Here is a 137,403-nt window from a genome sequence, read left to right as displayed (position 1 = left end):
TGCTAATAGACGTGCAGCAAATCCAGATGGCGGCTGACGTTCGCAGGTGGCGGCTCACTTGACCGCGGTGAATAAAGCGTGGAGTAAATTAGTGTAAATTACCTGCACCGCCACATTCAAGGGCGTTTCATCCTTTCACTCAGTGATGTCGGTCTGTCTTCGTGTCCGTCTATAAAATTATTGTCGTTTATAATGTGAAGGTACTGGCACATTTGTTATCCTTCCACTAAGAAAAACATCTTACCGCCGATGACTGCCGTCGCGGGCGTGTTTGAATTTTGGCGCATGCGCAAAAGCGCTATTGTGACGTTTACACACAATCGTTCATGTATTTTAATGAAATACGTTTTAGTTCATTGATGAAGAGAGCACATATGGACAAACAGTTAGATGAAGTGTTTAATCTGACCCCCCCAAACCACTCTATACTACATTCCTACAAGTAACTTTTAGTACATTGGCATTTTTTGAACAGGTTATATATTCATCTCTACTTTTTCCCCCAGAAAACTAAATTTAAACAATTAATAAAGTTAAGCAATAAATGTTATATGATTTACAATAAGCAGTATCTTTTAGGCATATATGGTTAATAAACTTGCATAAATTCAATATATACATTGGTAACAAATGGTCAAAACATAGAGTACCATATATAATTTTGATATATATTGTTAGCATATATGTTCATATCATATAATACAATATACCATTTTAATATATATTGTAAACATATATGGTCATAACATACAATACCATATAAAAGGTAAACATATATATATTTTCAATATATGTATATATACAAATTGTACTATGGGAAATTCATATATGTTATAAACATATATCTACATATATCCAGAAGATGGATATATGTGATAATAATATATTGCCCTATATTTAACATATATGAGAGTAGCACCTCTGATATAGGTATATATATGTCATATATTACATTTCCGTATGGGGTTTCAGTGCAACCTGCCAACATACATTATAGTGCAGACACACATAGTTCATCCTTTAACAGGACAATGACCCTAAACCACAGTCAAGATAACAAAGGAGTGTCTATTGAAAACTCTGGGAATGTGCTTGAGTGGCCCAGACTGAGCCCAGACTTGAACCTGATTGAACATCTTTGGAGACATCTGAAAATCCATCCAACCTGATGGAGCTTGAGTGGTCCTGCAAAGAAGAATGAGAGAAACTGACCAACAATAGGTGTGACAAGCTTGTAGCGTCAAGCTCAAAAAGACTTGAGGTTTTAATTGGTGCCAAAGGTGCTTCAGTAAAGTATATGAGCAAAATCTGTGAATATTTTTGTATGTGTGATTTTTTTCTTCTGTTTTTATTTTTAATAAATTTGCAAAAATTTCAAACAAACTTCTTTCACACTGTAATGGGGTATTGCTTGTAGAATTTTGAGGAAAATAATGAATTTAATCCATTTTGGAATAAGGCTCTAACATAAAATGTGGCTCTAATGCTAAAATGATTTGAACTCCCCATTACTACTACAAATTACGTTTTCGAATCATCGCCTATGTACTCCGGCTCAAAAAGGTAGAGTATGTCGAAAAACTCCATGTTATTTTCTCCATGATTGACTTACTTGCACTTTCTTAGTTTTTGTGCATTCACTTTGTAAACACTGGGTCTGTGGTTCCACCTACGTTCGGCATGATCTTTCGATGTTATTCAATAGTGCGTGAACGTGCATCACAGAGCCTGTACTACACAAGCTTTTGTGCTCAAAAAGTATTTAAATTTTTATTTTCTGAAAAAAGATTGAAGTTGGAGTGAATAACCCCCCAACTGCTCCCTGGGCGCCGCAGCCATAGCAATATGGCTGCCTACTGCTCTGGGTGTTTGTTCACCGGGTGAGTAGTTTGTTCACTACTCACTACTGTGTGTGTGCATTTGGATGGGTTAAATGCAGAGCACAAATTCTGAGTATGGGTCACCATGTCACTTTCTTTCTTTCCTTTAAAAGCGATATTCACAATATAGTGTTTTTTATTTTGTTTTGTTTTGTTTTGTTTTTTTGTGCATCCTAAGATTCCAGATTTTCAAATAATTGGAGCTCAGCCAAATATTGTCCTATCCTAACACACCAGGGTCCAAAGGTGATCAGAAACTCCTCCCTCTTAAAACACTCACCAGGAAGAGACTCATTATTTCTCCTTTCTGTCATTCTCTCTTCTGTCTTTACTAAAGAAAACAAAGAATCAGTGAAGAACAAAGAGAAACACTTTAAGGATTTTTGGGATGTTTGTTTATGAACAGACAGCAGATCTTTGTGATTCATTTTTGAAACCGTCGTTCAGAAAGTGAAAAAGTTTGGACTGCTGGAGCTCAAACTGTGAAAATGGATTCACTATCTGTAGAAGAGCTTTCTTGTCCCGTGTGCTGTGAAATCTTCAAGAATCCTGTTGTTTAATCATGTAGTCACAGTGTCTGTAAAGAGTGTCTTCAACAGTTCTGGAGAACCAAGAAAACTCAGGAGTGTCCTGTCTGCAGGAGAAGATCCTCAAAAACTGATCCTCCTCCAAATCTCACGTTAAAAAACTTGTGTGAGTTGTTCCTGAAGAGAAATGAGAGTTGTTCATCAGGATCTGAGGAGATCTGCAGTTTACACAGTGAGAAACTCAAACTCTTCTGTCTGGAGCACAAACAGCCGCTTTGTGTAGTGTGCAGAGATTCACAGACGTGTCAGTCACACATTCAGACCAATCAATGAAATGGCTTCATCACATAAAGTAAGACATGAGTTTTTCAACTTCATGCTGTTGAAAAGTCCTATTTAAGTGTTGATTTGATTGAACAGGACTGCAGTGATCTGAACCCCATTATCAATGCAGTTTCACAGATTTGGTGAATCAGTAACTATGGGGGCAAATACTTTTCCACACAGGCTCAGTTGGTACTGGATAAACATTTTGCTTCAGTAAATAACTTTTCCTTTTACAAATTGTAATTACTTCTGAATTAATTTAGCATGAGATGTTCACAAAAATAGAAGATATCAGGATTACTGCATTATATGATCATATCACTGTATCGTCTTCTCTTCTTTTTCACTCTAATCTGGTGTTTTATGTATTTTTATTCTGTTTAATTTTAGGAGGAGCTCAATACAGCACTGAAATCATTACAGGAGAAACTAAAACACAATGAAAAAATAAAAGGAGAGTTTGCGAAAATAGTTCAACACATCAAGGTGAGGAAACAGAATCAGAGTCATTTTCATTACAGCTGTAGGATCACTATATACAGTTATGATCTGATCTATTTAATATAATGGACTCCAGCTGATTATTTTTGTAAATGACAATCATCAGTCTGCTTCTGGATCCGTTATATGTCTGTATCTGAGTTTATCTCAGATCTGAATGATGTGATTGTGTTGATGTGTGTTGATGGAGATGATTGAAGTGAATGTGGTTTGATTTCAGTCTCAAGCTGAGCACACAGAGCAGCAGATTAAACAGCAGTTTGAGAAGCTTCATCAGTTTCTCAGAGATGAAGAAGAAGCTACAATCACTGCACTGAGGGAGGAAGAGGAGCAGAAGAAGCAAATGATGAAGGAGAAGCTGGAGGAGATCAACAGACACATCTCAGCTCTTTCACACACAATCAAAGACACGGAGGAGATGATGAAAGCCAGTGATGTCTGCTTTCTAAAGGTCTGATTTCAGATCATTGATTGATTGATTGGTTGATGATTGATTGAGTTGTTGATGATCAATGGTGTGTTTGTTCTGCAGGAGTTTCCAGTCTCAATGGAAAGGTGAGTGATCTGCTGGTGTCTCTGGTCTCTTTGTTTCTGATCCAAATCCACTGCAGTTCTGACTCCTGAATGTTCTTCCAGAGTCCAGATCTCACAGCCGGATCCACAGACGCCTTCTGGAGCTTTGATTCATGTGCCACGTTACTTGGGCAACCTGCCGTTCAGAGTCTGGAAGAAGATGCAGGACATCGTCCAGAACAGTGAGTCTGACTGCAGAACATCTGAGCTCACACACACACTGGAAATGATGCATGATGGGGAATATTGACAGATTTCTTTTATATAAACTTTATCTCTTCTGTATTATAGTAGTTTATCTCATCTGAATATGACAGCACTATGTAAAGTTCTGTACAAATGCAACATTTTGTATTAAAATCAGCTTCTCACTATAATTTTATATAAATGACATCATAAATCAAATGAATATCTCTTCAGTATGTGATCATTCACCGTTTCTGATTTAACTTTCAGTATTGATAAATCACACAGAGAATGACTGACAGTGATCAGAAAAATCTTCCCAAGATGGCGGCGCGGTCAGACGCAGTGGTCCCAAAAACGGTGCTTTTGTGTTTTTTAATGTCATCTGTTCGTCTCAAAATAGTGTCAGTTTACTGTTCAATACAATATAATTGCAATACAATAATCCCACAACAGCTCATCAACAAACTAAACCTTCTGGGCCTTAACACCTCCCTTTGCAATTGGATCTTGGACTTTTTAACTGGAAGACCTCAGTCAGTCCGTGTCGGCCACAACACCTCCACCACTACCACACTGAGCACAGGTGCCCCACAGGGCTGTGTGCTCAGCCTGCTGCTCTTCACGCTGCTGACCCACGACTGCACTGCCAAGTTCAGCTCCAACCACATCATCAAGTTTGCTGAGGACACAACGGTGGTAGGTCTCATCAGCAACAACGATGAAACACCCTACAGAGAGGAAGTGGCACAGCTGGCTAAATGGTGTGGTGCAAACAACCTGTCCCTCAATGTGAGTAAGACAAAGGAGGTTGTGATGGACTTCAGGAGGAACTCTGTTGACCACCCTCCACTGACCATCGACAGCTCGACTGTGGAGAGAGTCAGCAGCACCAAATTCCTGGGGGTGCACATCACAGAGGATCTCACCTGGACCACCAACACTATGTCTCTCTCCAAGAAGGCACAACAGCGCCTACACTTTCTCCGCCGGCTGAAAAGGGCAAGTCTCCCTCCACCCATCCTCACCACATTCTACAGGGGAACCACTGAGAGTGTGCTGACCAGCTGCATCACTGTCTGGTACGGGAACTGCAGTGCTGCTGACCACAAGACTACAACGGACAGTGAACACAGCCGCAAAGATCATCGGTACCCCTCTCCCCTCCCTTCGGGACATTTTCCTTGCACGATGCTCAGGTAAAGCCACCAGTATCGTGAAGGACCCCACCCATCCCTCCCATCATCTCTTCCAGCTCCTGCCATCAGGAAGACGCTACAGGAGCATCAGAGCCCGCTCTGCAAGACTGCTCAACAGCTTTTTCCCCCAGGCTGTGAGACCCCTTAATTCCAACCACCTCACCCCCCACTGAAACCTTATCCACAGTGTAAACTGTTGAAAAACACTCTGCAATTCTGAGTGCGCTACACACAATTGAGTGGGCTGGACAAACCACCTGTAGTAACGCATACTTTCATCTCTATGTGCACCAGACACTTTCCTATAAACACTACATATTACACAGAAAACATTGTGCACCTCTGAGTGTGCTACACACAGGTGAGTGGGCTAGACAAACCACCTGTAGAAACACTCTTTTCTCTCTATGCACCAGACACTTTCTTATTAACACTTATTAACGTTACAAGGACCTAATAAGGACTTCTCAATGCACCACAAATCATAATGCACTATTTGCTTCTTATCCTTTAAATACCTCTTCTGCACATTATCATGCACAGTTATTATGTAAACTACTTGTAGTCTGTCTTAGGTTATATGTGTATATAGTCAATTATTTATAGTATATGTATAGTTACATGTATAGGTTTAAAAAAATGTTTCTACGTCTAGTGTACGTATGTTCATATTTATATTTATTTATGTAGAACTGTGGTCCTGTGAGACACGACATTTCGTTCCACTGTATGTCCACACATGCAGTGGAATGAAAGCTTGACTTGTCTTGACTTGTGATGAGAGGAAAATGTCTGATGTGTTCGATCAACAGGACGAGTGTCATAATTCATAATCATCTGTGTTGGTTCACTCTTGATCATTAATTGAACATCAGAATAACAGCATCTGTTGATTGTGTCTCATCAGCTCCTGTGATTCTGGATCCAAACACTGCGAATCAATGGGTCGTCGTGTCTGATGATCTGACCAGTGTGACAAACAGCGGATTTCAACCTGTTCCTGATAATCCAGAGAGATTTAACTATTATCGCTGTGTTCTGGGATCAGAGGGTTTTAACTCAGGAACACACTGCTGGGATGTGGAGGTTAAACAGAGTTTATACTGGAGTGTTGGAGTAACTACAGCATCAAACCAGAGGAAGGGACGTGATTTCTTTAAGACTGATGTCTGGTGTGTGTCGTATGGATGGTGTCCAGATTCTGGTTTTTATGTTAAACAGGATCTTGATCGTGTGAGAGTGAATCTGGACTATGACAGAGGAACGGTGTCATTCTCTGATCCTGTAACTAACACACATCTACACACATTCACAACCACCTTCACTCACACACTCACACCATTCTTTGTAATTATCATTCTTATCCTCTGAGGATCTTAGCGATCAATAGTCAGTAATCATTACTCCTGTAGGTCTGGATCTTCCTGCTTTCATCTTTTATCATGATTTAGTATTTAATCACATGAGTAAGAGACTGTTGATCTGAATATCACATCAGAAAAACTAAATATATTCATCTACAAAAAAAAAAAAAAAAAAAAAATGTCAAAACACATGAAGGGTTCAAATAAATCATGTGAATCATATCTGACCAATGAGAAACAATGATGTGTCATGAATCCCTGCCCATAGCACCCTAGCAACTACACAGCAAGTGCCTAGCAACCACTCAAAACACCCTAGCAACAATCCAGAGTACTCTAGTAACTGCATAGTAACCATGAAGAATACCCTGATAACTTTCTAGCAACCATTCAGGAAACTCCAGCAGCCATGTATCAGTGCTCTCACTGGTGATCGGTCTGTTTGTGTGCCTGAGAGAGAAACAGCATGAACTCAAAATTTTAAAATCACTTCAAACTTCTTTCAGAGCGTCAGACTAGACTTTCTCAAGACAACATCAAAAATTGTCTACAAACTTCATCTAGTTACAAAATAATATCATATTTTGTCTAGTGTTTCAGCACTGAAAGGGTTGATTCAACACATGTTCAGTGTTTGTTGTAAATGAGTAATTGTTTATTTCAGTGAGTTTCAGTTAAATGATCATTTGTTCATTGAAGTAGATGAATGTAGAAGGTTCTGATCCACAACAAAACTCTTGCAAATCATGATTTTACTACAAATACAACCCAAACAACAGCAAATTTAGATATTTAGGTCAGTAAACATTTGATGAATTCATTCAGATGAATTCAGATATTGAAGGTGCAGTGTGTACAGTTTAATCATTAATGTTTCTAATTTAATGTAACAACATAATTTGAAAATCTATATATAAAGATGTCTTTTTCCTTGGTCTACAATTCCTCTCCAGAGAGGCAGAGGGCACTCTCTATGGGATCACTGACCCAGTAGTCTCCTGGCCACTGGATGGCACCTTCCCCCCAAAAATACTGTTATCATTCCCCAATTAGAGCTTATTTCCTTCACCTGTGTATTGCCCTATATTAGAGTGCTTGATCCATGTCTTTGTGTTCGGTCTTGAGCATTTGTTCTGCAGTCATTTTCTCCAGCGTTAAGGTTTTTTGATCCTTGAGTCTATGTTTTCTTTTGTTTTGTGGAAGCTCAGCTTGCCCAGTTCTTTTGTCAAGTTTGCATTCAGTTTTAGTTTTGTTTTTGACCCTCGTGTCGATTTTATTTTCCCTGTTCTGTGAAAGCTCTGCTTTCTCTGTTGTTTTTGTAAAGACTGCATCAAGTAAAGATTTTTACTTTTGAAACAACTCCTGTTTTCTGGTTCTTCTGTCATTAGGTTCCATTGCTGGAGAGTTAGCTCACGGAGTAACACTCCTCATATCAACACCAGAGACTTGGGTTTGAGTCCCACCTAAGCGGACCCGTTACAATATATGAGTCTGGTTCATAGAGTATTAGGCCACGTCCTGACTGGACGAGAGGTGGAGCTGGGGATGGAGAAGGGTAATTAGTAGGGATAATAGATAGACATATGAATCACACTTCAGTCTTCTAGCAATTCACATCGATTCACAATTTTCAAAATTCTATTTTCTAGTTAATAATAATAATCATAAAAGTTGTCAGAAAAAAAAAACAGCAAGAGAGAAGGAAACATGAACTGTCCTTTTTTCAAACGAGTGTTTGGAAAAATATAATACTGATGGGTCATTAGTTATTATGTGAAGTAGGGATGTGTTTGGACAGTGAATCCATATTAAGAAAGACATAAACAGAGTAAGGTGAGGTGACTGACAGGATGATGGTGAATGATCTGCAGATCCTGAGCACCACTGACAAACATCTGATCTTGTAAAATGTGTGGTATAAGTACTGCCATTGAAATATACTGTTGTCCTCCCATCTTGTATTTATTCCCTCTCGGGTTTCTGTAGTACATGTTATTTCCTTTTGGATTTAGGCACATTGCTAATAGGAAGTGTAAAATTGGAGGTAAACTCATTTAAAGCAGCATAATCATCTGGTTTTAGGCAGGCTTCTGTCAAACAGAGTAGTGATCTTGTGATCATATCATTTACAAAAAGCGCTTTTGTAGAAAGGGATGTAATATTTGGAATGTAATAAAGCCAAGCTTGTTTAATTTGTTTATCTGTATTATATCTGTTTTTTATTTGTTAAATTGTTACCATGAAATTGGTCTGGTTGTTTTCTGTATTTGCTAGTATGGCTGCACAAATGGGTAAAATGTGAATCACTATTTTTCTTAATGAGAACAGAGATCACAATTCTCTTACATGGTTCTCATTTTATTTTATTTTATTTTTTTTTAAACCAAAACATTTCTTGCACTCAAAAAACAAAACAAAAAAAAAGTGCTTTCTACACATGACCTTCAGTTATAATAAAGTTGACTTAAAAGTAACTTTTCCTTGCTTTAGACCCCTTACAGCGAATAACTTAAAAGCTGTTGAACATAAATAATAGAGTGTTAACAATAATAAATAAAAAACCTTTAAAGCACCTGTGCTTTGTGTAGTCTGGATGTTGGTCTTTGTACGTGTGGCTCCCTGTTTTTCATGGCTAACTCTTACTTGAAAGGAAAAGAAAGGACATGACGTGGCCAAGTACAGTGACCCATACTTGGAATTTGTGCTCTGCATTTAACCCGTCCAAGTGCACACACACACACAGTAGTGAGTAGTGAACAAACACGCACACACCCCTGGAGCAGTGGGCAGCCATATTGCTATCGCTGCGGGGCCCAGGGAGCAGTTGGGGGATCGGAGTGCACTGGTTATTCACTCCCCCCACCTTCAATCCCTGCTGGACCTGGGACTAAATCCCACAACCTTTCGATTACAAGCCCGACTCCCTAACCATTAGGCCACGGCTAAGCTTTTAAGCTTTCAGCTGTCATGTAAGCTTTATAGACCAATTTGTAGACGTCACAGTTACGTTACTTGCAGCTGCGCGCGCATAGTGGTTGCAGAAACACCGGTAACAATTGGAGGTAATTGGAAAAAAATAAATGGAATAAGAGGGAAAAATATTTTTTGTGCCTTTTGATGTCAAAATCCGAATGCAAATAATTTTTATAGAATAATGTCGTCAAAGATGCCATTTGAAGCTAAAGTAGATGTTTAAATGGACATACAAAACTGCTATGATTACTCTACTTTTAAAGCAGAAATTGAACTTAAACAATAGGTCTACGTAATGTTCACATATGCTGTTCATAGGGGATGTATTGTATTAACCCTACAGTTACAGCATGAAATATTATTTAAACCTATTACTATTAACATTTTACATAACATTTATTTATCTCACAATTCTGACTTTTTGTGTCTAGCAAATTCAGGTTAATATCTCCTAATTCGGACTTTATAACTACTAAAAAATAGTGAGTTTTCTGCCACCATACAGGCTCTGCCCACAAAAAACGTCATCACTGTTTCAGATCTGTAAGTCTATCCCACTATCTAACGTCAATTTCGTTGAATAACAGTGTTTATTGCTCGGTGACAAGCTCTTGTGATATGCGGAGAACATTTTTAAAATGGCATCTAATCAATATAATAGATACACTTTTTAAATCTAACTGTTTTGTACCGTATCCGTGTAATTTTCTAGCCGTAAAGGCCATTTCACCCAGGTTTTCTGCAACCATGATGCACGCACATCCCGAATGTTTATAAACAAATAATTGATCTATACAGATGACATCAAGTCAAGTGGAGCTTTATTGTCATTGTGCTACATGTGTGGACATACAGTGGATCGAAATGATGCATCTCGCAGGACCACGGTGCTACATAAATAAACAGAAATATAAACATACATACACTAAACGTAAGAGCAAAAAACCTATACATACCTAACTTACTGAAGCAGTAATCTTATACACATACTATAATAGTTGGCTATACACATAACCCAAGATAAACTGCACTGTTAAAAATAAACGTAATTTTACATGTAAATTTCTGTATTTTTTTTACAGTATTTTACCCTTTTTCCATTATACGGTGAAATACCTGTTGTTTTACAGATATTTTCTGTATTTTAAATTTCCACCATTAAATTTACAGATAATTGTTTGTATTTTGATATTACATACATTTTCTGTTTTTTAAAAGGAAATTTTCTGTATTTTTACAGAGTAATGTGTAATTTAACATAAAATGTCATGTAATAATTACAGATTATTTCCGTAAAAATTAGAAAAAAATGAACCACATATCATTTAGTCAAAGTGTTTTTATTACCATTGAAGGTCGTTAATTATGTTAAGGTTAATGTGAGGTTTTAAGGTCAAACAATAGTATTTGTACATACAATACATGTACTGTTAGTAAACAGTAGGTTTAAAGAGTGTGTGTTCGCGCGCGCGCCCGCGCACAATCCGCTCATGAACGCAGATTCAAATTTGCCGCTAGTTTCGCTCCGCCCACGACGGTTGGCTGAGTTGTTTCTGTATTGGACAACAAGGATGGAACTGCGCGCGGGAATGATTTGAATTTATTTCAGCTCATCCATTCGGAAATGTGTGAGAAAATAACGCGCTCTTTCTTCAGTGAATCTGTTTCACCAACTGCAACAAATTCGGACAATACTACAGCAGACATCATCACAACCACTGAGGTGAGTCTTTCATACATGTAAACGATATTTTTATAGTGTAGCTGCGCATTTGTGTTATTTAGTTTTAAAGGTAACATTAGCATTTATAAACACTTTTTTCGTAGTTATTCGTATCAAAATCCATATATGTGTATATAACCTTAAAGTCTTTGCTTATCCGGAAGTACCCGACAGTTTTTCAAACTCTTAAAACGCGGGACATTTTGAAACGCTGAAAGTGACTAAGTGATATCAGAAACTGTTTTTATTGTGAATTCAGTAGCTGTTCACTTTATTGATTATGAATATGAACGCAGCATGATAACGTTAAATCGCAAGGTAGGCGCTTTCACCCTTTTATATTCTCCTGTACATATATTTTTTAAAAGTTCTCAGAATTTGGTCCTCCATTGTCACTAATGTGTTGAATGTTTTGTAATGGTTTTCTATGGGAAATCGCTCAATCTGACTTGCAATTAAAAAGCGCTGCATTCACATTCTGGACGCATTTGCTCGCGTACATCTATATTATGCACGTGTAAGTGCATATTTTTGTCTTATAAGTAATAATACTAACTAAACTGTCATTACATATGGGATCGTTGATGAAAACTGCATCCATCCTGGACAGTTACACTGCTACTGTAATATGATGCAGCTAAGACAAAGTAAGTAATATAAATTTACTTTCTATAAATTGAGCTAAAGTCACTGTTAACCTCTCCTGCTCAGCTTCCAGATCATTGTCTCAATGGAGTATAGGCTGTAAAGTCTGAATGAAATACAAAGTATTAAATTATTATTATTATTTTTTGTTTCAGGTCGTGTGGAAAGACTGGAGATCTACAGCATATAAACATGACAATTCAGGTGTGGAACTTTTTTTCAGTTTAAATGGTTCTTTGTGTATATTTTTCAGTTTCTATGTGGTAAGGGGTGAATAAATTAACCATCAGTGTAATTAAAATCAGTGTAAATGGCTGCATGAAAAGATGTCTGTAAATTTTATTGTTTGACAATCATTGTCATTTTATGCAGAAGCAAAAGTTTATAGTTAAACCGTAGTGCTTCCCACTGAGCAAACGTACGTCCAAATGACGTCATTTCAACGTCTTTGTCGGAATATAGACATGATCTGCACGTCGGGTGGACGTCTCATGTTTGTTGGGTTTGTTTCATTATCTGGATCCATATGGGTTACCTTTATGCTTTCTACAATACATTTGTGAATAATCAGAATGTTGGTATACCCACTTAGATGCATTTTATGCCTCAACAGATCTTGGACTCCAAAAGTGATTTGCAGAAGACATCTTGGAATGCATGGAGGTGAGTAAAACAAGATAATTTTCAACTTTGGGTAGGGCTGGCTATTGTTTTTTGATACTTTTTAGGCACTCACCAAATTGCCTCAAAACTACTGAGTATCAAAAAATGTCATGTTTGAAGTATTAAATGTCTTAAATTTAATACTTCAACATCAGTGAAACAGTAAACATGCAGAATGCTTTATGTGCCTAAATCAAGTGCTGGTCACTGGCTGTGGCAAGGCATCAAGGGCTTTAAAATTCAGGAACCAGTATTGAAATCAAAGTATCGTTATTGATATTGAACATTTTTGCACATCATGTTTACATTAATTTTTGGATTAACTAGGACCATTAAAACATGTCATTTGGGCCTAGAGTTTAAAATAATTGGGTCTGTCATTCAGAAACATGGCTTTTAATATTACTACTATTGTAGTGACACACATCTCTCCCTTTCATTTCAGCTGGATTTTCTGATGCTTGCTGCTCGCAGCAAACAGAAATGCCTTGCTGGATGTTGAATGACCATCAACTCAACCTTGCCAAGACAAAACTGCTCATGTTTTCAGCCAGACCAACCTTGGTGTTAAAATGGACACATATGAACTTCACTGACCACATCACAGTGGCCCGATCCTGCAGATTTGCCCTTATGGGGCATGCAACAGAACTCCTGGTCCAAGCTCTTATTTTCTCTCCATTCACATCACAAAGAGGTACAAATTCACTTTCACAGACCTTTACTTTGACTGTTTGATGCTGTCGTTATAAACTGCCTAACTCTGCCCATTTTCAAGAAATGGCTAAAAAATTATTTTTTTTTGTTTTCATGAACGCTTGACCAATTAAACAGGTAGTTCACCCAAAAATTGAAACGAGCCTATGATTTACTCACCCTCAATCCATTGTATGTGTACATGACTTTCTTCTTTCAGACAAACACAATCGGAGTTATATCAATAAACATCCTGGCTCTTTTAGGCTTTAAATTGGCAGTGAATGTCTGCTATGAGTTTGAAGCTCAAAGTGCATCTATCCATCATAAACAAACTCAACATGGCTCCGGTGGATTAATAAAAGCCCTCAAAGCAAAGCGTATTTTACACCTTATAAAATAAAATAACTAATGTTCAGGTCAAACAGCCATACAGAGTCAACTTAAGCATAACTTGCATTTTGCTGGAAGCAAGTTTTTTTTTTTTTTTTACTTTAAAAAGTGTAAAATATGGTTTGCTTCAGAAGGGATTTATTAACCCCCTGGAACTATGTAGAGTACGTTTATGAAGGATGGATGCACTTTTGAGCTTCAAACTCATGGCAGCCATTTACTGCCATTATAAAGCCTGGAAGAGCCAGGGTGTTTATTGATATAACTCTGATTGTGTTTGTCTGAAAGAAGAAAGTCATATACACAGAAACTATCCCTTTAATACTAACACTTTCTGTTTATTAAACTGCTATGTCTTCTGTGTTAGACTAACTGGGATATTGTATGTTGCTTTGGATAAAATGTAATTGTAAATGTATACAGGTATACTGCAGTTATCTCTTGTATGTAGATATTTTTGCATGTTCTAAATTATGTACTAAACATGTTTCCTATAATTTTATTATTCATTTAACTTGACATACAATGCTTTTGTACAATGACTAATACTGTGACTGTAGAATATGTTGTTAATTTTACAGAAGTTGGCTGAAAATGTTGCTGTTGTTTTTATGTATTTCTGAGTACTGTGCTGTATTCTCTACTGTCCAAACATTTTAAACTGTAATATTTCTGGAAAATGAATGATTAAAATGTATATCTACAGACATTGTCTTTGTATTACGAATTTACAACATTTTTATGCAACATTCTGCAACGTAATTTTTGTTAAACTTTAAATATAAATTGCTATTTTAATAAATTCTGCAGCTTTCATGATTTCAATTAATTAGACATGCTTTTTGATTTTTTATTGTTTTTTTTTTTTTTGTTTTTTGTAGTGTAACCATTAAAATAGGGTTTAGAAAAATTAGAATGGAATGTAGGAAAAAATAAAACTGATTTAACAGGGCCCTTTTTACTTATTTTTTGTCTTTGTTTTTTTATTGTAGTTGTCTTTTAGTTTGTTACTTGCATCTAGGTTCTTATTATTAATAACAAAGATAAAATAACAAGAAATGACTATGTCAAGATATAATTTTTTTTTTTTTAAGGGGGAATGAAATGCTTTGTTTTAGATAAATTAAAATGTTCTCCATTTGGATCATCTATTATTCAATTAATTTTTCTGTTCTATGTTTTTTCATAGTATCGGTTCAGTAGTAGTATCGTGATATTTTAGTCAGGTATCATATCGAAGTCTTTTGGTATCGTGACAATGCTAATATAATGTTTAATGCACTTCATGGTGTTAATAACAACAAATGGAATATATTTTCTTAGTCATTTGTATTTTCATATCAATATGGTAAAACATCATCCCATTTAAATCAATGTGATGAACAATATTTTAAAAAGTAATCTAAAAGTAATCCAAATGTACCCTAATTATATGACCTAAAATATGTAATGCAATGGATTACATTATTAACTAATGTAAGTTTTGTCATGTAATTTGGAATCAGTAATGGATTACAATTTGTAGGTAATCTAAGCAGTTCCCCAACTGTGCTACTTAAGTACACTTAATATGAGAGTCTCTTCATGAGCACTTTACCAGTTTATTTGAGAAAAACTATCATCATATATTCACAACAACCCATCAAAGTTAAAATTTGGCTTAAGTTGAAGAAATTGCAACAGAAATATATTACTACTGTATATTAGAGAGTACATCTTCATGTACTACTACTAATATCATTTATTAGAACTTTCATTTTAAGGAATAACTAAAATTTTTCGTTCATGTTTAAATTTTAACTGTAAACCTGTCTCACTTAATCTGATGTGAAATTACAATAGCACTATGAAAATGAAAAGCTTGTTTTCAGTTCAAGGAAACCAACCTAGCAAACACAGGACATTCCACTAATGCTAGTATTTGGTTCCCATTTGGTTATTTTTTAGAACCAAACAATAATGTTGTGACCACCCCACACAAATTTAATTATTTGTATATATTCCATTTTTTTCCTGTTTATTTCTATTTATGTGTGTATATAAGGTTTATTTAAATTACTTAAATGTATTGTAATGAGCTTACACTAAAGAGTTTAGCTGCATTTTCTGAATTTGGAATGGCAGTTGAGAGACAGTTGAGTTACCGTGACGATTGCAGCGCATCCTCAGACAACAAAGAGGACCGTGAAAGCAACAACTAACTCTTGTCTCTCTCATTTACTACTAAGGTTAGTTAAACTAATTAAATGTCATATCAAACTGTAATTTACACATTTTAATGAACAAATAATTTGTTTGAACTGATTATTTATTAATTTTAAGATGCTTGTCATCTAAAAGATTATTCATGTATCCACCTGAGTATTTGATTGAGTATTATTTGCTTGAACTACTTACCTGAGTTGTTTAACTTATCTGAGACACTAGCTCAGTCAGTTTTGTATAAGCATTTCTATACATTGTTGTGGTTACGGTTTCATATCGTTATTTCTTTGACTTGATGTGATTTGATTTAAGTCTCTATACAGTGTGTATTATTTGTTTTCCAACATGTTTATGAACCATTTTGTGATTCAAAGTGTTTTACTGACTCTGAAGTACAGATGTATATGTGTAATAAAAGACAACAAAGAGGACCGTGAAAGCAACAACTAACTCTTGTCTCTCTCATTTACTACTAAGTTGATTACTGCTTACAGTCTTCCCAACTGCCTGGGACCTGTAACAATGTTCTAGGAACACTCTTTTTAGGTTTACCATTTTACAACCATAAAATAATGTTCCCAGAATGCTGCAGGGAAGCTATTTTTAAATAACCTAAAAATAACTAACTTACACAGAACATTGCTTAATGGTCATTTTGTGCTTTGGGTAAAAGGAGGATTTTCCACCTGGCCAAATATATTTCAGACCTGTGGGAAGCACTGGAAGACAACTGAATATTAACCGAATATTAAAAAAATTAAGTAATCTGATATGATTAAAAACTTTGACCATATTTAACTAAAATGTCTAAAATAAAGACAAAATATGTAATCACTTACATTAAAGACATTTACACAGCACTAGCTTTTGATAGTTTAAAAATACTTCGACTTTTTTTTAATTTACTACGATTATAGGTCATATAGGAAAGATTTCATGTGGCATTGTAGTGTTGAGGATCATATTTCTGCCAGTCAAAGCAGTTCTAGTCATGGTAACAACAGCAGCTTCAAAAACAGCAGCAGTTGAGTCTGTGGTTGCAGCAGCTGCATTAATGGCAACCTCTCCAACGGCAGTAGCAGCAACAACAGTGATCTCTCTGGTGGTATAAGCCGCTACAATGGCGGCCTCTCCAACGGTAGCAGCTGCAACGACGGCGACCTCTCCAGAAGCAGCAGTCAAAGCAACCACGGCCTCTCCTGCAGCTGTAGCTGCTGTTCATACAATGTCTAGAGCTGCTTTACCATCCACAACACTACAATTAAAAAATTTGTAAAAGAGACAATTAAGATGGTTAATGCAATACTCTCCCAGCATATCTTACATAGAAATGGATCAGAAGACTTTTTTTTTTTTTTTAATTGAGTAAACTAGTGAAATTAGACAGTCTTAAAGGTTGAAAACTGCTCTATAACTCTTAAAAATGTACAGAAGACGGTGCTTCCCAGACATAGCTCGCCCAAGTATATTAATGGTCGCCCAATTATATTTGGTGCAATTTTAGCTTTTATTATTTGTTATTTTGTTCTACTTTTTTAACTGCCCGAGACAATGAAACCATCTGCTCCTTCCCCAGGTAAAAACAAAGCATACTTGAATGCACTAAAAAAAGATGCTTAAATACAAGTACATTTGTAGTACATTCTTATTTTTTGCGCTAAATAAAGTTGTAAACTTCTACACTATAAATACACTAATTAAAACTATATTTCTGCTTCACTACTTCAGGGCAATTTCAGTTGTATTACTGATGATTTTTAGTACATTGAAAGTATACTACTGCAAAAATAGAGAGAACTTTTATTGGTTTATTTCTTTGTGTGCTTTGATTTAAAAATTAGTTTTTTTTGTTGTTTTTTTTTTTATATAGTTTTATATATAGTTTATATATATACAGTAGTCAACATTTGAAGTGGATCAAAACCAGTTCTTGTCTTAGGACAACTTTGATTAACTTTTTTGGATCCACTGCAAATGTTGACTACTGTAGTTCATATAGAGCTAGATAGTAACTAATTACATGTAATCTACATTATGTAATCAGATTCCAGTCTTCTCTAGAGAAAAAAATAAGTTATTTTCAAAAACAATGACAAAAATATACACTTTTTAACTACAAACGCTCACCTTGGACTAGCTCTGCCTAGCGTGTCCATGAGGCTGCTGCGCAAATGCTCTTATATAATGTGGGTTTCATTCATACTGGACGCTAGAGAGCGCGCTCTCCCAGGACTCATAGAAGTTAAGCGTATGATGTTCAGGAAACCCCTTATATGGACAAAGGCATCCTGCTATTGCTGTAGCCTGTAGCGCAGGGCCAAGGCCACTAGAAGGCAAGCCTGCTACATCTTTTGAGCTAGTTTGTAGGAAGTAGACTTTTAACTCAATTTTTATCTTTTAAAAATAATGCAGTGTCATTAGCCAATTGAGAATTTAATTTTTACTTCTCCTTCAAATATATATATCAAATCAAATCAAAGAATTTTAGAACTTATTAAATTCCAGAATGCTTTGATTGTTTCAAATTTGATCAAAGAAAGAAGTTCAGCAACTAATAAAATAATAAAAACAGGGGGAAATCAGGCAACCTTAGAACTATTAATATTGTTATAAAACATTTCTGTAATATCAAATGAAATTATTCCTAAACCCATATCAGTTTCCAAAGGAACTTTGTCTGGCTTAGAGATTAGGGACATTAAACCTCGTCTCACAGTTGTGGCCAAGTCCTTTTTTTTTAATACATTCACTGAACATTAAGACAAGAGGTCCTTCTAATATATACCATATACATACCATAGAATTAAAGTCAGATTGCTATCATTTTTCATAAAAGGTGCTAACAAATTCTGAAAATTAACATAGGGTCTTCACATAAGGTGTTATTAATACATAATGCAGACAATGATTTTCTCTTAAAATTCCTTCTTTCTTCTTCTTCTTCTTTTTTTTCTAGGGCAAAAAAAAATAAGATGTGTTTCTCTCACACTTTTCAATCCACTTGGCTCTTGAGCGCACAAAAGCTCCATTAGCCTTAGCATGATTGTAAACAATGCAGCTCACTTTCTTATATTTGGGTCTATATGGTCTCTATCCTTTTTAACTTCCTTTGTTTAATGGCCAAGTGTCTGGATTTAAATTTTAAAGGGGTCATCGAATGCCCATTTTCCACAAGTTGATATAATTCTTTAGGGTCTTAATGAAAAGTCTCTAATATACTTTGATTAAAAATTCTCAATGGTTTTGTAAAACAACACCCTTTTTACCTTGCCAAAATCAGCTCTGCAAAAATCTTCTCATTCTAAGGGGTTGTTCCTTTAAATGCAAATGAGCTCTGCTCGCCCCGCCCCTCTCTTCTCTCTGTGGAATGGCGATCTTGTTTACTTTAGCTGCATTTAGCCCAAGTGGCAACCCCCAGGTCTCCCCCTTGAAGCCAACAGGGAAGTAACTAAAACTGCAATTCATCGACCGGCCGCTAGAGGTTGGCTGCAAAAGGGAGTCAATCCCATAGACCTTCTATGTTAAAATATCCAACTTTACAGCGGAAAAAAATATGTGATTTTGGTTTATATAGGTAATTTTGCCCTTCATGAAAACTGTGAGGGGGATGATTTTTTTTATATCTCATCCGTTTAATTTATATTAAGCCTTTTAATTTATATTAAGTTATATTAAGCCTTAAAGTTTTTTTGCCCTGCAAGGCAAAAGACTCGTTGGAGTGTGAAACTGAGAAAAATGGATTTAAAGATTTTTATTTTGGTGATTTTTGCTGCTATTTTTAAGTTATTGTACTCCACACCAAGATAAAAGGCAGTAACTACCACATTATATATATTATTATAGTAACATCTGTATAAAATCTAGTGAGCATTTGTTACCTCATAGGATAGAATGTGTTTACTTTTTTTCTGACTGTAACAACCAGACTAAAAGTTAATACCGTTTTGCAGCCAATTTATTTGCAATATTCTCTAACATTAAAGGATGCAAGACATACTTAGCATATTGTTTTGCTCTGAATTAAATGAAAATAGCCTAATCTATAAGAATGATAGTGGATTGATAAACGCCAGCAAGTAGGAATAATGCTCAGAATGATGATGGTGAATTAAACATCTCCGATGATGTTCATTGCCAAGAATTTTACCGAGTTACAAGAAAAGGTAGAAAAGGGATTTAATTGCGAACTGTTACTGATTTTATGTGTAATACATGCTACGCTGACACAGCAGTCCTCACATGTGTAGAAGTGATCAGCCCCAGACTGACAGCTGGCACTGAGTGAATAATCTGCATTATAAAAAGAAAAAAAAAAACCTTAAGATTGTTTATGATTAATTATTGCTGCCAAGTTATCTAATTGTTGCTTGCTTACAGTGCTTTATGGAGCAGTTTGTTAGATCGCGATCTATCTAATTTGTTTGTCTGATGAAGTGCAGCACTGCTGTCACTACTGTCCAGTTAGGCGGGCGTGGTTTTAGCAACTAGGCACATCAGCTTCACCCACGTCCTGCCTTTTTGTCCATTTTTGATTATCCGGGAGTGACGTGCGGTGACATGCTGCCAAGATGGCGGCGGTTGGCCCCACCCACTTTAGGCTTCAAAAATGCTCTTCAGAAACCTATGAGTGACGTCACGGACACTACGTCCATGTTTTTTACTTCCTAACTACCACGTTATAAGGAAAGGTGATTGCAAAGATTCATCAAAAAACCCTTATACTCACTTCTGCTGTAAGTGAAGCTGGATCATGAATGATTTGCACGAACATAGACGGATATATGTAGATCGGGAGGCGCATTCCCTTCACAAACAAATGTAATCTACTGCATCTTCAGCAGCTCAGATGTCGGGAGTAAATGACGACCACTATGTTCATTAATACATCCAGCAACACAACACCTCAATCGCTCAACCGTTCTTGTCTAACTTACATCCCAGCTCCCGCCTTGAAACAGGACAGTTACTGGACTGTGACAGCTGATCTGAGGTAAGACGCTCATGTCAATCAACTATCGTGGGTGCGGCCTCTGTGGGTGTGGCGCCACAACGACAGGTATCTGAGAACGGCTCGATTTGAAAAAGAGGATATTATTTTTACAGATTAATTAAAAACCACTGCATGGATTTTTATCACTATAGGGTAGATTTGTACATACACTGCCAACACACATTAATGTTCAAACAACATGTAAAAGTGAAGTTTGAATCCGATGACCCCTTTAAATATCACCCATTTAAAAACAAAGTCTGACATCTCTGAATTAAATATATTGGTGGCTAAAGTTTCAGTACTTTTTATGAAAATTTCCAGTAGCCACGAAGACTGTTAGAATGACAAACAGTCTGTAAAGGGCATATCAATTAACAGATGATTTGTAAATGGAGCATAATGATGGGGATGTTTTGAACATAGAAATATAATATAGTAAAATAGATTTTGTGACATGAGGAAAAAGTCAATTCTTGATACTCCATGTATATCTGTACGCATTGCTAGTAATGCAATGCCATGAATCAACTAAAGATAAGTATTTCCATAAGAAATTAACGACATTACAGCTTTGAGAGTAGGGGGCGCACTTTCCATTATAGTCTATCCATAAAAAATTAGGAACTTTGTTGAAGTCACCAGAAATTATTAACTTGGCATTTGGGCTTGTTTTCAAGTTTTTAGCATGTATGAAAGAAATATTAGCAAATAAATAAATAAATACATACATATTCGTAGCATGGGAGTTAAATTGCAATTGATAAAAACGTTATTTTTCTTATTTAACAGTTAGCAAACCCATCTATCATCAGGGGAAAACACTGAATTAACGATATCACCATTAAACGTGTGAATCAGAACAAAAACATCAGCTGAATTATCAGTCATATCACCCCACTGAGCTTTCCAGAATTTAGTGTAAACATCAGGATGATGCATCTCACACCAGCTTCTCTGCTGAGTATTGCTTCATTTCCTCCCAGGTAACGAGCACAGGGGCGGATTGGCCATCTGGCAATTCTGGCAAATGCCAGAAGGACCGGACCATTTTTTTAAATGTGGGCCGGTCAGTTTTTTTTTTTTTTTAATATGTATTGTTTTTACATGCAGGCAGCTTTTATCTCTTGCAAGATGTGAATATTATGATGATGATGATGATGATAATAGTAATAATAATAATAAATGTTAAGCATTTGGCCCAATCGGCGACGGCCGGCTGGTTTCGAGATGGGCCGACCCAATCCGATCCAATCAGAGGTTACGCGGACGTAATCAAAATCTGGCAAGAATGTCAAACAGTAAGTGCAACACAAGCTAATTGTCAGACACTTGGTCAGAGTCAGAGATGGACCGTAAAAAAGGAAAGGCGGTGCCGAAAAGCTCCGAGAAAGCAAAAAAAAAAAAAAAGGCTCTAAAATCAGATGCTGCCAAATGCAGAAAATTAACTGAAATGTTCTCGAAAGGTTTAAATTCGGCTGCTGCATCGGAGGACAGTAGCGCGGTAGAGGTAAGAAGAAAACAGAAAAACTATATATCATGAAGGATTTAAAAATGTACAAATCTGCTGGTACACACACACAAATATTGCTGCTTTTTTTTTTTTTTTTGCTATATATTCTATTCCTTTTTGTGCTACTGTTATTACTTAATTGTATTAATGTGTGTTATAGAAGAGTGAATTGCTGCGACGCCTGCTGACAATACAATAAAGCACAGTGACCGCAGAGACCAGCAAGAAGCATGGACACAATGACAGTCAGGCAAGAGTGAGGAACAAGTATAATCACAGACAGCCATACAAACATATTAAAATTGCAGAGTTACAGAGTTAAAATGGATGAGAAGATGTAGAATCAGACAGACAGCGTGTACAATGTCAACATAGAAACAAGGAGAAGCCAACATATAGACAGTGGCAATAAAGAACAACACTGCAGAGAATGACATATATAGTTATTTGTGAATAAAAGTATGCTGAAGTGTTGCTAGTGCTGCATGTCCATTTGTGTGTAAAGGTGTGTGTGTGTGTGTGATACACATTCACAGGTTACTCCTATCATAAGTAATAGCAGACAAACGGTATAAACAGACAGCACACGGACTCTACAAGATTCACACAGATTATTTTTTATTTAGTTTTTACTGTATGTATAAATTTGTTATAAACGGGTTGTTTTTGTTCCAGTCACATACATTAAATGTTTAAATATCTATTACATATGGTACTACTTATATTATTTCACCATCTGTACACCAATATAAGTAGTGAATGTGCGTGTCCGTGGGTGGGGCTGTGTCGGTGTGGTATGGTGGGCTGGTGTGGCTACAGTGCCAGGGCTGAATTTTTGTCCCAGTCCGCCCCTGAACGAGGATGTCATCGTTATTTATTTATTTTTCTGTAACGGCTATTTCCTGTAACAAGTTTTCTGCTGTTGTTGGCAGTTCTTGCATTCAACGATATAAGATAATAAACGTGTCTCACAGACACTTAAAACACTTCAAACATGGTCACAAGTGCCGTGACGAAGATTTCTCCTATGCTTTGTGTTTTTCTTCTTTATTGGACCGTGCCTTCACTTAGAGCAGGTAAATTATGAACTTTTTCGGACTTTATTAGAGTATCTAAGTGGAAGTAAATTTACGCTTTGTATAATTCGGCTTTGTGACAACAGATTAGCTTTGATAACAACTCTATGGTAACTCTAAGTATATTGATATAACAATCCACTAACGCATATTTTATTTCTATTGCAGAGAAACACTCGTTGTATTACATTTATACGGTTTTGTCCAAACCTGTCGATCTGCCAGGCATCTATCAGTTCACTGCTATGGGTCTGCTAGACGACATACAGATTGACTATTACAATAGTGTGGAACAGAGGAAGATTCCCAAACAGACCTGGATGAAAGAGAAAATGCAGGAGGATTACTGGGAAAAAGGCACCCAGTCCAGAAAGAGCAAAGAACAGTGGTTTAATGTGAATGTCGACATTCTGATAAGCCGTATGAATCAAAGTGAATCGGGTAAGAGAAGATGCATCATCATATTATCATATTATTGTCAGTGGCGTAGTTATGGTTTGAACCCGGGTCATACTCCCTCACAAGTTTGTTTGTTTGTTTTGTAAAATGGTCTTTTGTGCTATCATCCATACATGCAAAGTTGGTTAAACATAACTGCAATAAAGTAATAGCCTAGTTAACAATTAGCCTACATGTTAGGATATATGTCATGTATTATATATTATTTAGGCACTTATAGTCTATAGTTTGACAGAATATTCTAATTCAACATTCAGACTTAACTTTTCTGTTATTTCTGTTATTTTAATGTGAAGTATTAATATTGTTGATACTCCAGTTCATCAGGCTCTGAAAGAGCTTTTGTCGCTTAACGCTTAGGTGGCATGGACACTATCGAACTATAAAATGATGTGTGCTAGCTTTTTTCAAAACATCTTAATTCATCTCTATTTCAGATGTTCATGTTCTTCAGTGGAGACACGGCTGTGAAATTGAGCGGCAGGGAGATGAAGTGAAGTTTTCCAAAGGCATTGATGAGTACGCCTATGATGGAGCTGACTTTCTGTCTTTTGATGATAAAGAGTCTCAGTGGGTCGCTCCAGTTGCTGAAGCTCTACCAACTAAGAGAAAATGGGACAGTGTGCCAATCCTAAACCAGTACACCAAAGGATACCTGGAGAAAGAGTGTGTGGACTGGCTCAACAAATTCAGAGAATATGCAAATGAGGAGCTCAGAAATGCCTGTGAGTAAATGAGTTTGTGTTTGTTGATAATCTACAGCTGTTATGGACAGATAACTCACTGGTAAACTGACTCCTGTGTTTTCAGCTCCTCCAGAGGTTCATATGCTTCCAAAGAAGGGGATCACTCGTAGGGGGAAAAGTGGGACTGTGGTACAGCGATCCCCTGCCAGTTCTACTGAGGAGAGTCTGTACATATTTTGTACAGGCGTCCCAGAAAACGTAGTGAAGCCAGTGTTTGTGAGAGGGACTATCAGAGACAGATCCAAGCTGAAACTCACCTGTATGGCCACTGGTTTCTACCCCAAAGACATAACACTGAATATTAGGAAATATCGCACATCTCTGCCTGAAGATGATGTTGAATCTACAGGAATCAGACCAAACCATGATGGAACCTTCCAGCTGAGGAAGAGTGTGAAGATCAACGAGCATGAAGAAGCTTATGATTGTATTGTGCTCCACAGAACCTTAAAAGAACCAATTATCATCACATGGGGTAATTAAAGCAGATACACATACAGACAGAAAGATCACTTAATACTGGAATAAAAAGGAATTTTACTTAGTAAACTTTTGCCACTTTTGTTTTTTTGCTTGGAATATCCTTAATTACTCAAAACTTTTTATTTTTTTATTTTCTGTCTTTTTGAATTTGTACAGTATGATTGGAGTTAGGCCCGTTTTACACTGGAAGCATATGTGGGTAAAAGCATTGGATATTTAGCATGCTTTTTAAGCTGTACTTTAAATCATTTTAACATGCTCTGTTTTTGTTTTACACAATGTATGTTTGCTTGCACCCAAATAATCCATTAGAAAATTATGGTTTAAGAGGACTGAAATTTTTTTAATGTGAACAACTTAATTAATCCTACGATGGTGTTTTAGTGCCACATAAAAAAAAAAAAAAAAAATTATGAGATTAAAGTTAAAATGAGATAAAGTAGAAATTTCAAGAATAAAGTCGAAATGTTTCCAGAATAGTCGAAATTACAAGAATAAAGCAGAAATTACGAGAATAAAGTTTAAATGTTTTGAGAATAAAGTCGAAATTATGAGAGTAAAGTTGAAATTATGAGAATAAAGTCAAAATTACAAGAATAAAGTAGAAATGTTTCCAGAATAAAGTCGAAATGTTTCCAGAATAAAGTTGAAATTATGAGAATAAAGTTTAAATGTTTTGAGAATAAAGTTGAAAATTATGAGAATAAAGTCAAAATTACAAGAATAAAGTAGAAATTATGAGAATAAAGTTGAAATGTTTTGAGAATAAAGTAGAAATTTTGAGAATAAAGTCGAAATGTTTCCAGAATAAAGTTAAAATTATAAGAATAAAGTCGAAATTACGAGAATAAAGTCGAAATGTTTTGAGAATTAAGTGAAAATTTTGAGAATGAAGTTGAAATGTTTTGAGAATTAAATAATAGCAGTTAAAGTTATAATATTTTGAGTGTAGCCTGCACATGCAAATGGCCCGGATTGGGAGCACTGGGAGAAGCTGCCAGGCAACCAGAATTGATTAAGTGGGATTATTAACAGAAATCTTACCACATGTCATACTCGCAGGGGACAGTATGCTTGGAAATAATATTTCACATCTTCGATTGCATTCATTAGGCCTATTTAGTGCACCAGCCATCCAATAACAGCAATAAGCTTTGTGGCTTTGGTATTTTTAATATAAAACAAAGTCTCAGCTTTCAAATTCTGTCAGTTTTATAGCGAAATACAAACAATGCAATAATGTGTTTTTATACTCTCTTTAATGAGGTGGGACAGATCGCTCTATTCATGTGAATCAGTCGGCTTTTTGATTACAATGAGACATTAGTTTAATTAAATTATACTGTTTTCTTTGTGAAAATTCCACCACCTACTCCGCAAAAAAATGTCCAATCTTTCATTCCTCACATGTATTTAATTAAAAACAACAATAAAATGGTTAACTGGTATCTAACTCATTAACATTATTTATATTGTTGTCTTTTCTGAGGTATATAAGTGACTATTCACAAGCGGGATTTTTTTTACGATATTATACAGTAAATGTTTGGGAATAAAATTATACATTGCAATATAATCTAACCAATAATCAATACAATCACAATAATTTTGTGCTTTGTTGCTTTTAATATAACACAACTCAGCTTTCAAATTCTGTCTGTTTTATTATGAAATACAAATTATAAATGTATATTTCATCTTTATTTTACGTTTATAGCACAATATAAACATGAAGGAACATCTGAAGGAATGAAAAAAAAAAAACATTACAGACTAATTTAATAAAACAAATGTCTCACTGTAATCGGAAAGACGACTGGATCACATGCTGCTTAAACTGAGGTGAATACAGCGATCTATCATGCTACATTATTGTAATAGATATATTGTTTGACTATTGATTGTTTCACTATAAGCTGACAGATTTTGTAAGCTGAGACTTTGGAAAATCTCCCGGTGCTCCCAGTCCGGGTTATCTGCATGCACAAAAGGCTAGAATATGCTCTCAAAATGTTATAACTTTAATCGCATAATTGCTACAAATTTATTCTCATAATTTTTACTTTATTCTCAAAACATTTTGATTTTATTCTCAAAACATTTTGACTTTATTGTCAAAATATTTTGTGTTTTTCTTGTTATTTCAACTTTATTCTTAAAATGTTTTAACTTTATTCTTGTAATCTTAGATTAATCTTCTTGTAATTTTTTTTTTTTTTTAATGTGGCACTAAAACATCATCATACAATCCAAGTCCAGTCTAAAGAAAATGTCCATGGAATTGGAAGAAGTGGTGCACAACAGAAAACAAACAAACAAACAAAACAAAAAAAAAAATTTAAATGCTTGAATCCAACTATTTTCTCAACTGGATTCAAAAATCAGAAGTGACTTACAGCTCATATGATTGTTTTCTGTACACTGTACAATTTATTCAATTTGAATAAAAGTTTTAGCATCATTTTCATTTTTATATTTATTTGTTCACAGGGTTTTTGTTGACAGGGGTTTTCTAAGTTTCAGCCAGATAGTTTAGTGTGGTTTAGCAGCGGCGATCACTGTTTTATCTCTATAGCAACTGTAGCTTAAATGCGTGTGGCCGCTAACTCTGTTCAGCAGTAAAACCACTTCCTGTTCGTGTTTAAACGAGCCATTTCTCATCATGAGCGCTGTATGTGGCTTCATATATAGATGTGTCCGGTCTATGGTACTGTTGTTCCATTCCTGTTCAAATCGCAGGTCAAAGGTCATTCAATCAATTATTGACAAAGCTTCATTCAGCTCCTGTCAGAAGAAATGAAAAATAAAGTTTCAGCAGAGACAACGCAGTTCGAGAAATGTGTGGGCACCAAAATCTCTGTGGGTTTGAGTGCATGTGTGAAAGACAAAGTTTATTGTCATTTTTAGCCTGTGTGGTGGGAGATGAAATGAGCAGAAGTGTCTGCAGAAACCACAGCGAACGTTTAACACAGTCATGATGACAAACACTGGAGACAAAAGAGACAAAACACTTCCCAGATGACAATAGCACACTTACATTTATACTTTAAGGCTAACCTAATCTAGTCTCAACCCTTCTCTCACTAGTCTAGAACTTCAACCAGTAAAAGATTCAGGTTGAGTGGCTGCGAGATCCCACGCCACCTTAACGGAAATGACAATGAATGCACAAAAACATGTGACGTCTGAGGAGATTGTGACAGAGCATTGTAGTTCTCTTTTATGTTTAATCAACTTAAACCTAACTATGAATTAAAGTCTTTTAGTAGCGACAACTGCATGACTAGGCTTCGTTTATACAGTGCGCGTGCTAGACAAAGTAAACACATCCGTTGAGTGTGCGCGTGCGCGCGCGCTGGGACGCTGAGGGAGTTCGCGGGCTCGTGCACACCCTCTCCATCCGTGTTATTAATAGAGTTGGTCTTAATGACGGGAATAGATGCGTTTCGGTAGAATTAAACTGCGGTTTATAACGCAAAGTTTAACTTTATGATATAATCTGCGCGACTTGAGGGAACATCGGAGGAGATTGACGGAGAATCATCTGCGCGTTTCTAACGGTAAAACTCTTCATTCCTGTCATTCCTTCATGGTTTTTTATTTGTAACTTTAACAGATAAAAGCATCTGCTAAATAAATAAACAAACGTACAGTTGTGTTTCCTACTATGTGATTAGTTATATTTTCGTTGTTTATATGAATAACCGCTGGCTGTCGCATAAATAACCATATAAAACTACAATCGACGTTCAAATAAACTTTTATTATGTCGATAAAGCCACAAATAAGCCTAATTTTAATGTACAATATTTAGACTAATATTTTCCTTATGTAAACAACATAACGGAACTTTCAACGGAACGTTTGGCTTTATACTATTATTCATATTTAACATGAGAAAATGAAAATAAACAGTTAACTAACTTAAAGTCTCATTAAAAACTCATAGTAATGATGGTGTGTGTATTCTTTAGTTTCAGTCAGTAGTTTGGTGTGTTTGTGAAATGTGATGAGGAACAACAGTATTTAAAGCAGGAAGAGTGTGAATGCAAGAGGAAGATGAGAATCATCGTGATGTTTGCAGAAATGATCAGATTTAATCAGAGATAGTGCGGCAGCTCCTCTGTGAAAAACAGACTGACATAGACTGTGAGTGTGTTTTAATCATATCCCGAGCTCGTGAATCAGTAGGTCGTGTAACGGTAATCGAATTGGGTCACTGGTAAGTTCCCTGCTAAGTGCACGTCGGGGCAGTGATCACTAGAATTCCAGTGACATCACTACGTACAGCGTCAACGGACAACATTATAGAACGTCATCTCTGGAACTAATAATATATAATATATATATATATATATAGACCATTTCGCTAGATGTAAACAACACTGGTCCAAACTTCCTGTTTTTTTTTTTTTTTTTTTTTTTCTTTTTCTTTTCACATATAAAAATACATCTTAAAGGTGCTAATGTAACATTTTCATCCAGTCAAATGTTATGTTGGTTGTATTTTTTGTGATGTTTGTGTAAAGTAAAAAAAAAAAAAAAAAGAAATAAGAAAGAATAAGAATATATAAAAAAAGAATATATATATATATATATATATATATATATATATATACACTGTGTGCATAATTACTGCCAGATTTTGGAAGATAAATTCTTGAATCAGAGGTACAAGAGGATGTGATGCTTGTCCTTCAAGAGTCACTCTCAACTTATCTGTCTATAAAGCCTATATATATATATATATATAAAATGTCTTCATGTATTTCACAACACGTCAGCTTGTTATTCTTATTAAGTGAGGGGGATTTTTTAGGATTTTTTACCAAGCAAAGTCTCTGAGAACCTGACACATTGTACTTCTGAAGGTTGCAGTTCTGGAAAATGGTGGCGCTGGAGACTAAACGGTTCCTGATGGTGTCACACCTAATTCTTCACCTTAATTCCTAATTCTTTTGCAGTTAACATGCATCTTTTCTTCTCCACCTGTTTTTTCTGACCATGCAGACTCAACAAGCATTTCTCTGTCCAATGGTCAAGCCTTAACAAATTCTTGTAATGCATTAGTATTGCATTCTTCTCATGGGCATTTAATAATTTGAACTTTTCAGTCTGAGTTAAATCTCTTCTTTGGCTCATTTTATCTGTAAAAGAAAACATGCCTAATAATTCTGCACACCTGAATATAAGGAGTTTTTCACTTCCAGCCTTCATGGACGATTATATATCACATATAAATGATTAAATACAAAATTAACAGTAGTTATTAAGACTGATGTGGTTTCAGAAATGTGAAGTTATTTTCAGTAAGGGAGCATAGTGAGCACCGGGTGCTCCCTAGAATTTGCGATGCATTGTGGGATTTTACAGGGAGCAAATGTTCCAGTAGATGGCGTAACCATAGCAAAAGTTCTGCATTTTAAAACGAATGCACTAGTGTAAACGCAGCCTGAGACACTCTCTATGTGTAAGTGTGTGATTGCCTGACGATGATGGAGAATCCTGTCGTTCTGTCAGTAGTGATGTCGTGATGGCTCCGCCCCAAAGGAGGCGTTCCCTCGGCCCCGTCTCACCCAAACGCATCTACAGGAGCCTGTCACTCAAACTGAGGGGTGGAGCTTCCCATAGTGAGGCGGAGCCTTCTGATTGGAAGAGGCGGCTGAGCAGAGGACCAGCTGAGGTAAAAAAAAAAAAAAAAAAAAAACACACGCACACTCAGAAAGAATGAATTTGAATGTCCTGCTGTCTACATGAGTGTGTTTGTGTTTAGTACTTGTGTCTGTGGGACGCACTGGAGAATGAAGACACGCTCGCTGTCCAGCATCTGTTATCCAAAGAAAGAGCAACAGATGGAAGGGTGAACAGCGTCAGTGAGTTCGGGCTGGTGCCGCTGGATGTGGCCGCTCTTACCCATAATGCACCACTGCTGCAGGTGCTGGTAAAGGCTGGAGCCAAACATAACCCCACCTGTGAGTGGCATGCACGCACACATGATTACCAGAGGATTTAAAACATAAACTGAAATACTGTATAATAATAATATATAAAATTTAGTAAAAACTTTCAAAATTCATAGGACCCTCTTTTTGTAAAAATAAATAAAATAAATATATACATAAAATAAAAATGATTAATAATGATAATTGTAATACAATTTACAACATTTTATGAATTAAATAAATTAGACTTGCTTTTTGATTGAAATCTAATTTTCATTTACTTTAACTTAATGTTCTAAAATAACTGAAACTGAAACTAAAACTAAATTTAAAACAACTATTTTATGAATTAAATAAAATATAAAAATGACAAAAACACATTGAAATCAAATTTTTAAATTTAAAATAAAAAAGGAAAATGTGAAATAAAACTTTATAAATATTAATACTATAAATTTAAAATGTGAATACAACTTCAATGGTATCCTAATGGTAGTAAAATAATATTGACCACTATAATTTACTGAATTCTGTAAGAAGTTTATTTTTAAAAATAAATAAATAAATGCTTAAATTTTATGTAAAAAATTGATTAGATGTGCCTTTTGATTATAAAAAATATATATATATTAAACCATTCAAATGGAGATACAGAATTTGAAAGGAAAAAAAATTTAATTGATAAAAAAAAACATAGGATTTTAACATGACTTCAACTGATTTGACATTTGTAATTATTATAAATACACCTTTTTTAATATAAATCAGCACAGATGATCACTTTATGAATTAATTAGACATGCTTTTTGATTTGTAAAAAAAAAAAAAAAGATTTCATTGGACCCTCATTTAATAAATTATTTAATAAACTGTGAATGTAATAAAACATGTAATGTATTTTTTATATTCTTTATTTTTAATAGTATTTATTTGTTATTAACTATAATTAAATACACTTGTTTATCCAACTGATTAAACACCTTTTAATTTGCGGGGGAAAAAACAGTTTTCAAATCACTGTATTGTTGTTAACATTTTAATGTAATATATTTTAATTAATAATGTCATAAATCATAATTAATAATACATAATTACATTTAAAGTTTTATGAATTTAATTGATTAGTCATGCCTTTTAAAAAACAGATTTGTTAAAAACAGATAAGACCCAATTATTTCTAAATTGTAATAAATTATTTAAAAAATTGTACATTTAATAAACTGTAGTGAAATTATTTTATACATTATAAATGTCAAACTTTCTGAATCAAATTAGACATGTTTTCTGATAATTAAAATGTAATTTAACAATTAAAATTCTTAAATAATAATAATAATAAAAAAAAAAAATCATTACATAACATAAAAAACATCATTTTGATTATTAAAATTAAACCATTAAAACAGAATCCACAAAATGGTAAATGAAAACATGGAATTTGTAAAAAAATATCTAAATCAATAAGTAAATAAATAAACAGTCATAATTAATAATTTAGGAAAAAAAACTACAGCAGATTTCATACTTCAGTGGCTTCATTGGCTTGATGTATAAATGTCTCTCGCCATCCTGCCGCAGTGAGCTCGGCCTCTGATTGGTTGCTGAAGCTGGATGAGCTGGTGTCATTGGCCGAGCAGAAGCTGGAGGAATGGAGGGCGGAGCTTCTGCAGAGAGCGAAGGCGGAGCTTCAGGCACAGACAGACGTGCAGAAGAACGTGGATCTGTGGACGCAGCGATGGGAACTTTATCGTCGCATGAGGGATAGATTTAACACAACTGGTACGAACACACACACACAGACACTCTTCAGCAAGAAGTCATGTGATTCATTACACCTGTCTGTCTCTTTCTCTCTCAGCTCCGCCCGGGCCGCCCGCCGGCGCCGTCCTGCTGGTGACGGGCGACAACTGTCTCTGTGTGCACGTCACTGAACCCGCCGGTCAGACGCATGGCCTCATCACCCGATACAGAGGTGAGATGACATCACATGACCGCAGTGATGTGGCTGATGATGTCATCACTCACCTGTGTGTCTGTCTGTGTGTCTGTGTGTAGTTGAGTGGAGCTCTTCATCGAGTTTTCATCCTCTGTGTGGCACGGCATTCATCACTGACACCAGAAACCCAGAGTTCAGCATCACGGGACTCCAGACTGTAAGATGCACACAGACACATTCATCAATATATAACATATGCAGATATGATATTGACTTGTGTGTGTGTGTGTGTAGGGTGTGCAGTATTACGTGCGGGTCAGTGCATATAACGTCAAAGGTTGGGGTTCGTTTGTGAGCAGCAGCCCGCCGTGTGCCGCCCCATCCAGTGAGTAATGAGAACTGCAGTAATATCACTCATTAAAGAAATATTTAGGGTTATTTTCAATTTGTTAAAGAAATATTACTACAGGGTTTTCAAGTTAGGAATTATTATAATTAACTAAACTGAAACTGAAAGTTGATAAATGTTAACTGAAAGAAAATAAAATCCTTCAAATCTAAAACTTGTTTTTTTCCTAAATAGTTGCCAAGGAAATGTTTCTAATTTTTCATTTAGTTTAACTTAACGTTCTAAAAATAACTAAAACTGAAATGAATAAAATAATAAAAATAGACCTATTAAAAATAAAAATAATAAAAATGACAAAAACACACAATAAAGTTACACAAATTGTAACTAAATTTAAAATGAAAACTAAAAATGTAAAATAAAACACTAATATGAAATATAAAAATAATAAAACTAGTGCTGCTCAAACAATTATTTGAGATTAATCACATCCAAAATAAAGGTTTTTGTTTTTTTATATGTGTGTGTGTACTGTGTATATTTATGTATATATATAAAGACACACACATACATTATATATTTTGAAAATATTTACATGTATATATTTATATTCATATAATTTATTTCATATTCATATAATATTATTTTTCTTAAATATATACATGCATGTGTGTGCATTTATACATACATATAATAAATATATACAGTACACACACATATATTATGTACACAAAAAAACTTACATTTTAAATGTGATTAATTGCTGCCCAGCAATAAATAAAACCTATTCAAAATATAAATAAAAACTGCAATGGTATCCTAATGGTACTAAAATAATATTAACCACTATTATTTATTAAATATTGGAATAAATTCTAATTAAAAAAAAAAAAAAAAAGTTCAAATTTTATGAAATCAATTGATTAGACATGCTTTTTGATGATTACAATTTTTTAAGCTGTCGAGATGGAAACACAGAATGCAACTGGTGAAAAAATAAAACTTTGTCAAATAGGATGTTAACATTTTAATGAAGTACTGAATTGTTAAGCTTCTATGAATTCAACTTTTTTCCCATAAATAAGCACAGATGATCATTTTACGTGGTTTCCACAAAATCAACAAATCGGCATATTAGAATGATTTCTGAAAGATCATGTGACACTAAAGACTGTAGTAATGATGCTGAAAATTCAGCTGTACATTTACATTTTAACAGATATTCACATGGAAAACAGTTTGAATTGTAATAATATTTCAAAGTTTAGGGTCTGTATGGTTTTATTTTGAAAGAAATTAATTCTCCCATCAAAAAGAACATGTTAAATTTGTGTGTGACATTTATAAAGTTCAGGCTAAAGCTGTTCTTTTGTTGTGGTGTGACGGTGAGACGCAGGAATCCAGCCGCAGCCGTCAGGAAAATCTCACAGACAGATCAGAGAGCCGATGTTCAACGGTACACAAACACACACATAAAACACTGAAACAAAGTCGACAGACAAGTGTAATGATGGATAAACATATGTGTTTCACGAGCTCTGTGAAGAGAGTGTCTATGTCTCGTGGGCTAAAGCAGCTCTTTCACTCCAGCAGGTTCGTTCGTCTCTTACAGAGGTGAGAAACATCAGACCGTCAAACTTCACTTCTACACAAATCACAAATTAAATATTACTTTACTGTCTCAGCTCAAAAATTTCAAATCAGACCAGAGGCGGACACTAGTGAAGTGTTTTTCTGTACTCCAAAACATTTCAAAGCATAATATTGTACTTTTTACTGCACTACGTTTCATATTAAATATAATTTAATACTTAAATATATTATAAATCTAGTACTTTCTTACTTTTAGTCAAGAAAAAGTAATTCAAAGGTTTACTTGAGTACAAGAAAGTGCTAAATTTTTAATGCTCTTAAATATTAAAGGTAAAAACAAACAAACAAACAAACAAAAAAACCAATAACTTTTACTTATTATAAATTATTATATACAATTAAATTTATTAACTTTTTTAATGTAGTGAAGTAAAGTTTTCTAAAGAAAAACACTTGGATAAAGTACAGATACTTTTTTTGTAAATGTACTAAAAATAAAAATACTTCACTACTGTCCACCTCTAAATCAGACAAAACATGCTTTGAAATCAGCTAAAAATCAGGATATTAATTCTTAAAATATTGCAAAATAGAAAATATATGAGAGAAAGTCTTGTTTCTGTGATTTCTAGACCTGGTAAAGACATGGAAATGAATTGAATCTTAATGCTATGCATATTTATAAAAATATAAATATTTATATATATGTCTGTAGAGTTTATATTAAATTTTGAATTCATTTTTAATTTTAGTTAATATTTTAGTAATTTTTTAGTAAGTTTTTTTCTTTGTCATTTTTATTAGGTTTTCTTGATGGCCATATAGTTTTTGTTTAATTATTCTTATTAGTTTTATTTTAGTTATTTTAGAATATCTTAATTTTCATTTACTTTGAAATACTAATTTGAGTACTTAATTGAAAATTATTAATGTTTTCTTGGCAGCTAACAGAATTATGTTTAGATTTTATGAAATATTTGATTTATTTCAATTAACATTAATTTTAGATTTCATATAATTATTATTTTTTTTATTTATTAGTTAAAATAATATTTTATATTTTGTTCTATTTATTATTTTATATTTTTCATATCACAGTTGTCCTTAATTGATAAAAAGAGCAGAAACCCTGAAGAACATTCAGTTATTAAGTGTTTAAATTTAAATATAAATATAAAAATGTTTTTTTTTTTTTTTTAAAGTGTGATTTCACACATTTACACACATTTTTTTTTTTTTATCACTGCTGCAGATGTGTAATGTATGTGGTGTTTGTTATCTGTGTTGTAGAGGTGTGTACCTGGCGTGTGTCTTCTATCAGAAGGACTGTGTTCTGGTGACGCCTGATGATCAGCTCCCTCTGGTGGAGATCCAGAGCTGCTCCACGTCCGTCACACAGGACTTCCTGTGGTTCTGTAAGGTCAGGGCGATCAAAGGCATAGTTTCTCCTGTCTTTCATCTCTATGCCTGCATCCCAATGTGTATACTATCCACCCTAAATTCTATGTGATACTAGTACATTTCAGTACTATTTAGGGCAGATGGGGTGGATAGTATGCACACTGGGACGCAGGGTGTGTCTCCTCACTTATCTCTCTCTCTGTGTGTCTCAGCTGTCCTGTGCGTGGACACAGGTGCCGCGGCTGCTGCAGGTCCTGTCATCTTCATCACTTTCCTCGTCTTCATCATTGCTGCAGAACAGACTCTGTTTCCTGCGGGCCGTCGCACAGCTGCAGGTACCAGAGAATCCAGTGATGCTCACCCTAAAATGGCCTGATTAATATACTTTTATTGGGTTTATTAGTATTTTCAATTTTGGCTTATTTCCTTATTTTCCATTTTTATTTTAGTTTTACTATTTTTTAAATATATTTATATTTCATATTTTTTTATATTTATAAAATATATATATATATATATATATATATTTTTTTATTTAATTTCAGTTAAACTGATAATGTTTGTGCTGTTTTCATTTTTTTATTATTTAAGATTACATTTTAGTAGTTGTTTATTTTATTTTATTTATTTATTTTTTTTTTTTTTAGTTTTTATTTTTGTTAGTTTCTTTTTTTAATCTATACAGTTGTCATTAATATTTTTTAAGTTTTTTTTCAATAAATAGTTTAGTGTTTTTATTTTAATATTTTAAATTATTTTAATTTTAGTTAAACTTTTAATAATTTTGTTTTTATTAGTTTTGTCTATATAGTTTTTTTCATATTTTGAATTAATTTATTAAATTTATTAAATTTTAATTATGTAGAACATTTCAGTTTTTTATTAGTTTTTTTTGTCTATATACTTTAAGGTAGAATATTTTGAACTATTTTTTTTATTTTTTTTTTTACTTTTATTTGAAAGTTTTATACTTTTATTTTTATTATTTTTGTATTAGTTTCATTTTTTAAAAAAATCTATATAGTTTCCATTAATTGTATTTTTACAATTTAATTTTCATTTAATTTAATGTGTAATACTTTTATAGTGTTCATATTTTATTTGTTTTATTTTTAATGTCTATTTTTGTTGTTTTTTTTAATTATTAATTTATTTTTTAATTTTGATTAGTTTTTAATATCTATAAAGTTTTTAGTAATATTTTGAATACACTTTAATTTATACATTTTCTGTTCTCATTTTATTTTTTATTTGTATTTTTTATGTCTATAAAGTTTTTATGAATAGCTTTTAATTTTACATTTTTATTTTAGCTAGTTTTAGCAGTTTAGCAGTTTTTATTAGTTTTATTTTTTTACTTTTTCTATATAGTATTTAATAATATTTTGAATTAGTTTTTATTTTTACATTTTTCAATTTTATTTTAGTTAGTTTTAGTTTAGTTTTATTTTTTAAATGTCTATATAGTATTTATTATTCATATATATATATATATATATATATATAATATTTATATAATATTGATTATATTTTAAATGGGTTTTATTGCATTTTTCCTTGTTTGCATGACATTATTATAGATTTATTAAGAGATTTAGCTCATTTTATTTAAGCTAATAAATATTTATAATATATACATTTTTGTATATTTTATTTAAGTGTGGGTTTTATTTATTGTTTTAGTTAATGATAATAACCCAGTAGTTGTGTCTGTCTGTAGGCATCGGTGGGATGTGTGGATCTGGGTCAGGTGTATTTCAAGCCGCTGAAGGACCAGCAGGGGAACTTGCTGCTGGTGACCCTGAGAGAGGTCACAACCCCACTGACCCCATCTGACCCCCCGCTGCACTGGCTTCCTGTCAGCAGCCTGGAGAAAAACCAGAGCGAGACGCCACTGCTGCCCGAGCCCTCGGCCGTAGAGCTGCTCACACACAGACTCAAGGTGATCAACACAACACACACATTAAACAAATCAAACATTAACACTAATGATAATAAACAGACAGTGAGATGTTCTGGTGAAATGTCGCCCTCTGCTGTCAGATCTCATCTGTCACTGATCAAGAGAGAAAGAGTAAAGTTAAAGAAACTGATCATTGTGCATCTCTCACATGTGTCTCCAGGAGATGCTGTCGTATCACAGGAGGAGTCAGCAGAGAGCTCAGCCTGGTCTGTATGTGGGCATCCTGAAGCTCTGCAGCTCCGTGGATCAGCTCCGCATCCTGGTCCCGCAGCGATTACCCAACATGCTGTGCCACTGCCGGGTCCGGAACCGGCCACACGTCTCACGGTCAGACTGGAGAACATCACATCTGATTCATTCACACTGACTAACAGAGATTAACAGCGATCATGTTTGTGCAGGGATGAGTGGGCGTGGCTACAGAAGCATGCGGTGGGTGGAGCCTGTGGCGGTCAGGAGGGCGGGGATGACACTGTGATTGACAGCTCAGGTGTTGAGGAGTTTGTGAAGGCACTGAGATCTGCAGTGACTCAACTGCTGACCAAACTCAACGTCCCACTGGAACGGGTAACAACACGACCCATCGAAACTTGATTCCAGCAGCTTTGAATCACATATAGTGATACAGTCATGTGTGTGTGTGCGCAGGCGTGCGAGTACCGCATCTACACGCAGGAGCTGCTGCAGGTCGGCGATCAGGTGTCTGTGATTCTCCTGCTCCCGTCCTGTGAGGAGTTCAGATCCTGTCAGAGTCCAGCAGAGGGAACTCAGAACACCTTCAGCGTCCCACTGCACATCTTTGAGCTCGGTCAGTCACTGCCAACAGAGATCACTGTCAGACAACACCTCTACTGTACACATATCCTGATGAGCTACAGTAAACACTGTGAATGCCAGAAATTCAGTGGAAAAATACTGTGGCTGTGTTTCAGAGATTACAGGACGGCATACTGCTGTCTGTATATTTTACAACTAATTACACTATAAGTTTATTTTGTATAGTGGTTTAAATGTAGCTTCTTAAAGGAGAAGTTCACTTCCAAAACAAAGATTCACATATAATGTACTCACCCCCTTGTCATTCAAGATGTTCATGTCTTTCTTTCTTCAGCCGTAAAAAAATATGTTTCTTGAGGGAAACATTTCAGCATTTTTCTCCATATAATGACCTGATATGGTGCCCCTGATTTTGAACTTCCAAAATGCAGTTTAAATGCGGCTTCAAACGATCACAAATGCGGTTGTAAACAATCCCAGCCGAGGATATAATTAAATTATTTAATTATAATTAAAATTATTATTTTATTTCTGTTTCTTGCCAAGGCAGCATTTCTCATTTACTTTAACAGAGCTTCATTAAAGCAACTTTATAACATTATAGATATATTTAAAATAATAATAACACACAGTAAAATGACTAAAATTAAAATATGAAAATAAAAAGTTCAATATTGCATTCATTATAATAAAATAATAATTTATATATTACCTACAAATGACACACACTAAATTACAAATTACAACTATAAAAAATGTTATAAATAAAAACCAATTCAAAGTGTTACTATGAACAATAACATTATATATTATATATTATACACATTATATAAATGTTTAAAACTAAAATATTTAAAAAATATTTTTTATTATAATAAAATAATAATTTTTATTATATTCAATTTACTGTAAATTAAATGAGAAAAATTGAAAATATTAAAAATATAAACTATAATGCACTATGAACAAGTCAAAAGTTTTTGAACATATAATGTTTTAATGTTTTTTTTTAATAAGTCTCTTCTTACTACCAAGCCTGCATTTATTTGACCTAAAGTACAGCAAAAACAGTACAATTGTGAAATATTTTTACTATTTAAAATAACTGTTTTCCATTTGAATATGTTTTAAAATGTAATTTAATCCTGTGATTTTAAAGCTGAATTTTTAGCATCATTACTCCAGTCACATGATCCTTCAGAAAATTATGATATTCTGATTTGCTGCTCAAAAAACATAATATAATATAATATAATATAATATAATATAATATAATATAATATAATATAATATAATATAATATAATAATAACATTAATAATAATAATAATAATAATAATAATAACAATTATTATTATTATTATTATGGTGAAAACAGTTGAGTAGGATTTTTTCAGGTTTCTTTGATGAATAGAAATTTTATAAGCACAGCATTTATTTGAAATAGAAATCTTTTGTAACATTATAACTGTTTTATCATCAATTTTGATCAATTTAAAGTATCTTTGCTAAATAAAAGTATTCATTTCCATAATTTCTTTCCTAAAAAAAAACAAAAAAATTATACAGACTCCAAGTTTTTAAATAGTATAATGTTACAAACGCTTCTTATTTCAGATAAATGCTTGATCTTCATCAAAGAAAAAAAATGTACTATTCTTATTTAAATATTATTATTATTTTGAGTAGCAAATCAGCATATTAGAATGATTTCTGAAGGATCATGTGACACTGAAGACTGAAGTAATGATGATGAAAATTCAGCTTTGATCACATGAATAAATTATATTTTAAAATATATTCAAATAGAAAATAGTATTTAAATAGTGATAATATTTCACAATATTACTGCTTTTGCTGTATTTTGGATCAAATACATGCAGGCTAGGTAAGCAGAAGAGACTTCTTTAAAAATCTTACTGTCCAAAAACTTTTGAGTGGTAGTGCAGCTTACACTAAACTAATTCACAGGATTTTACAGTGTTCTTCTCTACAGATGATGTGTCATGTTTGTGTGTGATGTCTGATGTGTTTGTGTTGCAGTGCACCTGTGGGCGTACGAGCGTGATCTGCTGTCTCAGTACTGTCAGCTGTGGCTCAGACTGGAGCTGGACGTCCGTCTTTCCCAGCAGGCTTTGAGAGAAGCGCTGGACACTGAAGAGCTGAAGGAGGCCACGGAGAGAGACACACACGTCACACAGCTGGCACAGGTGAGTGTTTACCTGCTCTCACTCACTCACTCACACATATATACATACAGAGCTTTCATGTGCTGTGTGTTTTCTAGAGTCTGTCTGCGCTGTGGCACGAGAGCCGATGGCTGATGGACGTCATTCACACACTGCGCTCCAAACAGTCGGAGGGGGCGGTGCCTCTGGGGCGGGTCATGACCTCACAACCACCAATCAGATCAGCCACTGATGAGGACACGCCTCCTGCTTTACAGACAGCAGCACAGACACACACAGGTGAGAGGAGAGACACAGCTGAAGATCAGTCATTCTGCTCTATTAATCAATTGTTTTAATTTTAAAATATTTTATTTTTATATTTTTAGGATTGACTTTATTATGTGTTAGTGTGTTTTTATCTTTTGATTCATTTTTAACAAGTTCTATTTTTATTTTTAATTACTTATTTTTAATTTAACAATTTCTTGATTAAGTTACTTTTTAGTGAGTGTTTTTTATTATAAAACTATTAATTTAAATGTAGTTTTATGACTTAATTTTTAGTGTTTTATTTTGTTTTTTTATTTTTAATTAATTAGTAAAATTTATTTTTTTTTTTTTTTGTTTCTTACAATTGTATTCATTTTTAGTGTTTTATTTTGTTTTCATTTTATACAAATTACTAAAATTAATTTATGTTTTTGTTTTTTTATGATTTTATTTATTTTTAGTGCTTTATTTTATTTTTATTCCATTTTTACTTAAATTAAATTGTACTATTTTATGATTTTAATAATTTTTAGCGTTTTATTTTGTTTTTATTGTATATTTTTTATTTGAATTATTTTTTTCTTTTCATTTTTAATAAATGCTTTTTTATTGTATTTTTTTTTTTAATTTACAGTCATTTATTTACTTAATTTTACAGCTTTATAATTTCATTTTATTTTTAATTCTTTTTGTTTTTATTTCTAAATATGTTATTTTAATTTGACATTTTTATGAATTTGATTGCATTTTACTAAGTGTTTTATTTGATTTTAATTTTAAATGTGTCTTATATGTCACATTTATTGCATCTCACAGCATCACTGTCTTTATTATCTGCAAATAAAATCCAAAAGCTTCTTTCTACAGCAAACAAGACACAAAAATGATTTAATGATCCGTTTACATGTGCTTTCAATAGCAGGAAACAATGACCCAAATTTAATCATCATTATGAAGGTTAATGGTTAAAAATAAATGTTTCATGTACAAACAATCAGCACCATTAACAGAAACCAGATGTGATTTTATTAAATAACAAAAAATCCCCTTTACCTTTTCTTTTTGCATCAGAGGTCACAGGGTCAGAGGTCACCGCACCTGTGGAGGTCACAGAGGTCACAGATGATGTCACGTGTCCAGAGACGCCCGCCTCACAACCCCGTTCTCATGGAAACAGCATCCGTCGTCATGGAAACAGCCTCCGGCAGATGTATTCGTGTCCTGAACTCAGTGATGTGGCTGCTTCACATCCCATAATGCCTGTGGATGAAGGTCAGGACCTGGTGACGGAGATGATGGACCTGTTCCAGAGCCTGGATCTACTGGGAGGGAGTCTGACAGACCTGCAGGAGCTGGACTGGAGCGATCCAGAACCGGATCTGCAGAACCAGGACCAAGATGACAGGACGGAAGCGGCGGATGGTGCCGCAACCCGCAAAGGACATCCAGTCAGGAGTCTGGTGGAGTGGGTCAAATCAACCATTTAATTAAACCCAGTCTGGGCCAAGGCTCACCATGGCATTTCAAAAATAATAGAAAATAATAATAAAATATTATAAAATGTATTTTAAAAAATAACATTATAAATAAAATATAAATAGTATGTTTTAAATAGATTTATAATATATTTTATGTTTTGTTTATGAAATATTTTATTTTGATTATTTTATTTTAGAATTATTTATTTTAGTTTTTATTCATTTTTAGTGCTTTGTTTTTATGATTTTATTCATTTTTAGTAACTGTTCTATTTTATTTGTTTTATTTTTATATTTTAAAATCTTTTTTTAGTTTTAATTTTTGATTTTAAAATACATGTATAAATATATAAATATTATAAATATACTATAAACTCTGCAGCGTCATTTGACTGTATTTACTGTACGATTCAATTGTAAAGATAAAGATGCAAGTCTGTTTGCACCTTAGGTTTTGTTAAATAAATAAATATACATGTTTAAAGTGTTACCTGTGTGATTATTACTTTATGTTTTCCAGAAAATAAGTTTTATTTAATAATTACCAGAACACATTAGAAACCAAATACACTTGAAAGATTACTGTACAAACTTTATAAACTGCATATCATTTACATTAAACTACATATATACCTATTCACATACTAGCGTAATATTCACATACTGAAATATAAGCGTTTTAAGGTGTTTTTGTGACGTTTTTGTTTTTTTCTGGATGTTTGAGGTGATCCGTGTGTTTGTCTCTTTAAATCTCAGTCGTGTGTGTGTGTGAACATGGCGGAGGAAACCGAGTCTCCAGCTGCTGGTGAGTGAAAAATAAAAGCGGAATAAATTGAGAGTCGCGGTCAAATGATCCGGATTGATTGGAGTTTAACGCGCAGGAATCACGTGATCCCGAGTCCTGCTGGAATAGAAACTCTGTCATGATATTTAACTCATGTTAGAATCATGATTGCAGGACTGTTAAAGGGACATTGGCTTATTTTAAAGTAATACATTTTCATTTACACACAGTATTGTTTTATTCCACAAATAATGACCTTTGTCTTATGAGAAACATGCTCTGAAAGATCCTGCTTGTGTACTATATGTGAACATTTTTATTTCGATTCATATAATGAAAAAATGTCTAGAAATTGATCCATTGTAAACATTTCTTATTGCTTCCCTGTTTATTAATTAACTTTATTTTATATCATTCCACTACATTTTGTGATGTTTTTGTCTTTTTGTCTATTTTGACTTTATTATTTTTCCTATGAATTTTTTTTTTTTAATGAATATGCTGCAGGTCTCCAGATAAAAACTAAAGCTGATTTATATGTATAAACAATAGATTGATAATACATGTCCTATCTTATGTTTATATAAAATATAATAATAATAATAATAATAATAATAATAATAATAATAATAATATCTTAAATATAATGAATTTTGGATTATGAATTCTAATAGAAATGTAATTAGAAGTGTCTTAAAAAATATACAGCTGTTGTTTTAGAAGGTTCGGCTGAGGTCCGGATGGTTCTGTTGGGACTGACGGGTTCAGGCCGGAGTTCATGTGGAAACACGATCCTGGGTCGATCCGAGTTCTGGACAGATGTGTCGCCAGTGTCCGTTACCAGCCGCTGTCAGCGTTCAGGGGGCGTGGTGGATGGGCGGAGCTTACGGGTGATTGACACCCCGGGGTTCTTCCATACCTGTCTGAGCCCGGATGACGTCCGCGCCGAGCTGAACCGGTGCGTGGAGCTGAGCGCGCCCGGACCGCAAGTGTTTCTGCTGGTGCTGCGCGCCGGGCGCGTGACGCGCGAAAGCCTCGCCGCTCTGGACTGGATCAGCGCCGCGTTCGGCCCGCAGGCGCTCAGCTACACCGTTGTCCTGATCACGTGCGGCGACGCGCTTGGCGCGAAACCCGCGGCCGACTTCCTGAAGGAGAGCGAGGAATTATGGGAGTTTGTGTGCAGCTGCGCGGGCGGTTATCACGTGTTTGACAACACGAAAGGTACCATCACATTTTGGATTAATTATAAGAATTTGTTTCTGCCGTGGGATATACATTTAAAATTGTGAGATATTAACACAGGATATTATCTCAGTATTGCGAGATATTAACACAAGATATTAATGCAGAATTGTAAGATATAAATTCAGAATTGCAAAATATAACCTTAAAATTGTGAGATATAAACTCAGAATAACGAGATATTAATGCAAGATATTAAATCAGAATTGTGAGATATAAACTAAGAATTGCAAGATAATAAGCAAGATATAACCTCAGATTCATGAGATATTAACACAAGATATTAATGCAGAATTGTGAGATATAAACTCAAAATTACAAGATATTAACAGAATTGTGAGCTATATCCTCAAAATTGTGATATAAAATCAGAATTGCAGGATATTAACATAAAATTGCAAGATAATAATTTAGAATAGCGAGATATAAACTCAGAATTATGAGATATTAGCACAAGATATTAACGCAGGATATTAATGTAGAATTGAGAGATATTATCTGAATTGTAACAATTAAACAGAATTGTGAGATATAAACTCAGAATTAGGAGATATTAACAAGATATTGCAGAATTTTAAGATATTAACAAAATTTTGAGATATTACCTCAAAATTGTGAGATATAAATTTAGAGTTGCTAGATATAAACTCAGATTTATAAGATATTAACACAGAACTCTGAGCCACAGAGTTGAACGATATAAAGTCAGAATTGCTAAAAATAAACAGAACTGTGACACTAACAGAATTGAGAGATATAAACTAAGAATTACGAGATAACGCAAGATATTAACTCAGAATTGTGAGATAGTAACACAGAATTGTAAGATATAAAGTCAGAACTGTGAGACAAACAGATTTGCAAGATATAAATTCAGAATTGCAAGTTATGAACATCTGTCGTTTACTTTGAATGGAGTGACGTCAAGAGTTGCTGAGCTCCATTGCACCGCGTCATTGGCGTTATTTTTCAACTTTTCAAGCAGCAATGTAGGTGTCAGCCGATCAGTTCATGTTATGCAAATATACTAGTGCAGACGCTAGCTTATCACGTTCATGCAACACCAGAAAAGTAATGTGAATGGCTGCTGTCACCAGTGTTGGGGAAAGTTACTTTTAAAAGTAATGCATTACAATTTTGCGTTACTCCCTGAAAAAGTAACAAATTACATTACTTAGTTACTTTTTATGGAAAGTAATGCATTAGGTTACTTTTGCGTTACTTTTTTAATCTGGGCAGGGCTTGCTTCTTTGTGTTTAATACAAAACAATTCTAATGTAAAAGCCCTTTTACACCAAAAGTGAAATTAATTCACCTCAGGCTAAAAGAAAAGTACATTTATGCAGAAGATCATTCTTCAGCTATTAAAAAAAAAGTAAAAATGTTTGTTTATCTAAAGTAATTTTTGCTTATTAGTATGAAAAAAGTTAAAGTAATATATTTACGTAACGCGCATTACTTGTAATGTGTTACCCCCAACACTGGCTGTCACCATGACGGTCAGCACCAAACTTCAGCCACACCCATGGAGGTGGAAGTGTTGACACAGACGCCCCGTGTGAATGTATTTGTGACATATAAACTAAGAATTACAAGATATTAACACAGAATTGTGAGATATTGACAGAATTGTGAAATACAAGCAAATCTCAACTGTTTGATGGCTTGTATTGCCATAAAATGTAACTATTTTATTGCACAGCTGATATATGCAACTATAAAGCATGAAAAATTAAGATATTAATTAAAAAGAAGCTGCTTTAAAACAGTATTGTGAAACGCACCACAAAAATAAATGTGCCTTGACTAAAGGTTTCGAGGAGAGGTCACAGGTCACTGAGCTGCTGAAGAAGATCGATCTGCTGATGGAGCGTAACGCAGGAGCACATTACACAGCTGACATGCTGCTGCAGGCCGACACCGCCGTATGCCACATGCAGCAGAGGATTCTGGGAGACGATCATGAGGAGGATGAGGAAGCAAAAAAGGGGGCAGAGCGTCTGTTTTGGTAAGAGCTGCTGACGTCCATGGGCCGTGGCGCAGTGGATGCATCCGGCGTGATGGAGAAGGGGAAGGGCAAAGGGAAGAAGGTCAAAGCTGTGCAGAGGGTAGCGGCCATCGCCTCCACACCGCTGTCAATCACAACCGCCGCTAAAGTGATGGGCGGAGCTGTGAGAGAGGGAACTAAAGTGCTGTACAAACACAAGAAGACGCTCCTGCGCTAACAGACACAAACTTCAGAGACCTTTAGCAATACAGTATGAATAAGCAGAGAAAAATGCACATCACTTCCACTTCCTTTTGCACAATGTCCAGGACAATTGCACTGAATTTTTTTCATAAAGAAAATGCCACCATTTTAAGACCATTAACATTTTTTTGTGACATTAGTTTTTACTTTATTTAAGCATTAAGCATATTTTATTAATTTAAAGTCACACACACATAGTGACATTATTTTTGTACTTTTTTATTTAAATTAAGACTATTTAATTGTCAGTAGCCACATGTATATCAAATATATATTTAAATGTAAATCTTTAATTGTACTGAATTAAATGCTGCTTTATGTTCAGATAGGATTAGAATGTATACTATTTTAATTGTGCTTAAAAAATTATTTTGCATATCCTCACATAAAAATCTATTTTTGTCTTTTGATTTTGGGATGAGATGAAAGCTTCATAATTACATTAATATCACTCTAACTTTCCGCTGTTTAAATGATATGCCTGTTCAGTCATCACGACTGTCTGATTCACTTCATAAACTGAAATAAAGAACCGTGACCCACAGACGGACCAAAGTGTGTGTTTCTGTGCTCATTCTTCCTCAAGAATACAAGCCTTTGCTCCACAGAGATGAAAACTCTTTATTGACATGCCTTATAAAAACCAGGGCAGATAAAACTGTCCATCTTCATATAAGCTCATTAAAAATCATTATGCTATTGCCAGACATCTGCTAATGTCTTTCTCAGACTGAAATGTGGTTCATACAATCATTCATGATCTTCACGGGTATATTGGCACAAAAACACTCAAAGATCCCAAAACAAACGTCCCTTTACAGAATAAAAAACAATTTGTAGTTGGTCATAAACAACAAAATTGTGTACTACAGGGAAAAAAAAAAGACTATGAGAATAAACAAGAAAAGCAAACTATGAACTACAGAATGTGGAGTGTTTCTCACATACACACAGACACACACACACACATATATATAAAACACACACACACACACACACACCCTCGGCACATTGTCTTTATGAAGAGAAACACATTAAGGCATCAAAGACGAAACACGTCCAGCAGATCTGATCACTGTAAGGCACGATTACACCAGCCACACATGCAGCTCAACCACAAGAGCTACAGTGGTGGCCGGTGATGATGTCATGACTGGATGTGGCCTAATGGGGGGCGGGGCCTGATCCAACAACTCACACCGGCATTGGCAAAGACATCTTTCCACTTCCTCTCAGCACTGCAAAAACAGACAGAGAGATAGAAGATAGACATATAGACAGATAGATAGAGAGACAGAGAGAGACAAACGGATGGATGGCCAGGTAGACAGAAGGAAAGACAGACGGATGGACAGACAAACATATGAATGGACAGATAGACAGATGGACAGATTGACAAACAGAAAAAAGGGATGGATAGACAGATATACAGATGGGAACAACAGAAGGATGGACAGATTAATGAACAGATAAAGGGACAGATAGATGGACAGAGAAAAACAGATAGATGGATAGACAGACAAACATATGGATGGACAAAGATGGATTGATGGATGGAAGGATGGATGGACGGATAGACAGGCAGACAAACAGACAAATGGATGGACAAATGGATGGACAGACAGACAGACAGAAAGATAGATGGATAGATGGACAGACAGGCAGACAGATAGACAGATTGACGGATGGACAAATTGACAGATGGACATAAAAGGATGGAGAGATAGATGGACAAACAGACAGACAAACAGGCAGATGGACAGATAGAGAGATGGACAGACAGGCAGACAGATGGATACAGACGGACAAACGGATGGATGGATAGAACAATGAACATACAGATGGAGGGATGGATAGATGGTTAGATGGATAGACAGACAGATAGATAGATAGATAGATAGATAACATTGGTCAATAACTTATCTTTTAATCATAAAAAACTATAAGATCAAAGTTGTGAGATGTCTGCTGACCTCTGGTGAAGTACAAATAGAAGAAATCACAATAGAAGATGGTTTGGACGACGCCTGACACCACGGCAATCTGGTCGAAGAATCCCTCTACATGATAGCGCCACACCCAGTTACCGAGGTATAGCATGCGATACAGGCCCAGGAAGAACAGGTAGTGTGTGGTGATGGATTCGGCCTCGCCCGTCTTAGTGATCATGAAGAGCTGCGGCAAGATGGCCACCGACTCCAGATAGATGGAAAACGTCCACAGAATCTACACAAACACAGAGATCTGTCATGACAATGTTTCATCTTAACATCTAAAATGCTCGGCATCGAGCTCTGACCTCCAGCGGCGTGAAGGCGTAGTTCTCCAGGAACGACAGACCAGCCACCGGCACCAGCAAGAACTCCACACGGAACGAGTCGCTCTCAGAGTCATACGTTTTCCTGAAGCGGAGGTAGATGAGACTGACGGTGGCATACGCCAGGACCAGATAAACCACCTGAAAGACAGATCACAATCACAAATCTGTCAGGTGCAGTGACTTTCCCTGGGATTCAAACCCATGACCTGCTGTTGCAAGCACCCTGTTTTACTAGTTGAGCTGCAGGAACATTATTTTAGTGTTTGTGGTTTGTCAGCTTCAGGAAACTAGTTGTGGGTTCATCATGCACATTTGTCCTACAGCTTTGCCGTAAGTTTTGCATGAGTTTAAACATACAATAATAAATGCTTTCAGTGGATGTGCTATAATAGCAAATCAGTCTTCAATCTGCAGAACTATAACAACAGTTTCAAGATCAGATGTGTGTTTTTGTCTTTCATGGAAGCTGTGGCAAATCATAAGTCATAAAAAATAGACATTAAGATACTAAAATTATGATGCACAAAGTTGAAATTGGCAAAAGATATTTTTATGAGACAAAACATTGGAATTAAAATACCAATAAAAATGTTACAATTATGATGTCATCATTTTTAAAACTTTTTTTTTTGTCTTGATTATGGCTTTTTATTTTTTTTTTTTGCCATTGTTTGGACATTGTTATTAAGTAATTAAAAGTCATAATTATTATCTCAGGTTTCAGCTTTCATAAACTCATCATTATAATGTAATAATAATTATATCTTAATTTTGATTTATCTCATAATTATGACTTTCTTATCTCATAGTTTTTGCTATAGTGACTTAGTGAAATGACTTTCACAATGATGCATTTGTATGTCATAATTTAGAATTTTTTCATAATTATGACTGTAGTTATGATTTTATCTAAATTTCACATTTTTAGTCTCATAATAAGTACTTAGGACTCCATAATTTTGATTTTTTATCTCATAATTATAATTGGTATCTTATAATTTTGACTTTAAATAAAATATGAATTTTATTTCATAGTTTTGAATGTCAGTGTTTTTATTATAATTATGACTCAATTTAGATTTTTTTATATCATAATTATGACACAGTATGTCATCATTTTGACTTTGTATCTCATCATTTTAACTTTTTAATCTCATAATGACAATGTCATAATTGTCTTTTTATCTCATAGTTTTGTCTGTTATTGTTTTTGTCATAATTTTGACTTTTTATTTTATAATTATGATTTAGTTGTAATTTAAACTTGTAATTTAAGTCTTAACATAAGTAAGACTTACTACTCAATAATTTTGAGCTTTTATCTCATAATTATACATGGCATCTTATAATTTTTACTTTATATAAATTCTGAATTTGTATTTTTTTCTGAATTTCCTGAAATTGAATCTAAAAGTTTTGAATGTCATTGTTTTTTTGTTTTCATAATAATGATTCAGTATGTCATAATTTTGACTTTTATCTCAAAAGTAAAATTTTTGGAATGTAATAATTTTGACTTAGTATCTATAATTTCGACTTTCTATTATGTCTAATTATAGCTTTTATTTCAGAATTATAGTTTACCAAATAATTTTATTGTTTCTTATGTCGCATAAAATTGGCTTTCATGAACTTTACCTTCATGACAGTGTTGTAGATGGAGATGAAGGATGTGAACAGGTCCAGATATCTGGTGGTGAAGACCAGTGCAAACAGCACCTGAGACTTCCCAGAAATACCTGAAACACACACACACACACAACTTAAGAACAGAACTGAACAGCCCTCAACAGACTCAGATGCCAAAAGAGAATCTTGAGTTCCTCAAGGAACCTGAAGAACACCTGAAGAACCTTAAAGGAATGCCATGTGGGTCACACAACCAGCTGCCACGTAAACAATAAAAACTCGTGAGCAAACGCATAGCATTAATTACATCCCGACAGTCATGAGTGTAAAGTGTTTAAAGCGTTTTCATGTGTGAATAAATTCTAAAGAAGATCCACTCCGGTTCTGCTCCTCATTCACGTTCTGAAATCACCAGTGCGCACATTAACGCTTTATAGGCTCAACTAGATGAAAATAACATGAAATCAGTAGTTTTAATCACTCTGGTATGCATATATGAGTTTCTGCATGTACCTGCGCATGATTTTGATCTCCAGATCTTCAGGAACAGAATAATGATGGCGACCAGATGACAAATATCTCCAGACAGTCGGAAAATATTCATGTTATCGATCAGTAATCAGCGCTGGATTTAAAGAGTTTTGCAGCTGTTCTCAGATCAGATGCTCGTCCTGCAGAAATAAAAGACTCTTTCTTTCTGCTGCTTAGCGCGTGCCCGTCGCCCAGTTTTTAGCGTAAACCTCTTATGAATTTTAGTAGATATCCCTAATAGTATCCTTGATAATTTACTGCAACCCTCTGATGGTCTACGCTGGACTGTGCGCTCGCGCCGCTTGTCGGTGACGTGGCTGACGGTCCGCGCGACCAGGAAATGCGTCAGCCAAAAAAACCCAAGTACTGCTCACTCGCCGCGCCTCCAGCTGCTCGAGGCCAGCTCCACCTCTGTGTGAACTAATGGGTGGAGTTAGGGTTAGGATAGGGCGGGTAGGGTTAGGGTGTGGAAACGTCTATCTCACCCATTACCTCCAAAACCGACGAACACCAAACTGACTATGCACTCAGATATTAAAATGCAGAAATGTTACATGTCTGATAGTGAATTATAAAAGCAATTATATCTACAGCGCTGCTGAAATGACTATAAAGACAGCACTGCAAATTCATGTGAAAAATTGTATGTTGTTGCATTGTAGTAGTAGCCTATATGATTTACTCACCGGTTCAGTACTGAGATGATTTATTTAGATTTTTTAAAGTAAATAAACTTTTGTACTTTTAATAACATTTTGGCTCATCAAACTTCTATTTCTACCATAACAGATGCAAAATTATTTGTTTGTACAGATCATGTAATTTGTAGATGAAGGCCTATTTTAGCTTGCTGTTTTATGACTTTAGATGGAAAACTGCTGTAAAACAGACCACATCCACTGCTTTGGCTACATTCAAATCACAGCTTATAAATCTATCTCTCCCTCACTGAGGTTGTAGATTTACACTGTCAAGCAATTGCAGTTTAATGTGAATAATGCAAAATATGGCATTTAAAGTAAAATCAAGATGGATAGGCAAAATAGCAATACTGAAGAGTTAGTACAATTAAATAAAAGTGCAGCAGTCAATCATATAGCAATCAGCAAGTTTAATTTCCTATAATTATTTTATGTTAATTTTATGTTCCTATTTGTTCTCTGTTTCTGCCTAGGAATTCACAAGCTCCAGTCTGGATCCAGAACACTTAAGAAGAGATGATGCCAACCCTAAAAACATACAGCACTACAGCATTCTGTTACTAATTTATAGTGTTCTTTGTCTGTATGATTATGTTGTTAATTGATCTTTACCACACATCTCTGCCATATGCACATCAACTTGACATAGTCATCACAAGTAAGCTACTACTACATGTATTGTAAAAACTTTAATTTGGTGTAAAGTTGCTTTGCAACGATATGTATCGTGAAAGCGTTATACAAATAAATTCGAATTGATTTGAATTAATTTTTTTAAAAAAAATAGTAATACTAGACAAGCAAAAAATAAAAAGTGAGACAGTGGTATAAAGTTAACTCGTTGAGTGACTCTACAAGTGTTTTCCTCTAGAGGGCAGTACTCTCACAAATACTGATGACAGATGAAAAACACACAATGCACTCACTAAACATCCTTTATATGACATAACACAGGACACACTACACCAGGGGTGCTCAACCCTGTTCCTGGAGATCTAGCTTCAGCTCCAAACTTCATCAAAGACACCTGAACCAACTAATCAGGATCTGGAGCGCTTGATAATTACAGACAAGTGTGTTTGATCAGGCCTGGAGCTAAACTCTCCAGGAAGGTTGAAGTCCAGGAACAGGGTTGGGCACCTGCACTACACAAACAGAAGATAATCACATATACATTCCAGATCCTGACATTTGAAATTATTTATTCATTTACAGTTCATACAGGAACTAAAACACTGTAAAAACTTTAAAGTAGGCTATTTGGTAACGTTAAATGGTCAATAGTATTATTTATTTTATTAATGACGTGTGCTCAAGAGGTGATAACTAGCCTGATAGCTAGTTTGTTTGAGATAAAAGTGGTTTAACTGGCCATTATTTCACATTAAGCGACAATGTGTTGCTCATCTGTGATCTCCCAGCAAAGTGGGTTCATTTTCAGCGATTCAGGTCTGTTTAAACGCATCGAATGGGTTGAGTGTTGCATGTAAAGTCAGTGTGACAGAGCAGTCAACCATTCGCGATCAAATTAGGAAGTTAGCAAAGATTTTTTTCCTTACATAACCGCGAAACACAGCAGTATAGTGTGCAAAACAGCAGAAAACGAGAGTTTCCACACGACTGAACGAATGGCCACAACGCGCCCGACAAGCTACTGAACCAGTGGAAAGAGAGAAAGTTCACTGGTCGAGAGAGAGAAAGAGAGAACAGCGGCGTGTTCGTGATTCAGGCAGGCTGATAGTTGATAATGGGAGAGAAAAACCTGGAAAACTGAGAGATGGAGGGAGACAATGGTGTCCATCAGAGGTCGTGGGAATTTATCAGGCCGCCCAGAGGCGATTACAGGCTATTAATACACACACACACAAGTCTGGCCTCTAACAATCACTCTCTTCTCTTGTGCTTGTCACCGTCTTTCTCACAGTAATTTAAGACATGTTTGAGGAGCAGATGTGATCTGAAGGTTGCCTTCATGTTTATAGAAACAAAAGGAACTTATGATGGAATGACTGACGATGCGAAAATGATTAAAGATGGAATAAAATGATCGCGTATTTCCTGTCACGTTCAGTTTTCTCTCTCATATGAAAGTGGAAATGCTTTAAGTTTATTTCTGAACACTGTGTCCTTCACCCTCTGACCTCATGCTGCCACCATCGACCCTGTGTGTTTGTCTGTGTGTGTGTTTGTGTGTGGTATTGAGGTTTTGGGTCGCGTCCCGTTTGAGTCAGAGAGGATCACCTGTCTCTCTGTTTGAGTCTCTTCTGCATGGGCGGGATGTTATATAGCCTATCAAAAAATGAACTAGGAATGTAACTATATTATTAATATTGTGACAGCAAAACTGTCTGAAATATCATGGTAACATGACGATGTGAAACGATAAGCATTCCTGGCAAAAAGTGTACTTTTTAAAATATATTTAAACTTCTTATTCTAGTGTTGTAATGCATTACAGGTAATCAGTTACAAGTTATGTAATCAGATTACTTTTTCAGGTAACTAGTAAAGTAATGCATTACTTTTAAAATTACAAGAAAATATATTTACTTTTTCAAATAAGTAATGCAACCTTATTTTAAGTTTTTTAAGTTTATTTTTCCCATTTATTGACTCTGTCCCCATCTTGAGAGAAATCAAGAGCAAATGTGTGCATTGTGTGCATGGTGTAAACATGATGTTTACTTTAGTTTTAGACTAAATGTGACTAGGTTTGCACCATCTTCTTGTACAAAAACAGATTATTTATTTAAAGAATAACTGTAAACTGTGAAATGCAAACTCAGAATATGGAGCAAACCTGCAACAATTAAATATTAACACAAATATCCTTGTATTTTATCCCATTTTATTAACCAGTGTCTTTTCTGCTGTACTTTGATTATCCAGTTCAACCAATAAGCAAAAATGACTTTAGATAAACATAACATTTGTTGTGTTCTTTTTTTTTTTTTTTACACTGAAAATGAGTGCTGACCTTTCTTCTCCCGCATTCTACTACACAGATGTGAATTTACATTTCCTTCAGCCTGAAGCATGTTCATTTTACTTTTGGTGTGTCAAAAAGTAATTCAAAAGTAACACACAAGTAATGTAATGCATTAGTTAAGTAATGTAATTAGTTACTTATTTAGGGAGTAACGCAATAATGTAATGCATTACTTTTAAAAGTAACTTGTAAAAGTAACACTGCTTATTCTAACATAAAAGTCTTTATTTTTTTTTTTCCAATTCTTCATTTGTCTTTTTTTAAATAGTACAATAAAAATATTGTGAGATTTTGATATAGTTACATCCTTAATATGAACAATTTATTCAACTTATTAAAGTTTATGATGTACAACTGTCTGTTATATTTTAATTCATTATTATGCTATTCCTAATCACTTGGTTTCCTAATGACAACAAATATTCACTGAACATATATTTCTGCATATTTGCCTACACCAGGAGTGTCCAAACTTGTCCCTGGAGGGCCAGTGTCCTGCAGAGTTTAGCTCCAACCCCAACTAAACACACCTAAATCAAGTTCTTACTAGGCATACTAGAAACTTCCCGGCATGTGTGTTAAAGCAAGTTGGAGCTAAACTCTGCAGGACACCACCCTTCCAGGACTGAGTTTGGACAGCCCTGGCCTACACTGTTCTGTTACGGAAATGAGTGGGTTTCACTTGTGAAATTTTGCAGAGCAATGGTTATGATAAAATCATTATGATAAAATGATAAAATCATTTAATATAAATAATTTTTTAAGAGTTATATATATCATCTATCTATCTATCTATCTATATATATATCTATCTATCTATCTATCTATCTATCTATCTATCTATTTATATAGGATCCATAAAGATTAGAGTTGTTTTGGGTATTTCAGTATTGTGCAATGATAAAACAATAGCATTATTTGTTTGTCTTCCAGTACGGCCTCTTTCCATCATAATGTCCTAACAGAATCCTGCCTCACTCCTCCTCTCATTTCAGCTTGTATCTCTCTCTCTGTGTTTTCTCCCACACACACTCCTACTGTCACTCCACGGCTGTCATATGCTCAGATTTCCCCACCTCCTCATCCAGGCCTCCACCACCGAAAATAAGAGCTTGCACAACAACCGCACGTCTCCATAGAAACCATGCAGTGGCCGCTCTCAAATCTCTAAAATGAAATAATCAGGACAGAAATACAGATCAGAGGTCATGAAACCAGCCTTCACAGACATTCACAGTTGGAAGTTGTGGTGAACCTGTGCAGTTTTGTGCTTGTAAATGATCTGATCGATTGGAATTTCTCATTTCTGTAGGATGTTAAAAATAGGTTCTTTATTGGCATTGATGGTTCCATATAAGAACCTTCAACATCCTTGGAATCTTTAAGGTTTTACAGTGAATAAAGGTTCTTAAAATAATGAAAATGCTCTAAAATGTTATTTTAAGAACGGTTCACTGAATGGGCTAGTTCTCGCTTGCATCACTCTTATTTCACTATTGAAACTCTTATTTTTAAAAGTGTGTTGGTGGTTGTGGTCATATTCTTTTTGAATTTGAATCAGGTTTGAGAGAGTTACGAACACCCAGAGGATGAACATGCTACCCAGAGGAGACAGAAAGAGATGCGGGAGAACATTTGGGTTTGGACGCTAAAATATTTTGACAAGAGGAGGAAGAGGGAATCGTTTCTTCTAAGAATAGCAGAAAATCTGTGACGCTGAAGAAAATGAAAACGATGAAAAGTCTGTTATCCCACAGATAGAAGCAAAAACAAAGATAATTCATTCAGGACAACTCATCAATGTCGATCACTGGCCGTGAACACAAGAGCGCGTTCTTATATCCATCATGTCTGGACTAATTTGGACGGAATTTCACTTGACATCAATCTGAAGTGAATATAATCGCAGTGACAGGCTCACATCTTTCTCCTCCTCCTCCTCCGTTATCCGCCGGTCACCCACATGAGCGCGAGACCGCGAGGATGAGGAGGAGAGCGCGCGCGCGCTCGGAGATTACCGCGTGAGTGAAGTCAAAGCGGAGAGACCGGAGGGATTAACCTGCGAAAACTACAAGAAAACATGAATTAGAAAGACACGCCGATGGTAATGTCGTGTTAAAGATGGGTGTGTTCGGAGAATAGACAAAAAGAAAGTGCGCGCTTAACGCCAAAACACCAATTTGTCTTCTGACCGCGAGCAGAAGACAAATTACAGGAAAACGTTTACAGATTAGATATTTGCTTTACAAAGGTAAGTAATTCTTTTTATATTCTTGTGTGTAATACAATATAAATGTCTTAATCGCTAGCAAAGTTTTTTCCCCCTAGTTTATTTCCATACAACATTCATGAGAAATTATTATACCGGCTATGTCGCTGTATATATATGGTCAAACAATCTGCGTAATTTACGACAATATGATGATACGCTAATTCTTCTTCTTTCTAAATGGGAGTCATGTTGAAACACAAATCAATGTTATAAATTATAGTTTACCTGATGTACGTTTTAAATTTCTTAAAATAACTAGGCTATAATTTATAACTTTTATTTGTAATACAATGTGACAATATACAGATTTAAAGAACTGAAGCAAAGATCAAATCGATGGCGGATGGGCAGATGAGGGGAGGACAAATGCGGCTGAAACAGAGAAAAGAAACTTGATGTTGTAATGAAAAGAGATTATTCTCTGTTTGAGATCACGCACTGATCGCGCGCCGCATCTGGAGCTTTACCGGATTTACCGCGCGCGCGGAAACGTACCTGCGCGTCATATTTTATGTCACAGTCTCAATCCCGCAGATTTGAGACGAACATCTGCTGCATGATGAAACCTCTGCGGTCAGTTCGAAATAATTAAAAGTTTTCTAATGAATTTTACACTGTTTTCTTCAGAACACTCTAGTAATAACCGACAAAGCCGTTTAAACTACAAGCGCGCGAAACTGGAGTTCTGTGGCGCAGCTCGTTTGCAGCGCTGGAGCGTGTCTCGGCCAGTTTCCAGTGGAAAGCGCTAAATGTGCTGGAGAATCTGCCGCGTGACTTCATTTGATTCCCCTGATCAATAAGAGCTTAATGCACTTAATGCACTGACAAAGACAAAATGTTTCCACACTTACAGAAATGTACCACGGTTTTGCTGTAGTTATAGTTTGGATACCAGCTAAAGCCATTATATTTACACACAGGAAATACTGCGGCATATGAATATGTTAATCATTCAGTACCACTGTATATGTGACCCTGGACCACAAAACCAGTCATAAGGGTCCATTTTTAAAATTTTACATTTTACACTATCTGAAAGCTGAATAAATAAGCTTTCCATTGATGTATGATCTGTTAGGATAGGACAATATTTGAAAATCTGGAATCTGAGACTGAGGGTGCAAAAAAATCTAAATATTGAGAAAATCACTTTTAAATTTGTCCAAACAAAGTTCTTAGCAATGCATATTACTAATCAAAAATTACATTTTTATATATTTACGGTAGGAATTTTACAAAATATCTTCATGGAAACTGATCTTTAAAATCCTGATTTTGACCCATACAAAGCACTTTTTATAAATGAACACATAGTACAATGACATAATACACTCTTATTGTGATAGTATAATTTATTGTGAAGAAACATCCACAAACTAAATAAATCTAAATCTGCTAGAACTAATGCTATAACAATAGATGTTTAAGGTGACAAAAGTATTGTGTAACTTTGTCATTGGCGTGTTATGTTAATGTGTGGAACTATAAACAGTAGATCATGGCACCATCAATGCCAACAAGGTCATGGGTTCAATTCCCACAGATGAACTGAATAAATGCATACCATGAAAGCAGTGTAAGTCACTTTAGATAAAAATGTCTGCTAAATGCATAGATGCAAACATCAGCAAAACACCAGTTGTTATAGAGAACAATCCTGCAGCCTTTGATATACAGACACTTGATCTAATAAATGACATCAAACATGGAAAAAAAAAACTGTGACAGAGGTGAAGAAATACTTGTTGGGACTTATGAGAAAATAAAATTCAACAAAATCATGATTTCTTCAAATTCTTCTGACATATTCTTAGTGAAGCACATTAAGAGCTTCATCATAAGGAATAGTAAATACATAATATTAAATCTGCTTGAGTCTGAACTCACCTTCTGTCAGTGTCTGTGTGTGTATGCTTTAGTCATATTAATCCCACACAAACACACAACACACACACACACACAGACGGATGGACGTCTCAGATTACTGCACAGGATCTTCAGGGCTCATTTCTCTGGATCTGCTTTATATCACTGTTAAAAATGAGAGATGAGGAGATTATTCAGATCATTTACTGGATTAGGAATTAAGAAAGAAACATCTCCTTCACATACACAGGCAATCAGGGATTATCTGTGCATGCGTTTATGTTGTGTAACAAAGGTTAAGTCCATTTTCATTGTAAAGAGCAGTTATTGAGTCACATGCGTCTGTTCTGTTGACGTCTGCATCTCCCACAATCCCACTCTATCCTCAAACTATTTAATATGTCAGTTAAATTTACAATTCATCACAAGACATACTAATCTTTTCAAACAGTAGCTTAGAGGAGGTGCGTGTGTGATTGATGTCTGTAATGAGACCATGATGACGAAACACAGAAAACTGCCCTTCAGACATAATCAGATCATTTCATTGTCATTTACAGTGTCAAGAAGCAATAGTAAACACGATAAAAAATACACAACAAATACACAGCGTACAAAATGTAACAGGAAGAGCCTAACATCTTTTTGACTTATGACAGCTTTAATTAAATTACGTTTAACCAACAAACTGCACGTAATTACTTACTTTTAAGTTGATTTCTAAAAATAAAGTTGTTCCAAAATTGTTTCAGCATAATTCACTCATGTCGAATCTATTTCAGTTTGAATCAACACCTAATATAGCATGTGCCAAATGAAACTTATTTAGCATGTAAAGTCTAAAGATAGAAGTGGACATTTGGAGAACATGCAAATTAGTGATGGCCGTTAGCCTACATCTGAGTGAGTGTTTTTGGGCTATTTTAACAGCTGCTTTGACCCAGATCACAGCATCCAAACCAGAACACAAATATAGTTTCTGTCCACATCACATCAGCTGAACTTTCAGCACAGCATCAAGACTGACATTTTTCTGTTTTTCTGTGTCTGCAGTGTGTGACGTGCAGTGTGTCAGGTGTGTTAGGATGCCAATCCCAAATCTTTCCGGGTAAACGGAGAACACTGTTCTGTCGTGTCACTGAAGAACACAGCCCACACACACACACAAGCTGAAGATCAAATACAGCATGGGAACCAACAGAGCCAACAGGTAAGAGCAGAATGTGTGGGAGCATTCATGTTTATGGGTCAAAATATGGCACAAAATGTGCATAGTTTACTCAATTTTGATTATTTTTAATATTATAAAACACATTTGGATGAGTTAGTATATGTGATGTAATTTGTGTCTCTTTTATGAGAGTTTTGAGCTATGTTTGTCTTTTGACTCAAAAGCAGCAGTGATACACAAGACAAATACAAATATTGACAGACACATAACAAATATCAAATAATAAAGCATAAAGAGGTTTTACCCATCAGCAAGAGCCCTATGAACATCTGATGGTGTTCATGTTCGGTTACTGAAGTCTTTGGTTCTTTCATCACAGTAACACCACACACCTGAGGGGTAATGAAATGATTAGTTTTTTAAACGATTAGTTCACAGAAATAATTTCAAGATTTTTTTGTTTATACCATGAAAGTCAATTGGTTTCAGTGCTGTTTGTTTGATTCCCAATATTCACAACGATTGTCGTTCAGAATTGGAATGAAATAAGGAAGAGTAAATGATGATAATTTTGTGTTAAATATCCATTTAATCTGTGGAATAAATTGTAAAATGCTGCCAAATGTAGAACTATGGGGTTCAGCTCAAAAGTCTGTGGTCATTTTCTCAGCTGGTTCATGAATCAGTCTGAACTCTCAGAGTCAAATAATGCACATTTAATGCTGCTTCTCTAGAACAAGACCATTTTAGAGCAATTAAAGAGGATGAGGATGGGCAACATCTTGCTCTTTAAGGCAAGACTATGGACTATTTTGCTTCCATATCATGTCTTCTTTCAGATTAGTGGAAAGAAACCATGTTTGTTGTACTTAATGTATTTGCGTAAATCTCAATACAAACAGTTTTATTCCTCTTTATATTTTGAAGGATTTTTCTGAAGGGTTTGTTCATATATTTTATTCCCTGTTTTTATTACTGCACTTTATATATTTGCACATAGATTTCAGTCTGATTTCTTATAGAGTTTTTTCTCCATTCAGCATTCTTACATACACCAAACTTTACAGATTTATTCCTCTCTATATTCTGAAGGATTATACTGAAGGGTTTGTTCAAATGTCATTCGTCTAGTTTTATTATTGACTTTATATATTTGAATCTGTAGATTTCTGGCTTTTTCCTTAAAATGAGCTTTTATCTCCGCTCCAGCAGCACTAACATACAAAAAACTTAGCAGATTTATTCCTCTGTATATTCTTAAGGATTTAACTGAGGGGTTTGTCCATAGATCATCCACACTGATTTATATAACATTTAATTTCAAAAACATGGTAAAAATGCATAGGTTTACAGACTGTAAGTTTGTTTCTTCACTTCAGCAGCACTTACATACACCAATCTTAACAGTTTTTTGTTCCTGTCTATATTCTGAAGAATATAGACAGGAAGATTTTATAGATTTTAAAGAGGGGTTCATTCATATATCATTCCCTGTTTTATTATTGTACTTTACATATTTGCGTATAGATTTCAGTAAGTTTTTTTTTTTTATAATGAGTTTTTTCTCCATTCAGCAGCACTTATATACACAAAACTTTACAAATGTATTCCTCTCTATAGTCTGACAGATTATACTGAAGGGTTTGTTTATATGTCTTGTCTGGTTTTATTATTGCACTTTTTATATCTGCATCTAGATTTCAAGCTGTTTCCACAAAATGAGTTTTTATCTCCACTTCAGCAGCACTAATATACATCAAACTTAGCAGTTTTACTCCTTGTTATATTTTGAAGGCTTTTACTGAGGGATTTGTTTATATATCATTCACACTGATGTATATAGCATTTTATTCCCCAAAACATTGTAAAAGTGCATATGTTTATAGACTGTACATTTGTTTCTCTACTTCAGCAGTACTTACATACACCAAACTTAACAGTTTTAATCCTCTCTATATTCTGAAGGATTTTATTGAGGGGTTTGTTCATATTTCATTCCCTGTTTTCATTACTGCAGTTTATACATTTACATATATATTTCAGTCTGATTTCTTATAATAAGTTTTTTTCTCCATTCAGCAGCACTTACATACACAAAACTTTACAGATTTATTCCTCTCTATATTCTGAAGGATTAAACTGAAGGTTTTGTTCAAATGTCATTCGGCTGGTTTTATTATTGACTTTATATATTTACATCTGTAGATTTCCAGCTTTTTCCTCAAAATGAGCTTTTATCTCCGCTCCAGCAGCACTAACACACAAAAAACTTAGCAGTTTTATTCCTCTGTATATTCTGAAGGATTTAACTGAGGGGTTTGTCCATAGATCATTCACGCTGATTTATATAACATTTCCCCCCCCTTAAAACATGCATATCTTCATAGACTGTAAGTTTGTTTCTCCACTTCAGCAGTACGTACATACCCCAAATTTAACAATTTTATAATTGTCTTCTGAAACACTTTACTGAGGGATTTGTTCATATATCATTCCCTGTTTTTATTATTGCACTTTATATATTTGCGCACAGATTTTAGTCTGATTTCTTATAATGAGTTTTTTTCTCCATTCAGCAGCACTTACATACATCAGACTTTACAGATGTATTCCTCTCTGTAGTCTGAAGGATTATACTGAAGGCTTTGTTCATATGTCATTCGGCTGTTTTTATTATTGCACTTTATATATTTGCGTCTGTAGATTTCAGGCTGTTTTTTCAAAATAAGTTTTTGTCTCCACTTCATCACCACTTGCATAAACCACACTTAGCAGATTTATTCCTCTATATATTCTGAAGGTTTTTACTAAGGGATTTGTTCATATAAAATCAGTGTGAATAATACTGTATATCAAAACTTTATTTCTAAAAGTATGGTAAAAATGCATATTTTTATAGACTACGTTTGTTTCTCCACTTCAGCAGAACTTACATACACCAAATTTTACAGTTTTACTATCTATATTCTGAAGGCTTTTACTGAGGGGTTTGTTTATATAGCATTCATACTGATTTATATAGCAGTTTATTCCTGAAAACATGGCAAAATATTATTATTATTTTGGCTGTTAAACAGTATTTTCTGATTTATTTGAGTGACAAAAAGAAAACCCAAAATCCCCTCTATAAAAACCTTTAACTCTAATATGTCAACAAAATCAAACAACAATTTTGAACTTGGTTTTATTTAATTTTCAGATTTACATTATAGAAATATAAGCTAATTTGTGTACATTCAACTAGATAATGCCTCATTTGGATATTTAACTTGCAATACAATTTTTCTGTTTTATTCACCTGTAGTGTCTTGCCCTAAATGACTGAGGTTAAGAAAAAGCTTAAAATAATAAACGTCATGTTATTCAACAGCCACAGATTTTTACACTTCTTTTGTTCAGTACACTAGAAACACTAACAGCGATGCTTGAAAATACTGTTTCATGATGTGATGTTTCACTGGCTCAGACATGTACTGCCACTCATGTGCTCCACCAAACATCAGCAGATGATTGAGAGCCAGTAACTCTGGCATCCTGTTTATTTATTTGCTTATTAGTGTGTGAGAGAGACAGAGCTCAGGTTATAATCCCTAAACCTTCACTGACCGCAATCCTGATATGGCTAAATGACTGGCCTTCACTCATAATCCCACATGAGGGCACACCTGAGGCCCTCATACCTTCACACACAAAAATCTGAAAGAGGGACAGGGAAACAATGGAGAAACATACGGTCCTGATCCCAATGACAGAACCTTCAGTAAAGGTTTGGGAGGTTGATCAGCAGGTTCCATCTATGTGTTTCTGCAGAGAGACGCATTAGTGACTCATGGTTTATCTGGAGTGAGTGTGTGTCCTTTAGAGCGGTCACTGGAAAGAACAAACGCTCCAATCAGATTACAGCGCTTCACCTGTCCTCCTGCAGCTCAAAAACTCACATTTCACACCTTTATTTATTCATACGCTGCTTTATACAATACAGATAGTTTCAAAGCAGCTTCACAGAAATAAAACGGCAAATAACAGTGTAGCAAAATTCATTAATTATAAAAGAAATTTAAATTCTGCTGTAAAAAGCAGCTTTAAAAAAAAAAAATTAAGTAAAAACTGAAAATTAATAGCTTAATTTTAATATTTAATATTTAGACTCTAAATATTAATAACTATATATATATATATATATATATTAGCTTTTATAAATAAAAAAATAAAACTGTAATACAAATAATTTATTCTAAACAATACTATAAAAAGAAGATAAAAGCATATACAATTACTAAAAATGTAAATAAAATTAAAAAGAAAAGTGAAAATATATAAAACAAAACCTAAATAGTAATATAAAAAAGGACAAAAAAACTAAAATTATGATTATTATTATTAAAACTTGAAAAAAAGGTGAATTCAAAATATTTATAACTATAATTGTTTAGCTCAAGGTTCATTTAATTCAGGTAAAAAAAAAATAATAATAGTAATAATAAAAATAATAATAATAATAATAAAACAAACAAACAAAGCATAAAGATACTTTAAAGACTATTGCAAGTCTTACTGACCCCAAACTTTTGAACGGTAGTGTGTATATATCTGAAGACCTGTTTTCTGACCACAAACTCTTCTGTTGTCTCTTTCAGGTACAGCATCGTGTCTCCTGATGAGGAAGGACTGAAGATCTCCACCCTCGGCCTCCACAACGGCCACGGCTCCAGTCGGCTTCACTCTCCTGGAGGAGAAGAGGGTCCAAGCATGGCATCGACAGTGATGAGGACCGGCTTCAACGGGAAGATCTCCACATCTGGCCGCGGCCAGCTGCGGAGCCGCTTCGTTAAGAAGAATGGCCAGTGCAACGTGGTCTTCGCCAACATGGACGACAAGCCGCGGCGGTACCTGGCGGACATCTTCACGACGTGTGTGGACATCCGCTGGCGGTACCTGCTGATGATCTTCTGCTTCACCTTCTTGGTCTCCTGGCTTGTGTTTGGCTTGATCTTCTATAGTGTGTCTTTAGTGCATGGAGACTTCGATAAAGATCGCGGAAGTAGTGGAAAGCCATGGAAACCGTGTTTGCTGCACGTTGAGGGTTTCGTCGGAGCGTTCCTGTTCTCAATAGAGACCCAAACCACCATTGGTTACGGCTGGCGCTGCGTGACCGAAGAGTGTCCCTGTAGCGATTGCAACGGTGGTGGTGCAGTCAATCCTTGGATGCATCATTGACTCTTTCATGATTGGCACCATTATGGCCAAAATGGCACGTCCGAAGAAGCGGAACCAAACCTTGCTGTTTTCGCACAACGCAGTGATTGCATTGCGTGACGGGAAGCTGTGTTTAATGTGGCGCGTCGGGAACCTTCGGCGGAGCCACATTGTTGAAGCCCACGTCCGCGCGCAGCTCATCCGACCCTATGTGACGGCGGAGGGCGAGTTTATCCCGCTGGAACAGACTGATTTGAACGTGGGCTACGACGAAGGTACAGACCGCCTATTCCTGGTATCGCCACTAGTAATCATGCACGAAATCGATGAGGACTCGCCGCTGTGGGGAATGAGTCGTGCAGATCTTGAATCTGACGATTTTGAGATCGTAGTGATCCTAGAGGGAATGGTGGAGGCGACAGCCATGACCACGCAAGCGCGTAGCTCGTACCTTTCCCGCGAGATCCTATGGGGTCACCGCTTCGAGCCGGTCATCTTTGAGGACCGTGACCGCTACCAGGTCGATTACGCGCACTTCCACAAAACCTACGAGGTTCCCTCGACGCCAGCCTGCAGTGCTAAGGAGCTGAGCGAACTGACTGGGCGCCGTTCATCCGGGTCATCCCGCTCCGTGACGCCGGACAGGCGCAGCCGGGCGCCAACGCTCCTCCCGCCGCACTCGCCCAGCGCCTTCTGCTATGAGAACGAGGTGGCGCTGTGCTGCGGAGAGGAAGAGGAAGAGCGGCCGCGAAACGAGCTGGTGGTCACCCCCACAGACTTCCAGAAAATGTTTCAGGATTCGGCCACAATGACGTCCGGAAACAACATGCTTTGCGTATTAGACATGGACAATCAGATTGAGTTTGACATTCTGCAGACTGCAATACCACTTGACCCCATGACTTACAAGAGCGAGTCCGAGATATGACGTTCACACAAGTAAATGCATTTATTTAAATACATTTATTTATATATAAATGTATAGTTATATAAATATTTTAAGTAGTTAAATGTCTTATGCTTAAGTAATAAAATTAATTTATAGAAATAAATATAATGTATTTATTTATATAAATGTATTATGTAAATATCACATTTATAAAAATACATGTTATTTATACATAAATATAGACTGATATAAATATTTATTCAAGTAAATTATTCAAATGTATTTTTACATTTATTTGTATTATTTGTATAAATGCATTATATAAATATAATCTGAATAAATTTACTTGCATAAATAAATATATAAATAATATATTTTTGTATAAATAATAAATGTATTCAGTTACATAAATTGCATTATATTTATTTAAATACATTTATATAAAATAAATACATTTATTATTTATATATGCATATGTATTTATGTAAACAAATATTTACAAATTCATGCTGTCAAACAATTAATTGCAAAATTAGTTTTAGTTTACATAATATGTGTGTGTTATGTGTATATTTATTATGCATATATAAATACACACAAATACATGTATATATTTAAGAAAAATATGTTGTTTATATACTAAAAACACACATACAAACATATATTATGCAAACAAAAACTTTTATTTTGGATGTGATTAATTGCAATTAATCATTTGACAGCAAAATTACACACTGTAAAAAAACAACAAAAACAACTTTAAAAAAAAACAGTTGTTTCAACACAAAAAAGTAAGTGTTCATGCTGCCTTAAAATTTTAGTTTAATCAACATGAAATTTTAAGTTGTACTACATGAAAACGTGGATATTTGAGTTAAGGCAGCACGAATGTTAAAATTTTTTTTCAAGTTGAAACAACTTTTTAAAAGTTATTTTTACAGTGCATACATATTTATTTAAATGCATTACATTTACATAATTTTTTTATTTATACAAGTATATTTTAAATAAATATTCATTTATAAATCTAAAAGTATTCATTTATATAAATTTATTATATAAACATAAATAATTTACTTGTATAAATAAATATACTTAATGTAAGTAATACATTTGCATATAAATAATACATGTATTTAAATAAATGACTATATTAATGACTTATTTATATGAATAAATACATTTATTATTTATATATAAATCAATCGCCTTGCCTGCATTGGTTTTGTACTTTGCTCATCGCAGTCTTCCCAAAGGAGGAAGTGGGTGTGTTTGGCCTCAAGGAACACGTGACCCTAAAGGTCATGACCTCATGTCATGTCACATAAATGGTCATTGATGAGGCTTCCAGTGGAGATTAAATGCATCCTCAGTGACGCTTATGACAGAAAATAAGACTAAGATGCCAAGAAGACTGAAACAAGTGAAGCACAAATAACATCACCAAAGGAGTCGAGCTCAGGACAGACTGATGTTTCTCTCTGTTCAGGTCTTCAGACAAATGGATTCATGTGCTTCATAAATGTTGATTAACACAAAATACTTAGAGTTCATCCGGTCACTTCAGTGCAATAAGCTGACTGAAATGTGTGTGCAGGTCTAGATTAAACTACCAGATCTACTTTTTATAGTCTCCAAATTGTAACTGTGAGTTCAACAAAAGACGGGTTTTGAAAACTTGAATGCAAAAGCAACATTGATTACATAGTTTTAAGTCAAATTCTATAATTTAAAGTTCTATTTAAATAGATTTTTTTTTCCAGCTGTGTCATTTCTTTGAATGTTTGGGGGGATGGAAAGATGAAAGCTGTGAAAACTGTGATGGAAAATTAATTTCCATCCTGGTGAAACAACCTCAACGGTTCATCAGCTTTCTAGTGTTAAAAAAAGTTTTTAGAGAAATCATGATTTAATATTACTAAAATGATACACAATTCAGACTTTTGTATCTCACTAAAAAAAAATACTAATTTTGTAAAAATTTAGACGTTTCTATCCTCACAAGTTTAAATATCACACTTCTGTTGTTTCACACAAAATAAAAAATTCTAAATTCTGAGTTTAATTTTTTTAATTCAGACTTTTTTACAATTCACAGTTTAAATATCACAATTCTGTTGTTTCCACCACAAAATAAAAAGTGTTTATATCTAGCAATTCTGAGGTTAAAGCTCGCAATTCAGACCTTCTCACAATTCTGAGTTTAAACCTTGCAATTCTGGAGTTAAATCTTGCAATTCAGTCTTTCTTGCAATTCTGAGTTTATTTCTTGCAATTCTGGGTTTAAACCTCGCAATTATGACGTTAAAGCTCTCAGTTCAGACTCTCTCACAATTCTGAGTTTAAATCTCACAATTCTGAGTTTAAATCTCACAATTATGAAGTTAAACCTTGCAATTCAGACTCTCTCACAATTCTAAGTTTAAATCTCAGAATTCAGGCTTTTTTCTTGCAATTCTGAGTTTAAAGCTTGCAGTTCAGACTTTCTCACAATTCTGAGTTTAAATCTCGCAATTCAGGCTTTTTTCTTGCAATTCTGAGTTTAAACCTTGCAATTCTGGAGTTAAATCTTGCAATTATGAGGTTTAAGGTCGCAATTCAGACTTTTTTGCAATTCTGAGTTTAAATCTCGCAATTCTGATTTTATATCTCACAATTATGACGTTAAAGCTCGCAATTCAGACTCTCTCACAATTCTGAGTTTAAATCTCGCAATTCAGGCTTTTTTCTCACAATTCTGAGTTTAAACCTTGCAATTCTGGTGTTAAATCTTGCAATTATGAGGTTTAATGACAGACTTTTAAAACACAATTCAGACTCTCTCACAATTCTGAGTTTATATCTCACAATCATGACGTTCTAAGTTTACTCTCTCACAATTCTGAGTTTAAATCTCACAATTCAGGCTTTTTTCTTGCAATTCTGAGTTTAAACCTTGCAATTCTGAGTTTAAAGCTTGCAGTTCAGACTTTCTCACAATTCTGGGTTTAAATCTTGCAATTATGACACTAAAGCTAGCAATTCAGCCTTTCTTGCAATTCTGATTTTAGATCTCACAATTCAGACTTTTTTCTTTCAGTTCTCATTTCATCTCTTACAATTCTGACTTTTCAAAAACAAACAAAAACAAACAAAAACTCTGTATTGTAAGATGTCACAATTACCTTTTTTTTTTTTTAAAATTCTGTGCTGGAAACAGGCTTCCATCTAATACTGCACCTAATGCAATCTTAACCAGCTGATTCTGGGTCTTTTTTTTGTTTTGTTTGACATGTTAAGTGTGTTGCACATCATTATAATGTTGACGTATGGTTTTGTGTTGGACTTGTCCAGCGTTTAAAAGGGAATGAGGTTTAATGCAGTCGAGCGGTTTGGCGATTGTGTGATATGTTGATGTGTGTTTGTGGAAAAAAGCACTTTCACTCTTGAACCGTACTGTGAAAATTTGGACAGATGGATATGGTGATATAAGCTGATGTAGTGAGTTACAAATGCTCCAGTCTTTAAATGTATAAACTAGAGATCATTAGCAATGTTCATTTTTTATGTCCATCACTGGTTTCCCCAGACTTTACTCCGATTGTGCTTGTCTCGGGACGGCTCTGGGCGAATCTGATGTGTGTAAATATAAAGCTGCTGCATGATGGGAATCTTTTCTCAGCTGGTTTTACGCGTCTTCCCGTTTGAAAATCTTCCAGATGACGTTCTGATGGAGAAACTTTACTTGAAAGCGTCAAAACTCCTGAAATGCACTTTATCTTGTTGTGTTGCACCTTCTAATGTGATACTGAAATAAATCTTTCTACTGCACTATGTTTGGATGTCTAAGCCCATATTAAACACATGAGCAGTGACGTAAACGACAGACAGAGCACTACATGACCTCTCATCGCTAATCACATGACCTCCATGCTTCAGTAAATCATTTGACTAAAACTTGATTCCCGTAACAGACAAAAGATGCTGAAGAAAAAAATGATGGAATCCAAAAAAAATGACTAAATTTAGAAGTTATTTATAAAAGGACTGAACAATACAATGACTGATCACTTGCAATTCTTTGATCTCACCAGCAGATGGAGCGCAACGCTAGCATTTTACACACAAGCACACAAAATCGACACACCAGCGCCATCTGCTGCTCACTAATGTTTTCTACAAACACACACATACTACAATAATTAAAAATAAAAAATACGTATAAAAGGCAATATTTAAGATATATTCCCACATTTTAAACGTTTACAGACAATAAACATTTTAGCAGCTTTTAAAAGTTTATAGAGAAAAAAAAATACATATTAGCACATTTATTTTATTTTATTTATTTATTTATTTTTTTTGTAGAGATAGATTAAAAGAACAAAATTAAATGACTGCACAAATAAAAACAATCAGAAGAATTAACTAAAGCAAGCAGAAGCAGGATTCAATGGAAAGCTGTAGAGCCTCTTTTTTTAAATGAGTCGCACTGACCGAATCAGAAAAGCAGCTCAGTCATAAACCGTTTCCGGTGCCGCGTCATCAGATCCATTACAGAATAGCATGACCACAGAATCACTCAACGTCATCAGACTTAATGCAACGATAAGACGCGAAAACTTTCAGGTCAGAGTTACACACCACTCATGTCAAAACACTGAATATAACCGTTAAACATGAGTTCATCTAGGTTTTATTTATCGCCACATTTAAATTAATATCCGAGAACCTTCGCAATCAGCCAAGAGAACATGAGAAAACTTTTCCCAATGGATTTAAGTATACGAAAAAAAAAATACATGTTCAAAAAACAAGATGAAAAACGAATAACGTTCTAGCAGAAAACGTTCGTCCAGTAACGCTAATAGAACGTTCGTTCAAACTTACCTGGTCTTTAATGATGTATTCAAAAGGTTAGCACAAAAACATATTTTGTACATTATTCATGGAATGTTCTATTTCTGAAATGTTTAGTTGAACGTTGATTTACGTTGAGATTTACGTTTTTTAAATGCTTGTTTCAAAACGGGCAAAACATTAAGAAGATTCAAATGTAACAATTTTATAATGGTTTCAAAATGTAAAAAAAAAATGGAACGTTGTTCGCATAACCAGGAAAAATGTTGAGGAAAAAAAATATGTTTTGAAAGTTTATTGAACATTTAGAAATTAATATAGAACTTTATAGGAACGTTAATCAACGTTAATCTTTTTAAGGTCAGACTGATTTTGTTTCACATATATGCATATAACAGATCAGGAAAAGTGCTTTAAGTGAACAAGATGAGAAAAGAGGAATTAAAATGTAAAATGTAAACACTTGATCAGCAGTCTGGGTTAGTTTCACATGTTCTGATGTGGTTCATAAAGCATCTCTAGTCTTTTTCTCTCAGGATCCTGAACCACTAACTCCATTCTCTTTCAATATTCTCACTCCTTCACAGCTCATTATCTTTTACTCAGTCCTTCTCTTGTACAGGTGAACCACATAATGAGTTTTTCAGTAACCAGTGTTACCTGCTTCTACTAATTATCCAACCAATATCAGTTAGTCCGTATTAAGTATATTGATTATTTCAGATAGCGGCAGTAGAGGGAGACAGAGGGACAGAAGAACATCCACATATAAACTGAGTCCTGTTTTATAAATACATTGTAATTATACAAGACTGTTAACTAGTCTTAAAGGGGTCATCGGATGCCCATTTTCCACAAGTTGATATGATTCTTTAGGGCCTTAATGAAAAGTCTCTAATATACTTTGGTTAAAATTCTCAATGGTTGTGTAAAACAACACCCTTTTTACCTTCTCAAAATGAGCTCTGTAAAAATCATCCCATTCTGAGGGGTTGTTCCTTTAAATGTAAATGAGCTCTGCTTGCCCCGCCCCTCTGTTCTCTCTGCTGCTGGGAGAGATTGTTTACTTTAGCTGCAAAACTTGCTAACTAGCACTTTATTAGGAAAGGTGATTGCAGAGATCCATAAAAAAAAAATAAATAAAAAAAAACCCTAATACTCACTTCTGCTGTAAGTGAAGCTGGATCACCAATAATTGAACATAGACACATTTATGTAGATCATGAGGTGCATTCCCTTCACAAACAAACGTAATCCACTGCATCTTCAGCGGCTCAGATGTTGGGAATAAATGTTGACCACTATGTTCATTATTACATCCAGCAACACAACACCTCAATCACTCAATCGGAGATATTCTTGTCTAATTTACATCCCTGCTCTGGCATTGAAACAGTGGAGGTTGGACTGTTACAGCTGATCTGAGGTAAAATGCTCAGATAAAATGTCAATCAACTATCGTGGGAGCGGCCTCTGTGGGTGTGATGCCATAATGACAGGCATCTGAGAATGGCTCAATTTGAAAAAGGGGATATTATTTTTACAGATTAATTAAAAACCACTGCATGCATTTTTATCATTATAGGGTAGATTTGTACATACACTGCCAACACACATTAATGTTCAAACAACATGAAAAAGTGAAGTTTGCATCCAATGAACCCTTTAAGAACTAGTCTGACCAGCAGCCAAGATTTAATCTTACATTTAATTATTTTTTAAAACTGACTTAGAAAAAGGTTATGACTAGTCTCAAAGAAAAAACTTTAGATACCCAACTTGTAATACTAGTCTAAGCAGGTTATGCAACCGGCCGCTGAACTTCTGCCCCTAACTGTGACCTTTGACCTCAAGGGTCAGAATAAAAGTTCAAAGACAACATTTCCTTTTTTTTTTCTTTCTGGAATCACAATGTGTAATCTAAATGTGTTTTAATATGATAAATATGATATTTATTTATTTATTTATTTATTGATTGATTGATTGATTGATTGATTGACCACTTTCCATCCCTTTTAAAACTCTTTGAACTAACAAAACCTATTTCTTAATGATGTCAGAAGCAGGAAGTGACTTTGTTTGATGTTTTCTAGTAGTTACTTAGTTTGACACTGACATCACATGGCATAAAAAAAAATGTAAAAACCATGTTAAATATTGTCTGTACAAATCATTTCAGCTGACATGAAAACTGAGCTGAATTTTTTGTAACTTAAAAAAAATGAAATTAAAATTGGTTAAATTAATTAGTGAGTTATATGAGTTACATGTTTTTTATTATTATTATTATTTACTAAAATAACACTGTATCAAGTAAATAACCAAACAATTAAGATGAACAATCAACACCACCCGATGAAGATCTTTAATTATTACACTGTTAAAAACATGATCAATAACTAAACATATGGTTTTCCTTAGGTAATTCAACAAGTATAACCAATTTAAACTTAATTTTCTCTGTTACACAAGATTCAGCTCAATATTTTAAATCAGTTTAATAAAAATTAAATTGAAATAACTTGTGCAGCCAACCAGTGTTATTTTAGCATAACAGAGATACTATTATGTTTTTGTTAATATTTTAAATTATATTTTATTTGTATATTTTCTGCTTTCATGTTAATTTTAGTTAAAGTTTTAGTAATTTTGTTGCTGTTGTTTTAGGTCATTTTTATTATTTTCTTTTTAAATATATCTGTTTAGTTTAATTTTTATTTCATTTTTAATTTTAGATATTTTTGATTGTCAACCAGAAATAAATAACAAAGTGAAATATTTAATTAAACTTTATTTTTGTTCAGTTAACATTTATTTCAAGTAACATTTGTATTGTTTTAATTTTAAAAGCTGCAGCCCATTTGATGACACATTAAAATGTAAGTGAACTTTGTTTTTAACTTGGCGTTTTTTTTTTTTTCAGTGCAAAGTTGAAGTGACCATAATTTTTTAAATCAAAATACTCCCTGAACAACACCACAAACACATGATTTTTTTAGTCATGGACCCAAACCCGTCGATTAACCTCTGCAGCTTGTCTGATGGAGGAGGTTCTGGGAGAGAGAGATGTTTGCGGATCCACGCCTGAGGCAGACAGACTCATTACTGAGAGACAGACAGAGAGAGAGAGAGAGAGAGAGAGAGAGAGAGAGGGAGAGAGACAGGCGTGATGAAACTGATAGTGCTGTATTGTGTGGGTCAGTAACAGAGGCTCATTGTCAGCGTTTACTGCCCCCTGCACTGCTCATTATGAGCCGTTCCCCCTCACCCGCACATATCCCTCCATCCCTCCATACATCCCTCCATCCATTCTCACAAACGCTGCTTCCTGTCTCCACATCATCTCTGCCTCGCTCTGGAAACACGTAAATGTGCAGCTTTAGATCTGTAGATCTTTGCCTTGGAAAAGTCTGTGCACTTTACCTCATAAGTTCTATTTTGCTTCAAACTTCATTAAATTAAAAACATGAATTTAAGTCCTGTGGGTCAGAAGTGCCTCAACGGCGCCTCCTGCCTGCAAAACACTGAAACTACAGCAAAAATAATTCAAAATACAGGCACTTTTATTCATTTAGCAGAGGCTTTTATCCAAAGAGACTCTAAAATGAGCAATAAACTAGTTTGAACTCAAATTTAACAGAAACGATTAAATCCTGCAGCACAAACTTTATTTTATCAAGAGTTTTATTTTAACATTTTGAATCAGAATTTATTTTATTTTCTGTTTTCAGTATAATTAAGATGATTTTTGTTAATATTTTGGATTAGATTTAATTTTTTATATATTTTTTACCTTCATGTTCATTTTAGGTTATTTAGAAATTTTGTTGTGTGTTTTGGTCCTTTGATGTTGTTGTTGCTTTTAATTATGTCTTCATAGTTTTTAAGTTTTAGTTTGTTATTTTAGTTCATCAAGTTAAAATGAAATGCAAATGAGAAATAGTACTATCACAACTAGCTAAAATAAAATTTGTTTACTTTTTTATATACATTTTATTTTAGTTAACATTTATTTTATTTAAAGTTTTGTTCTTATTTTTTCAGTTTTAGTTGTATATGAACAATTCTGCTTGATTGATGCTGTATACTGTAAATCTGTATTGTTAAAAATTGCATATAATAAACTGAAAATTTAAATTAAACTACACTTACTGCAAATGCTATTTTCCCCAGTCTTTTCTTTTCTTTTTTTTAAATCTTTTTTTTCTAGTACAAATATTTAAAGATTCTTAAATATAGATACATTTACTGGAGATCTACTGGACCAAAACTATTCAAGAAAATGAGTTTTGTTTTCTGAGAAACAGGTCGAATTTAGATCATTTCATGCTTAAAATGATATAGATTATGCTTAAATAAGGTCAACTGATCAATCAATAAACTTAATTCAAAGGGGAAAATATATATATATATATTTATTTTTTTTTATTTTTTATTTTTTTTTTTGAGCTTAAAAAAAACATCTCAAAAACACACATAACTTTACTTTTCAACCTACTACACTGGATACTGTAGTCACGTTTCTAACTAGTTCTAGTAATAAACAGAGAGTTAAGCATCAGTATCATCTACCAGATGAATATCTGATGTTGAAGTGAGTCTCAGCTCATCATCACAGTCCAACAACACTAACTAAACTAAATGAAGCAGCAAGAATCACACACTGAAACGACACGTTTGTTTTTCTGTCTGTTATGAGGAGATTCTTTGTACTGCTGGAGCTCCATCAAACTAAACACACACACACACACACACACACACACACACACACACACAGAAAGATCATGACAAAGCATCATAACGTCTCCCAAGCCTGACGTGTATGTGTGACGCAGATCCGGTTCAGTGTCAGTGGTTTTGAGGGTTAAAGATCAAGGGTTGTGAGACAAAAGCGGGACCTTTCAATATTTCACCGCAGATAATCGTCTTCATCTAGAGATATGAAATAAAGCTACAGCAGGGCAGTCGTGCATTCATTTACATGCTGGTTTAGTGCTGGTCTAGACCACCACAGTCTACCAAAACACATCTGCTGAAACTAGTCTACCAGTATAGCCTTAAACTCATAAACTTGACTCGCTCGTGAAAAACATAGTGCACTTCTTACGTAAATAAACCACTTTAATAGACTATGCTTTCTGTTTTTGTCACTTTTTATTTGCTATTATATTAAAATGTATTATAGTTATAGTTGTAGTTATAGTTATGTTAAACTCCATTATTTGAACTTTGTTTTTGACTTGCTTCAGTATGTAATTTCATAATTACTCTATAGTCTTTAAAATATGTGACCCTGGACCACAAAACCAGTCGTAAGTAGCACCTGTGTATTTGTAGCAATAGTCAACAATACATTGTATGGGTCAAAATGATCAATTTTTCAGGTATAAAGTAAAGATCATGTTCCATGAAGATATTTTGTAAATCTTCTACCCTAAATATATCAAAACTTAATTTTTGATTAGTAATATGCATTGCTAAGAACTTCATTTGAACAACTTTTTTTCTGCACCCTCAGATTCCAGATTTTCAAATAGTTGTATCTCGGGCAAATATTGTCTTATCCTAACAAACCATACATTAATGGAAAGATTGTTTATTCAGCTTTCAGGTGACATATAAATCACAGTTTCAAAAAATTGATCCTTATGACTGGTTTTGTGGTCTAGGGTCACAAATGGTAAAAGTTCTGTTGAATGTACTTATGATAAACTAAAATATACTTGAATGCAATTTTTGTTTACATTTATGCATTAGCAGATAGTTTTATCCAAAGTGACTTACAAACAAGGAACAATAGTCAACAATATTCATAATATCTCAGAAAAACATGTCTTGAAACTTGTATGACAAATATATCTGTAATTAAACATTTGTTACGAAGTTGCAATTTAGTGCATTTTAAAAATAAATTTAAGTACTTGTACTGTTACAAAGTGTACTTTTTGAAAGTTAAGAAAGTGTAAGTGAAAGTTTAATTGATATTTCATTATATATATATATATATATAAAGTCCATTTTTAAGACCTGAAGTTCACTAAAAGTGCACTAGATGCAAAACAACATATTTTACAGCAGTAAACGAGTTTGTTATGAATCTCTCACATTGTGTGTGTTTGTTTGTCACAGTGATTTCTCATCCTCTCTGTCTTTCATCTCTCTCTCTTTCTCTCTCTTTCATCTGTCCATCCCGTCAGTAACAACGGCTCCTTTCATTCGTTCATCTCCGCCCCCCACCGCTGTAATTCAATGTTCCCAGAAAAACACATGATTGGAAAGTCAGTCAGTCTTTACAGCCTCACACTCTTCCTCACGGCACTTCGGAGTCTTCCTCAACCGCAGGACCACATCTGCTGCACACACACACACACACACACACACATACAACCACACTACATGTATCAAATCATCATAATGAAGCAGTGATGAGAACAAAATGAGACACTAATGAGATCTTTCATCTCTCAAACTGCCAATATATCGATCAAAACTCTGAAATCTCAGTATGAACTAAAAATTGCAGGAGAAACAAGTTTTTGGAAGTGTAGTGAACCTCCATTGATTGAAAGCAGGACAGAAAGTGACAGACACTTAAATCTGAGTGTGAACATCCATCTAACAGGGAAAGTTCTCAGAATGTTGTTGAATGTTCTCTCTAAGTTATGAACAAACATCCTTCTAGTAACATTAATTTACAAATGCTCATTCAACATTAAAAGTTTTTCAAAGATATGAACAAACGTTTGCCTAGTAACATTAATAGAATGTTTGTTCTCAAACATGTTCTCAAAACACTGGAACAAAAAAACAACATTTTTAAATGTTGCTACTTTCGGAATGTTCATAGAACATTCAAAGTTAATGTTCCCATAATGTTTTCAAAATTATACAATGGAATGTTTACCTAGCATTCATATAACAAAGATTTTAATGGACATTCAGAAACAAGGTTTTCATAACTTTATGGTAGAATGTATTTTTGTATTTTTGGCAACATCTATGAAGTTCAGACCAGACCAGAAACATCCATCAAACTCAAATCACTTCTGGCAGGAAATTGATGATCGTGAGATAAAACACTAATTACAGGTTCATTGTGAAGGCAACAGCTAGTTAGTTAGACTCAACGTTGTAGTAGATGAACATTTGCCAAACTTCATCAACACACCACGTTCTTCTGACAAACTATGCTATTGATTGAGTGCATAAAATAAAATAAGTTGAAAAATAAAGAAAGTTGCTGGACTTTTTGTTAGTGCGTTCGAAAACACACCATTAAAAACATGTTTACTCATCTGTAAATGAGAAGCACAAAGGGCACCTGTTTGGCTGAAGGACCCGGATGCAGTTGGACTGAATCTGAGACGTTCAGGATCTTCTGAAAATCACAGCTCAGGTTTCTAGTGTTACTCTCGCTGTTTCAGGGGCATTTCTGTTTGAGAGAAACATGTCGTCTGTTCCAGTAGGGGTGTAATGTGCTTGTGTTCCTGCATGCCTGTGAATAACATGAGGTCACATGATCAGAGACGCTTATCATGAACATTTGACAGTCATTCGTCATCCGTTTGATCTCACTGACAAACACACAATCAAAGATCTTCACCAGTACTTTACTGTTGCTTTAAAGATCTTTAAAGATTCATTAGAAGCAGTTAACTTAGTCAATCATCACTAGTGCTGCTAACAGTCAGTGTTAAAGTTTGTGTTTGTGCTCAAGGATTCAAATCATGTGTGATGTTTAGGAGAGTGCTGCTTTACTAAGTTATCAGATACACAATTTTCATCAGAAAACAGGTGGAAAACCTCACAGATAGATTAGCAGGAACCAGAACCACATCCATTGAGCAGCATTTTTACAGAGACACGAGACTGCGGGACTCATGTCAGACAGTCAGAAAACACCCAACAACCACATAGAACCCCTAACAACCACTAACAACCACACAGAAAACCTGACAACCATACAAAACACCCTAACAACCACACATAATGCCTGACAACCACACAGAACACCCTAACAACCCTGACAACCACTAACAATGCCCTAACAACCACACAGAACACCCTAACAACCACATAGAACCACTAACAACACCCTAACAACCACACAGAAAACCTGACAACCATACAAAACACCCTAACAACCACACATAATGCCTGACAACAACACAGAACACCCTAACAACCACTAATAATGCCCAGAACAGCCTGACCTTAACAACCGCTCACAACACCTTCATATCCCTAGCAACTGCTCATAACACCACTAACAACCACACAGAAAACCTGACAACCATACAAAACACCCTAACAACCACACAGAATGCCTGACAACAACACAGAACACCCTGACAACCACTAACAACGCCCTAACAACCACACAGAATGCCTGACAACAACACAGAACACCCTAACAACCACTAATAATGCCCTTATAACCTTAGCAACCAGACAGAACACCCTAACAACCACTCACAGAACACTAACAACCACTAATAATGCCCTAGGCAACACAGAACACCTTAACACCCTAACAACACTAACCCTCACAACACTAACATAACCCTAACAATCGACAGAAAACACAACCATAAATAACCCTAACAACTGCATAGAACACCTTAACAACAGCTCACATTACCCTTGTAACCTTAGCAACCACTCACAACACCCTCAAAACCTCAGCAACCGCACAGAACAACCTAACAACTGCGTGTAACACCCTTAACAACCAGACAGAACACCCTAACAACCACTCCTAACACCCTCATAACCCTAACAACCACTCACAACACCCTTAAAACCTTAGCAACCAGACAGAACACCCTAACAACCACTCACAACACCCTTATAACCTTAGCAACCACATAGAACACCCTAACAACTACTCACAACACTCTCATAACCCTAACAACCACTCACAACATCCTTATAACCTTACTAACTGCATAGAACACCTTAAAAACAGCTCACATTACCCTTGTAACCTTAGCAACCACTCACAACACCCTCAAAACCTCAGCAACCACACAGAACAACCTAACAACTGCTACTGTAACACACATAAAACCTTAGCAACCAATCACAACACACTCAAAACCTCAGCAACCACAGAACACCCTAACAACTGCTTGTAACACCCCCTTGTAACCTTAGCACCACACAGAACACCCTAACAACCACTCATAACACCCTCATCACCCTAACAACCACTCACAACACCATTATAACCTTAACAACCAGACAGAACACCCTAACAACAGCTGACAACAACTTTATAACCTTAGCAATAAGACAGAACACCCTAAAAACCACTCAGAACACCCTCATCACCCTAACAACTGCTGACAACCCCTTCTAAGCTTAACAGCCACACAGAAACCTAAAAACCACTAACAACAACATTACACAATGCCCATTCAAGACCTTAGCAACCACTCAGATGGTCCTAGCAACTGCCCAAAACACACCCTAACAACCACCTGGAACACACCCACTACTCCCTAGTAACCAGTCATATTCTAGCAACTACCTAGAACACGCCAGTAACCACAACCACTCCAAACACACTAGAAATGGAATAGCAACACCCTAACAACAGATGGAGGGTAAATTATGAGGTCTTTGTCTCATTTTAATAATGTTACAAACAATCATTTTTATTGTAATATGACTGCTTCTGAAGGAAAGACTGATAGTTACAAATCAAACAACCATTGTTTATTAATTTGTGAGAATGAACTTATTTGATAGAGTCTCATCTGAGTGACCGCTGCTCATCACAGATCTGGTCAATCACAGATCAATCAGCAGGAGCGAGGCCGTGAGAATCAGATGCTCTGATCTCCAGAGTCTGAGAAATGCTGCAGCTCCTCCATCCAGCGTGACCCTCAGAAATCAAGACGAGAGTCACAAGGCCCACAGCGGCCCGAGGGGAGAGAGAGCTTTACGAGAGCATCCTGAGAACGAGAGAGACGCACAGAAAGAGTCTTTTGTCGTCTGAATTCTTCTGCATCATTTTCTGCATTTCATCAGCTGTGACTCAAACTCACCCACAAATCTCATTCCTGCCCTCTCTGTCTGTTCATCTGTCCATCCATCAGCACAACACACACACACATTAACACAAAAACATGATAAAATCTAAAATGGACGTCAAGTGGAATCATATAAATCAGCAGGTTTCATACAAGTAAAATATTAACCTGACTACATTAAGTTTCACATATAATACTATACCAACATGGCAGCTAAATGATCTTCAGAAGTTCTCCTGTTCGACACATTTGACATGTTTTTTCCAGTGATTATTATTTGCATACATTTGCACCACATTAAAACGTCTGTAAATGCAACTTTTGAAATATATAATACTTAACAGTTTATAGCCTGTAATTCCCATAGTAGATAGATAGATAAATTTCAAAATATATAAAAATGGTCAATAATACATTTTAATGTTTACATAAATAATATTTTACCAATATATATTTATGCCTATTTGTTGTATATTTTTAAAGATAAATTTGAAAAATATAAAGAACTTTTAAAAATGCATTTAATATATTAAATAGAAGAAAATACATTTGCATATGTAACATTTAAAGGAAAAATTCATTTGTTGTCTTAAAAATTTGTGAATAAAAAAAATTGCAATTGTTCCAAAAATACAATAATATATTTATATATTTAAAAAATAACAAACAAACAACAACAACAAAAAAAACATATATAATTATTTCATTTAAAACCTAGTTTCATCTCTACATTTGCAAGTAGCCTAAATGTAGGCTACTATAAGACTGGAAATGTATTTTCTTGCCCCAGAAAAAACATTTTTAAATATATTTTAATATATGAAAATGAAACTAAATATATTTTCAAAAATATTTAATTGAGTTTCACTGTTTACAACATATATTTAGCATATATTTAAAATAAATATATTTTCCAGAAACTTGCCCCCACCAAAAAATATAAAATAATACAGATACTTATACAGATAAAAATACTTTGTTGTATGCTTTTTTTCTTTCAGGTCCTTTTAAGGTGCTTTCAATGAGTGGAAAAGAGCACTGTTCTTCTAAACATCTTTTCACAGAAAAAGAAAGTCATACATGTTTGGAACATCATAAATACAGTCATGTATTATAACACTTCTACTGAAGAGTTATATATATATAAGTCTTTAAAGTGCAGTAGGAAAAAAACTGTTTGTTCAGACTGTTTTGGTCAGAAAGAGGGTGAAAACAATCATAAAAAAACTAAATCATGACCATTAAAAAACCTTGACTAACATTATAAGTGAAGCTCAGTTTTGTAGGATATAATTTCAGGCAGTGAGCTCTATAAAAGTACTCTTTCTGTTCTGTCCGAGATGAATCTGTCTAAATTAAACATCTAATAAACAATGCATTTACATTTGAACACCAACAAACTACTCTTATTATCTCTAGAGTATCTAGTATGTACTGCATTCTGCATGCCATAAACAATGTGCACACTTGCGCTGATGTTGCATTTCCAGTGTGAATAAACTGAAACAAACACCAGCTGCGATTTCTAAAATCTCCCTTCCTATCCAGCAGTTAGTTAATTATTTCATGTTGCAATTTAAGCATTTTTTACACCTAATTCAATTTTAAAAAAGCTAAATAACATGATTTATTTTCTCCACAATAATATCACTCACATGACACATAATGAGGTCATGTGACAGTAACGTTGCATATTCTACTAATGGTGTGAGTAATGCACACTGTTTCACAGTCACTCACACTGTTCAACATGTTCTAAGAATGTTGCTAACGTTGCCATTAAAGGATAAGTTCACTTCCAGAACAAATATTGTACAGATAATTTACTCACCCTCTTGTCATCTAAGACATTCATGTCTTTCTTTTAAAAAAAAAATGTTTTTGAGGAAAACATTTCAGGATTTCTCTCCATATAGTGGACTTCTATGGTGCCTTTGAGTTTGAACTTCCAAAATGCAGTTTAAATGCAGCTTCAAAGGGCTCTAAACGATCCCAGCCAAGGAAGAAGGGTCTTATCTAGAAAAACTATTAGTTATTTTCTGGAAAAAAAGTAGAATTTAAATACTTTTTAACCTCAAATCTAGTCCAGCTCTGCGTGAACCAGACAGTTAGGGAATGTCGAAAAACTCTCATCTAATTTTTACTCTAAATTCAAAATCATCCTACATCGCTGTTTACCTTTTTTTGTAAAAATTTGATTTTGCATGTTCACTTTGTAAACACTGGGTCGGTACTTCTGCAGCAATTTAGGACAATACTGAAGTTGAAGTAGAAAATGAGATGGGAGTTTTTCGACCTACCCTAACAATTTTGAACCGGATTACACAGAGTACATACAGAACTAGAAGACGAGCACTTATTAAAAGAATATAAACTATATATTTTTTTTTTTAGAAAATAAAACGACTGATTCGCTATATAATACCCTACAGTATATAAGATCTATATAATTTCACATTCCTAAAATGTTTTCCTCGAAAAACATAAATTTCTTTATGACTAAAAAAAGGACATGAACATCTTGGATGACAAGGGGGTGAGTACAATATGTGTAAATGTTTGTTCTGGAAGTGAACTTCTCATTTAAGTTATAAAAGTGTCATTTCTGAATGTTCTCTGAATGTTCAAAATTGCCTTTTTTCCATTTTAGAGTTTTGCTAACACATTAAGAGAATGTTACATTTGAATCATAATGTTCTCTGAACATTCAGTTCACTCCCAGAATTTAAAAAAATATCCTGATAATTTACTCACCCCCATGTTATCCAAGATGTTCATGTCTTTCTTCAGTCCAGGATCTTTAATGGTGGCCAACAGGTTGAAGGTCAAAAATTGCAGATTCAGTGAAGCTTCAAAGGGCTCTACACGATCTCAGGCGAGGAATAAGGGTCTTATCTAGTGAAACGACCGGTCATTAAAAAAAAAAAAAGTGCTGCGCAATATGAACCCTATGCACATTTTGTCAAAAAGGCCGGTTTTGTCTACTTTCAAGGAATCGCGAGTTCACCTTTTACTGCAGAAGCCGACAAGCGCCCTTGTTATTTGTGAACAGAAGCCGATAAGTCCATTTTAGCGAATCAGCGCGCTGTATTCAGGTCAGGTGACAAGGCTGCCAGTTTTTTAAAAAAAAGACGCGCCAGCTGAGAGGAGTTTCGTCAAAGCTGAGTAAAAGTGATGGAGCATGGATAATTTCGACGAACTCGAACCCGTGATACATCCTTCAGTGCGTTTTTAAACTCTGAAACATAAAATGTGGAGTTATCTGCTTTTGCTATAAAACAAATTTTAATATAAAAAAGAATACTTTCAGTGAACTTTAATTTTGTAAATTACCTGAATTTAAGTTATTATTACTTAGTCAAAATAACCCAAGTGCAGTTTGATTGATAAAACAACAACAACAACAACAACTTGATTTCTGAAAATAAATAAAAATTGAGTTATCTATTTTTTGCAAATAAACTCTTTTTATATTTTTAAACACAAATGCTAGTCTTTCACTAGCTTGACTTCACGCATACATAATCACACACATGACGCAGGTGGAAGTTCCGACCCAGTGTTTACAAAGCAAATGTGCAAAGAAAGTCAAACATCCTTTACAAAAAAAAAAGGTAAAACAACGTCGGAAATGTTTGAAATTGGAGGAGAAAATGAGATGGAGTTTTTCTCCCTACCCTACCTTTCTGAACCGAAGTACACAGACAAAGAACTGACTGCATGTGACCTTTCCAATGTGATTACGTAATGCGTAAAGACGCACAGCTGTAGTGCAAGATGAGCATTTGTGGTTAAAAAGTATAACAATTTGTTTTAGAAAATGATAGATCATTTAGTTAAATAAGACCCTTATTCCTTGGCTGGGATTGTGTAGAGTCCTTTGAAACTGCATTGAAACTGCAATTTGGACCTTCAACTCGCTGTCTACCATAGAAGTCCACTATATGGAGAAAAATCTTGGACTGTTTTTCTCAAAACCTTCATTTCATTTCGACTGAAGAGTGAAAGACATGAACATCTTGGATGACAAGAAATTCTTATTCTAAAAGTGAACTAATCCTTTAAAAAAACACTATAACTGTTCAAGGAAAAACATTTGTTCATAACTTTGAGAGAACCTTATCAGAACGTTTTGAGAACGTTCCCTGTTAGCTGGGATTCAGCTTGGGAAGGATTTACGCATACCTGAAAACCAGGTAAGCAATTCTCTGTCTCTCGCCCTCCTCCACCCCGAACCCCCATTAAACCCTCTGAAACCCCATATCAGCTTCCTTTAGATGTTTCTCCAACACAATTGGGGTAACTGGACTCTTGGCGGAGGCAGTCGGTGCAGATATGAAGTGAGCACACAATGGAGCATTCATGCTCTCTCTCTCCGTCCATTCTTCCCCAGCTGCAGAGGAATCCTGTCCAAGATTTTGCCCCCCACCACACCACTGCCACCCGTCCACCAGCAGAAAGAGAGACGACACAAAAGCAGGATTCATCCCGAGACGGGGACCCATTTAAGCGTTACGCAGCTGCATCGATTTATTAAAAGATGGGTGGAGAGCGAGAGAGATAGAGAGAGAGGGGGTCAGCAGGGGTCACGGACCCCCAGACTTTATTAACCCTCTGAAGATGATGACATGTTAATGAGCTTTAATCATTAATATTCAGCAGAGAGTGGGAGAATGTACAGAATGGGGGATTGATGAGGAAAAACGAGAAGAAATTTTCTTGTTCCACTCAAATGATGAATTAAAGTTAATGTATGCATTTCCATTCATGTTGAAATGTACAGCGCTTTACACAATGCTTACAGTTTCAAGCGAGCGTCACAGAAGTGCATGTTTCAAATGCGACAGTCAAGATAACATCTGAAACATTTTTATTCAATGGATCAATTTATCTGAATAAATGCACTGCAAATGTAAATTCCTACACTGACTGTATTTTATAGATGCATTTAATGAGTCAATAAGTATCAGAGTGCTGATCTACACTGATCTCACTGCTCACCTGTCTCTCTCACACACACAGCTCTTTCTAACAGAATTTCCACACCTGGAGGATCTGAGCACAGGTGCAGATTCACAAACACCCACAGACACACTATGAATGAATTAGAAAAGTATAGAATATAAATTTAGATGTAGATGAATGCATCTATATCTATAATTAGTTTGTCATAAGAAAAAAATGATTTTAAAACATCAGATTTTTAATTAAGCCTGCAATAAACAAACAAATAAATAAATAAATATTCCTCTTTATAAATGAATGAATGAATGAATGAATGAATGAATAAAACCTCTTAAAATCCTCTTCTCAGATGTTTGTCAAAAGAAAAAAATATTTTAAAACATTTGATTTTTGATTTATAATTAAGCCTGCAAATAAATAAATAAATAAATAAAAAACATCTTATATTTTTTTAAAAGCCTGCTAAATAAACAAAAACAAAAATGCCTTTTTACAGCTGTTTGTCAAAATAAAAATATTTTAAAACATTTGATTTTTAATTAAGCATGCAATATAAAAAAAAATAAGAAAGAAACAAATAAATAAATATTTTCTACATACTAGATATAATTTCAAATGAATGAATGAATGAATAAATAAATAAATAAATAAATAAATAAATAAATAAATTTTAAAACATCTGATTTTTAATTAAGCCTGCAATATATTAAAAGAAAGAAAGCTGTTTGTCAAAATAAAAAATGTTTTATTTAGCTATAATTTCATATAACATATAAATAAATAAATAAATAAAATATTCCACTTTATAGCTGTTTGACACATTTTTAAGATTTTTGATTAAGCCTGCTAAACAAACAAACAAACAAATTAATTAATTGAATTAATTAAAAACTATATATTCTCTTCTATTCCTTCTATTCTATTCTCAGCTGTTTGTCAAAAGAAATAAAAAATTTTAAAATATTTGATTTTTGATTTATAAATAAATTAATAAATTAATTAATAATCCTCTTTATAGCTGTTTGTCAAAAGAATTAATTTTAAAGCATCTGAGTTTTCATTAAGCCTGCTAAATAAACAAACAAATAAACAAACAAGCAAACATTCATTTTTAGAGTTGTTTGCCAACATAAAAAAAAAATAATAAAATGTCTGATTTTAATTAAGCCTGCAATATAAAAAACCTTAAGGAACAAACAAAGAAATAAATAAATAAATAAATAAATGTTTTATACATAAGATATTTTCATATAACATATGAAATGAAAACAACATAAAGTAAAAATATATATTAAGCATATACGTATAAATATTAATAAATATACATATTTAAAATATGTATTTAGTAATATAAATTTAAAAAGCATATAAAAGAAAATAAAATTATAAATAAAACATTTTGTGATCATGCTTAATTTTAAGATCTCATTCTCAGTAACAACTAACTATTAACAAAGACTTATTAATAGTTAGTAATGTAATTGTTAAGTTTAGGCATGGGTTGCATTATGGGATCTAAAATATGGTCACGCAGAACATGTGCCTAAACAGACAACATGCTAGTAATATGCATGTTAATAGTGAGAACTGGTCCTTAAAATAAAGTGTTACCAGTGATGTTTAATAAAGCCTGAACTGAACACATACTCCAACACAGAAATAAAATTTGAAAGTCTCTGAAATGTAGCAAATATTAAAGATGAAGTAAAGTGTTCAGTAAACGTGTGTTTGTGTGCTAGAGTCGTTTCTCAGAGAGTAAAGTATCACACAGGTGAGTCTCACTGGGGCGTGACGTTCTCGTGCAGGTGAAGCCGATGCTCCGCCCACAGGAACTCAACTCTGCTGGGATTTTCACCAGTTCCACCTCGTTTAGCCAGGAAAACAACACGAGAAGCCCAAACCCTGGATGCATGAGATCATTCCAGCAACGTCTGACCTTTCCTGCCGCACGCAGGAATTCCCCAGCCGTCATTACTAAAGCAGACAAAAGGGCAAAACCTTTCGTTCTCAGAGGAAAAATGATAAAACTCCGCCCACTCGCATCTTTTGTTCACTCCACTTCCTGTCAGGCCAGAAACTGGCACACATGCAGAGCCCATGCCATCAGGTGTGTGTGTGTGTGTGTGTGTGTGTGTGTGAAGGCCAGCCATCAGTCGGTCATGAGACATGCATGTCCTCATATTGACCTTTTGACCCCTGCACATCTCAGCAGCCATATCCAATGGCAACCAGCACCAGCATCACTGTCACATGCTGCATGACTGCACTAAAACACACATATTCATACAAACACACACACTCATACCACCACACACACACACTCATTATCCAATTAAACTGTGCAGAGAACCAAATAACAGCCAGCAATGTTTGAGATTTGCTGAAAACATCAGTTTCCAACAGAATGAACAATAATCCACTAGACGGATAAATAATTCGATTTAGTTTGCAGCTTGTTCGGTCAAAACTGTAATTTAAAGAAACGCTGACAGACACGTTTTAATTGCAGCACAGATAATGTTTTCATCGCGTTTGGATCAATATCAATCATGAATTAGTTTAGTTAATAAGTCTAAATGAGTCACCGGCTCTCAATTTTAACGGATTTAATTTATGCGAATTGATACTAAAACGTTACATTATTATATCACACGAATACGGTCGAGTTAACAATAAATAAGAGAGCTTTTTCGACAATATCCTGCTTCAAAAATCACACTTATTTTAAAGTTTTATAAACGTTAAAAAAGGTTTAAACAAATTCATTTCAAATTAATTTTAAGCGCGTCAAATTTTAATTTTAAACTTTGATTTTAAATTTTAAACTTTATTTTACATTTAAATGCGTCATTGAGAGTCGTTCAGAAAATGAAAACCACACAGATACAACAATCTTTACAAAACAAGAACGACGAATTAACAACAAAAACAACAACAACAACAACAACATAATAATAATAATAATAACAATAATAGCTGGTTTATATGTAAATAATAGTTTTTAACAATTGTTATTATATTCGATATTTAGCAAGTTTTTAAATGGAATAACAAACAGGATAATTCTGATCTTATACATGGTAACAGATGAAAATCATTTTGACAATATTTTGCTGTAATTCTGAAAGATTTCAACTGCAAGCAAGACAAAGGCGCGTGTTAATTATTTATTAATTAGTCCAGGTAAAGACGAACATCCCGCGCACCTGCGGGTTTAACTTATTTCAGCTAAAATATTAAATTCGAATTATAGAATGTAAAAAATACTAATAATTTCTGAACTATCGCAATGAATTACCTTATTATTATTTGTATCATTATTGTCATTATTATAAAATGTGTCTTATTTAAAAACAGTCTTTTCATAAAAAACGGAAACCGTTGCTGAGAACAAATGTCTAATACAGTATCACTGATCATCTATGAAAATGCAAACTAAAATAAAAATAAACAATCGACAACAGCCCAAATTAATTTACAGTACAATTTATCAATGCTCAAAAACGTTAAGGCAGAACAAGCACGCCGTAAAGGAAAATCAGAATCCCGATCATCAAAAATGACAATTCTGCAAGAAGCTACAAACAGCCAAAGTAACGGAGTTCAAGAGCTACACCTCACTTCAACACACATCAAAACAACTGCATGATGATCCCATGAAAAGGTCTGTACTTTATGTTTAGGCTATGTTTTAAATGACAAGGTGACACGCACAGCTATATTCCACCATACGGAGTTTTCTCCTCGCTTCCCTGCCATTCCCAACTTCCCTAAGAGCAACCGGGAGAAACTCACATCAAAGTGTGCAGCAGGCCTCAGATCCGCATGATTCCCGCGTACATCCATACCGCCGAGAGACAGAGACACGGGGCTGCGCTTTTCCTCTATATGTGTACGTTTGAAGCGACACGGGGAAAAGGACGCTCTAAAGGGAGAGACGCTTGTCTTTTCTCTTTTCTTTTCTTTTTTTATATACACAGAACTGCTTTTTGTTCCTCATTTTTTCATTTAAGAGGGTAATGGAAGGGGGGTGTTCGTTTGATCACATGATTACAATTCACCTGAGATAAAACAAAGGACGCAAAGAGCGCCGGAGACCGAGACAGAGAGATGTTCTCATGGTCAGGATCCCCTTATCAGAGTCAACATTCATGGATAATGAAAAAGGCAATGATTTTTGGCTTGGGTGGAGGGGGGGCGTCGCGAGATGGAAATACAAGAGGTTATTGTTGACCAGAACAGCGCGCGTGTTTGTGTGCGTTTGGCCCGTCTCTTCTCGGCTTTCTATATTTTCTGTTTAAACGCGTTAAATGCGCTCTCTGTGTGTTTATGTGATGCAATTATGACACTAACACGTAGCACGACACGATGCTGAAGGAGTTCATTCCAGCGCTGAGCGGGTCACGACTGCAGGCCTGCAAGTGCGCACACCGTCCCGTGCATAAATCTAAGTTTTAAAATCAGCTAATAAGTAGCCTATTATACTGAATAGCCTAGATGAATTTAAACTCACAGACCGGCTATTCCGCACGCGCTCCAGTAAGAAAAAGGACGTTATTGCGCACAGCAGGTGCGCAGAGTCGCGCTGCCGGAGCTGCTGACAGGTCCGATGGCGCTCGGTGGGGTGGAAGGGCTCCTCTGATTCACCCCGCGGCACAAGCAGGCCAACAACGCGCCAGTGTGATCGGAAACAGTTAAAAGAACACCCCAAAACCCCCGTGACCCTAATGAGGAACCAGCGACCACCTGTGAAAGTCACATGTCTGACAGAACCATAAAACTGCATTATAAAATTACAAACGTCACAGCAGTATAGCCAATTTGACAAATTCGCATTCTTATATTGTAGACATTCACAGACTTTTTTTTGTCAGCCGAGCAAAATGGCGCCAAAATAAAATACGTTAATATTTTAAAAAATTAAAGCACATTCGCACGTTGACGGTTCTCTGCCAGTTAATGGTCACATGACATATAACATGAATTATTTAATAAACAGTAAATATTTTTTTTATTAAGGTCGCTTTTATTTTCTAATTATTTATTTTAATTTGACGTTTTGTGGCTTATTTAATTATCAGCTTTAATTAATTGTTCGCTTTTCATCAACCCACTGTATTTTTTTCATCAGATCAACTATCCCTGTTCTCAGTTTCATATTGGAAGAGGCTACAAAAGAAATGGATATTTTTGACTGCAAACTTTTGCATGTCTTAGAAATTAGATATCTGATAATAAACTGCATGTATGTCTGAATGATCATAAATAAACAAAGTTTTGATTTTAAAATGAACCAGATTCCAGCTACAGATTTTGGATTATTGCACTCTTCAAAATAAAGGGCGTTTTCACAGTCACGCCACATTACAACTATTTTTGTTTCCCAAAGTACAGTTCTAAAAAGAACCCATTAGGCTACTGCATATTGTGAAGAACATCTTAGTAGCCTGTTTTAAAGAAATATTTCCACGACTAAGAACTTTTCAATGTTCCATGGATCTCAAAGATTCTTCATGGAACCATTGATGCCATAAAGAAGCTTTATTTTTAAGAGCGTATGCTATATGACAATAACTATTTGTAATAAAACAATTTTACACCAAAACTTTATAACTGAGAGCTAAATCAACAACATAAAGATCCAAATATGTGAATAAATGTATTACATTTTTTAAACTCACAAATAAAAGTGTGATTAGACACTAAGAGGCCAAATATTACTGTCATTGACTTGGAGCAGAAATCACCGCCCTCCGCTGAGATACTTCAGGGCGAAATCCGGCAGCCAATCAGAGTGCGACCTTCCGGGCCTCTGCTGCTCCTTTAAGAGATTTTTTTCCACGAATTGATTTTTTTTTCTCGCTCCTCACACAACGAGGCTCTTTAAGCCCCGGCGCGCGACACAGAGCAGGCATTCAGAGCGCGAGCGAGGGGGCTGAACCGACGGACTCTCGCGCTGGGCGGGCGACCTGCTTCAGTGCAGTAAGACGCTTGACATTATTACCTCTCTCTCTATCACTTACTCTGTGTGGGAATATACGGCAATGCAATGTATCGAGAAACCGCTAAACGGAGAAATTAGTATCAGTATTGTTAATAATACATGTGTCCTGCTTTGACTTTATTTCTCTACGTCTGTTTATTTAAATGTGAATTCGGGGTTTCTCTTTTGTGGTTTGAGCTTTGGTAACAAGGGTGCAATTGTAAAAAGTTCTTTCTTTCTGGATTAACTGTTTAAAATACTGCAGCGCTCAAATTTTTGAGCACGAAACTTTAAAACGAAGTTCGTGTCACGAGGTATAAATTTCGAGATTTGCGTGAATGTGTAAATCAGAGACGTGTTGGGTTAATCTGTCTTAATGGGAAAAGTTGCTTAATCAGTGTTTGACGAAATAATGTGACACACTTCGATCATTTGACAAAAAGTATAGCTAGTTTGAATACTTTGATGTGAAGTATTTGAATCCATGTACATGATGTTGTTGAAGCTATTATTAATAACTATTTAAGAGCTTTTAAAAAACAGCCAATATATTTGCTATAGTCCTCAAAAATGTTTTACTCGCGCAAAATTGAGCAAATGCTATTTCTACAAAACCATCAGATTTATGTATCTCTTGCTATTATTATAAAAAGAGAAAAATGTAAAGTACAAAAACATATAATATGTTAAGTCTGTCACATTCCTTTTAAAAGAAAGAAAACACGTTTCACTCTCCGATATTCTGATAAAAACACCAAACTTGCACAGGAGATCCAATCAAAAGTATCTCATTAGTGAAAGTTTTAATCTAATTTTGGTCAAATCTGAGCACGTCTTTTAAATGTCTGGTTATATTTGAATGTGATTGTTCCATTTAGGAGAGTGGCGTTTTGGCATGAGTGAATTAGGGGCAAATTATTGCCAAACCAGGCGTAATGATCCGCCCTACTGTACTGTGTGAACCTTGTCAAGAATATGCCGAAATAATCTAGCCAAAAATGAACGAAATCAAATTCGAACAAAAAAGCTAACAGTGGCGGACAAAAAATGAGCAAAGTAAAGAGTTGTGATTTATTTAAATAAATGAACAAAGTTCCTAAGTTCTCTCAAAACTGTTTCTTTAAATGAGTTGAACGGAAAATAGAGTAAACCCAAAGGCGCAATTACTTAAAGAAATTGGCCGATACCTGTGTTAGCCTACTAAAAACAAATTATTAAGTCTCATGAGGTGCATTATAGGCTATTTTTGTCCCAAATAAACTAGTACTTAACACACAAGTCAATCGGACACAAATCATTAAAAGTTTGTATTCCCGTGAGCCTAACAAATGTGATTATTGATTTAATATTAGCACAGAAGTAGAGTCACCTTAGCCTGATCTTAATTAATACTGGTGTCGGATGGTTTGTTGTTCTTGTATTCGGCTGAGATTCGATCCGCTCTGACAACAGTAATTCAAGTTCAGCTCTGCGTGACAAGTCGCATCTCTAGAGTTTTTCATCGTATATACAACACTATCTGTTGTGTTCATTTCATAATTTAAGAGAAAAGCTGGTTGTCTGATTGATCTTCAGTCAGAAGATGCAAAATAAATAATTTATCATAAAGGTCGCACGTATATTAATTTCGCTGCTTGCTTGACTTTTCAGAAACACACTGCTATGACTCGCTGTATTTTTCTGCTGGTTATAAGTCGTCGCTTGTGCTTTCACCAACAAACACTGTGTAATTCAGCTGCCCACAGCAGCGCCGCTCCGTGTTTATCCAGCAGCGGGGCGGAATGAAGCCGGTATTATTCCAGCACTTTCTCTCCCGGGAGCTTGAACAAACCGCCAAACCTTCAACAGTAGCTTGTTAGCAGAAGTGAAGCTAAAATAACACACACACACTGAGGCGAACTGACGCCACCGTATGATTGCTGGAAAAAAGACGAATTCTAAATAAAGTCAAAGCCTCAGTGTTTGTAGCAGTTTTTCCTGAACAGGTTTATCTTGTTCATGAGGCGCATGAGTGCTGGGTTATGAACAGCAAAGAGGTTGTGCGGTTATATCCCATTACAGCTCCATATTCATTTTATTACACATTGAAAAGAAATACTTTACAAAAACATGTAAACATAGCATGACAACCTATGATAATAAAAATAAAAATACCTTTGTTTGTATTTTGCAGGTTTTTCAGAATATCTATATATAGACGGCGGATGGATTCATTCTGAAAGAACGGAGATCGTGTAAAATAAGCATTTTAAAATTCCTTTGGAGGAACTAATATAACTATTTAACAGCATTGGCAACTGTTTTAGAGAAAGTGACAATTAGTGAATTAAAAAAAAAAAATCTTGTGAGAACAAGTAGACCTATCGAAGACACCTGAGGCCGCAGAGCGAAAGCACCTATGTCGGCGGAGGAGCACAGTATGTCAGAGGTGGAAATGAGTCCGGGGGTCTCGGACGACGGCCATTCCATGTCCCCCGGTCACTCGTCCGGTGCTCCCGGCGGGGCGGACTCCCCTCTTCCTGGTCAGGCGTCTCAGATGCCGGGCGTCGGTGATGATGCGTCCGGCGTTTCCGCCGGGGTCTCGGTGAAGTCCGACGATGACGACGACCGTTTCCCCATCGGCATCCGTGAGGCGGTCAGTCAGGTGCTCAACGGTTACGACTGGACTCTCGTGCCCATGCCCGTACGCGTGAATTCGGGCAGTAAGAGCAAACCACACGTCAAGCGGCCGATGAACGCGTTCATGGTGTGGGCGCAGGCCGCGCGCAGGAAACTGGCGGATCAATATCCGCACCTGCATAACGCCGAGCTCAGTAAAACACTTGGAAAGCTCTGGAGGTGAGCGCAAACAGTAACGTTTTACCTATGTATCCCTTATAAAAGATGCTGTGGCGCCACCATGGTGCAGTGATATTAGTATCATGGTATTTTGATATATATGGTACTGAATTAATATTTTCTGTATTCCAAAGGCAGGTTTATTTATATAGTACATTTGATTTCCACTAATGTTTTACATAAACATAATTAAAAAAATCATTAAAAGATACATACGAAGAAAAAAAAAGAATAGTAATTATTAATAATTAGCAGCCAAATAAGCAGAAAAAAACGATGCATCTCCATAAAATCAAGGCGCCCAAATTGAAAGTCCATCTGCACATTCTCAATCCCTTAATAAACCACTCAAGACATGCCACCATCAATTCATTACTGTAATTCTATCAGTTAATAATTGATGCTGCAGTTTAATAGCTCTCTTAGGTTCTGCTGTTGATCTGATGGCCACAACTCACTGTCAGCCTGACATTAACTGCACACTGTTTTGGTGGTGCTGTTAACTCGGCCTCTGGCTTTGAGTTTCTCAGGGGCTTTAGCTCAGAATAATCATTCCTTCAACATGCCAGATTAGAGGGACAAATCCCTTTAGGAGCTGCTGTGGAAAAGAGCACAAACACACACATACACAGGCCACAGTCCGTAAACAGCACTATTAACCTGAGCTGGAAGGCCAGCTTCAGCTATTATGGAGTGTATTTTTCTAAAATAGTTTATTTTCATGAGTTCTGCTGTATTTATGGATGCAGTTTCTGAAAGAAAGCGTCTCGCTCTACAGATGACAGCATAACAGGTGGAGAATCAAACCGCAGAGGTTGTTCAGACACCAGCTGGAATATCAGACACACAAACTGATCGTCTGCTCATGTTAAACTCTCAGAGGAGAAACTTGAGCCAGTTTCAGTTTTTACCAGTTCAATAATCTCAGATGTCATTAAAGTTTATTCAACGCTTGTTTTTTTACATAGACTAAATAAAGGTAAAGAGAAATCTGTAGTACACACATTTTAAACACTTTAATATTAAAACCGAACAAGAAGAACTGTTATGTGTCACATTTGTTGAGCATTTCACTATTAAATTTTCTGCTATTTTATAACGTATTCATGTTTTTTTTCATGATATATTGTGCAAAAGATAATCTTTTTTTGCATATGTGTGTTTCAGGCTGCTGAACGAGACTGATAAGAGGCCGTTTATCGAGGAAGCAGAGCGTTTGAGAAAGCAGCATAAGAAAGATTACCCCGAATACAAGTACCAGCCACGTCGACGCAAAAACGGCAAACCGGGATCCAACTCTGAGGCCGACGCCCACTCTGAGGGTGAGGTCAGTCACAGCCAGTCTCATTACAAAAGCCTGCACCTGGAGGTGGCACACGGTGGGGCCGCGGGATCGCCATTGGGCGATGGACACCATCCTCACGCTACAGGTGAGTTACACTCCCCGTGGGGGTCATTTTATTCATCAAGAACGCATTAAACTGATCAAAAGTGGCAGAAAAGGCATTTACAGTGTTTAATCAAGAATGCATTAACATAAACTTTTTCCTCTAAAATGCATCCATTTGTTCCTTCAGGTCAGAGTCACAGCCCTCCGACGCCCCCTACCACTCCTAAAACAGAACTGCAGGGTGGTAAATCTGGTGAGGGGAAGCGTGAGGGCGGAGCCTCCAGGAGCAGTTTGGGGGTGGGAGCAGACGGAAGCTCCGCCTCCTCATCTGCCAGCGGAAAACCGCACATTGATTTCGGAAATGTGGACATTGGCGAGATTAGCCATGATGTGATGGCCAACATGGAGCCGTTCGACGTGAATGAGTTTGACCAGTACCTGCCACCCAATGGGCACCCGCAGTCGTCGAGTGGCACAAGTGCTGGGTCTTCGGCTTCTCCATACACTTACGGCATCTCCAGCGCATTGGCGGCTGCTAGTGGTCATTCCACCGCCTGGCTTTCCAAGCAGCAGCTGCCGTCCCAGCAGCACTTGGGATCGGATGGTGGGAAAACGCAGATTAAAAGTGAGACGCACTTCTCCAGTGATGCAGCGGCTGCGGCGGGTGGGTCACATGTAACATACCTGCCACACTACAGTGCCGCCTTCCCCTCGCTGGCGTCCCGAGCCCAGTTCGCCGAATACGCCGAACACCAGGCGTCGGGCTCATACTACGCCCACTCTAGCCAGACTTCTGGCCTCTACTCCGCCTTCTCCTACATGGGCCCTTCGCAGAGGCCCTTGTACACCGCCATTCCAGATCCTGGCTCCGTGCCGCAGTCGCACAGCCCGACGCACTGGGAGCAGCCCGTATACACCACCTTATCTCGACCGTGATGTGATGTTCTGTTTTCATATCCAGTCGCTGAAGGGTCCAATTAAAGTGTGACTGAAAATCATGACAAACGCTCACCTGCACCACAATCTACACAGACGGAAATCTGAGAGAAACTTGTGTGTGTGGAGATCTGCAGGGAACCTATTCTCACGTGCCTCAGGCTGATGAAACCTTCACAACCCGTCACAAATTCACTCAATGTTAGATGAAATGAAGGAGGCAGAAATTTGACACCAGTGGTCCTTAATGAGACATTTTACCAAAGTTCTGAGACCAAAACATTACAAAAATTCAACAAAGCTTGGTGCAGTTTCTGAACTCTTGTTTGGTTTTGCAGTAACACCTAAACCACACATCGCCCCGCTCAAAAACTTCAACTTCACTCAAATAGGCTATACATACACACAAACAAACTTACACCTGATGCTATTATCTGTACATCCATGTGTTTTTTATTTGTATGAATGAATAATCTCCTTTTATTAACCAAAATAAGGCCATATTGTTTTTATCAACAAATAATGATGTGTTTTTCTTGTTGTAATCTTTTCTATTGTTGTTACTCTTGTTATTTGTGTTGCCATAACTACACTGAAAAGTCTTCACCACTGTCTAGTGTTTGTTAATGACATTTGTGTTTTATGACTTTCAGCGTGTGTAAATATCAGTGCCAGGACGCGATAATTACGCGTTTTTACCTATTACTCCAACCACACAGGCGGAGTACTGTAATGCAATGTTTCCGTCACATCGGAATTAGCCTAATTACGAGTTTCCGGTTTATAAATGATCTTTTTTAGATAACACCGCTAGTGCCTCAGTCCATCGGCTACTGTTCGTCATCGCTGAAAAATTCGAATTAAATCACGCGGATCTATTTTCAGGGCGCGAACTTTATCAGCCTATAGGAATATTTGTATGCCCACGTGACAATGTAATACCCGCGTTTTGTATTTTGTGGAAATAATGTCCGTTTCAGAACATTGCCCGGTTCAAGATTTTTAACGAGAAATAAAACATTGCGGTATTATTTCGTTAAAGACAGTCTGTTACTGTAAACTTTATTTAGTTATTTGACGTTTTTCCCTTTGGTACTTTTATAGTTTTCGCCCTCTTTATTAGTATTATTCCGAAACGGCAAACAAACAGCTTTCTTGTTATATATTACAGAATATTATTTATATTTGTTGTTTTTGTTCGTTTTTTTTATCAGTAGCGTTTTTCTTCCTGATGTTGGAAACTTTGTGTAATTTTGTGGTGGGTAAAAGTGTTGTTGTTTTTCTTTATCAGTGTAAATAGAAGAGAGCAGTGACTAACTTCCCTCACTTTAAATAAAGCTGCAGTCTGTACAAACTCGTCCTCTTCTTTACACTTACCTGAATATTCATTATATTTGATGTTCACGTTCGCCACCTGTACGAACACGACAAATCACGTTAGCTTAAATGCCACGTATTTACTACTCAATGAATTATTGACTACGTTCAGATTAGCACACTACAACAGTAGGCTATTACTTATCATTATTATAATGATATAATACATGTAGAAAATTCACAACTTCACAAAGAAACAAGTACTAAAGTTATTTTGAAGTTGAAAGATTGAATTAATAACTTCTTCAGAACATAGTTCAATAATGTTTTATGGTTTATTTATTATCTATACTACAGTTGTTGACCATGTATTTCAGCAGAATACAGTAGCCTGTTGCAATATATGACTTTTCTGCATTTAAGACATATGCCAAACTGCATGCTGTATATAATAAAGCAGTTTGCTTGACTTGATATATTTCCATAATATGCAACACAATGAAGTCATGTGACAGCAATATAGTGCATACTAAGTATGTGTACATGCATACATGCACTATGCTATTATTCCATTCTAAACAATTGCAGTGGTTTTATAAGCGTGTAGGTTCATTCTGATTGGCTGAAACCAATATCATGACAGCACACATCTTAAATACTTCTGCATTAATACTGTGTGTGTGAATGCTACCCTGCATGTGTGCATGTGTGTGTGCTGAGAGTTGAGGCTGATTTCTAATTCCCCTGATTTAATCATCTGTGTGATACTTTGGTTAAACAAAGAGACTCATTCAGCTCCGGCTGAGCGAAGGGAGGGAGGGGGTCTGGCCTGCAGTTTCACTGGATACAAAGACACACACACACGCACACACACTGCAGGTCTCACTGCAACAGGATTTGGACATTCCTAAACAGTGTGCATGACACAGAGAGACAGAAAGATGGAGACAGTGTGTGCAAACCAGAATCTGAAAATATGTTTAAGTTTCTGCTTCTGCCTGTGATCTCATGAGTCATGAGGATAAAATTCATTTACCATTTGGCACTGCGAATGTGTGTTCATAAGTGAATCTGGACATACTATTTACTGAATACTGTGCTGTATATACTGTATATTGGCTCACCTTTTTAGACTTGATGTGGATTGAAAATGAAACATGCAGCACATTGAGTTCATGCATAATAAAGCATATACTGTTTATGTTTATTGTTGAAGACTGCATACAATTTCACAAACTAGTTGTACTTAGTAGTAGTACTTTTCATGACCGCTAAGTAAGAATCTGTGTAGTATGAATATAATACATTCACCATGTTGTCATTATCATGTGACCTACCAGCATCAGCTGTGTTGTCACTGCCATTCATAAATCCACTCCTGTGGCCTCACAGGATAAAGTGTCCATTTTATGCACATTTCACAATCTTGCCAGAAGTAGAAGCTTATCTCTTTTTCAGGTACTGGGAATATGGAAATATATTATAACACATTCCTTTTTTGTACGTCTACAATATGCACCTTTTTTAATGCAAAAGTAAGCCTATGGGTGAAACTTCCGGTTCTTTAGCTGCTATAGGGAAATAACGAGAAGAATAACAACATGAAGTAAATGGTAAAACTATTTGCACTACCATCTTATGTGTGTTCATAATTAAGATAATGCATAAAAATAATATGGTAAGACACCAATTTGCAATATCAAGCAGCTAAACAAGCTATTTTGTACAGATAAAAATAGCTGGATCAATGAGACTGGAAGCAGGACACACAACATTTATACATGGCCGCACCCACTCTTTGGAGAAGAAAATGATGGATAGTAGGGAAATTTGTGATTTCAGATGCAGCTGGAGTAGAGTCAGACACTTTACAGCAAACAAAAGGTGCATCCAAATTTACAGGCTTCCTTACTATCCACCATGACTAATATACTTTAAATCTAACTCATTTATCACATTGATTTAAATAGAATAATATTGTACCATATTGACATAAAAATACAAAAAGAAAGAAAATGTATTCCATTTGTTGTTATTAACAACATGAAGTGCATTAAACATTATATTACATCAAGGTTTCCTAAACTGGTGTTTGTGAAGGAACTGCAGGGGGTTTATGAGTTATGTAAAACTAATAAATAATTAAATCATAAAAAAATACATTAAAATAAATTGTTTTAAAATATTTTTAAAAACCCTAAAAATTTTTATTATATTTGTTTACCTGAGTGTCATGTGACCATAACTAAGGTCAGAGAACCAATGGACATGCTAATGTGATACTTAATTATTAAAATATTAATTGTAAAATCTCAGTTCTTCAAGTAAAATATTAGGGACAAGAGGATGAGATGACAAAAAAAGTTTGTGAATTTGTGCATTTCAATGTGTTTGAAAAACAAAAGTTTTCCAAAGACATAGAAATACATGGTTAAATGGAGTGATAATCCAAATAAAATGATGCAATGTTGAAACACTTCTTAAACCAGAAATGATTTTTGTAAATCAGTGGTCAAATGCTGTGTCGTCAACTGAATAATGACTGATCTTTGTGTGAATGTCTACAAAACAAAGATTTTCTGACCGTATATAAGCAGTGAGCAGTAGAAGAATCAATGAATTCTGAATTTACTGCTATTGTGTAAATAATGTTATCATGTAATCCATAAAATGGTAACTGTCTGATTACGAGTATTTTAAAATATTATTTACGTAATTTACAAGTACTTATTTTTGGGAATATGATTAAGTAATCCAGATTACATGTAATCAGTTAGGCCTACCAAGATTTGCATATTCATACTGTAGACTATCTAACATACTTTCCTAACGGTCGCTAATTACTCATACTTACTCAGTATGCTATTTCGGATGCACCCACAATTTACGGACTTTGCAAGTCAATCACAAGAATCAACAGTTGTTCATCCATAGGCTATATGTAAGTATTTTCAAATTAGAAACTAGACAAGATCCAGGCAGTTTTAAAAACGCAAAGAATGAACACTTACATTTAAATCCCACTGCTGCATCAGTCAAGCAGAAATGGATTGTCGTCACTGATAAATTCGAATGAAATTCCGCAAAACGCTTTTCATGGCGCGCAATTTATCAGCCGTTAGGCGATGCTAATATTTTTATTCCTCTGTATAAATATCATCATATGCCAGTTTGAAATAGTGTCGTTTTGTATTTTTTGAAAACAATGTGTCAGACTTACTTTAGGAAAAATATTATAAAACGGATATTTCCGGTCTTTGATTCTTATTGGCTGAGCCGCGTTTGAAGCTGTTGTAAATTACTCTACAAACATACACCTTTGTTAAAATCGGCAATCACAACTGTTTCTGAGGAACTACATTGTTTGGCGGCGGAAGAAAAATGTTTTTATTAATATTATTACTTTATTTACTATGTTTTATTTTGTGAAACCTAATTATTACGTATATGGAACAAGCGTTTTATAAAAGCAATAAGCCCCATGAAGCCATGGTTTACAGTGAATTTATAACAGCTAAATTGCATCATGCCTAAATGCCCTTTAGCTGTTATAAATTAACTGTAAACCATGGCTTCTTAGGGCTTACAGCTTTATTTTATAACTGCATCAAGAGTAATTATACAATAGCCCGACTATTATACAATATATATACTTTTTTTTGATGTTTTCTTTAACCATTCATATTAGTATTATTCATAAAAAAAATATTACTATTATTCAGAAATAAAACAATTCATTATAAATATTAACCCTTTTAATAAAAACAGCTTTTAATTAAATGTACATTTTATTTTGTGGTAATGAACAGCTACTTTATAAATTTAGCTTAAACTATAAACTATTAAACACATTCAGTGTGAATCTACTGATAATGTTGCATTGTTTTACAACAACAATGAAAATACAAGATCACAGCATATATAGTTTTCTACAAAAAAAGGTTTAATTTTTGCATGAATAAAACAAATTGAATGTTGAAAATGAACATTAAATAATAAGGGTGAACTCTTCCTCGTTTGCGCTGGGTGTTTATCATGTGTTTGTGCTGCCCTCCTGTGGACAAACACATGAACTGCTGGATGAAACAAAGTTCCACACTATAAGCCAGAGAAGAAGCCAAGAGATCTGTGCTGTAAACACTGCTGTGACACACAGATCTGATGCAGATCTGAACATGTGTGTGTGTGTGTGAGATTCTCAGTCAGTAATGATGAGCTCATCACAGCCCCAGTCCTCATAACTGCCGTCCGGCAGATACCGACGGATGATGATAGGGATCTTCCTACTCCTGATCAACACACAAAAAAAAAACAACAGTAAAACACATACCACACACAAAAATACAAATTCTGAAAATTCTGCTTTTGTCCATATGGTGGAAGTCTACGGGATCCAATATGTGTTTGTATATTGTGAAGTGGTTCTCAAACAGGGTATTTTAAAAATAAAACATAATTAAATGTTAAAATAATTTAAATCTATAATCTAAATGTAAACTAAAAACAAGAAGTAAAAGACACCATCTGTAATTACAATGTTAATCATGAATAATTAATCAAAACTTTAATACATCAGTAATGCAATAATCTGTGTTTTGTCATACTTGAGCTCTTTCATTGCGATCTGCAGTGGATCCGTCTCTCCTTCCAGCTCCACCATCACTGGCGCACACATCCTGTCACACAGGAAGTGATGTCACTGATGATTAATGCAGCATTTTGAGCATTCAAATAAGCCACAAATATAAAGCTGCTTCAAAACAATGTGTATTGTAAAAAGCACTATACAAATGAAACTGCCTTGGTGTTTATGTGTGCTAATGTATTATGGTTAAAAAAAAACTTTGAAATTGAAACTATTCTAAAACATTTTTGTTAACTGAAATAAAACGTAAATATTACATTAAAAAAAAGTAAATTAGAAAATAAGTACTAAAAAAAAATAACAATGTGGAAAAAAAAAAGAAAACTAATCTCAAAAACTAATACAAATGAGAAAAACACACAACGAAATTGCTAAAACAAAACCTGAAAGAAAATGAAAACTCAAAATATCAATAAATACTATAATAGTTTATTATTAATGCTAAAATAATACTGCTGTGTACGGTATGGTTTGTGTACAGTGTGTTATGTAAAACCATCAGCATCATATGGTGGTGACACTGAACCAAACCACTGAGTTTCTCAAAAAACAAACAGAAGAGACAGAACAAGTAATTCACACACGCTATCAAATTACTATTAAAGGCTACGCATCCGGCTGTACACTTCACTGAAATATGTGTTGGGAAAACTGAAGTATATGTTGTGTTTTAAGGGTCAGAGGTCACTCACGCAATCTGCAACGCTCGTGTTCCCAGCACACGCGCACGCTCGTATTTGGTCATGTAAGGAGTGGTGATTCTCTTCTGATTGGCCTGCTGTCCTTCACCCGCCGGCAGGATCTGAACGTTCTCCTGATCCTCCTGCACAAACACACACAACACACAGAGATACAACAGTCAGGACAGTCAGACACTGATCCACTTCAACAGCCACCCGTAATTGAGATTATGAGCTAAAATGCAACAGAAACTAAATTACTTTCACTGCAAATACTTAATAGGTATCACATTGAAAATCATTTATAATATCTGTACTAGAAATACTAACCTTTTGCAGTCTTATTCTACAATTTCTGCATTAAAATAACAAATGTTAGAATTCTGAATGGACTTATTTATCACACTTCCAAGTGGGATTGTGATTCTGAGTTTAAAAACTATAAAAACTACATTATTTTCATTAACAATACAACACACATGTAATACAACACTAAGAATAATCCATTCCATAATGTGGCAATGCAAGTAAACAAATCTTATTGGTCAAAACAGCCTTCATATAATGAAAAAACTTTCTGATCTATATTAATCAATGATCGCTGGTCAGAGAACAGTGTTCTTACATCTTCCACGTTCTCCAGATCATCCAGAGGTTCTTCATCTTCAACATCATCGAAATCTCCGTCATCAAAACTGAGCAACAATAAAACACAGAAAATTGAGATAAATAAATTAACCAACAAAACACATACGCTCGATCTAATGAGGTAAAATCCAGACAAGACATCGCAAAAACCTGTATATATATATATATATAGGTTATATATATTATAGTTCATTTAATGTACTGCAGATTTCTAATGATCTCATCGTGTTGTTTTCACACTCACAAACTTTAAACGACAGTACACATCTCATAAAGACATAAATAACAGACGCGATCTAAACTCACTTGTCTTCGTTGTCAGACATTATTAGTGTGTTGTGCTGGAAAAACTAGTTATTTTTTAAATTCGTAGATAATTCCAGTTTATTGTGGAGTCTCGCGGCGAACAAACCGCAGGACGATTCGAAGCATGGAATGAACTTCCGGTGGTGCTGCAGTTTTCACAGTCCGTACACAAACAGGAGTACCAAACACTGACGTTCCCCAAGCAAACGCACGCACGTACGTACGTAAGTAAATAAATAAAACCAACGAATATTTTTACAGAATATATTAAAGCATGTACAGGCATATTAAACATTAACTAATGAATCTTACATGTATGTGTAAGATAATATAACACTTTAAAGACGTTTTTCATTTGTTTTGTAAAACAATGAATATACACTTTACATAGTTTAGCCATTAGATGGCCTCAGTGAGCTGCAAACGCGATCAGTGTTAAATTATTTATTGAATGTTTGTTTTGTTGAACGGTAGGCTAGATATATGACTTTAAATGCTCATTGTTTGCATCTTAAAGTACTCTAAGTATATCTTAAGTGTTTAATAGGCCTAGAAATCTAATCTAAATTGATAAAATGTCTATAATATGAGTTTAAATATACTGATCGGCTGTGAAAGAACATGCAGTGAGCAAATAAAATCACAAGGTGTTTATTTTTAAGTTTTAATGAGGAAAAATGCAATAAAAAACCCGACTTCAACTTACTTCCAATGCAGCTAAACTGAAAGAGCATTACAGGGTGACCTAAATAATGTTTTAATGTTTTCACAGTTGCCTCGGCAGGTCTGATTCAATCCTGAATCTGGGAACACTTTAAAAGTGACAAGATATATGAAAACAGAGAATGAATATTAATAGTTAACAAGTGTTTCGTCACAAACTCCGCCCACACGTTTCTTCCTGCTTTCATGAAGGGAATGACAAACCTCGACATGCAGGTATCAGTTTTACTTTAAAGACACTCTTTGTGGTCGGTAGTATTATAAGTAAATATGATATACGACACAAAATGATGATTTAGTTATATTAGGAGTGTAATGGTAACTGTTTAAACTGGAGAAATGGTTTCACTTTCATGTGTCAGAGAAACAAAAACACAATCTAAAATTGTGTCTTAAATTGCAAAATGTGCAAAATATGCAGTTGTGATCATTCACTTGTTATAAAGTGTAAAACTTTTATAATTGTTGCATTTTGCTTACACAGTTCTTGACATTTAAATCCAAAATAGTGTGTGACAATGAAGTGAAATCAGTGTAATGACAATGTAATGCGAGGAAGATGAACACACAGATGTCAGGAGTCAGAGAAGATGGTGAACTCATGATTAAAGAAACAACAGAACATCAACATGGCCAGCAGAGAAAGCAGAGGTGAGAGATTACTCTATTAATACATATGAACATCAGTAATAACAGTCAGTCATCTCTTGAGAACAAAGGCTTTAAAAGAAAATATGATTAATTGAAACATGTGGACGTATGTAGTTTGCTGTATACAGTTACACTTAAGATATGAGCGTCTACTAAATAAATAAATGTGGATCACATGAAGAACACCTGAAGTTCATTTAGTACAGGTGAAATGTATCTTTGTCCTGAAACCGTGGACATGATTTGTATAAGTTTTACTAATCAAAAATGTACTTAAAACTTTTCCACATTTCATTGTATTTGAATATTTCATAATAAAAGAGTAGTTAAACATTCATTATCAGTCATGTTTCTGAGTGTTAGTGAAATATCAGCAGCCTCTTTATTTTTGTAAGCTATATAATGTCTAGTGTTAATAGTGTCCTATTAATTATCAAACACTATTTCTAAATGGTGTTAATTACACTCAAGGCTCAGAATTAAAATAAAGCCGATAAAACATATAAACTGAAATTATGTGCTTCAGTTACTTCATATAAACACTGAATATGTTTTCTCCATATCAAACCAGTATATGCTAGTAAACCTGTTTAATATACCTTATAATATTACACCCCTTAACTTGGTTTAAGTCTCTGTCTCTAAAAATACTGGTTTATGTGTGTTATATTTACTGTGGTAACACTGCAAACCTTTTTAGAGAATCAATAAATCTTACATAAAAAATGTGTTATGTAGTTGCTATTAGTTATTGTGTTGTATTAAAGAGTCCAATGTAAGTGTTTTTCATTTCTACAGCTGTTATTCGTGGTTCTGCTCACAGGAGAAGACGGAGCAAAGAAAGACCACCCAACCGTAAGTCAATCAAATAATATTGATGACTATGTTGTACAACATGCAACAAATGTGGGCAGTTTTGATCTACAACAATTTTAGTCCAAATTTAGCCCTGTTGGTGTGTGCTATCTGTGAGAGTAGAATACTGCAGTTCATGGTGTTGTAACACATTACTCATGTGTTTCAGTGAATGATGTGACTCCTCTGAGGATTGTTCTGCTGGGGAAGAACGTGTCAGAAAACAGTGGAGTGGGAAATTTCATATTAGGACGAGCAGCATTTGACAGTGAAGCTCCTGCAGATGTTGTAGAGAGAGTCGGAGGAAGATTGAAGGACAGACATGTGATGATCATCAACAGTCCTCAGCTGCTCCAGACAAACATCTCAGATGATCAGATCACACAGACAGTGAGAGAGTGTGTGAATCTGTCTGATCCAGGACCTCATGTGATCGTTCTGCTCCTCAAACATGACCAGTGTTCAACAGAAGATCAAGAGTGTGTGGAGAAGGTGCTGCTCTCTTTCTCTGAGCGGGTTTATCAACACACCATGGTGATCAGCACACAAGAGCCCACTGAAACCAATGACATCCTACAGAAAATCATTCAGAAATGTGCAAACAGACACTTCAGTCTTCACAAAAGCAGCTCTCCTAATGATCTTCTGCAGACATTTGAGGACATTGTGAAAGTGAATGATGGACAGCACCTGGAGTGTGCTGGTTCACAGTATTTAACAATGGAGAAACATGCCACAGAAAGACGTGAGTGTGATGATATTTCATAGTTTGTAGTAATAAATGAAAGTTTTGTTTTTCATTTGATTCTTCTTCTGCTCACAGTTTCAGAAGGTTTAAAGTTGAATCTGGCTGTGTGCGGGAGTGACGGGACATTAAAATCCTCCACATCAGACCTGATCCTGCAGCAGACAGACAGAAGATCAGACGTGGAGCTTCATGGACGTCAGATCAGTCTGGTGGAGCTTCCAGCTCTGTTCAACACTCATCTCTCAGAGGAGGAAGTGATGCGTCAGGCTCTCCACTGTGTGTCTCTCTGTCATCCTGGAGTTCATGTTTTCCTCCTCATTATTCCTAACGCTCCACTTAATAATGAAGTCAAAGCAGAAATGGAGGAGATCCAGAGGATCTTCAGCTCAAGAATCAACAAACACATCATGATCCTCATAATGCAGAATTCAGAGCATCAGACAGAACTAAATGAAGAAACACAGTCTGTCATTGAGAGTTTTGGAGGACGACATCATTTCTTTGGTCCCAAAACACAAGTGTCCACACTGATGGAGAAGATTGAGCAGATGCTGGAGGAAAACAGAGGAGAGTTTTTCTCCACAGAGACATTTCTGAAGGCGCAAATGAATAAACTTGAGAAGATGAAGAAGAAGATTAATACGCTAGAGACATATTCACTGTCACAAGGTAATGAGCAGAAAATCATTTTGAGCCTTAAACTACAGAGTTATAAAAATTGAATATTTTAAGTATTTTATTTTATACTAGTGTTTTATACATTTGCATTTTTAAACATTCAAAATTTTAAATATTCAAATATTCATTTGTAGATCTTGTCATTTGAGAAAATAAAGTCTTTTTTTAATTTCAGTATGATATGTTCTGTTTTTCATTTTAGGTTCAGGAGAAAATGCAGATGATGAACTGAGGATTGTTCTTCTGGGAAAAACTGGAGTTGGGAAAAGTGCAACTGGAAACACGATCTTAGGAAGAAACGAGTTTACAGCAGAAACATCTCAAGAATCAGTTACTAAAGAGAGTCAGGTAGAAACATCTGAAATCAACGGCCGACACATTACTGTGATTGACACTCCAGGACTGTTTGATACTGAACTTAGTACTGAGGAGATACAGAGAGAAATCAGCAACTGCATCTCCATGATCCTGCCTGGACCACATGTGTTTATTATTGTGCTCAATTTAGGACAACGATTCACTAAAGAAGAAGCAACTACAGTGAATATCCTCCAAGAGACATTTGGTGAGAAATCTTTAATGTACACTATGGTGCTCTTCACCAGAGGAGACTATCTGAAGAATAAAACCATTGATCAGTGTTTGGGAAAACCTGGATCTCCACTGATGAGGCTGATTGAAGCGTGTGGAAACAGATACCATGTGTTCAATAATAATCAGACTGGAGACCGAACACAAGTGTCTGATCTACTGGAGAAGATAGACAACATGGTGAAAGCAAATGGAGGGAGTTTCTACTCATGTAAGATGTTCAGACAGATGGAAAGAGAAAAACAAGAACAACAAATGAAGATCCTGATGGAAAGACTCAGAGAAAGTGAAGAACTGATGAAGAAAGAACGAGAGACATTTAAACATGAAATTGAGCAACTGAAACAAGAAAAAAATAAAGTTAAAACAGAAAAAGAAAAACTGCAGATGAAATACGACGCAGAAACAGAACGACTGATGAACAGAATAGAAAATGATAGGAAAAAAAGAGAAGAAGAGTTTAATGAGAGAGAAGAACGATACAAAACACTAATGAAAGAGAAAGAAGAGAGTGAGGAAAAGATGCATGAGCAGATGAAGAGAGAACGAGAAAAATGGGAGAAACAGAAACTAGAGGAAAAGACAAGAAGAGAGGAAGAGGGTGAGAAAAGAAAAGAGAAAAACCAGAGAGATTGGAATGAATTTAATAAGCGACTGAAACAAGAGAAAGAGAAAATGGAAAAAGACAAAAAAGATCTCCAATCACAACATGAAGCAGAAGAAAACAAGATGAAGATGATGATGGAGCGAATAAACAGAGAAAGAGAAGAACTGATGAAGAAACACGAAGAAGACAGAGAGAGAATTAAGATGATGATAGAGCAAGAACAACAGAATCAGAACAAAGAGAGAAAGAGTAGAGAAGAAGAATTCAGAGAGAGAGAAGATCATTATGAAAGTGAAATGAAGGAACAGGAGGAGAAGTTGAGAGACAAGATGAAAGGAGTAAAAGAGGAGTTTAAAAATGAAATAAAGGAAATGAGGAAAGAAATAGAAACTGTAAAGGAAGAAAAAGAAAAACTTCAGATCAGATACAACATGGAAATAGATAAGCTAATGAACAGAATTGAGAATGAAAGACAGAATCATGAAACAGAGAGAAAGAGAAGAGAAGAAGAGTTTAATGAGAGAGAAGAATGGTATAAAAGACTGATGAAAGACAGAGAGAAAAAGGAGAGTAAAATGCTGGAGCAGATGAAATGTGAGCCAACGCAATTTGAGAAACAGAAACAAGATGAAAGACAGGAAAGAGAAGAAGAAAAGAAAAAACACGTTAGTGATTACAGAATGAGTAAGTTGAAATTATGGAATTATAATTTTGTAGATATAAATATCACAGTATATTTCATATACACTTTGTTTTCAGTGCTGTAAAGTGTTCTGGTTAAATTTTGCATTTAAAATAAATTATTACATTCAACTCTTAAACCCAGAGTTCACTTATAGCCATTGGTCACATTTATTCATTCATTCATCTTTCTACTCACAGTACTTGCAAACATTGCACAAGATCTATCTTGGACATTTTCTGACATGACTAGAAAGTGATATTGTTTCCTTTATTTAGTTAGCATAGTAAAGTGCATGTTAAAGTAAAATTAGTGACTCTGTGATTTTTTATTTTTTTTTCCATACAGTGCGAAACATACAAAGAGTTCCTGTCAACATCCAGGATATTCCTGTCTCCAGTCTCCCATCCAGAAGGATTGTTCTTCTGGGTAAAACTGGTGGTGGGAAAAGTGCAGCTGGAAACACAATACTGGGAAAGTGTGTGTTTGAATCTAACTTCTGCCCACAATCAGTAACTCGTAAATGTTCAGTTGCTGATGCCACTGTTTCAGGCAGATCTGTGTCCATAGTTGATACTCCTCCATTCTTTGACACTTGCATTGAACATGAGCAGTCAATGACAGAGATAGCGAGAAGCATTTATTTATCCAGTCCTGGAACTCATGCTTTTCTCATTGTGTTCAGAGTAGATATCAGATTCACTGAGGAGGATCAGAAGGTTATTCAGTGGATTAAGATGTTGTTTGGTGAAGAGGTGTTACAATACTGCATCATTCTCTTAACTCATGGAGATCAGCTGAAAATATGGTCAATAGAGAAACTCATTGAGCATAACAGTATATTAAGAGCTCTAGTTGATCAGTGTGGAGACAGAATTCACATATTCAACAATAAAGATGAGAATAACAGAGAGCAGGTGAATGATCTACTGCAGAAGATTGACACAATGGTAGAGCAGAATGGAGGAGGATACTACAATAATCAGATGTTTCAGGATGCTCAGAGATATAGACAAAAACTGCTGATCTGTGTCTGTAGTTGATACTCCTGGATTATTTCACACACAAATGAACACTGAGAAGTTTATGACGATGATGAGATGCATTTATTTATCCAGTTCTGGACCTTATGCTTTTCTTATTGTGTTCAGGGTAGATAACAGATTCACTGAGCAGAATCAGGAGATTATTCAGTCAATTAAAATGTTGTTTGGTGAGGAGGTGTTACAATACTGCATCATTCTCTTCACTCGTGGAGATCTGCTGCAAGGATGGTCAATAGAGAAAATTAGAATAACAGAAAGCAGGTAAATGATCTACTGCAGAAGATTCACACATTGATAGAACAGAATAGAGGAGGACACTACTGTAATTAGATGTTTCAAGCTCAAAAATGTAAATGAGAGGAGAAACAAAGACAGGATTGTGTCTGTAGTTGAAATTCTTGAATATTTTCACAAAAATATTAAAACCTAAAAGTAGATGCAGGTCATGGAGATCAGTTAGAAGAAACCATAGAGAACCTGATTGAGGTGAACATTAATGAGATGTTTGAAGATGCTCTGAGATTCAGATGAGAAGAAAGAGAAAAACAAAGAGTAAAAGTATGATTGTTGAAAATACAGAGACTGTAAAAGTGATTGCTAAAAGAAATTGATTGATGTTACATGTATGCTTTTAAGCTTATTTTCTGGTGAGAATCACCTAAATGAAAGAAATTGCAGAAATAAACTAAATTACAGAAATAAACTGAAATAGCAAACCAGAGGATGGCGTATTTAAACTCACACCTAATTATTATTATTTTTTTTACTATATCTAATGTTTTTTTTTCAGTTACAGCAATTAACTATATGTTCCTGTAGTTCAAGCAATAGAGAATTCCAGCAACACAGTGCTCATGAGTTCAATTCCCAGTAAATGCAAGAACTAAACAAATGTACAGCTTGAATACAATATAACTTATTTAGAGAAAAACTCCTGCCAAATATGGCAACTCAGACAAACAGGAAACCAGTTAGAATTTAAAATGAACAAGATTAACTTGGATTGTACATTACAGTTTTTCTCGATTGCTAAAACACTATAACCAGTCTTTTAAACTAAAATTTCAAAACCATAATGCCATTTTTCAAAAAGCACACCCATTTCCCTAAACTATAAACACTATTTCCCTACTTTAACACATGAGTCAGATTTGGTGAACTGTTACTGCAAAACTCTACACACAAATCCCTACATTTCTTAGTGCTTACCCCATGTGGTCATTTAGAAAGCACTAGTATTCAATATTGTTCACTCAAGTCTGCAAAGTTTGAGCTCAATTAGCACACAATTACCCAAGTGGAAACACTAGGAGTCAAAATTTATCACACACCAATCAGAACCTTCGATGGAGATAAAAGGGCCAAAGTCAGCTTACAGTTTGGTGCATTTCTCAGCTCAGAAATGAAATTCTCAAAACTACTTGTTCAACCTCCACATCATCTAGTCACTTGTGCACATCATAAAATGTTTCTAATTTTTTAAAAACAAATTGCGTTTGCTTTGGTATGTTCATGCAACTGATTATGCAACTGATTTGTCTGCGGTTTCCTACATTATCAGTTCCTATTGTCATGTTGCTCAAAATGTATTACATGTATATAGTTCTCTGTGCTATAGTCTTACCCCTCAAAATATCAAGTCATTAGCTCATGGAATATGTCTTTACAGTAAATGCTAAATTTTTGATCTAGCTGTCATAAACTGTCAAGCATATTCTACACATTTCTATTAGACTTTTTGTAAATTTGCCATGAATTGTTCAAGTGAATATTGACTTTCACTAATGTAGAAACTACAGATCAACCAATGATAAAGCAAGTCTCTGAAACAGCTCAAAGGTACATCTCAACATCTCATGAACCTTCAAATGGAAAGCATAAATAGACACATAGGACAACACAAGAGTTACAAATTCTGACAGTGGACTTTCTAATTTATATTTCCGCCTTTACTCTTATTTCTTTTTCTTTTCTATTTCACAGTGACTTTGTAATGTATTTGTATTTTATTTATTTCTTTTTTTATCTATATATATATTTTTTTTTTTTTTGTCCGACGACTACTAAAATTGTAAGTGTGAATCCTATCCGGTCTTTTTCAGTCATAAACCCCGCATACAGTAATGTGAAATTTCGAAGAGGAAGAGTAGGAGGTAAAAGAGAAAGAGGATGAGACGAAGGAGGAGGATGATGACAACAACATGGAAGAGAAATAGGAAGGGCAAGGGCAAGAAAACAAGCAGTCTCATATATTTTAGTTGATGCATGCCAGGGTTGGATCAGGCTTGCAAGAGTGCTACCTTTTTTTTACCAGCAGTTTTACCACTGCTGCCTGTCCAGGGCCAATTTAGTCTGTGATGTTGAGGAGGTTCTTTGGCCTGTTCCAGACCAAAGACAGGATGCTGGGGCAGAACAATTATTTTTGTTGTCTACAGTACAATAAATTAAGGATTAAAACACTTGCAAATGCATACATTTGTTGTGTTCATCATGTGAATTTTTTTTTTTCAAGCAACACTTGTTACCAGTTTTCGTAGTATTGTTTTGAATTGATCTCATCAGTGTGTAAAACTGTGTTGTAGTGTGTGTGTTTTTGAGGGTTTGTGTGTCATGTCTGAGAGCAAAGTTTGTTTTTTTTAGCAAGATTGAATTGTTTTGAGTGGAGAGCTTCATTTTGACCTGAATATAGTAAGTTCGGGGAATTGAGTTAGAAGTTACGGATTTGTGTCTAGAGTTTTGCAAAACCGAGGCATAATTTCAAGAAATGTGTTTAAGCAATTGAGAAAAACTGTAATAGTATATGTAATTTTATGTTTCAGTGTTGTGTGTTGTATGTATAATATGACAGAATTGTAAATTATAAAAATAATTTGACTCAGTTTCACATAAAGGTATTCATTTATTGAATCAAACAAGCAGGTTCATATACAGTAAGTCTGTGTTTGGGTTTATATTATGACCACCTGACATCATAGGTGAACGTGAAGTACACCATGTTCCTGGATCAACATCCTTGTTGATCCTGGAACAACATTTCAATCAGCCAATCAGAATTGAGGAATAACTTTTCAGGAAATATCAGTTTTAGACTTAGAATAACAGTTTGATGCTTCTACACCTTTCTTAATTAGCTATCATTTCCTTCTGATTTTAGGAATAAATTGTGGTTATGGTTAGGTTTAGGGGTAGGGATTGGGTTAAGTCTATATATTTGTACAGTAATGTTGATCCAGGATCAACAAAACATGTTGATCCAGGAACATGTCTTACTTGACAAAATCAGGGCGACCGACATCATGCATCACATTATACATAATTTTAGATACTCTGCTAAGGCTGTTATAAGGCTGTTATAGTTTGTAAGATGATTAATTAAATATGTGTCACATTAGCTGTGTTATCTTCAGCGCTTTTCTTTTAGCATGTCATGGGAAACAGACTAAATACCCACCTAATATTTTTTTATATATATATGTAATAAATTATATTTACACCAGTCCGCCAGCAGAGGACCTCATTACTCCACTACAGCAAAGTCAGATTCATCAAAGCTGTTGCCAGTTTCATTGCACCTGCTCATCAGTTACAAATTTTACAGTATTACAAGATTATTATACGATTATTATAGGTCTTCAGGTGTGGTATTTTGTTTTTCAGGGTTGGAGCTAAAAGGATCAAAGTTCCCCACCCCTGCTATTTAGGTATTAATTTGTACACATTTTGTGAGATGAATATCTGAACATACAAAACATCAAAAGAAAGACCAGGGTATCAGTTTGTAGAAAAAACACTTTTTTTTTTTCTAGCTTCATGCGTTCTTTGTTTATGAACACTTGAATGTGGGTAAGAGTAAAGATGAGTGTCAACAATATCTTAAGCTTTTATTCCTGTTTAATGGAAATCTAATTGGTTGGACCTATTTTGCTGGCAAAATGAGAAAAGGTCAAAACATTGAAAAGAAGATATTTACAGTCTGACTGAATTAATCACCAACAACAGTGTAATTATACTGTATTATTATGTTTCTGTTCTTCAACATTTTATACTGACATTTTTATATTGCTTGCATACTTTAGTATTTAATAAAAACATCAAATACAGCTTCATTATTTTTCCTTCCATTTTTTTCTCTTAAGTATATAAAAATGACAACATTTTTTCCCCTTTATAATTCAGCTCTTTTAGCATAGCTTATTGTGTGTGTGTGTGTGTGTGTGTGTGTGTTTTAATGTCATCAAAAAGTCTGTATTAATGGTTTATGGTAGCAGTTATCATATTAAGTTATTCAAATATATTGTAAAAATTGTGATAAATGGCAGAAGATGACAAGAGAGATTTAATTTTCCAGACAAGTCTTGAATCTTCTCTAGGTTTTTTTACACTGTACACAAAAAGAGAATACAGAAGCAATAGATCTAAAAGCAATAAATGTAGAATTCATTTGTAAGTGTACAGAGAAAAGCGTAAAGTCAAATCAAATGTTGAAATATATATATTTGATCTGTAGATTATTAAAGATTGCCCATGCTCAAGCAACCAATATAGCCAATAATGCTAATAATGTGATTTGGAGAAAACAAACTCCTATACACAATATATATTAAACTGCATATAAAATATTAACATATTAAAATAAATCCTGTGCACATGGTGTGGTCACTTGATCTCATTAGTGTGTGTTGATGAAGTAAATCAGTGTAATGTCTGACAGGATGATGAAGAGATAGATGTCAGGAGTCAGAGAAGATAATAATTAACTCATGACTAGAAAAAGAACAGAATATCAATATGTCCAGCAGAGATGAGATGTGAATCAATATCCTCCTGACTACCAGGGAAAACAAGTTTTGTGATTTTAATATTTTTTCATTTCATTACATTGTTTAGAGCATAATAAAAAATAAAAAATAACATTTTTGAAAAATTATACTAAATTCATAAGTTATGCTCCGTCCTCTAACTTTAAACAGTCATATTTTAAAAAATAAATAAAAAGACATTAATAGACATAAACTGGCAAAACAGTGGGAATTTTGTTTTAATCACAAATCAAATTTTATTTTTTATACCAAACTTTATATAAAGATGATTCTCAACTATGTTATGAAAGATATAACAGAATATACCATTATTCTTTACGCAAAATATGTGTAAAATGGCCATGAATGGCTTTTCCCATTATAAACAATGTATCTATAAACCATATCTAATTTGCACATTGATGTGTTTTTTGGGCAACATATAATGCAAAAATAAGTGTAATAATGGGAGCAATAATTGGTAAGATTTTCATAATAATATCAAATATTTCATAGCAACACTGAAATATAATTTCTTTCCCTATTCACCTGTATCTCCCAAAATGGGTAATAAACATGCTTTAAGTCCCGGTGTCCTATATAGTGGACATATAAGAAACTAATGTCCTGTTTTATAACAGAAAGTCATATTTTGAATTGAAACCCCATAACATTTTCTTGAGATGTTGTTTCATGACAAACAACTTGAAAATTAGTCAGATTTAAATAATCATTACGAAATATTATCATATTTCCATACGGGTGTTACATTTGATCACTAAATTATTGTCAGACATTTTTAAAGGCCAAGGAGAGGGAGTGGTAATGGTGAAACTTCCAAACATTTGGTATCTCTGAAAAGCCCTGATTGTCCTCTGTACAGGACATCCATATTTAACACTGTGACATGTAAGATCTCAGAGAAATCACTAAAAACTAATGTCCTCTACAGAGGACAAAACTCCATAGCTGGTAGTCAGGAATATCAGTAATTAAAAAAATAGCAGTTTAATTTAGTGATGCACTCAAATATTGGCTAAATTGCCTTAATTGTTTTGGGAGGACAAAATCAATCAATTGACTGAAACAATTATCACTAGGGTTGGGTTGACAATATCACTTTTAATCAATACCAATACAGATTAATAAATCTCATATTCAAAACTTATCTGTAATCAAATCTTAAAAAATCAGTTTGTGTTGTTCGAACCATTTCAGTAAGATTTGGATACTTTGGTAACACTTTATTTTACAGTTCCTTAACTAGTTGCTTATTAGCATGCATATTACTAGAATATTAACACTTTATTAGTACCAATTAGAGATATATTAGTGCCTCATAACATGACCTTATTCTACATCCTTAATCCTACCCAATACCTAATGTTACCGGGAGTGAATGACGAGAGGCGAGCGGATCCATATGCGAGCTTTTATTGATAATTCCAGACAAAAACATGGTCGTACAGGCAGGGTCGAGACGGGAGCAGACAGGTGTATCACAGGCAAAGGAAGAGAGCGTAATCCGAAATAAACAAGAGCGAAAGTCCGAAAAGGCAGGCGGCGTAAGGACGAAAAAACGAGAAAACCAGGCGGGAGGTCAAAACACGGGAACGAGGAAACTAGGAACTCTGGAAACTAGGGAACGCTAACAATACAATCTAACAATCCGTAAGGTGCACAGGGAGGATCGGCGCTTTTATCGAACGCCTGATTGGTCACGGGGGCTGACGCAATCAGTGCGGTGGAGGATGGGAGATGCAGTCCGAGATACAACGTAACAGTCAGAGTGAGTAGGTGGAGCGAGAGTGACATCTGGTGGTGAGTGGACAACGGGACACCGACCAGATTCGTGACACCTAAACTTAACAACTACCTTACTATTAATAAATTAGGAATTTACTGAGGGAAAAGTCTTAGTTAATAGGAAATAATGTTCCCGATTCTTGTAAAAAAAAAAAAAAAAAAAAAAATAATAATAATAATAATCTGATTATTCTGATTCCAGCAGAAGGGTGGATTTCAGGAACAAAAATGTAATAAAACTAGTCCAAACATTTTAACATCCAAAAAACTGTCATTATCAAACAAAAATGTTACATTTAATTTTTAAAATGTTACATTTTAAATTTATTTATTTATTTATTTTTTTTAAATCACTGATTCTAAACTACATTGGCACAGTCATCAGAGATGGACCAGTTAGAAGTAGTTATTTGTGTAAATGCAATGCAAAACTAGAATGCAAAACATTGCCCTAATGCAGATTTGGAAATCTGAAAAAGTGTGCATCTGGATCAGGGTGATCTAATCCAATTTAATAATTTAGTATTAATTATTAATCAATGAACCTGAGTATATACTGTAAATGGTATAATGATTATCAGAAATGATATATGATTGAATGGAGTAATAAACTGATTAAATGATAAATGATTATAAATGAATGAATTAATGCATACAAAATGAATATCAATGAAAGAGAGTGAAACAACACAGATGTACGGTTACTCTGTCGTAGCACAACACGCAGGTTGCTGGGGGCATGTTGTGTATCATGGCCATGACAAACTCCCACAGCTGCATGAAGAGATTCATAAATACATGTAGAAATAACATCACCAAGACGTTCAAATTTACCAAGTGCAAATGCTGACATACGCAAATTATGCCCATACTTGGTAAAAAATTGTGTAAATTCTGTGTTTTCACTGTGTTCCTCTTCTTCTCTCAGTCTCCTCTCCTCTTCCTTTTGTCTGAATGTCTGAGCATCTTGAAACATCTGATTACTGTAATGTCCTCCTCCATTCTGTTCAATCATTGTGTCAATCTTCTGCAGTAGATCATTCACCTGCTCTCTGTTATTCTCATCTCTATTGTTGAACACCTGATATCTGCCTCCACACTGCTGAACTAGATGTCTTAATATGCTGTTATGCTGAATGAGCTCCTCCAAGGGCTCATCTAACAGATCTCCATGAGTGAAGAGAATGATGGAGTATTTTAACACTTCTTCTCCAAACATCATCTTAATCTGCTGAGAAATCTGTTGCTCATGTTCAGTGAATCTAATATTCACAGGAAACACAATGAGAAAAGCATGAGGACCAGGACTGGATAGGTACACACTGCTCCCTATTTTTGACACCAACTTTCCAGGTCTCATCTGTGTGTCAAAGAATCCAGGAGTATCAACTACAGACACTGATCTGCCTGAAACAGTGGCGTGAGCTTCTGAACATTCAGTTGTTACCTCAGACATTTCTTTTCTCAGATCTGAACACTTTCTGTCCCAGTATTGTGTTTCCAGCTGCACTTTTCCCTACACCAGTTTTACCAAGAATAACAATCTTTCTGGATGAGAGACTGACAGCAGGAGTCTGTTGATCATATTGTCTGTTTGCTCTGCTGTCAGGAATCCATCTGGTCAGCCTCCCTCCATCTAATGCTGCGCCAAACACAAAACAGACGTGAAAAACAGAAGTGGTAATGTAGATGTTTAGCATTTTTCATACAGGACAATCCTTCAGAAAGATCTTGAGAAAAAGTGTCTTTGTGAAATGCATAAATCAACCAGCAACCTGTCAGTTAACAGAGATTTAACCACCACCACCATCATACAAACACCTTACAGATCACATCTGAGGCAGAGCTGGACTGGTAATCTGGCATACTCCCCATCCCCCCCCCACCCCCACCCTACCCTCATCATCGGAAATTCAAAAATGTACACAACAAGAACAGGTTTGTTTTGTGATGGCTGTGTGTCATCAGTTATTGTTTGCTGTGAATTTTAAATGTGTAATTTTTTACTGTGTTTGTGCTAGAGATGGAGATATGAAGCCTTTTATATCTTTGAAGGTTTTCTTTGATTGTTTTGGGGAAAGATTCAAAGCTTTAGGAGTGTAGAAATCAGTGCTTGTGGTAGGTCAAATTTATAGCAGCCATAAATCCAAGTATGCAGATCCATTGGTTTTGTCATTAGGAACAAATAAAAAAGCCTGACAATGCTAAATGTATTCAAAAATAGGTGAAATGAGATGTCAATCAGCATAAAATTGCAAGTAATTTGAAATAATTTGTAATACACTTTGACACAATTTACCACCACAATTTTGAACCCAAAACATTTAATTGGCCTATATGATCTTTTAAATCACTCACTGCTTAACTCAAAAGATCTCTGAAGAATGTTTATTAGTAGTAATCGAGCCTGGTCACTTGCTTCTGTCTTCTTGTTGTTGAACACATGGTATCTCTGATCATATTTCTCAACAAGTCTCTTTAACTCTCTATTTCTATCAAGATTTCTTGTACTGTCAGGTTTTGTTCCTCCAGTTCATCTCCTCTGGTGAAGAGAATCCATGTTTTATTCAGGTGTTTTTCTCCCAGCAGCTTCTCAATCTTCTCCACAGTTTTTCTCTCTTCTTCAGTGAAACTATCAGCTTTGATAACCAGCAGAAACACACAGTGACCTGATTCACACTGCTGAAAAACATTTTCAATCGTATGCTGAATCTCATCTTCACTCAGCTCTGGGTCATAGAATCCTGGTGTGTCATAAACATTGACTGGAAACCCATCAATAGTTCCAGATGCAACAGTGTTATCAAGAGTGACAGAACCAGATCTCCTATTTGAATTGAAAGCTTCTCGTCCCAGTATTGTGTTTCCAGACATACTCTTCCCAGCTTGTTTTTTCCCCAGTAAAATCAAGTTTAAATATGCATTAGTTTCCATTTTTTGTGGTGTGGCCTACAGCTACATAGAAAAAAAGTGTGAGACAGCAAAGATTAACTTATTTAGTAATTACATTTTTCTGTTTATTGATAAATCCAGTCTCTCTATAAAAATTTTCAGTGTCTTATTATCATTAGTTTTACCAGTAAAATTCAATGTCTCCATAAAACCATCATAAAATAAATTTACAGCATAAATTCTGAAAACAGTCATATTGTATCATTATACCTCACAATAATACTCAAACAAGTTTTACTCTATCACTGTCATGACAAATTAAATAATTCTTGTTTATTTCTGACTTAATATAGCATATTAAATTAATGAATAATTGAAAACAACTTTTAAAATGTATCATATTAAGCAGTGAAGTCTAACCTGAGTGTGTCTCTCTGTGTTAATCTGTCAAGCTCTGGAAGTCCAAATGAAAGAATTCTGCTGGTCTTTATCTATACACATAAACATCTGATGGTTGGTGAAATGACAAATCAGAACGTCAAAGTGATTTTTATCGGTAACACTCTATTTAAAGGTGTCCTTATTACACATTAGATGTACTTACTATTCTAACAATAAATTGTGTGTAATTACATGCAAGTAACCCTAAGTCAAACCCTAATCCTAAACCTAACCATATAGTAAGTACATATAGTTAAATAATATTACACAGTACTTAAATATGTAATTACACTGTAACAAGGACACCTTAAAAAAAAAAATAAAAAGTAACTTTTTTTCTAACCATGCATTTGCTAATAATTGTATAGACATTTATTGTGACTTGTGGCATATTCAGATTAGTATTTTTAAAACAAGAATTTTGAATGCATTAGTTATGCCTTGTAAAGCAGCTTATAATGTGTTGTATGGTCTAATAATTCACATTCTCACAAACCTACATTCAGTTATAATATATCTTTTCTGAATGCATATATAATGCATTAAAACACATTTGAGATGTAACAAGGAATCTGCAACTATTATAATCCATTTTATATTCATTTACAAACATTTATTAAATGATAGAATACTTAAATACCTGTATAATGAATTACACATAAAGTCTTCAGATAAAGTATTCTGTAGTTTTTGTTTTAAATAGATTGCACACGATATTCTGAACTTCTTACAGAAGCCCTGCTTTAGCTGTTATATACTTTGTTACTCTGAAAAAATATATTTTCAATTTTTCCAATTTATATTTGTTAACATTTATTTTAAATTTAACATAATTAATGTATGTAAATCTAAAAATAATAAATTGGTTATGCACATGTTCCACATACAGGTTAACAAACCATGATTTCTGCATGAAAATGTTCCTAGTCCAAATCTTGATGAGAGTTCAAGAATAGTCTTCCATAGCTGTGGATCTGTACCCTGAGAATTGTGAGATAAAAAGTGACATTTTTTTTTTATTTTATTGACAGCTGATCCTGATGAACTTTTCCCAAACTCTTCTCCAGACAGAGAATAAAATTGTCTTTGTTCTGCACTTGTATTTCAAAAGGAAGATGGAAAAAGTACATATTTTGAGCCTTCATCTCCTCTTATTTACATTTTTTTTCTGTGATAAAGTTTGTCATTCTTTAAAGGCTGATGGAGGAGCTGAGGAATGAACTGAGATCCTCTGTAATGTCTCTGCCTGAGAGATTATTTGATTACACAGTAGATTATTACTAGACATGCTAACAGAGGATGACAAAACAACAAATATGAATTGTTTGTTTTATACTGAAACATTCTTATTTATAGAAATTTCCATCCACATAATTTAGTGCAATGTTTCACCTACAGTGTATGGCATGCGAGACAACAATTCATGCATTACTCACGCATTACATGCATTATTACGCATTACTATTCATTACTATGTGAGTTCTAGGAAACATGCCCAAACATTCTGAGTGTGACTTTTATTTTATTTATTTGTTTAGATCACACTAATCAAATTTTGTGGATAATAAAGTATACTTTGACTTTAAATCTGAATATACAAGCAACATTTATATTAAACCTCATTTAAAATAAAACATTTCTAGAAAGTCTAAAAAATAAATTCACTGGGCCACCACACACACACACACACACACACACACACACACACATATATATATATATATATATATATATTTAGATATAAATATTGATAATAATAATAATAATAAAACTGTTGAACAGCAGATCAACATATTAGAATGATTTCTGAAGTATCATGTGACTGAAGACTGGAGTAATGATACTTAAAATTCAGCTTTGATCACAAGAATAAATTAAATTTTAAAATATATTTGAATTATTTTTTTAAAAAGTGAGAATATTGCACAGTATTACCACTTTTGTTGTATTTTGGATCAAATAAATAAAATTCTGTCAGTAGGAGATGTGCACACTGCAGTGACTTTTCTGGTTAAATGAAAACTGAATCTAGATGAAAAAATAAAGACTACAATGAAAACAAACACACTGACATGTCTGCACAGGCTGAGAAAAACTCGAAAAGCAAGCATTCATTTTTTTTTTTTTTTTTTTTTTTTTTTGTGATATAGGCACCAGACACTAACCCATATATACAGATGGATTTAGAAAACAAGCCCCAAAGAACCACAACTCACTGAATTTCTAAAAGAGGTATATAGAGAAAAAGCACAAAGTTGCTTATAATAAGCAGACATGCAACACTTACAGAATCTATTGAATGATGGCTCAAAGCATGAAAACAGTTAATGATGTATATGTTTTATGTTGTTATTCATGAAACACGTACAAATATTGTTTTGAATCAGTGATTCAGAGCTTGCAAGCAAACTCAAGTCACATGACTTTAGCAACTGAGGCTTTATTATCATGTGGTCTGAAAACATTTTAAAATTTGAAAGTTATGACATTTAGCTAGTGAACCATGAGTGTCTAATGTTTGTAACATGTCTTGGTTCAGTTTTATAAAAGTAGGTTCATTTTTAGTAATTTCAATATGAATGTGTGTATAAAACAAAAAATGAGAGACAAAACAGGTACAAATTTTACAGAAATGTCACATGTAATGCCATTTAATGATTTTTAGAGTCATAGACTGTTTTTGTTGCATTTACATTTTGACCAGCAGGCGTCACCATTGTTTTAAAATAGTGAATCAAATACTAAGCAATTTGTTCAATTGATTTGGATGGGAGGCCTGCAATAACTAATGCTCAAGATATCCTTTTTTTTTTTTTTTTTTTTTAAAAAAAAAAAAAAAAAAAAAAAACAAAACAAAACAAAAAATGTTGCACAAATAAACAACTGTAAAAAATGAAGAAAAGGATAGATAGAAATTTTAAAAACTGATAAAATGTAGCCATGCTACACACTTATTGATAGTTCAGTTTGTCCTGATGGGTGTTTTTAGTTGCCATTATTGTACATTATTTAATAAATAGCCTCTTTCTGTTCAGCTGTTTTTCTTCTTTCTGCTTCTGGTGTTTTCAGTCTTATGGTTAGATTTCTTGAACATCTGAAGGTGTTTAAACCTGCTGCGTTTGTCCATTCTTTTATCCGTCTGTGTCAGCAAGTCTAGAGAGAGATTGCGAGTGTTAAAGCAGTAAAACAACAGGACAGCAAGAGGGAAAGAGGGCTGTTTCTCACCCATCCTCTGAATGACAGCGGTCAGCATTGCATCCTCCTCCTTCTCCCTAAAGAAGAACAATAACATCCATCAATAAACACAATTGTCATGTGACCTCACACTGCTGATCATGTGACCTCTGACCTCTGCCTATCCTGATCCAGGCTGCTGATGATGTCATTCCTCTGCTGGATGATTGACAGCAGGCGTGACATCAGCTGATGTTCCTGATGCCTGTCGTCAGAGCTCCAGTCCTGCTCTGATAATCACACACACACATTCACATTCAACTACAAACTGCTGACACGTCATACTCAGATCATTTCATATGAGATTAAAGCAGACTAATCAATAAGAACCAAACCAACACAAACATTCTGATGTGATTAATTGCGTTTCTGGTCACCTGGTTTGTTGAAGAGGCTTCTGATCTCAAACTCCACATCAGCCTGTTGATCCTCCAGACGCTGCTGCTTCACCCTGAAAACACACAGGTGCATGTTACAAACACATTATTCTGCTCAACATGGTATGTATCTATGTGAGAAAGTGTTTTAAAGGGGTCATCGGATGCTAAACTCACTTTTACACTCACTTTTTGATATTTTTGTAATCTTTATAAGAAATATCACCTTTTTCAAATCAAGCCATTTTCAGCTTCTTGTTGGTGTGACTGCACTGGCAGAGGCCCCTCCCACAATGGTTGATTGACATGACCGTCTTACCTTAGACCTGCCCTGAATGAGCTGTAAAAGTCGACTCCGACCGCAAGGGAAAACATCACTGCCCCTGAGCGATTAAGGTGTTATCATATCATCTTGTGGAAAATGGGCATCCGATGACCCCTTTAATGTGTGTGTTACTCACATATACACCAGCTCTGTGTCTCTGCGCACTAACATGTTCTTTTCATGAATCAGAAGGAACCAGTCGACTAGAAGATTCTCTTAAAAAAAACAACACGCACACACCATAACTACACAAACTACACATCTGATTTAAGTTTATAAGCCACAAATCTCATCAATTCATTTTGTAAGTTATCTGTAGTGGATGGTACTGTGTGTGTTTGACAGTATGTCTGTTATCTGGTGTGTTTACCACATGTCTTTTTTTTTTTTAAAAAAGTAGCCCATCTGCTAGCCAGTCTCCTTCGTGTTCAGGTGTTTCTCACCATTGGTGTGTCGTCTCATCTCATTCTCCAGCTGCACTCCTCTTCTCTCCAGCTCCAGCAGACGCTCCTCCAGCTTCTTCTGCTCCTCACACACTTGCTTCTCTGACACGTGTGTGTGTGAGATCACCTGAACACACAATAAATCAATCATCTTTCAGTTGGAGAGGAACAGAGACTAAAAACCTAAAACTCAGAAGGTAATATTGTGTTTGTGATCCTGCGCTTTATCAATATAAGTTAATATCAAAATCACTGAAGGTTTGGACACATTTCAGTTTAGTTTTACATCTAAATAAACTGAATTTAACTGCAACAATTGCTTCAAACAGTTCATCACAGAGCTATTTTCATATCTAAAATTATAGCTAACATTTGTTGAATGTTGTAAAATATGATTATACAAAAAAAACCTGATGCATGTTAACTGAAACCTGAAAGTAATGATTAATTTAAATATAATAATAATAATAATAATAATAACAAATTTTTTAAGTACTTTTTCTCTCGGATTGTCTGGTACTGTAAATGAAGCGCTCTTTTCATTAATATGAAGTGTTGTTCACTCCAGCAGCACAACAAAGACAGTTTGTCTCTCACCTTCCTCTTGATGCGAGGGAAACCATAAACATGAGCTGCAGTCTGGTGCATGCTGGGAACTGAAGATGAGGTTTGGGGTTTGTGTGCAACTGATGTTTCGCAACTGAAAGGGTTTTTCTTAACAAAGAGAAAAACAGTCTGATGTTAAAATACACATACACACAAACAATATCCTGTGAGACAGCAAAGAGAAAAATAACAACCCACAACCACAAACTGTGACACTTCAGTCTGAACGTCAGATGTTTGTTTGTCTGGTTCTCTTATGGACTAATGCTCACACACATCAACTAGATAAAAGCGATAACAGCTTCAACCACAGGTTGAACGTTAGAGAGAAATCACATGACTATGAAAGGGAAATACAAGCTGCATCATGTTCTCTGTTTCAGTTCATGAAAGTGGAGATCCTGGTCATTTGTCTGAATTTGGGACTCAGGTCTAGTCTGGTCTCTGCAAGTCTAGACTTGGCTCTGGTCTCATCATGACTGGACAATGACTTAGGCAAGGACTGAAGTTCATGACCTTGCATTTGAGACACTTTATTGTTTAGAGCTGACTTGTTTAAATGAGTCACAGACTGTAAATCAGTGTGTATCTCAGGTAAACCTGATACTGACAGTCTCTGCTAACATGCAAACACCAGCAGCTCTATTCCCAGCCTGGAGATCATATGACTTGTCTAAACTGGAGGAGACTAAAAATAAACCTGCTTCATCTAGTGAAGAACCAGCGCTGGTTGAATAAACCTGCTGGTTTGTGACAGTCCTTCAGAAACTACTTTCATTCAGTACCTTTTCATCCTGGGAGTCATCCTCATCTTCATCCAGGAAGGGGTTAAAGGTCACAGGCTGGCGGCGTGAATGAACGGATGGAGCTGGAGCGGGAGGAAGACAATACCATGGACCCTGATCAACCAGCTTCATCCAGGGATGTTCCTTACGGACAGCGCTCTGAGATGAGACTGAGACTAGAACGAGAAAATAATATTTCAGTAGTTTGCATTTAATGGTTGAATTTAAAACAACAAGGTAAACAATTACTGTAATAATGACCTATTTAAAATTAAATGTACTGTATAAGAATGCTATATATAACAGTTATAGAAATAACCCTGCTATAAACAAATCTAAGAAAAATTGCATTTGATGAGAGTTGTTTTGTGAGTGCTTATTTGAACAAGACATTGAAAACAAGATGAAGCATATGATGTAGAGCCATAACACTGTAACAATGATATATTCAGATTCAATTAAATAAGCATTGTTTTGGGAAGAGTTTTTAGTGAATTTGGGACTGTTTTAAATTAACAATATTAAAAGTCTTTTGCCTGTGTGAATTCAAATAAATGCATTAATTATTAATTATAACTGAACAGCTACTGGAAGTTGTTTTGGATCGTCCAATCAGAATGTAGCACTGAAACTGTCTGTTTTATCATGTTTACACTATAGAAATAGTAAATGTAACATAGTAACACAGAGATAAAGATTCTAACCATTGTTAGGGTGATGGTCTGGTGATCTGGGGGTGGGCTGAGGAGGTTCCTGAGGATCCGTCCTCTTTCTGGGAGCAGCTTTGGGAGGTTCTTGTATGTCAGTCTCTGATGAGGAGGAGAGCCGTCCATCATTCATTTTGTCTTCGTCTGTCTCACTTCTGTCTCTGTCCATCTCACTGGTGTTGCTCTGTGAGTGTTGATCTGTGGGCTGGTCGTGTTCAGGAGCAGTTTTGCAAGGATAACTGCATTGCAGTGAACCAGTCTCACTGTCAACTGTGAAAGAGATTGGCAGCAAAGTGCGACGACACCGAATGCATCTGAAACACCAGCAGACCAGTTTGTATGAGTATGTACAGGTTTATTTATACCTGTGAGGGTCAAATGTCCTCCTTATATACTGAAACGAAGTGTCTATTTACATTAAGTGCACTAACTCCACCCTCCATCGTGTGACTGGGCTAGCCAACACTACCAAAGATGATTGTCAAATGGTAGATGGTAAAGTCAAGAGGTGATGTCATGGTCTCTGATGTGATAGACCTGGGTTCAAATCTGCTTTTTGCAAAACTTTTTTGGTATCGGGTAGGATTAGGGTAGGTGTAGAAAGGGCTTTATTATCTTAATAGGGTGGCATCCATTTAATAATTTGAATTAAAATTATACTTTACACTCAGTTCGGTATTATTGCATACTCTTTTATAATGTACTACAATACTAAGTGCAGATAATTGCCTTTATTTGGAATAAGTAGTATAAATAGCAGAAAATCCTGCCATTTTAACACGTGTAAATAGAATCTATAGCTATTTGCACTGTAAAAAGTATATCACTAAAAAATATTGCTATTTTCACTTAGTGTAAATAGTATCTTTTGCTATTTATATAGTGCAAATAGCTGCTATAATATTGAAATATCACGGCAAAGGACTAGGGACATTTGACTGGTCCTCACTAGGTAAAGGTTTCTGTGATGGTTATGTTTAGTGGTTGGAATAGACCATAAAAATATCACTAATCTGATATGAAAACAATGGAAGACAAGGAAGTCTATGCAATTTCTTCACTAATACAGTTAAACAAATGTGTGTAAGAGACACAGAGTGTGTATTTAGGGTGTGTGTGTGTTTGTGACAGTGTGTGTGTGTGTGTGTGTACTTGTTTTTGCTACATTGTGGGGACCAAATGTCCCCACAAGGATAGTAAATCCTGAAATTTTTGACATTGTTAAAAATGTTAAATGTTAAAAAATTATTAAAAATAGTAAATGAAGTTGATCTGAGAGTGTAACGATGCAAACATGTTTTCTGTGAGGGCTAGGTTTAGGGTTAGGGTTGGGTTAGGGGTTAGACAATATTGTTTGGTCAGTATAAAATCTATAGAAGTCTATGGAAAGTCCCCACAATTCACAAAAACAAACATGTGTGTGTGTGAGTGTGTGTTTTACCTGAAGCAGGACCGGTGATACAGGCGTCCCTTCACCAAAACCCTCTGAATGAGATGAACACGAGTGTGACAAACACTACAGACTCTTTTATCTGATGATCTGACCACATCTGATGAAAACTGAAAGAATGAGAGCAGAGAGATTAATTATCAGATAGACAGACAAGCAGACAGATGGACAGATAGACGGGTGAAGAGATGGACAGAAAGGACAGACAGAGAGACAAACAGACAGGTGACAGACAGACAGATGGATGGATGGACGGACATACAGGGGGACAGACAGTTGGATGGACAGATGGACAGTCGAACAGGCAGACAGATGGCAGATGAATGGACAAGCAAACAGATAGACAAACAGACAAAGAAATAGATAAATACACAGACAGACAGACAGGCAGACAGATGAACATACAGACATAAACAAACAGTTGGACAGACAGACATACAGATGGACAGTCAGACAGGAAGACAGGTGGACAGACATACAGACAGACATGGATGGAAAAAGTGGAAAGGCAGGCAGGCAGACAGATGGTAAATGGATGAATGAATATACAGCTAGACAAACAGACGGACAGACAGAGAGAAAGACGGACAGGAAAAGAGACATACAAATGGACACCCACAGAGACAGACAGATGGGCAGACAGACCACAGATGAATGGACAAACAGACAGACAAACAGATGGACAGAGAGACAGACAGATAGATAGACAGACGGACGGACAGACAGACAGACAAGCGAATAGGCAGACAGATGGACAGACAGAGAAACAGATAGATGGACAAACAGATGGACAGACAGACAGGTGGAGAGACATACAGATGGACAGACAGATGTATGGACAGGCGGACAGACAGATAGATGATGGATGGATGGATGGATGGATGGATGGACAGGCATACAGATAGACAGATAGAGAAATAGAAAGATGGGTGGATAGATAGAGAAACAGATGAATGGACAGACAGGCAGACAGGTGGATAGACATACAGACGGACAGACAGACAGATGGATGGACAGATGGACAGGCTTACATACGGTGGACGAATGGACAGACATAAATATATACAAACAGACAAGTGACCACACAGACAGAAAGACAGACAGAAAGACAGTGAGAAAGATGGACTGGACTGAAACAGAGACAGAAAAAATGGACAGACAGACAAACAGACAGACGGACAAGCAGGTAAATAGACAGATAGACAAATAGATACCTGAGTGTGTATCTGTTCTTGTGTTTTGGTGCTGCTGGATTCATTGTTCACAGGAATCTTCTGACTGACTGATGAAAATTTAGAGATTACCAGTCAATAAAATGACAAATTTCATCTCTAATGAATTATGATGAACATGTGAGATCTTTAACAGTCAATGGTCTCTCATGATCAATACCGCGAGAGTTTCCTCTGAAGACATAGTGGAGCTGAGAGACGTAAGTGATGATGGACAGAAGATCTGGCTCCTCCACAGACACCAGCTCATTTGGATCTAAAAGAGCAGGAATTCCCAGCTCACGCTCCGCAACATCAAACGCCTAATGAAGAGGAATAAAGGACATGAGATGGACAAATTACTCAACCAGAACATCCATCACAGGTACAGTAATCACATGGAGCTTCTCCAGAGCAAAAAACAGAGATCTGAGATGGCTTACTCTCATGTCTAAGCATAAATTAAGCTCTCAGAGTCTTTTTCTGAAGAGACTCCTCCATCTCACATGTGATGGTTAAACTTCTTTAAACACAGAAACTAAAGTCCAGCAGTCTACAGAAACTCACCAGACGTATGTTCTCATAGACATTCTGTTTGGACAGTGAGTGAAAATCTCTGCCAAGAGAAACAAACAGAGAGGTGAAGATACATATAAGAAGAACCTGAGGTGGAAGACACATTTCTAAACAGACCAGCAGACACACTAATGTGTGCTTTTTAATAAGAGCAATTGTTTTCAAAAAGGTTTGCAAAAAGTAAAAATAAATAACTAAATATGAAGTCACTGGCCAGCTGGTGTTCTTAAAACAACAACAACAACAACAACAACAACAACAACAATAATAATAATAATAATAATAATAATAATAATAATAAAAATCACATAATGAAAGATCATCATAGAATACCATGGTAAATATACTGTTAACGTGTCCATAACCCAAGCTAATACTGTGGTACAGTGATAATGTTTATAATAGTTTTTCTTTAAGATTAGTCATGTATAGCATATTATTTTTCAGAACTCATGACTCAGTGAATCAGTGTTGATTCTTACAGTAGATCGGGTCTGTGTTTGTGGATGATCGCACAGAAAGCCAGTCCATCTGTGAATGAGGAGCGCATGTCTGTGATAAGAACATCTGAGTAACCTTCACAAACATCTCGACACCAGTCCTGGAGAACTTTTAGTGAACACATGACCGGAAAAAAAAACACTTAGTCCTATTTACTTAAGTCACCCCGGTCAAAGCATCATTAACGAGAGGAAGCGCTCTTCAGACCGGAACAGAATATAACGGGACACCGATCGAATGAAACAGTCTTGTCACTGTTCTTCGGTTTCAGGTTGATTTTCTAGTTCCGCTCTTTTTTTAGACAGCTGCAACAACTTTCCCTTTTATAAATGCATGAACAACTCGATCAGAACTCAAACCCCTTCAGAATTCAGGTTTTTTTCCGGTAAAAAAAAAGGTAAACTTTTGATTAGATCAGATCGACCGATGATCGCGTCCACTAATCCTTCCGAAGCGATCACAGTAAACATCAGCAGCAAACAAACATACACATCCAAAAACTTGCGCTGTAAATTCAATAGCTGAGTTCATATTGTCATAAAACACGTCTAAAGAAACACTTTAGCAGAACACATCTGAAAACAATAAAATAGTCTAAAGACAAACACGTTGCTTCACGAGACTGAAGTCTGAAAAGGTGTATTTCCTTTGAGGTTGTGGATGAGTGAACAAATGAAAGACAGCAGCTTTGCGCATGCGCGAAAACACATGCAGAACCTGTTTTGCCAAGTACTACATGTTCCAACCACTTTGTTGCCCTGGAACAACATTGTGATTAACCAGTTAGATTTGAAAAATAAATAAATAAATAAATAAATAAATAAATAAATAAACTTTAAAAAAAGTTTATAGTTTTCGTGAAGTTTAGGCTTACAATCAGTGTTTGGTGCTTGTGCATTAGTGTCATTCATCTATCATTTCCTCTGATTTTAGGGATTACTCATGGGTAAGGTTAGGCTTAGGTGTAGGGATGTGGTCAAGATTACATTTTTGGATTAAAATGTTGTTCCAGGGTCAACAAAATATGTTGACTCAGGAACACATCTAACATCAGAGAACTAGCTCAGGCAGCATCGTTCCGAGAATTCAGCAAATGAGCGATTCCAGGCTGATCTCACGGCAATTAGTACATTGTTTATGAGGTGACTACGATTTTAGCGAAAACGTAGGGTAGCGTGGGGGAAAACGCCCCCTACTGTTTTTTTTTCTTCCTAAAAATAACCACAAGATGAAATCAAGATACATTTTTTGTAACTATGGACACCGTTGACAAGAGTGATGCAGAAGTTTTCACCATAAGCTTAAGCATCTATTTTTCATCAGTAAGAAAAAAAAGTGTTTTAAAGCTTGTTGTTTTGTAGAAACCCATTATATATGATATGAGAACAGTAGGGCCTGTAGATAGAAAGTATGTGTTATTTAATAAAAATATATTTATATTTTCAGAATGACACATACTACAGAATGCCCCCAGGGAGCAATGGGCAATTGTAGTTACTCTGTTCTGAACATTAAATTCTTTGTTTTTCTATCAAATTGTAAAGTTGGTTGAATAAAAATATTTGGATTTTATATCAGGTAGCTAGTTAGCTTGCCAGTTAGCATCAGCTAACAAAAAAGTTTCAAACAGGCTATTATAATTTTGTAATTCACAATTATTGATTATATTCTTTTTAATTTTTCTATAAAAGTTAAACTGTCAGACAGTTTAACATGAAAACTCTATACATTTTTCATACTTTGTTTATAATTTGTCATAGTCACTAAAACTATAACATTTTCACAGAAAAAAAATAAAAAATGACACATGACCTACACATAACCCCGCCCCTAAACCAAATTCGTACGAATCAGCCACTTCGAAAATACGTACGAATTGGTCGTGATATAGCGTTAATGATTCAGAAATATTTCATCTGTTAGTTAAAAAAAAAAAAAAAAAAAAAATAAATAATAATAATAATAATAATAATAATAATAAAAAGTTTAGGGTTAGGTGGATGTTTTAAAACCGTTTTAAACGTTTTACAACACTATTTAAAACCGTTTAATGTTAGTAAGTTTTGACAATAATCATAACAATCCTTTGTAAGCCATCTCGGAGTAACAGCACCTACCACCGGAGAGAAAAGCGTCACATGACTCAAAAGTGAAAGTGAAAGTTAAAGTTGTGTTTTGCTCAAGCTGAACTCTGACAGAAGACATTGCACCTCGAGTGTCGTGTTTCTCAGTACTACCACAACGTTGGCAAGTCTGAGAATAGTATCTTGTTATACTTAATAGGTACGTTTCCCCTGCAGAACATCTGCATTTGAATAAATGTTTTCCAAATGTTGCATAAACTCATCTAGTCATTTCTTATTTATTTCTTTTCTTTAAGACTTTTCTTTCAGCTTAAAGATCTGCGGGACCAAAAGACTAAAGGAAAAAGGACTTGGCTAACTGTTAATTGTTCAGATTAGCTCTTAAGAAAGTCTTAACAAAAACCACATGGTTTTCTGGATTAAGTTACTCTATTATTAAGTAATAGAGTCATCAATTTAATTCACAGAAGCTTGAAGATTCGCTGGAAGAATATAAAATATTTGCAGGGCTTGTCAGACAAGTTTATAATCCTAAAACAAATGTTTGAACTAGTGGAAGAAGAAGGAGGTGTGGTTTTCTTACTTTAGGCAAATAACCTTGCACAATTACACTGTTACACAAAATAAACACAGAACAGACAAACACATAATGGTCCTAAACTTATTCCATCAGACAAACAGCTGATGCTAAAAAGACCCCAGCTGCCCTTGCATTTTGTCTATCCTTTAACTGTAATGGGATTAAAAGCGTCTTTCCGATTCTCCCTTCCCTCCTGCTGCCTTCCTTGCTACATTTCCTTCACCCTCAACTACAGAAAGCAAAAAGATAAATGTATGAACATGTTAACTGTAGGTGGAGGCAGAACCGTTGCACCTGTCAATCTAATGCAAATCAACATCTGTATTTGTGAATTAAAACTCTGAAACTGCTTTACACACCCATTTGCATTCAAACACTTTAGGCATTATGAAGGTATTTAATACCTGCCAGAGACAGAATAACAAACACACATAATTTAACACATAACAGATTTTAATCAAAAACTGTAAATCAATGTTAGTTTAATCAATGTCAGCACTATATTCTGTTATCAGTAGTTTACTCTTAACATAATTTGTACACTTAAATGTCACTGAGAAAACAACAACAATATATCTGTGTTGCCTTGCTGTCTGGTTGACTTCCTAACAGATTAACCATAACCTGGATTTATTCACCCTGAACACATGGAGTTATAGATTACAGTTATAGTTATAGTTATATTTAGACAGTATAGAGATTGTACTTGTGAGATTGCATATTAATCTTCAAACTGTTATGCCTTCACAACTTCCCTCCATCTGGGAAGTACATCATTGTTTATGAATATTCTAAACAGTGCAACTCATTGCACTCTCTCAGCGGTTTAGGTTTTATTCAAGCATTCATTTATTCAAACATTACAAAGGTTGATGTGCACTCTAAAATCTTTTATTTGAATTAAATCAGGTGATAAATGACAAATGTTTCGCCTACCTGCTTTCGTCAGTGTGACAATTCTTTTCTTCTCAGTAACTATATAATAAACAATAAACATCAGTTGATCATAATTGATTAATCCAGAGTCCAAAAAAAATGCTGTTCATAAACTTTGACAGATTAAAATCCCCATTTAAACCCAAAGGAGACACTGTCTTTAGATAAAACATCCAGAATGCCTCTCTTGTAAATATATATATCAATATCTCCACCATGGTTAGAAACGTTAATTTTCCCAATTCCTATACTTTCAAGTTGTTCAATATCAAGTCTAGAAACATCATGTCTATGAATAGCTGATTTATGTTCACTTACTCTGATTGTCAGTGACTATTCTCTGTATAAGCTTTGAATTAATTATGCCATACCAAATCAAAGGCTTTTTTAAAATCAATGAAGCAGCCAAATATTTTTCCTTGCTTTGTTTGATAAACATATTTTTGTATAAGTGTGTGGATTTGAAGTTCTCTGTTTAGGCACAAATCCAATTTGACAACTGTTTAAAATCTTGTGTTCTTGGATAAACTGAATTAATCTGTCATTAATGATCGAGCAGAATAGTTTTCCAAGGTTGCTGCTCACTGCGATGCCTCTATAATTACTCCAATTACAAAATTGGAGTTATCACATTCTATTTCCATATCTCAGGAAAGTGTCGAGATTTTAATAAGAGATTGAAAAATTTCAGGATTGCAACTCTCTGTTTGGAGCTGTTTCAGCGTCTCATTAGATATTCCATCCAAGACACTTAATTTCTTATTTTTTGGGATTTCATCTTCTCCATCAGTTCAGTTAATTCAATGGGCTTGTCTAAATGATTTAGCTGGTCTTTTATAGTGTATTCCATGTTATTTGGATGAGGGTTGGTTCGTTTAGTGAATAGAGTTTTCCAAAATGTTGAGACCAGATGATTGGGTCATAGATGGGAAGGTGATTGGCCTCTTTGGATTGGTCTAAATTGTTCTATAAATCCCCAAAAGAATTTTGATCAGCTGCCACCTTAATTTTGTTTATTCTATGAATCATTTGCCAACAACAAAATATGCATATTTTGCATGCATGGATGTCTAAACATGTCAAAAAGCATGGATTCTGTTTTACACAGAATCACAGATTTTTTCATTTAAATGAGAAATACAACATTTGCTAAATCATAAGGAAACATTCACACAGATTTTAACTACTGAGAAAACATGAGAACAATCCACTGAACACAGAAGTGTAATACTGAATAGAGGAATATTAAAAGAAAGGCTAACACTTTTATAATAACTTTCATTAATACATCTTCAACATTATACATAATGTTTAACCAATCATTACTTAACATATATTCACATATCTAGAAATAATGTGTTTGTTAATGTTAAATACTGAAAATATTAAATACTACAAAATGATTAACAGATCATTATTTAATGTAAATTGAAATGCTTACAAATGTCATTAAAGTTTCAATTCATATGATCATGCATTAAAAAAAAACAACCTTCAAACGATTTTGACAGATGGTTTACAATGAGTAAAAGGCTTATTAATAAATCATTAACAAACATTATATAATTCTTAACTGATCATTAGAAATGTCATTAAACCTTCAATGTGTTTTAAAAATCTACAAATGATTTGAACAGAAATTA

At 35.1% G+C, this 137,403-nt stretch overlaps 9 protein-coding genes, 1 long non-coding RNA gene and 2 pseudogenes across 11 annotated transcripts; 7 read left to right on the top strand and 5 right to left on the bottom strand.

The window, feature by feature from the left end:
• The first annotated feature begins 2,140 nt into the window (after positions 1 to 2,140).
• Positions 2,141 to 7,883, top strand: LOC127156323 (E3 ubiquitin-protein ligase TRIM35-like; annotated as a pseudogene).
• A 15,409-nt stretch (positions 7,884 to 23,292) lies between these two features.
• LOC127162772 (H-2 class I histocompatibility antigen, Q10 alpha chain) lies at positions 23,293 to 25,122 on the top strand. The gene is made up of 4 exons (XM_051105621.1): positions 23,293 to 23,434; positions 23,603 to 23,875; positions 24,331 to 24,618; positions 24,704 to 25,122. Exons 1-4 carry the CDS (start codon positions 23,353 to 23,355, stop codon positions 25,120 to 25,122), a joined length of 1,062 nt encoding a protein of 353 aa, XP_050961578.1. The 5' UTR covers positions 23,293 to 23,352.
• Positions 25,123 to 28,366: 3,244 nt separating this feature from the next.
• LOC127162771 (ankyrin repeat and fibronectin type-III domain-containing protein 1) lies at positions 28,367 to 43,480 on the top strand. The gene is made up of 17 exons (XM_051105620.1): positions 28,367 to 28,682; positions 30,643 to 30,805; positions 30,896 to 31,094; positions 32,643 to 32,843; positions 32,923 to 33,036; positions 33,120 to 33,217; positions 33,295 to 33,385; positions 34,699 to 34,963; positions 36,233 to 36,362; positions 36,556 to 36,678; positions 38,064 to 38,285; positions 38,467 to 38,633; positions 38,708 to 38,873; positions 38,955 to 39,114; positions 41,126 to 41,292; positions 41,370 to 41,550; positions 42,595 to 43,480. Exons 2-17 carry the CDS (start codon positions 30,656 to 30,658, stop codon positions 43,008 to 43,010), a joined length of 2,850 nt encoding a protein of 949 aa, XP_050961577.1. The 5' UTR covers positions 28,367 to 28,682; positions 30,643 to 30,655; the 3' UTR covers positions 43,011 to 43,480.
• A 258-nt stretch (positions 43,481 to 43,738) lies between these two features.
• LOC127158482 (GTPase IMAP family member 9-like) lies at positions 43,739 to 47,837 on the top strand (annotated as a pseudogene).
• A 42-nt stretch (positions 47,838 to 47,879) lies between these two features.
• kdelr3 (KDEL endoplasmic reticulum protein retention receptor 3) lies at positions 47,880 to 52,094 on the bottom strand. The gene is made up of 5 exons (XM_051101591.1): positions 51,741 to 52,094; positions 51,237 to 51,337; positions 49,578 to 49,736; positions 49,252 to 49,504; positions 47,880 to 48,516 (listed from the first exon to the last, which is right to left on the bottom strand). Exons 1-5 carry the CDS (start codon positions 51,829 to 51,831, stop codon positions 48,473 to 48,475), a joined length of 648 nt encoding a protein of 215 aa, XP_050957548.1. The 5' UTR covers positions 51,832 to 52,094; the 3' UTR covers positions 47,880 to 48,472.
• Positions 52,095 to 56,313: 4,219 nt separating this feature from the next.
• On the bottom strand, positions 56,314 to 90,629 carry LOC127158513 (uncharacterized). Its single transcript, XR_007826173.1, has 5 exons — positions 90,479 to 90,629; positions 79,003 to 79,176; positions 61,062 to 61,149; positions 59,608 to 59,751; positions 56,314 to 56,615 (listed from the first exon to the last, which is right to left on the bottom strand). It is a non-coding gene; the product is annotated as an uncharacterized LOC127158513 (long non-coding RNA).
• kcnj4 (potassium inwardly rectifying channel subfamily J member 4) lies at positions 57,033 to 66,986 on the top strand. Its single transcript, XM_051101583.1, is given in 4 exon segments — positions 57,033 to 57,699; positions 60,640 to 60,796; positions 65,395 to 65,920; positions 65,922 to 66,986. Coding segments are annotated over 3 exon segments (1,509 nt in total). The 5' UTR covers positions 57,033 to 57,699; positions 60,640 to 60,773; the 3' UTR covers positions 66,882 to 66,986.
• Positions 90,630 to 92,546: 1,917 nt separating the features above from the next.
• On the top strand, positions 92,547 to 99,437 carry sox10 (SRY-box transcription factor 10). The gene is made up of 4 exons (XM_051101584.1): positions 92,547 to 92,665; positions 94,840 to 95,504; positions 96,672 to 96,934; positions 97,082 to 99,437. Exons 2-4 carry the CDS (start codon positions 95,065 to 95,067, stop codon positions 97,828 to 97,830), a joined length of 1,452 nt encoding a protein of 483 aa, XP_050957541.1. The 5' UTR covers positions 92,547 to 92,665; positions 94,840 to 95,064; the 3' UTR covers positions 97,831 to 99,437.
• A 3,632-nt stretch (positions 99,438 to 103,069) lies between these two features.
• Positions 103,070 to 105,585, bottom strand: polr2f (RNA polymerase II, I and III subunit F). The gene is made up of 5 exons (XM_051101595.1): positions 105,427 to 105,585; positions 105,098 to 105,167; positions 104,485 to 104,615; positions 103,752 to 103,823; positions 103,070 to 103,436 (listed from the first exon to the last, which is right to left on the bottom strand). The coding sequence occupies exons 1-5, from the start codon at positions 105,444 to 105,446 to the stop codon at positions 103,346 to 103,348; spliced, it is 384 nt and encodes a 127-aa protein (XP_050957552.1). The 5' UTR covers positions 105,447 to 105,585; the 3' UTR covers positions 103,070 to 103,345.
• Positions 105,586 to 106,283: 698 nt separating this feature from the next.
• LOC127158433 (putative autophagy-related protein 11) lies at positions 106,284 to 112,498 on the top strand. Of its 2 annotated transcripts, none has more exons than XM_051101573.1 (7): positions 106,284 to 106,365; positions 106,634 to 106,800; positions 107,599 to 107,655; positions 107,825 to 108,400; positions 108,479 to 109,072; positions 109,284 to 110,963; positions 111,310 to 112,498. In XM_051101573.1, the coding sequence occupies exons 2-7, from the start codon at positions 106,779 to 106,781 to the stop codon at positions 112,002 to 112,004; spliced, it is 3,624 nt and encodes a 1,207-aa protein (XP_050957530.1). In that variant the 5' UTR covers positions 106,284 to 106,365; positions 106,634 to 106,778; the 3' UTR covers positions 112,005 to 112,498. The 2 variants fall into 2 exon arrangements, with proteins under 2 accessions (XP_050957530.1, XP_050957537.1); XM_051101580.1 differs by having other exon boundaries at positions 106,296 to 106,365; positions 106,659 to 106,800.
• Positions 112,499 to 116,383: 3,885 nt separating this feature from the next.
• Positions 116,384 to 120,478, bottom strand: LOC127162770 (GTPase IMAP family member 9-like). The gene is given in 4 exon segments (XM_051105619.1): positions 116,384 to 116,388; positions 119,519 to 120,065; positions 120,067 to 120,254; positions 120,439 to 120,478. Coding segments are annotated over 4 exon segments (780 nt in total).
• A 4,300-nt stretch (positions 120,479 to 124,778) lies between these two features.
• micall1b.2 (MICAL like 1b, duplicate 2) lies at positions 124,779 to 132,858 on the bottom strand. Its single transcript, XM_051106913.1, has 14 exons — positions 132,142 to 132,858; positions 131,651 to 131,699; positions 131,265 to 131,406; positions 131,087 to 131,154; positions 129,864 to 129,982; positions 128,420 to 128,736; positions 127,716 to 127,891; positions 126,922 to 127,038; positions 126,325 to 126,451; positions 126,018 to 126,096; positions 125,557 to 125,630; positions 125,295 to 125,409; positions 125,171 to 125,217; positions 124,779 to 125,098 (listed from the first exon to the last, which is right to left on the bottom strand). Exons 1-14 carry the CDS (start codon positions 132,282 to 132,284, stop codon positions 124,977 to 124,979), a joined length of 1,695 nt encoding a protein of 564 aa, XP_050962870.1. The 5' UTR covers positions 132,285 to 132,858; the 3' UTR covers positions 124,779 to 124,976.
• Between the last annotated feature and the right edge of the window lie 4,545 nt (positions 132,859 to 137,403).

Source organism: Labeo rohita, chromosome 3 (genome assembly GCF_022985175.1).
Source record: "Labeo rohita strain BAU-BD-2019 chromosome 3, IGBB_LRoh.1.0, whole genome shotgun sequence".
Taxonomy (NCBI): domain Eukaryota; kingdom Metazoa; phylum Chordata; class Actinopteri; order Cypriniformes; family Cyprinidae; genus Labeo; species Labeo rohita.
This window is presented reverse-complemented; position numbering and strand designations above follow the sequence as displayed.

Bases quoted from the DNA above. Each gene is read 5' to 3' on its own strand.
- LOC127162772 (XM_051105621.1), top strand. From the start codon at position 23,353: ATGGTCACAAGTGCCGTGACGAAGATTTCTCCTATGCTTTGTGTTTTT. The intron at 23,435-23,602 runs GTAAATTATGAA...TTTCTATTGCAG, and splicing joins CGTGCCTTCACTTAGAGCAG to AGAAACACTCGTTGTATTAC. The intron at 24,619-24,703 runs GTGAGTAAATGA...CTGTGTTTTCAG, and splicing joins TGAGGAGCTCAGAAATGCCT to CTCCTCCAGAGGTTCATATG.
- sox10 (XM_051101584.1), top strand. From the start codon at position 95,065: ATGTCGGCGGAGGAGCACAGTATGTCAGAGGTGGAAATGAGTCCGGGG. The intron at 95,505-96,671 runs GTGAGCGCAAAC...TGTGTGTTTCAG, and splicing joins ACACTTGGAAAGCTCTGGAG to GCTGCTGAACGAGACTGATA. The intron at 96,935-97,081 runs GTGAGTTACACT...TTGTTCCTTCAG, and splicing joins ACACCATCCTCACGCTACAG to GTCAGAGTCACAGCCCTCCG.
- polr2f (XM_051101595.1), bottom strand. From the start codon at position 105,446: ATGTCTGACAACGAAGACAA. The intron at 105,168-105,426 runs GTGAGTTTAGAT...ATTGTTGCTCAG, and splicing joins ATGTCTGACAACGAAGACAA to TTTTGATGACGGAGATTTCG. The intron at 103,824-104,484 runs GTGAGTGACCTC...CCTGTGTGACAG, and splicing joins ACACGAGCGTTGCAGATTGC to GATGTGTGCGCCAGTGATGG.
- LOC127162771 (XM_051105620.1), top strand. From the start codon at position 30,656: ATGGCTCCGCCCCAAAGGAGGCGTTCCCTCGGCCCCGTCTCACCCAAA. The intron at 30,806-30,895 runs GTAAAAAAAAAA...GTTTGTGTTTAG, and splicing joins TGAGCAGAGGACCAGCTGAG to TACTTGTGTCTGTGGGACGC. The intron at 32,844-32,922 runs GTACGAACACAC...TTTCTCTCTCAG, and splicing joins GGATAGATTTAACACAACTG to CTCCGCCCGGGCCGCCCGCC.
- micall1b.2 (XM_051106913.1), bottom strand. From the start codon at position 132,284: ATGTGTTCACTAAAAGTTCTCCAGGACTGGTGTCGAGATGTTTGTGAA. The intron at 125,631-126,017 runs GTGAGTAACACA...GTGTGTTTTCAG, and splicing joins GACACAGAGCTGGTGTATAT to GGTGAAGCAGCAGCGTCTGG. The intron at 125,218-125,294 runs GTCAGAGGTCAC...GTTCTTCTTTAG, and splicing joins CTGGATCAGGATAGGCAGAG to GGAGAAGGAGGAGGATGCAA.
- kdelr3 (XM_051101591.1), bottom strand. From the start codon at position 51,831: ATGAATATTTTCCGACTGTCTGGAGATATTTGTCATCTGGTCGCCATC. The intron at 51,338-51,740 runs GTACATGCAGAA...TGTGTGTTTCAG, and splicing joins GAGATCAAAATCATGCGCAG to GTATTTCTGGGAAGTCTCAG. The intron at 49,737-51,236 runs GTAAAGTTCATG...TCTGTCTTTCAG, and splicing joins TCTACAACACTGTCATGAAG to GTGGTTTATCTGGTCCTGGC.
- LOC127158433 (XM_051101573.1), top strand. From the start codon at position 106,779: ATGGCCAGCAGAGAAAGCAGAG. The intron at 109,073-109,283 runs GTAATGAGCAGA...TTTTCATTTTAG, and splicing joins GACATATTCACTGTCACAAG to GTTCAGGAGAAAATGCAGAT. The intron at 110,964-111,309 runs GTAAGTTGAAAT...TTTTCCATACAG, and splicing joins CGTTAGTGATTACAGAATGA to TGCGAAACATACAAAGAGTT.